We start from the raw sequence: 144,179 nt of genomic DNA, 5'->3' as shown, positions 1-144,179 counted from the left end.
AAATACCTCAATTACTATGAATCACTTGGAATAAGATTTATTTTGCGCCGCTAAAAGCAACGGGGATGTAATTGAGGAATTTGGGGAATTGTAATTATTTATAAAATTACTCGCTTTGCTACGCGATGCCTGTGTTGTGGTCGTCACGATTGAAATGATATTTTAAACAGACGACCCGGTTCCCTTTGATGTTTACACCGCGACAAATCTTGTTAGACGCGCCACTACAAAGAAAGTACGAATTGAGGTTTTAATTAAATGTATAGACACGATGCCACAATTAGAATTACGTAAATGCTAATTGGGTTTGCTATTGCAGTTTATCGAATATGCTTAAACTTCTAAATCATCGCATCTCCGTATGGGTTCGTTACATCTAATATGACTACGGTTATAGAAACAAGTTTAGACCGTTGCCTTATAATGAATGGGAAAGTGAAAGCGAATTGGCAAGCTAAGACGAAGAAGTTTCCACTATACTTGTACGATTTGTTCCTAATTTCATCAGGCCTCCGTATGAGTTAGTTACATCGAACTACATAACGGTTCCTCATCTCCTCGGCCTTGAATTTGACATAGAATAAGTTACATTTAAGTAAATTCATGATCAGCTTCCAAGCCACCTACCTGGTAGGAATTAGGCCAAGTTTGAACAGGTCCCTTACTTACACTGTGCCGTATATTTCTAGCTTTTCAAGGGTTTGCACAACCATCAAAAACCTCTTTCAAAGTTCCACATGATCTTGTCATGAAATCCTTTCGAAGACTTAGATATGTACCGAGAACAACTTCAGGAACTTCCTAACTTTTAGATTCAAGGGACTCCATAGGTGCCGATCATTTCAGTGACTCTAGCAGAAACCTTCACACTTCTCTATTTTCTTGATACGTGTGAATCAATGAATTCCTTAAGCTCCCTTAATTTCAATAACTTCGAGAAATATTTCAAAATCTTCTGAAGCATTAGAGAGCTCAGAAGTTTCAGAGCATCTCGAATGGTTGACACTTAATAGGTTCTGAACCTTCAGGTTTCAAAAAAGAGGCACCTCACATACCGAAACCTTGGAAAAATGTTTGAGGGGCGAGAAGTTTCTGAATTTCTCAAAAGCTACAGACGGTTCTGAAGGGTTTTATCCTCGAGAACAACAAAAATGGGTTAACTTATGCGACTTCCAAAACTCCGGGAACAGCCAGGGCTTCTGAAGCTTAAGAAGCTTCATGTGCTGAGGATCGAATAGAATCTCTGGTTCAGTAACTTAAAAAGCCCTAAACTAAACTCTGAAGGACCTTAAACCCGGAGAAGCGAAGTATTGATGTAATAATACCAAACTTTTATACAGAACATGTCCGCCGTTTGGTCAGTTGGTTTGTGAATATGGCAAACTCCCCGCGGGCGATCCTCGCGTTTACATGGGACAACTTGCTTGATTTCATTCTTTCAAAAAGCTTTGGAATGTGGACTTGCATCAGATTTGTGAATCAGTGGTTTTGAGCTCTTATGTGAGCAACATTTTAACTGCACCTGCACTTGAATCCTGATTTCCTTAGCTTGGTAAGGGTTTGCTCATAAACCAAAGGCAAGCTATATTCGAGCATTGACCTGCATCGTGAGACCCCTACAAACATTTTTGAGATTCGCTTCATACAGTGAATGGCAGAAACCTCAGGAAGGTCACGCCAATAACTATGGACACTTATTCAGCTTTGAAGATATCGAGATGTAATGTTTGTGTTCGACTATTGTAAATGAAAGAGATTTTGATATCCGAAAAATTACCAAATTTATAATTTGATACCCCAAATATTGCAAAAATTTATAGTTTGGTACCCAAATTGCCAAAATTTGTTATTTGACACTCAAAAAATTGTCAAAGTTTGTAATTGATACCCAAAAAATTGTCAATTTTCCCAATTTGATACGAAAAAAAGTGTTTAAAGACAGATTTACGAAATGTGAACCATTGCAACCATCAGTACACACGTATAGTCTTTTGTGGATTGTGTGATTGTGATTTTGGGGATAAAATTATAAATTTTGGCAATTTTTTGGGTATAAATTATTGATACCTGATTTTTTAGGTTGGTATCAAATTACGAATTTAATTTTTTGAATTGACGCAATTACGAAAGAGCTCACAGGAGGTTTTATATATTTGAGACATTCGAATGTATCGCTTCAGAATTTTCAAAGATTCGGAAATTTGAGATACTCGAGAAGGTTAAAGGTGTAGAAACTTTTATGTTTCTTTAAAGTGTAAGAGCTTCCTCTCTTCTGAAGCTTGAGAGTGTTTTGCTTTGATATCTTCTGATGCTCTGGAAACGATGGTGCCAGAAGCAAAGAATCAAAAATTTAAGACTTCGAAAAACACCTTTTTAGAAAATACCTTTAAAAAAGTGAAAAAATTGTTAAGGGTGCGTAAGAGTTAAACCTAACTAGAGGGTTATTGCGGCAAAAGTAAAAGAACGGGAGATAATAGTAATTAGGGAGTTGTTGTAAGTTGCTTATTTCTGATTTGCAAAAGTTTATCTCCGGTCGTAGATAAGAAGTTTTGTTATCGCGGCGTAAGATAATTAGTTTCAAGCTAAGAGAGCACATGTGTTGCAGCTTATCGTTCAACGACGCATTAACTATCTAAGGAATTGGAGGAGAAAGTTAAAAAAGGGAAATGGTTCTAAATAGGGGAGGCGGACGTGAACCGTGGGTCTTTTGGTGCTTGTTTGTTGTGGTGGACGATGAAAAGTAGCCGCTTATTGTTAAGGTGATTGGGAGTTTTATTTGACATACAACAGTCTGAAAGAAAATCAGGCTCTCAGGGCCCGAATAACACATACCACACTACACGCGATCGATAGAAAATTAGTTAAAACAAAACTTCAAAACTCGTCTTCTACGAAAAAGAGCCACCACAAACCCTTGCCCAACAAAAGGCATCGGTTTACGACCGGTTCGCATATTTAGAAAGTTTTCCTTCCTCACTCGGTTCCTCTTTCCTTAACAAAATAATGGGCGTCTTCAAAAATCAAACTGCACCTGTATTTTCTCACCGGTTATAACACCTCCCTATCAAACTTTAATTAGCGTACGTAGCGATAACGGTTCTTATCGCAGACCGGAGATAAACTTTTACAAAAACCACGTAAATTATTTCCATATGGTCCTCTTACTAGCGCAAAATAAATAGATTAAACAAAGCAATTATTTAATCAAAAATAATAATTCTAATACAAAATTGACCTCTAATATGATCGGATTTGCATCAGTATAAAAATTACCGGACACGTTTACGTAAGTCACTTGCAAGCAGTGATAGAATCTTCTTGGGTGACCGTATGAAGTGATGCGAAAATCGCTGTTTGTAAATTTTACTTTTTGGGGTTGTATAAGCATCGGAAAGCGTAGTTTATGTGAATGAAAAACACCACCGGACATCAATATAGCAGGCAGGCATTTTGTTAATTAGAAGTGCTCATTTGAGGATGCATAATCGTGTGTGCAAATTGTTATGTGTTCAGTTTGCCCCATTAGGTTTACGTTTTCATAAATGCGGCTTACACATCGTTAAACGGCACAGATGCAAATATGGCGAACAAAGCAAAAATGCGTTTGAGGGATGAAAATAATATAAAGCTCGCGTGAGTACGATTTAATAATGTAAGGGGAAAAAATTCGAAGAGAAGATTCTCGAACGGAATCGCGAAACACAAACAACCTAATAATGCCACGGATGAATGATCAAAGCGAAAGAAATCAGCAAAGTTTTGTTTTTCTGTTTGGATTTTTAACGCCCAAAACACAACAGTTTTTAGATTTACAGCCGAGATGTAAAGTGATTTCGTTCGCGTTTGCTTCGAAATTAGTTATCGTACAAAAGAAGCAAAGTTTCGAGGCCGATGTGTTCTGCCTTCTTTTATGGAATGCTTAAAACGATAGCTACAAAAGAGATATACATTTAATTGGAAAATATTTTCAAGAATACGTGGCAGATCTGTGTCTCTTAAACCTCAGTGCCACTTTTAGTTCTTTTGAATTATTTGTGTTAATGGAACCCGTGACTATAGTTCTTCCGTCGAAGTTTTCGTCTACTCTTGCTGTTAATTAAGGCAGAATTACAGATTTTTTAATGCCGCATTTACCTAATCTTGTCATATGCCCTTCCAACCAGATACAAAAATTACTTTTCCGTTTATTTTCCAGTTACCAGTTAGCTTTCCGTGTAGTTCATTATTAACTCCGACTCCTAATAGGGGTTGTTTGAATCGCTTGGAGTATTCCTTTGAAACGAGATATGCCAGCCTTTAGATAGCAGTACAACATTCCGTTTTAAGGGAAGTAGAATCCGTGAGTTACAATCGTAGGCAGGGGTTCAGTACCTCTAATAAGATAACGTGAAAGCATCCTTCACTTCTCATACTTCCCTACCTATTCTACGTTGTATTGTAAATACTTGATTACAGTTAATTAATCGGTAGGAGCCGGAAGACCATTACTCGTCCCTCAATCCACATCACGTATCACCACGTGAAGAATTACTTCTTCTTCCGGCCTTTGACGGAAAACCGTCGACGGTATCTGCACAACCAACCGCCCCGTTCCAGCAGAGGATGCAACACTAATTGCCTACATTATAATTCCATTACCCTAACTTATGATTTGATTGAACAGTCTTAAAACTACACCGATTTGAGAACCCTGGCCAGCCAACTGGAGTTACCCGAAGGCAAATCCCAGTACATCCTACATATGGCGCCCGAGCATCAAACGGAAACCAAGCAGCAAGTTTATTACTTGTACATGGTAGGAATTCTTGATTTTCTGTTAGAACGCTTACTGTAATTTTCCTTTCCAGGCTAACCGCTTCTCTTTTTATTTTCAGCTGGTGTTCTGGATTCTAAATAAGGTGAGCTAGAATTTACCTGACATAAGTCCCTTAAACGGAATCTTCGGAGCGGTTCAAACAACCCCTATTAGGTTGAATATTTCTTGTGTATCAATCGTGTTCCACTCAGGTCTATTAATCTAAAGCATGAGTCCAAGGGGTCACGGCAGTACTAGGAAACGGAATTCCCCAGGCTATGCCCTACGAAACGTAGCGGCTAGCAAAGCAAGTAAGATTCAATCGAAACTAAATAAAAATTAACAAATCTGGTGAGAAATTAATAATGATGCATGGAATGCACGGAATCCGGTTCTCAATTAGTATCTGGTTATGAGTTACAGTCGGTTAGTGGGCACTGGTTAAAAATTTTTTGTGAAATACAAAATCATGATTTTATACGCACAAGAGGGAGTGCAAAAAAGTAGCAGAATTTCATTTCAAATGACAAGAACATCAAGCGACATCTAACGGAGGAATTTTACAACACTTATTACAGGGTGTTTACAAATAAAGTTTTTACGTTACCAATTTCGGTTCGGTGAAAATATTGGTGAATCTTACAATTTCTTATAATCTCTTAAACACTCAATAATTCCCTCAATGATGCAGATCATAATAACTCTTAAAATTCAAAGACTATCAAAATAGTAATTACTCGTAGAATAATTTAAATGCTCTGAAAATCTCTCCCTTGGGACCGTAGGCGACTCAAGGTCTCTTGAAAACTGATCAAAACCCCTTCATGCGTTAAAGACTATTAGTTCTAAAAGAATATTAGAGACTTCTGAAAACTTTGATAGAGCTGAACAGGATATTCAGGACCTATACGGCACCACATACCGCACAAAATTATAGAATCTATGAGATATTATGTAAAAATATCTACAGAACAGATAAAACTTTTCAAGTCTACAGGATCTATAGAACCTACCGGATATTCAGAAGTACGCGACAAGAAAAACTAACAGAATCTGATAAATCTATAGCTTTTACGCCCTCTACACAGAGTCTAGAGAACCTACCGAATTGTGAAGGACACAATCTATAGGACATATTGTTGTGTAAACAAGACGTTTTGTTTGGGCTCGGATCACCCTGTTAGTGGAATATCAATTTGTTTATATGTAAAGTTGGTTGCTGGTTTTTAGTTGAACACGGAATTGGTTTTTTTAATTTAAATTTGAATTTTTACGTTATAAGAATTGTGAAGTTTGTTTCTTTTAAAATTTATTGCCCTGTAATTTGCTTATTTTGATTTGTTTATTTAGTAGTAAAAGTGAAATTTCGTGTTAAAGGGTAGAAACATTTGGTCGTATTTGCGTGCTGTATTAAAAGGTTTATCTGGCCATTGCGATAAGAACATTTTTTCTTGTAATCTTATGCAAAAATGTTCTTATCGCAATGGCCAGATAAAGCTTTTAACTCAATGCGCAAATTAGTTTCAAGATAAGCACGATAAGAAAGCAACAGGTGTGAGGTATATACCGAAGTTGGCGTTAATCAAATTCGGTTTTGATTAGCGGTTTGTTTACGAAATCTTAAAGGAGATTTTTAAGGTAGAAGAGGTTTTTTAAACACGAGAACGCAAACAAAAAAAAGGCTTTTTTTCGGCGGTTTGCCGACAGTGTTTGTGCAAGTCTCAAACGCTGTTTTTGTAGGTGTTTGGACAGTCACCAACCTACAATTGACTAAAATATATACCTACCTAAATGTATTTACGTGAATGGGCTTTTTGTTATATCTTTTCGAGGTAAAGTTATCTCATTTGGTTAAGACGTATAATACTTATATCGTATTCCGAAACACATTTATTAATAGTACGTAAGTTTGAATTAATTGCATCAGAGGTAATTCCGAATCACGCAACCCACAGGATGCATAGTATCCACAAAATTTATGCGTAAAATAACCCAAATAAGCCATACAGTTTCTTTTATACCAGATGTACAAAACAAACCAATTATATTAATGAATCAATTGTAATAAGGGTGAACCAATTATCCAAACCAATGGTGGACTTTGTTATTGGGGAACATCCATGCACGTGTGCTAAGGGTCGCCGACATCTTTTCCGCGTTAAATATTTTCCAAAAGAAAACGGGCAGGGCAGTTTCCAACGTAATAAAAAAGAGTAACCCCGTTTGATGGCCCTTTTTATGTCCACGTTTATGGTTCTTATTAACGACTGTATAATGGAATGATGTAATTTTTTTTACTACATTTTACGTAATTAATTCAGGACAAACAAGAACGCCATCAACGACATTTACTTGTTATTTGTGTACAACGTAAAAGGGAAACGTTGCGAGCTAATTTTCCGAATAAACACCGCTCGTTTATTAATTATTTAGCGGCCGTGCTTTGCACGCGATCAACGTTACTAATTACCTCTTCTACTAGCCACTCAATCTTTAATTGTCACGTGGTGCGGGCGTCAAAATCTTAGAAGAAATTAGCTGGCGGAGAAGTTCGGTCGAAGTTTCATCCCCGCGGGATGCATCCAATAATTTTTACTTGTTGACAACTTGCACATGTGGGTCTCATAAATAAGGGGGGCAATGGAACGTACGAATAGCGGTTTATATTCCTATTTTTATCTGGGGTCGTTAATAATGTGGCAGGCTGTCTTCAAGTTTCTACACTTTTATCGTCCTGAAAAGTTCCTTGTAGCTGAGTAGTGGTGTTAATAATGGCCTTTTATTAACTGGCGCATAAATTATTCAACTTTTTTTTTGTTTAGAATAGGAACAACCGGGTTTTTATATTGATTTGCTCGACAGATTTAGGGTGTCGTTATGGAGAGGAGGAATGTTATGTTAATTTATGGTCTACTTACTTCCTGATACATGGTTTTTGTACTTTCTTTGCATAGCCCCGAACACTCCGCATATGTAGCCCAACGCTCTACCACTGAGATACACAGTTGTATCTTCCTTTTATACGAAAACGATTATTGATGCGATGCGATGTTTTGTTATTATTAGGCAGTGACATCTAGCGATCCCCAATGTTATTAATTTTGAGGCAGCGTTTACAATCTCTATGAATAAAATAACCTCCACATTGTTACCTTGTAGGTTTTAGTCCAGGCTAAATAGCTCTAAAACAAGTTATTTTCAAAAAAAAATAGTTACCGGGCGAAACCGGGTTTTTCAGGCAGGTAAAATGAATAGAAATTGGGAAAAAATAATTAAAACAGCTGGATCTTTCCGCGGGTGAAATCCCGGGGGTTGAAAGGGGCGGAAAGTGGTGATTTGCAAATTGTGGCAAAACTATTAATTTTAGACGAAAATGGTAAATATAAAAGTTATAGAGTTTAAAAAATGAGCAACTTTTGTATCTGCACTATTTTCACATAACCTCCAATTTTCCTAGAAAAACCGGAAACATAGCTTGTTTTATGATAAAAAAGAAGATACTTTTTTGGGCCTGTAAAGTTGTACCGTTTCCAAGATCTCACGATTTCAGAAAAAAACCACCTCTATTTCAAGGGGATGAAAAATCTATTTTTTTCATCGTACAGAGGTGCGCGGGGTAGCAAAATTTTCATAACAACTTACATTTTAATAATTAAAAATAAAAAGTATTATTCCAATAGAGAAATTTTAAGAAAAGTGGCAAAAACGGTGGGAGCAGTTTTAAGATTTACCGTTTTTGACAGTATAAATAACGTTTTGGATCCGCGTTAATAAAAAGTTTTTGAAATCTGTCTTCTCTCTCCTCTTTAATGTTGCTAAAATATTTTCATTTGTTTCCTAGTGCCCAACTGCCTTAATTAAACAACTTTATTATTTCTTTTTTCTGCATTTTTACCGCAATAAAAGCAATTTGAAGAAAAATCGAATTCTTATGCTTCCTGAACAATTTTTTTTTTCATTAACTCTTCTTCCTGCCTGTTTTACAGCTGAAGGGATTAAGCCTGTTGATCGTTAATTTACAGGAATTATGAATAAAATCCTCATAAAGTTTATTCCAGGTTTTACATCTCAAATCATTTGCTTTAGCCCGTAAAACTATTGCTCTTATTGCAGATTTTGCTAGTTTATCAGCAGGCCCAACGCAATTGCATCAGCATAAAACAGGCAGGAAGAAAAGTCAGTGAACAAAAAGAAATTGTTCAGGAATCAGGAAGCAAGATAATCCGATTTCATTTCGAATTGCTTTTATTGCGGTAAAAATGCAGAAAAAGTAACAATAAAGATGTTTTAACTACAACAGTTGATCTTACAAAAGAGAATATTTAAGCAAACACTAAAGAGAAGCAAGAAGATATGTACATGTTGATTTATCATGTCAAAAACCGTGTATATCCTAAAATTGTTTTTCCAGTTCTTGGCGATTTTCTCGAATTTCTGCTACGGAAATAATATTTTTTTATTTTTATTTATTAAAATATAAGCCTTCCCGAAAAGTGTGCTACCCTGCGCACCTCTGTACGATGAAAAAAAAATAGATTTTTCATTCCCTTGAGAAAGAGGTGGTTTTTTTCAGAAATCGTGAGATCTTGGAAACGGTTCAACTTTACAGGCCCAAAAAGGTATCTTCTTTTTATCATAAAACGAGCTATGTTTCCTGCAAATTTCAAACCCCTACGACATTTTTTCGCAAAAATAAGAACAAAAAACGAAAAAAAACAGTTTCTCCAGTTTTTCTAGGAATCCGGGTTCGGGCATGGATATTTGTAAATGTACAGCAGGTTGGGTTGGTAGAGCAGCCTTGGCTGAAACCCCGCCCACTCAAAAATAAAGGCAAATAAAAAAATAATCTCTATAGCCTATAACTTTTACATTTAACATTTTCGTCTAAAATAAATAGTTTTGCCACAATTTGCAAAACACCACTTTCCACCCCTTTCAACCTCCGGGATTTCACCCGCAGGAAATTTTAATTATTTTTTCCCAATTTCTATTCATTTCACCTGCCTGAAAAACCCGGTTTCGCCCGGTAACTTTTTTGTAAAAAAATATCATATAGCCTTGGTAGATTTGGTGTCCTCAGATCTGAAAAAATTTCTATATGCCATACATTTTAAAGATTCTGCAGTCTCCATTGTAGAACCCGCGAATACTGGGTATTCTCAAAGTGGGGGTTCTTCAGATACTGCATATTTTGTAAATGCAGTGTGCAGTGTAACAGTAGACCTTACAGTCTAGTAGCGATTTTGTATGATTTTTTTCCCGTAGTATGATTATTGATTTGCTGTCTTCGTGACGTTTTTCATACTCCGAATCAATTACTCATTTGCGTTTTAATAAGTTTATTAATGAAGCAACGCAGGTAACAAACTGAAGCTTAGAAAAAGGTGTCTTGAGATCCAAATAGGTAAGTATATACACGGTGTCAATTTTTCGAATGCCACTATGGGGATCTCGCTTACCTTAAGAGATAGAAAGTTAGTTAAATGGGGGCAAAGTTGCGAATTTCCCTGCTGAATAACCATCTGAAAATAAATTTAAAATATCATCAAAAGTTCTGAAAATATCGCAAAAAAATGAAACTTTCTGATTTTCGTTTTTAATTTTTTCATGATAAACTAGTCGTACTAGACATTTCTAATTAACACATTATTCGAACACTTTTCAATGCAGATTTCTGTGACATCTCGTTTTAAATAACTTTTAAGATGACAGAGAAACACGTGGCAACTTTAGTTTTTCTTATGGGCGCCATTTTTGATTTTGAGATTTTAAGATTACGTCTTTTTTTCTCTTTACGACGATATGTCACACATGGTGGGTCAGTATCACATTTTTCCTAAAATACAATTTTTTATTTTTTGGGAAGAGTGCTTTGGAAAAACTAAACGTTCTTTTATTGTTAACAAAAGTTTGACAGTTTGATGCATATGTCCGGTTGCAGCGTTGGAATCAGGGAACTAGATGTGTTGAGAAAATTCGATTTTCATATGAACAGAATTGAACCTTCGTTTTGCAAGGAAATTATAATTCAAAATTAGAACAAAATACATAAGAATAAATAATATTTTAGCAATAAAACTGGCACAAACGTAAATGACACTGCTTGAAATAAATCAACATTTTGTTCACAACAAAAGAACGTTTTGTTTTTGCAAAGCATTCTTCGCATAAAATGAAAATCGTATTTTTAGAAAACATGTCATACCTACTGAACCACCATGTGTGATATATCGTTGTAAAGAGAAAAAAAGACCTAATCTCAGAATGTCAAAATCCAAAACGGCGCCCATAAAAAAAACTAAAGTTGCCACGTGTTTCTCCGTTATCTTGAAAGTTATTAAAAACAGGATGTCATATTCGAAACCTCCATTAAAAAGTGTCTCAATAATGTGTTAATTAGAAATGTCTAGTACAATTAGTATACCATGAAAAAGTTAAAAATGAAAATCAGAAATTTTCGATTTTTTGCCATATTTTCAAAACGATTGAAGATATTATAAATTTCTTTTTAGATTATTATTCGGCACGAAAAGTCGCAACTTTGCCCTAATTTAACCAAGTTTCTATCTCTTAAGATAACCGAGATCCCAAGAATATTAGACTTTATTTGAAAACGACTGTGATTTGTTTTTGACATAATCTCTTTAGCTAGAGTAGTCTGATCATTGATTCGTTCGATTAAGATATGATCTGTTTTTTCAAGATGTTTTAATATTGAATTTATAGTCTTTTTCCATCTTCCGCATCTAATGTTCCAAATAAACATTTAGAAATTTTACCTCCTAGGTTAGATCATTGACTTGTTCTATTTCTTATGATACCATCTTCTAACATTTGTGCTATTTGATTTTTTACTTCTTGTTTATGTACTTCGGGTAGTCTGTATGATTTGGTGTATACAGCTCCTTCGTCTGTCGTCACAATTTTGTGGGTTGTCTGAGTTGTGCTTGAGAGGGGTTCATTTTGATTTTGGAAAATAGATGAGAATTGGGTGCACAACTTTAGCAGTTTGTGCTTCTCCTCTTCGTTTAAATGGTTAATTCTTAATAGGTTTTCAATTTGATTTTAATTAGAAGTTTCTTTGATATCATTCCATTTTGGTTAGAGGGTATACTACTAAGAGTTCTTGCAAATTAAAATATGTCTTCGATACTGACATTATGGATTTCTACTAAAGCTCGTCCGTTTTTAATATTGACTATACCTTCAGGTATGAAACAATTATTAATACATTCACCTGGAGTATAAAAGGTTCCATCTGTATTATAGTTGTCGGGAGTTCTGTTTTAAGAGTTTCATTCATTTATAGTTATGTTGAAACAGTACTGCTCGGGGGGGGGGGGGGAGGTTTGATGGACCATAATTTTTAAATTTCCTCTACAAAGTTAATTTTCTTATAAGTTCCAATTAAAGCACATGTTTCTTATATCACGGAAGCTAATTATCCCATCAAAGAAAGCGTGAAAGTCAAAATGCGCAAATATTATTTTCTCTTTAGCGTTAAATTCATCGAAAGCTGGAATAGGGGCTTCATACAGGGTCTCTCTTTGGCCACATGAAGTTTTGATAACGTAAGGCTTAATATAAATATTTTCAAAAAAGTAGGTCTTGGCTATATACGGATTAATTAAGGATATGTGACTACCATAACCAATTAGTAGCTTAATTGTCTTATCTTTGTCTAGGACCTTAATGAAGGGTAATTGTCTAAGGTCGTTTGCTAGGTGGAGTTCACTCTAAAGGCAACTGGAGGAAAATTTAGGCTATCTGAATCTGCAATTTGAGAAGGGTCTACGGTGATGGAGATTTTCGTCTGTAGTTGGGTTATTTTCCACATACGTCTCTGAATTAGCGAATCTACAGCATACTCATTATCTATATATAAGACATTTAAATTTAGGATTACCTCGAGTTGGCCCCTTAAAATTCTGTGAATGTGGTTGAAAATTTCCCTCTGGGGATCTTGATGTTTTAGTAACCACTGACATTGGAGTTTGTCTTTCCAGGGGTACCTTTCCTGTAGGTTTCCAAGCATTATCCTTAGGAGGTGGGTTTTTGAAAACTTGTTGATTTGTAAAAAAATTATGTTGAACTGTTTTGTGGTTAATAGGGATCGGTTAAGTTAAGTTGACCAGAATGATTTGCAGGGGAGTAATTTCTAAAAGAATTGGGTGTTTGATTTTGAAAAAAACTTTTGTGAATTGAACTGAGGCCTCTGCATAAATGGCGTCTTAAAAGAAGGTGGCGGTAAAGTTTGTTCAACATTTTTTCTTCCTTCATTACAAATTGAAATAAAATTTACCTCTTGCATAACGAGTTGCATAGCTTTTTGTAAACTATCTGGGTTTTGAAGTCGTACATTAGTTTATGTTAGGTCTTAAATATTTAAGAAAAATAATTAGTGCTATTTATTCTATGTTACTTATTTGAGCTATTTTGACTTCTTAGGTCGTATTGAGTCATTATTGACTGCGGAAAAAATTAAACTCCTAATGGATTGGAGTCGTACACCAAAATTATAAAAAATTTCCTTAATATTTGGTTTAAGGCTGTGTAATTCATTAAATAGGCAATTGAAAGATTTTTGAACAGAAAACGGAAGCTTTAAAATGCCTGTGTCTAACCCTAATCGGCTTGAAATTAAAGTACGAGTCGTACTTTAATTTCAAGCCGATTAGGGTTAGACTGTACGAGCTTTCCCTTTAAGTTTTCCGCCAATACATCTAAATATTGGTTTAATATAAGTTCATCATACGTTTTAATAAGTTTATTAATGAAGCAACGCAGGTAAGAAACTGAAGCTTAGAAAAAGTGTCTTATATACTATTTAAGAGATAATTATTGGTATGAAAATATAAAGCTTGAATAATTACTTGTTTAAGAGTCTTAGTAAAATATCTAAATATGATTAACAATGTTTTCAAAAGATAAAGTATGGAAAAAGTGCAATTATGCGGGACACCATTATTTATCATACTTATAATGTTTGGCGAAAAAAGATAATTGCGAGAAAAGGCAACCGAGAGGTTCTTCTAGTTTCAACAATTTGGAATGGAATCCCCCCAGTGGCGTGTATGTGATTAGGGGTGCTGACATATAACTGTTGTACGATTCGAGACCTTCTTGTAGAACGATAGCGGAAATCGGGACATCCATTTGGTTGGTTTGCAGAAAACAAGCTGGGCATTGTCCGGATGCCGTTTGTCGGGAGATTAACCTTTTGGTGCCTAGCTAATTTAATTTGGGTCATCCGCTTCTGCCTGGAGGTAAGGATTATTCCGAATTTGTGTTTTGTTGTTTCGATGTTACACGTGAGGTTTATTTGTAGCAGATCTTTCCCCTCTCTCCCTCTCTTGTAGAGTTTTTTTTTTGTTATACCGTACCGCATGGGGATTTTACACTTTGGGATCTAGATTTGCATGAAGCGACATTTGTCGAAGTCTTGTAGTTTTATTCTGCTTCGCATTCTAGCCGAGTTAGCGTTATAGTAACCGAAATCTATTTACTTTGTATTGGTCCAGTTTACCATTTTTTTGTTTGCAAGAATTCAAGAATTTAGCATGTAAGAAAGGCGTTTCTCCCAAACCTAATCTTCGATCATTAGAGATAAATAGTGATGTGGGTTGTAAAATAACGATTTGTAAGTTACATAAAAAACGGTTATGTTACGCGTAACTTACAAGAGGTCGTTTTTTTAATGTAATTTATTCTTTTATGAAACTTACGTAACTTACGTTTTTAATTTAAAAAAACCGTAATTTTTGTAAGTTACATAAATGTAATACATATTTGATACATTTTGATCGGTACTACCACAGACCATCAACGGTACTACCAACGTAAACGATTCATTTAGTTTGGTTTAATGAAGATGATACAGCCTCTAATTCGCGATCTGGAGCTTCTTCCTCCAAACGACGCGTGATGGCGAAATACCTACTGCTCGGGTATTTTATTTAATACACCAAAATATATAATTTATCAAGTGTTTTTATTTTCAAACACTCACAAAATTCAAAAAGGCTTATACAATATTGAAAAAAACATAAAAAACATAAATGACAGGTGATTTTACAAAAATATTTGTAAATTACCAAAAAACATAAATTACTGGTAATTTTACTGTAAAATTACGGTTTTTTAAAAAAAATGGTAAGTTACATAAATTACATAGAATACATAAAAAACATAAACAATTGGTATTTTTACACGTAGTATTACGCACTTTAAAAAAAAACGTGTAATTTAAAATCAATAGTTTCTAGTCTATAACTTTTGATTGAGAAGTCTGATCGAAAAAGTACAAATTGATTTGAATCCTACGCACCCAAATTAATAAGAAAAAGTGTTTTCCCGAGAAATTTTGGTGTAGTCGATTTTTGATAGAAAAGGAAGGTTATACACTGCCTTTTTTTGAGCCCCGAAAAAAAAATTGTCTCAGATCGACCCGGAAAAGAAATTTCTTATAGAATGTGGCCTGTAGAATCCATAATTTCAAACAGTTCCAAGATTGGACTACTAGTTCAAAAGTTACAGCACTTTGAATTTTTTTTCGAAATTAGTTTCTAGTAATAACTTTTGATTGAGAAGTGTGACCAAAAAAGTACCAATTGATTTGGATTCTACGCACCCAAATTAATAAGAAAAAGTGTTTTCCCCAGAAATTTTGGTGTAGTCGATTTTTGGTAAAAAAGGAAGGTTATACACTGCCTTTTTTTGGGCCCCGAAAAAAAAATTGTCTCAGATCGACCCGGAAAAAAAATTTCTTATAGAATGTGGCCTGTAGAATCCATAATTTCAAACAGTTCCAAGATTGGGCTACTAGTTCAAAAGTTACAGCCCTTTGAATTTTTTTTCAAATTGGTTTCTAGTCTATAACTTTTGATTGAGAAGTCTAATCGAAAAAGTACGAATTGTTTTGGATTCTACGCACCAAAATTAATAAGAAAAAGTGTTTTCCCGAGAAATTTTGGTGTAGTCGATTTTTGGTAAAAAAGGAAGGTTATACACTGCCTTTTTTGAGCCCCGAAAAAAAAATTGTCTCAGATCGACCCGGAAAAAAATTTCTTATAGAATGTGGCCTGTAGAATCCATAATTTCAAACAGTTCCAAGATTGGACTACTAGTTCAAAAGTTACAGCACTTTGAATTTTTTTTCGAAATTAGTTTCTAGTAATAACTTTTGATTGAGAAGTGTGACCAAAAAAGTACCAATTGATTTGGATTCTACGCACCCAAATTAATAAGAAAAAGTGTTTTCCCCAGAAATTTTGGTGTAGTCGATTTTTGGTAAAAAAGGAAGGTTATACACTGCCTTTTTTTGAGCCCCGAAAAAAAAATTCTCAGATCGACCCGGAAAAAAAATTTTCTTATAGAATGTGGCCTGTAGAATCCATAATTTCAAACAGTTCCAAGATTGGGCTACTAGTTCAAAAGTTACAGCCCTTTGAATTTTTTTCGAAATTGGTTTCTAGTCTATAACTTTTGACTGAGAAGTCTGATCGAAAAAGTACGAATTGATTTGGATTCTACGCACCCAAATTAATAAGAAAAAGTGTTTTCCCAAGAAATATTGGTGTAGTCGATTTTTGGTAAAAAAAAGGAAGGTTATACACTGCCTTTTTTGAGCCCCGAAAAAAAATTGTCTCAGATCGACCCGGAAAAAGAATTTTCTTATAGAATGTGGCCTGTAGAATCCATATGTTCAAACAGTTCCAAGATTGGGCTACTAATTCATAAGTTACAGCCCTTTGCAATTTTTTTCGAAATTTGTTTCTAGTCTATAACTTTTGATTGAGAAGTCTGATCGAAAAAGTACGAATTGATTTGGATTCTACGCACCCAAATTAATAAGAAAAAGTGTTTTCCCGAGAAATTTTGGTGTAGTCGATTTTTGGTAAAAAAAAGGAAGGTTATAGACTGCCCTTTTTTGAGGACCGAGAAAAAAATTGTCTCAGATCGACCGGAAAAGAAATTTTCTTATAGAATGTGGCCTGTAGAATCCATAATTTCAAACAGTTCCAAGATTGGACTACTAGTTCAAAAGTTACAGCCCTTTCAATTTTTTTTCTAAATTGGTTTCTAGTCTATAACTTTTGATTGAGAAGTCTGATCGAAAAAGTACGTATTGGTTTCTATAAATGAAATTTAACAGACGCAATCTGACCGATGTATTTCGAAAATTGGCATAATTGCCTAATGACAGCCCATTCAGAATGGACATGACATTTTATTGGAAATCAATTCAATTTTGAAACGTTCCAATGTGACAAGCACGTGAAATTAATTGAAAATTAAATGGATTTAGGGTGTTCTCTATGTGCTGTATTGTTCGCTTGTTGGTCTAAATCGCTTTTTGTGTATATCTTGTATTAATTCCGCCGGCAACTCCGAAAAGAAATAGTTGTCCTTAGTTTGGGGGTGGACGTAATCATTATTCCTCGCCAAAGGAAATGGGATTAGGAATTTTGTGTCGGTGGCTGCTTTGTTCCTATTTACCTTCGCTTCATTGGGAACGAAAATGAAAGCTCGCGATTTCATCTCGCAACATATATTCAATAAGAACCTCCATCAAATCCTCCAAAATGTGTGGGGCCCAATTTCAGCGAATATATACGTAATTTACAAGAATATGAAACGCTATTGATTCCTGCGAAGCCATCTATAACCCATCGCTGTTTCTACTTTTCGCTCCTTTATTCCTGACGCGGAGCTTTTATTACAGTTTCTTTCCCATTCGCCCGCCCACCTTCCCGATCTATTCACATGTAAAGATGCACGTCGACTGGAAATGAAGCCTTGCACTCCCGAATTTTTTGTCAACCTCAAAGATGTGATTATCATTATTTAAATGTCATCAGCATTCGTCCTCCATTAGCAAAAGCGAACCCGTAAAATCCTCGAAGTTTCCGGGATATTTCTGGTTTAATGCCGGTTATAAATTTTATAGATCGTTAATACAAAGAGCATCTTCCTTACGAATTTACGTTTCCGGGAGGAGAGAAACTGATCAAAAAATTTAAATTAAAATTACACTTAAAAGGGACGATTAATTTATTGTTTCAAACAAAGGCGTTCCGTTACAGTAAACTAAGCCAAACAAAAGAAACGTCATAAAAGCATCGAAGGTTTAAATCAGCCTTTTCAGTACACTTTTTAAAGGCATTGCGAAAGTTTCCCGACTCCCGCTTCCGGGTTCCACCCTTAGCGCTAAGGGTTTATGGCGTTTTATCCGCAGTTAACTTCTAACCTTGCAATTTTATTCATGCTTTATGTAACGTGCACGGGAGAAAAAAAAAGAGGTAGAAATCGCGTCGAAATTACACTCAAACGTAATTAAATTTGACTTGTTTCGTTTACAAAGGGCTCAGTTGATGTAGAACGACACAAAGGGGCGCCTCAAAAAGAATTTAAAAGGGGAGAAGATTGACGGAGAAACAACTGGCATCGCAAAAATGTCTCTGATTTGTTTCGCTATTGGTCCCTACTCAAACTGAATTCCGTGCGTCTATTGAAATGAGAATTAATGGACATATACACATTACTCAACGAGACGTGGCACGAGTACCGCGTTGCCGCGAGTGAAATTGTATTGGTACACGAGGCGAGATTGTTTTAGGAAAACAAAAGTAAAAATTGATGAGTGCTGATGTTTTACAGTCAGCGGACGTCCCTAAGTGACTTCTCTGGCTTATGTGTCTATATTGCCTAAAACTCGAATTTTTCCGATTATTATTGAATGTGGTTGAATGCGAATAAAATTAATCGTGAAATATCAAACTCTATTATGTGCACATGCGGGGACGATTATTGGAATCGAAATTTTCAAAAATGTCACTTTATATACCTAGGTGAAATTCCCAAAAAACAAAAACAGCCCTTAAAAATTCAAAAAAAGTTTTGCCGATTAAATCGACCTACATATCGGACGTTGCAATTTATCACAAAGAACACGGTACAGAATATTTCGTCAAAATTCGAAACCTACATAAAACAAGAAAAAATTTAATCGGCATGATCAGCAGTTTAAAAAAAATATCAACGTGATTGGAGACCCCAGCTTTTGATCGTACATTCTAAGGAACAAAATGGAATTGCCGGCCTGCCGAATTTGGAGATTTCCTTCCGACAATATGGATAAGTATAATTAACCGTAATTGGTTGAATGGGTATAACCGCCTTCGACTAAATCGAGATTACATCCGCTAAATGCGCCCTCAAAAAACTTGAATTTTGACACCCGTACAGTATTTTGAAGAGGTCTGGGAATGACGTAATTAATTAAAGAAAACGCTACTGAAGGTTTTGTCAAAATTCGAAGGATACTTAAAAAAATCGAAACTGTTAAAATTTCCACCAAAGGACCGAAGAAAAAAATTGGCAAAAATTATCACTTTTTCGACGCTATTTTACTATTTTAAGTCGAAAGGGTTACCTTGTATAGGTGATATTCCCCAAAAAAATCAAAAATAACCCCCTCACAAACAGAAAAATTGCCGATTTGATCGAACGACATCTCTCACGTTGTAATTTGCTAAAAGAACGTGCAAAAAAGGAGCGATTATTAAAAAGAAATTAATGCTGGACCTCACAGAGAAACCAACACTAAAACCAATCGAGATGTAGCTGCTACAAGGTTCCGTATGACGTTGGTTCACCAGGATTCGCAATAAACCGAAGAAGATACAGGGCGCATTAAGACCTAGATTCTTAGCGGAGTTGCTAGTTCTGAGGAGGGGACGGTTTTCACCCGATTCACAGTGCGCGGACACGCCCCGCATGTCGCTTGCCACCGTGGACGGGTTGGAAGAGCTGGCGAAGCTACGGTTTCCCAAAGGCAAGACCTTTCCAAACCGTTGAGGCGATTGGTATAGATTCGCAAGAGAGTCCTGATAAAATACTTAATCGGTGAGCAATAAAAACAGGGCCAGGGAGAGCCGTGAACGGGAAAGAGGGCACCAAAGAGCAAAAGGTCCTAATAGACCAGACTTCCTGGGGCAAGTGGGGGAGGCTGGTGATCATGGGCCACATGTGAGGTTTATCTTTTATGCCATTGGGAAACCGAAGACTGAGGAAGAAGCCGATTACGAGGTGGCAGAGGATTTATGTGCAGATTTCAAGAACAAAGTGATAGACGCCCCTTGTTGGGATTCCTTGTGGGTGGGGAGTTAAAGGGACGAATTTACACTCTTCTCACCCAAGCGCATCTCCGGCGCTGAGCACAAGAGGAGAAACAAGGTCAGGCTCCAACAACAGTCACCTCCAAACCATCCACCTACCGCGACGCAACCTTGACCCAAAGGCAGTCTCTTAAAGCTAACTCCGGTCAGGCGAAAAGGAAAAGAGGCAGAGATCGGATGATTCAACGCCGATCCAACCGCCGACGAAGAAGGAGAGGCGAATTTTATAGATTTAACGTTAAATGCAATCTCGGCCTACTTAAAATAATTCTCAAAATGCCATCCTGAAATTCTCATACTCTTGATGATTTTGTAATATCAAGACATGGCCCTTAAGGGACAACCTAATGACCTTTGTCGTCTGTAAAACCGCTGCGACAATGCATTAGAAAGGAATATAGTCTTGAAGGTAAAAGATTTCTAAAATTGTTAAACAAAGTGAGGATGTGGAAATATTTTGATGGTACCAACGTGTACGGGGCAGCAATGCTTATGAGGGAAAATTTTGAAGACCTTACTAATCTGTATGGTTGAGAATTCTCGTCCTGAATAAGTAAAATTAGATGGGGTGAGGGCCATTCTCTGCGGTGTACGGTTCGAACTTAGGAAAAGAGACGGTCATTCCGTTAAGCCGGTTTGTTGCAGTTTCGCGATTTCCAATTTCCGATATCGCCAGCTCAAAGCTATATAAAACTAATAAAATCAAAGGGGCCATGGAGGTCGCCGACAACGTACGTCGGTTTCAATTAAATTGACACAGCACTTTGTAAATTTCATCTCATTCGAAGTCAAACACGCAAGATTTTTGTAAAAGGCTCGAAGAGCGCTGGATGCCTTTAGGGAAATCTCGCATGATCCCCTGCGACAAGTCCGCGCGCGCTCACTCGATTATTCCCCGATTTTTTTCCCTTGCACATCTCACATTTGTATTGAAATGTGGCGTCTTTTGAAATTCATATTCGTAAAACCAGATCGAGGTTTTCAGCGAATGCATTATCGGAGACATCGTTCTTTTATTACCGGAGGAAAAACCGATTTTCGACACGGGTACCCGTTTCGGCTCGGTGAAAATTAATCTTAATTTAAAGTTTTGCTCCCGCGAGTTTGAGTAGATTAAAGTTTCATGTAATTATTGAACAACTTCGGAGCACGCGTTAGCTTAACTCTTAATTTTGAAAGTCGCGAGAGAGGGGATTTGTCATTTCCAATTACGTTTAAACTTCGCCGTAGCTTATTAGGGCAAAAGTTGTCTTACATTAGGAACGAAGTTTCATTCATTAAAACTCATTTTTCCAATGGCGTATTGGTTCGGTTTTCTTTTGACTCGATGTAAAAGGAATACCTGCCACTCAAACGGAAGGAAATCCATTTTTTAAGAGGAAGAGAACTGTAGGTGGCTGATCATGTGTGAAATGAAAGGAGGGCTCTGATTAGTTCCCTAAAGTAGAAATGCTCAGCTTTGTTCACGCTCGAGTTAGTTTTCGTTGGGAAATAGATAAAGGAGAGAGCCATAATGCAACATGCTTTAGGGATTCATGTCGTGAAGTGATGGAAGGTGCAAACAATCAATAAGTTGCAGTTTTCTAGTTGACGACATTATAGTGACCCGAATGTTGCTATACAGCACTAACTATAGTCTCACGGGACATTCGCATACAAGTATGTACACAAGGAACATCCAGAGTGCTCTGTAGCAATGTTCAGCTTGCGAGAAGTATCTCTTCTGTTGGAGACTACGCGTCTACAGAGAAAACCCTTTGAAAGGCTCACCGATTCTGTAAGCGGTACTTGTAAACTCATTAAGGGATGTTTTAAGCCTCTACTTTGACCTTCAGTGACATTGATTTACCGACCATGCACATCCCCCGAAATCGATAATCAATACCTCAGTGATCTTGGAGCATGCCTATCGACAATCAATGAAATGATAATAAATAAATAAATAAGAAGGAATCTGTGTCTACCTCAATTAAGGAAAAAACCACCGTTTGACCTTCAGTGGCGTTAATTTAGTTCAGGAACCGACCCACCGTTTGGCTTAATAAATTTCACGTTCTCCTGGTAGCCAGAAAAATTTTACAACGTAGTCACAAAAATAAGGTGTTGTGGAGTTTCTCTTGAGATTAGAAAATTACCTCATTCTCTTGGTACACATGGAAAGGTTACAGTTCCCTAACGGAGAATCAGTGAAATACGAGCAGGAACACCTACTTGCATATTCTCCTAATACGAAACTTTAAACGAAGGTAAGGCGTTGGAACGTTCCCCTTGAGATTAAAAAATGACCTCATAGATTATGTTCTCCCAGTGGCCAGAAAAGTTAAATTTTCTTCCCGAAGAATTAAAAGTAAAAACACCCCCTAACATATACTCCGCAAATTAGAATCAGAAGCACCTCCTCACTAATTACACCTCCTTTATACAAAACATTAAACGAAAATTTTGTTGAGTTTAAACACATACCAAGTAATAAATTACATTCTCCTAGTATCAATAGGAAATTTAAAGTTACTCAGTAAAATGGGATTGAAAATATCTCCCCGAACATTTTAGTCTCCTGATACAAAAGTTTATGCGAAAATGGGGTGTTGAGATGTTCCTATTGAACTTAAAAATGATCTTCAAACAGATTATGTTCTCCTAGTAGCCAGAAAAGATTTGCAAACTTGTCCTAAAGATACTCAATGAATTAAGAGAAAAAGAACCTCCTTGCACACTATATTCTCCTGATACGAAATTTGAAAGGAAAATAAGCCTCTCAAAGAATATGTTCTCCTTGTATTATGCGAAACACCTTGCACAGCCTACCCTAACTTTAGCATGAACTTAGAAAATAACCTTATCGTACATTATATTCTCCTTGGTGGCATATGAGCAAAAACACCTACTCGTTTAAACAAGAAGTTACACCATTATTTTGTTTCAGACAGATGTTTAGTAACATATAAGTGAAAACACCTCCTCGCACATTTTCCTGATCAAAAAACCACATTTCCCTTACAAATGCTCAGAGAATTAGAATCGGAAAAACTTCCTCGTGCATTGCATTCTCCTGATACGAACGTTCAAACAAAAATAAGGTTTTTTAACGTTCCCCTTCAGACTAGGAAATGACTCTCTCATAGATTATGCTCTCACAGTCACAGAAAAGGTACAACATTCTTCCTACAAATATCCAGGAACTTACGAGCAAAAACATTTCACACATTAAATTTTCCTGGTACGATCTCTTGCGATTAAAAAAAGTCCTCCTCTTAGGTTATGTTCTTTTGGTGACCAGCAAAGTTCTCTTCTCAGAGAATTAAAAGCAGAAATACCTCCGTGAGCAACCGAGACTCCTGATAAAAAATTTCAAAGTTTTCCTTTAACGTTGGAATGATTATGTTTAGCTCCTCATAAATCATGTTCTCCTGGAATTCTCCTTAGAAATACCTTCTCGCACTGAACCCCATTATATTTTCCGGATACAAGATTTTAAACGGGAATAAGGTGCTGGGTACGTTCATGATGGGCTTAGAAAATAGATTCATGTTCTCCTGGTAGTTTACAACATTGTCATAACAGATAGTCATTAATTAGGAGAAGAATCCCCGCCCTGTACATTATATTCTCCTGATACCTCCTCATAAGTTATGTTCTCCCGGTAGCCATAGGAAATTTAAATTTTCCTAACAGATACTCAGAAAAATGGGATTAAAAATACCTCCAAGCGCATTAAATTGTACTGATACAAAAGTGTAAATGAAAACTAGAACTTAGGAAAATATGTAGTAGACTATGTTGTCCTGATATCCAAACAAAATTTATCATAACTTATGAGTGGAAACACCTCGCACACGAAAATAAATTGTGTTGGAGCGTCCATTTTGGATTTAGAAAGTAACCTCATCATATCAAAAAACGCGAGATGAGAAAATGACCTCATTAGTTATACTCTCCTGGTAACCTAAAGGGATTATGGGAAACACTTGCACGTCACTGTTGGGATTAGAAAATGACCTCCTCATAGATTGTGTTTTTCTGAGAACCAGAGAGAATTTACATTACCCTCGCAGATTCTCAGTGAATTAGGAGAAGAAACACCTCTTCGCCTATTATATTCTCCTGATACATTTATGCGAAAATATGGTGTTGGAACGCTCCTTTTAGGCATAGAAAATTACCTCCAAATAGATTTGGTTCTCCTGGTAGCCAGAAAAAGTTGACAACATTATCCTAACAGATACTTAATGAATTGGGAGAGGAAGCCTCTACTTGCACGTTACATAGGTTCTCATAGATTATGTTCTCCTTGTTTTTAGAACATATCCCTAACGGATCAGTTTAATAGAAGCAGAAACACCTCCCAACACATCGAATTCCTCAGGTATATACAAAAATATTGTTCTCGAATGAAGGATGAGGGTCGAAGAAGGTCGAGAATTGGCATCCAAAAAATCACGACGTCGGCAATCTGCGCGGTAAAATAGCTGAAACATCCTCGTACATTATACTCTCCTGCTACAGAGGTGTGTAACGTCCCTTTGAGCTTAAAAAATGACATCCTTGTAGATTATGTTTTCCTTGTAGCCAAAAAGGTTGCTTTTTCCTAGCAGATACTCAGAGAAACAGGATCAGAAACTCTTCCTTGCAGTCTCCTGATGCGCAAGTTTAAACACAGATTTCCCTTGAGGTTAAAAAATAGCCATCGCATAGCTTATGTTCTCCTGGTATCCAGAAGAGCACAGCTGCTTCTGATACAAAGGTAAAGTGTTCGTTTAAACCTAGAAAGAGAGCAAGAAAGGTTAAGACTCTTTTAAGAGCCTTTAATGATCTTTAAGGGAAACTGCTTGCGACTTCAAACTCTGTTTCCTACTAAAGAATTTATACACACGTGGAGGCCCTTCGAAGGTGCTTGTCTCCTGAAACACTAAGAGACTTCTGAAACTAAGGCCTCTTTAAAATTCCGATACCCTTAAGGATTACTATAACTTATTGGCCCCTAAGCTTGTTAGGCCCTTTAAATTATGCACCAGTAATGGCCTTCAAGGGTTTTTGACGGATTTTAAAGGTCTGAAAATCTCAAGAAGAGTCTAAATGACTTCTCTTTGTGACTCTTGAAAACCTTTGATGTTTTGGAGGACTCATGGAAGACTTTTCCGGGTTCTTACCAACTGCCTTTAAGGACCTTTGTGTGAAGACATTTTAAAAGAGACTTTATTACTACTTAAGGGTATTTAAGAGCCTCCCATAACCCAGTTATTACTTTCAATAGTGTTAATTACGTCATTTATTTATTTATTCGATTTTCTTATATAGCAAACTTAAAATTCTCGCACTTTTCCGAACTCTCCCGAGAATAATCTCGAACGAACACGTCATATTTGCTGGAAATGACGCATCACATTCGCTTTCGATTCTGATCGCCGATGGCGTCTCAATGGCTATCGGGATTTCTAGAATATTCGCTACAATATTCTCTACAGTCTAATAGACCGTTAAGGGCCTGTAATATTCTTTAATAGTACTCAATATCTGAATTTTTGGAATCCTTCTTAGGAATTTCTAACTGCAAGACCTTTAAAAGACCATAAAAGTCGCCACTAGTTTTCAAACGCTTAAACAAGTCTTCGAGAGTCTCCAAAGATGTGCCTGGTGTATCGCCAAGTGTTTTAAAGTTGTACCTTCAAAGGGATTCAAATGAATGATCTATTATTCAAAAAATTGATTTATCAGCCGTGAACTCGGCGATTTTGAGAATTTCGTGCTATAGCTTGTTTGAAATTGAGACGAAAGACAAATAAGGAAATCGTAAACAATAAAACACACTTGCAACTTTATCATTTTACAATGTCTTATCAATTTAAATAATCGCAATAGTTCCGTATTTTTATCTAATATTAACCTAAGCTCAAATTAATAACAAAGACGAATCATCCACCCCGTAATCAGTGATTCTGGTAACTGTTCGAATCACATAATGTATTATAATAATATCCCCTCCGCTATCCTTTTAATAGAAATACACATTGCGTCATAAACAATTGATTTATAAGCCAAATGCCTGATATTACTTTCTCATTAAGGAGTGAAAATGATCGACGTTAGCTTATACGTTTGGTTGGTGATAAATAAATGAAATGTCATTACCGCATTAAAGGTAGACACAGTGAACATAGCTAATGATAAGTCAATACATGACCATTACAAAAAGAAGATTAGAGTTCCGAAGCGTGCCGAAAAGTAATAAATAAGGTCGACAGGCCCGATTAGTTCTGAAGTAAGTTACATGATATTTATCAATAATTCAAAAATGCTACATTGTTTACATTCGTCCAACGCAATAATATAACTAAATAAATTATCATGCCGGGACATGCAAGCTTACCTGATGTTGAGACGAACAGAAGGGCCGTGACTACAACATTTATCCATAGCAGAATCGCCGAGAACGGTTTCATTTCGTCAAAACTATCATGTCTGTTTTGCGCCGTTAGAAAATTACACATTCACTAACGCCGTGTCGCGGGGAGTCGAGACTTAATCCACTTTTCACATTCCGACCCACTCGACCCGATTGATTACTTAGAGTACCTGTAAGTCAAACAGAAAAAGAATTACGAATGCTTTTCAATTAAACTCGCGAAGTAAATGGCTAAAACAATTGCAATTAAGATTTGTTTTTTATGGCATTAACGAGTCGTGTCGCTCTGGAAAGATTGCCAAAGTAAACAGTTATTAAAGAAGTAATTTTAAAAGACATAGTCACAAGTACAGAAGATTAAAACATTTACTCTTCGACATAATGAAATTGTCCAACTTTATTTAAGCGAAAAATTAAATTAAAACTTAATTCGGGGAGAACGTCATTTTTTCGTGACGCAAATCGATATGTAATCCTCTCGGAAATTATAATTAAAAGGGTACGTGTCTAATTTTATCGATTTACTTCACTGTCAGCGGTAGCTTTAATTAAAAGGCAAAAGCTTTGATGCGATTACCCATTTGATTGTCCGTTCGGTGTATCGATTAGACGGCATTACCAATGTGAACGCGCTATAAGGCGAAATTGGAAAAATAACAAAGCCTAGCCCTTACATTCATTCACTAGTAATGCTAACACCCAATGAGTAGTTTGAAGCTTCAAAGGGAAAGGGAAAGTTCTGAATCGCGGCCGGTCGGGAAACTCATTAAATATTTCGTTTCCACTGGGGATTGCTATCTTTGAAATTTTTACATTAAAGTCTTAATCTTGAAAATAGATACTTTTGGTAACACTATGGTGCGGGCCAACTCCAAATTCGAACAAAGCGATTTCACGTGACGAATCATGATCAGTTCACAATAGTTTCAGGGGATCCGCACATGAAACAGTAATCCACTTTTGCGATGTTACGTCACGCATTTTTCGACTGACGTCACAATAACACCATAAGTACTGATTTCAAATGGAATTTGCAACTTTTATTTGCATGGGAGGGCTTTGCATATTTTACACAACGCATGTTATGAGAACCATCGCAACGGTGCTCATACTGCCATAACAATTGACACACAAGGGAAGAGTGACGCAAGGGCAAACGGCAGGAATCCACCACCTCTACCGCGCCCACATCTACGGCTGCTACGGTTGCGGAGAACCAGGAGTTATTCGTAGCAATTACGTGAAACGTAATCCACCTTCCAATGCACCAGGACTACTAGACTTCCTATGACAAACGTGGAATCAAGACCGACCAACCACCCCATGGTACGCATCACCCTAGTAACCGTCACGAAATCGCACACATGAACCTTATTTGGCGTCAACTTCGTTGAAGACTCCCGAATGTTACTCAACTTACCCCAAAAAACATACCCATTTATCGATGATCAATCCACAGAATATCGTTTCACTTTGGAACCGACCTCGGATTTGATCAGAAACTTCGTGGAATGGACGTCCCGCTAACCTACAACCGGCGGTACGCAACGATAGTAGAAGACCTATGTTCGTTCTAGACCAGGAAGTGACGTCACAGCCAATCAGACTTCCTGTGTTGTCAGCATAAATTTGTAATAAAAATCGAGGGCAGTTAAGTTATATCGCGGTTAAAGACATTTACCGCTAGCAAATAATGTTATATTTATAACTAGTATGGGAGCGGCAGGTGTAACGACAAATGTACAAATTGTAATCGCATAAGAATTACCTACCTGTAAGGCCTGTAACAAAATTTAAATATCAATAAATGCGTTAGAGTTTCCTACCCTTCATCCTTACGACTCACAGCTAGAGCGAGCAACCATCGCTTGGTTACAGGTTAACATGGGGACCTCGAAATACATTTACAGGTTAAAATGGAGCACGACATAGGTAATAGGGCCCCCTTGCATGTTTCAGAGGTTGAATTATAGGTTAGGCTTGGGGCCCCACACATGTTACGTCGCCTGTTTTTCATTGACTTCAAGCTGTAACTATAGAATCTCTCAAAGTCTGCGTGGCTCATTTGGTTACGCGCTAGCTTATTATTTCAGGTATCGTGGGTTCGATTCCCAACACAAATTTAAATAAATTTCTATAGCAATTACGTGACCGATGACGCGGGTTCAAATTAACATTCAAGATGGCGGATGGAGCGAGACAGACAGAATGGCTGATTTAGTGACTAATAAAATGTCGACCGATCCAAGATGGCGCTAATCAAAATGGCGGGATTAGAGACCAATAAAATGGCGACCGATCCAAATTGACAGAATTAGTGACTAATGAAAGGGCGACCGATCCAAGATGGCGGCTTTAGTGACTAATAAAAACTTAGAGAAAGAAAGAGTGAGGAATGATAATAATGGTCGTAAAATGAAGCCCAAATGAAACGATATTCCTTCGTGTATTTTTTCGCTATCATTTCCGTGCACTACAGTGTACCATTGTAGAATAATGTTTTAATCGCACACTTCGAGACTTAAGTATCGCATAAACACGAAAATGCAATAAAGTAAACAAACTTTGGCTCCGAAAATAGGGCCGCCACGGGTTTCAACGCGCAGCATTGCCCTTGATAGGATAATATCAGTCTCCTTTCTGGCATTCAACAAAATGGCTGAATTAGAGATTAATAAAATGACGACCAATACAAGATGGGTGACCTAGTGACTAATAAAATGGCGACCGATCCAAGATGGTGTCCAGCAAAATGACGGAACTAAATACTAATAAAGTGGCGACAGATCCAAGATGGCGTCCAACAAAATGGTGGACCACATGGCTCATTGGCTGTGACGCAACAGGGGATGGGCCCTAAAGGCTCCGTCTATATTATCCCCATTGGCCAAGGGGAGGGGCATAGAGAATATATAGTCATTGAAGAACTCAACGAATGTGGCGGTATTCAAATCCTTGATTCTTTACGTTCTCCAATCTTTGGGCTGATTGACAGATTTTGTGATACAATCAGTAAAAGTCACAAAATAGTACTTGAATCTGAGCTGGTCTATTTCTAAGGAAATTCAACTGCTCCAGAATTCTATGGGGCAAGCGCGGCGGGCGGCTAAAACAAGATTAATGCGCGCAGTCATTTCTCTAAGAGGGAACGAAAGCAAAAAAACACAAATTAGCGGTATCTACGGGGAAGCAAATGCAGGAAAGCGGAATAAATGAAATGGGCAATGCACAATTTAACATAGGAAACCAAACTCATCATAGTAATTACTGTACGGGGCTGAAATAGTAGAATATGAATTCATCCTCGTGTTCAAAAGCCAAGAGCTTTCGGACAAAACAAAAATGATTTAAATATCCTGACGGGAACGGTTGCAAACGGCGGATTAATCCCAGATCTTTGTTTACGCTATGGGCAGCTGAGATACAACTCTATAAGTTACATAAAATAGCTAAGGCTACTATCTTCAACTCCTAGAACCAACACAAATACTTTCAGGTACGACACCTTTTGTAACGAAGCGCCCAACTTAAAACGCTTTTAGATACCGGAATGTTTTCAGTTTAAGAAAACCCCATTTTGGAGCAATGGTTAGAAAGGTGTTGATGTGCAGAACGGAAGTGTGGGGATGGAAGCAATAGAATGAATTAGAAGGAATACAAAGAGGGTACTACAAGTGGGTTCTGGGAATAAAAAGAACACCAAATGACATATTAGCGGAGTAAATAAGAATGGCGAATGTAAGAATGGAGTGGAGACGCATAGCGGTAAGGTTCGAGGAGAAGAAAGAAAGGGAAATACTAAATTGTTGTCTTATCTAACCTGACTAAAGAATAATGTCTAAAAATAAATAATTGTACACAAGAGAACACCTGCGAATTTTATCAACTTAGATGTTTTATCAAATATAATTTCCTCCACATAAAGAAAAAAAACAAGCCATATGGGACGTGATCGGCCTTAGTAATAAACATAAAAATTACGATTTCCTGTTGAACTTAATCGCATATTTTTGTCAGAAGGCCATAATGAAACAATCCGGTTCTCATGAATCAATATAATGAAATTGCTATGTAATGAACAGCAAGACCGACAATCGTCACAAACGCGAGATGCTCACCCATCTATCTTAATGCAATTGTTTCAAACCAGCGATAATAATAGCACTCCGGAGCATGTAGATTAATCTTATCTCGTGTAATACAACCCATACGCGGATGCTTCTCGAGCTATATATATCGTGTTCATTGCCGGAGATATCGACTAAACTAATAAGTACCAACATTTGAGGTTACGTCTTGCTCTGTAGCGATCCCAACCTTCTCTGCGGTTTAATATCGACTCAATTCCGTACAATAACGCCTTAAGTACACCAATCCGGGGAATCGTATCTAAACGTCTCGAATACGAAACTGTAAACCTTCGGCGAAGGGGGAAGTCGAGCGAGAGAAAGGTTCTCGCAACGTTGTTGGGACGGCGCGGCGGGGGGTGGAAATGAAAGTTTATGAATTTTCGCGCACCGGCGGATTTGCGGCGGACCGACCTTATGAATTCTTGACAAACTGCATTAAATATAACTGTGCGAACTTGCCGGGGGTGTAATTTGAATACCATAGCCACCTCTGGAAATTGCGGAAATTAGAAGTTGTTGCGTAATTATGACAAACTCGTTTGAGATTAATTGGGCGCGATAATTATACTGTACTGCGTCTTGTAGTTGCAAATTTTTCTTATCGCGCAGCCTGTTTTTGGGATAAAAAATGAGCTTGGAATTCTGTATTTGTACGTAAACTTATAAAGTTTCGGATTACTCGATGCGACTTGAGGGTTTAAGCAAATAAAAATGTTTTGTTTCTGAGCAAAATGCGGCAGTACTAACCTTCGTTGATCTGCTGCGGGATGACTCAGGGTCGTATTTTGATCATGCGTTTAAAATACGCCTGTAAGTATCGAGGTAGTTCATACATGCCTATAAGTTTAATACGATTAATGTGCATTTCCCTGAATTTACCTGTTAAGTGATCATGCTCCCTCACATCGGCAATTTAGTGGTCGACCCGCAATAACCATTATACTTACAATCCACAAAAATATTTTGTTAATTAACAAAAACAGAATCCGAAACCTCAGCCTTTCCCGAATTATTGTGTAACACTCCACATTTTACTTTCCGACTACATACAAAATATATATAAAGGAAAATATTGTAATCGTAATGAAATTATGCGAATATTGCCAATTTTCTTGACGTTTTGAAGCCAACAGACCCCAAAAAAGTAATTTTTAGTTTGACGTCTGTGTATGCGGGTGTGTATGTGGCGCGTTTTTTGTGAACACAATAACTAAAAAACGCCACAAACGCCTAAAACAGCCATAATGACTTGAAATTTGTTTTTACATTTTTTCGCATGCACTGGCCAAAGTGGCTCAAAAAACTCTGCAAAAAAATTAGTTAGTGTTTTGTGAGCTTCTGAGTTTTTGAGAAGTTTTAAATTGAATAGCTAAACTATTATTATAACTATTAAATAGAAAAGTAAAGAATTACCAAAAAAAGGTGTGTCCTGATGAAATCTACAAAAAAATCGTACACTTTTCGCGTCGGGTTCAAAATAAATGCGCCAGAGGGCATTTTCGAAATGTTATACTATGACAAAAGATAATTGCAATGATTATATTAAAAGCAGTCGGAAAATCAAGTCAGGGGTTTACCTGAAAATTAGTTAGTATTCCTTCAGGTCGTGTAAAACTCATTTAAAAAGAACCTTCAAAGTTACAGGCGAACCTTGACAGTTATTATAGGGCCTTCAAAGCGCACCTTATGGAATCTTCAGATGCTTTTACAAACTTTCAAATATAATTTTCTTTGACCCCTCCTAAAGGTTGTCGTGACTTTACGACCATTAGAAACCCTCAAAAACCTTTACAGGCTCACCCATGAAAAGACGAGAGAGTCTCACTACGTCATCGCTAAAAACTAAAGTCCTGAAAATGTATTGAAGGAAAGGCTCTTTGAAGATTCTAAACATTCTTAGAAGGAAATGATATCAAAGGGGGCGCGGGAGGCACCCGACATGTTTATAGGCGCATTTGAAGCGGTTATAAGTTGCGGTCAATATCAATATCCATTGGAATAGAACATTGATGACGAACATACAGAGTTGGTTGAAAAGGAAACACAGTTCCTAACAGGGAATGTAATAACCAGCGTGTACCTGCGCAGAATAAAGATAAGACCATTTGAAGTGCCAGGACTGCGGAGAGAGAAAGATTGAGAAGACCACTTGGAATGTGAAAGATGGAATTATAAGAGATAATGCTTAGAATTCATAATCGTAGAGGAAAATGCATTTCCTAATACCCACTTAAAAAAAAGTATTGTAACGGGATGAAAGATTAGACAAAAAACCAGATATGATTTATATTTTTAATTTTAATTCTATGATTCTGATTATAAAGGAGTGAGTTATCCCTCCATAATCTTCTGGTACAAAAAACAACTTTATGCTTAACTACAGTAACGGGATATGTGACACACAGAAAAATACGTTTGGTATGGTTACTTGTGATAGTACCAGATTTGGAACATATATTATATTATATTATATTATATTGTATTGTATTGTATTGTATTGTATTGTATTGTATTGTATTGTATTGTATTATATTATATTATATTATACTATACACTATACTATACCATACCATACCATACCATACCATACCATACCATACCATACCATACCATACCATACCATACCATACTATATTATATTATATTATAATAACATAATTACTATTGTGACGCAATGAGCGATTTGTAAAAAAAAACAAGAAATAATTCATACCACTTTAATTTACTGATCTGTTCATTAGATTTGAAACATAAAGGGACCAATGTGCACCCCTTGAATTTCTGGGACGAAATCCAATCTTCTACTTAATTATTGTAAGCGGCTGGACAATACCTAGGAAGTTATACTTGGAATATGAATGTAATGTTAATTATATCTGAAATATTATATAGGATGTTTCATATATGTCAAAAAAATATTGGGGGGTAGAGGTGAATAAAACAAGCATTTTTTCCAAATAAACTGAGGGCCCAATGGTAGCCACCCCCAAAAAAGTTATGAACTTTGCATTTCTTCTTTAATTTTTTTTCTCAGCAACCATATGAGTTAGAAAGACTGGTGGCACGTCTTTGATTGGATTTTCGCGTATGCAAAAATTTTTTCAAATCGCGAAAGGGCGCACACCTAAATCGTGGTGCGAAAAAAATTTCGACGAATAAATTTGCTAATTGGAGGTTTTTGAACATGACTATCAGGAATCTGGAATTAGTTTTTTAAAATTCAAAAAAAATTCTACTGCAATTCTTGGTCGGACAACGAAAATGGAGAGAAAATCACTGTGCCATACTTGATACTTGGAATAATGCTTATTGATTGAAACTCTACTTCCCATCACCCATACCCACGCACAATCTAGGTCTTTTTGGAATCGAAATTGCAGACTTGAATACCATGATCGACAAATCGATTTTTATATGATCATTTAATCATAAAATACATGCGAGATCACTCACTAGTAGGCGCGGGACACTTAGAAACTGTTCGACAATTTTGTTCTTTGATAGTCATCAAGTAGGTACACGGCGAATTTCGTGGAATTCTCTCCATTTTCGTCTTCCGGCCAAGAATTGCAGTTAAATTTTTTTTCGCATTTCAGATTCGTGATATTCCTGTTCAAAAATCAACAAATTTCGTCGAAATCAGAATGTTTTTACGCACTCTGTATACAGCGTGGACCACTAAAAACATCCAATTTTGGCCGATTAACCACAGTTTTGTCGAACACGTCAATTCTAGTTTTGAGAAAGGACAACTAAATTAAATATTATTACTTGCGTAAATTCAACCCTGAGAAGGGTATGAAATGCACCCCAAACGTTTTAAATGAGAAAGGGTGGTAAACGCCGTTCTGTTTTCAGCACTGTTTTTATGTTTCAAATTCGTTCAAAGGAAACGATTGTGAATGTGTTTATTTTTGTGGAAACTCAAAAATAATAATGGTTATAGCGGAAAGGGTGGAAATTGTTTTGATTGGATTCGACAACAGCAGCACCATTCACCATTTATGGCTGCAAAAGGTCCGGTAGAAGATTTTATTTTTCCAACTTAACTGGTAAAGGAGAGAAAAATCCAAGTTTGCCAATGCGACTGACGTCGGGAGAACTTTCTGTCGTCAAAAATCTGCAAACATTTCTGAATTTTATCGGTTTTTCTAAAATAACTCCCCAACGGCAATACTTGAGTAAAATCATGTTTTATTCAAAATTGTAGTGTATAAAAGTACCTTTAATTTAATATTGTATTTGGCCCCCGAACGTGTTTAGTTTAAGGAATACACTAATTGATGGTTTCGTGTTTTTAGTAATTTTTGAAAATAAATGTTGCACACCATTTACAAAAATTACATCAATTACTAATGATTTACTGAATTTACCAATCTGGCTCGATATCTTTTTTTAGAAAAACAAATTTTCTTCTGAAAAACAGTAAGATAAAAACAAGATTTTACCCTCTGGAATACAGATCCTACCTACTCATAATGAATATTGAAAAACAGAGTATTACATAATATAAATATGTAAACAAAAACTTGGGTGGTAGAGGGGATCAAAACAAGCACTTTTTCCAAATAAACCGAAGGACTCACGTGTTTCGTTTGGGAGCAACCTCCACAGACGTGGTAGTAGGAATAGGTTTTCGGGTATACCCTTTCCTATACTGCAAAAAAAATTCAAAATTCCTACCACGAAAGGGGGCTCCTCTAAATGGAGGTTTTGAACATAAATATCACGAATCTGAAATTAGTTTTAACACTTAAAAAAATCCACTTTTATTCTTGGTCGAGCAACGAAAATCGAGAGAACTCCACGAAATTCGTGGCATTCATACTTGGCACAAAATTGTCAACATTTTTTTATAATCACTTTACAAACAGTTATACTCATTTGGAGATTGGGCTTTCGGGTCACGAAGTGTCCCCCGCCTACTAGTGAGTGATCTAATTTCGCACGTAGTTAATTGAAAATGTCGCAAATAGCAAAAAAACAACGATTTAAGTCGATACCCATGTTCAAAAACCCCCCGATAACAAATTTCGTCAAAATCCGAATTTTTTTTAACCCCCATTTAGGGGTGCGCCGTCCCGTAGTAGGAATTTTGAAAAAAAATTGCAAAATCGGAAAGGGCATACCCGAAAACCCAATTCAAAGACGTACCACCTACTGTTAATGTTCCTGAGAAAAACTTTTGTGGGGGTGGTTCCCAAACGAAACACGTTGGACTCTTGTTTTATTTGGAAAAAGTGCTTGTTTTGACACCCTGTATACTGAATTAAACTTTGTGGTTCTCCGTAAACAACAAATAACGGGACCACTGATTCCAATCAGACCCCCTTTAATCTTAGATGAACGAATGAGTGATTGCTCTAAAATCTGGAGCATAGTCTACTGTATCAGTCGAATTTAGTTTAAATTTAATATTTTTAACAAAACTGTTAGAGATACGACTTTTATCCCTAGAAATTTTTTTGTAGACAATATACTAACTGTAAATACACGCTTCAAGCTTTGCTCTGTCTATTACCGCCTTTGAGTTAGTAGGGATAACAGGGCCGTGCCCAGATTGGTTACTAAGAGCGGGCAAATAAATCTACAGAGCGGGCAGGCGACATTAATAATTTGCTCTGTTCTACTGAAGGAATTCGTTTTTAGCGCAATCCACGAAAGTGTGCGCTTATGACTTCATATTTCCGTCCGTCTGTGTGTTGTTCCGTACTACAGCTCAGTGCCTAGACCTCGTATCGACTATCAAAAATTAACTTCGGCATTCATCACGTGTTATAGCTCTAAATTGGTCACAATTATTATTGATGCACCAATTTTGTTGGGAAAAAGCTCAATGTCGATTGCTCGATGATCAAGAAAAATGATACATGTGTATTTTTGGTGACCAAAACATTTTTATCAAAAGGATGTCGAAATCGTTATTTATGCATCGATTTATTTGTTTATTTGCCTTTTTTTTGGAGTGGGCGGGGTTTCAACCAAGGCTGCTCTACCAACCCAACCCACTATACATTTGCAACAATCCATGCTCGATCCCGGATTCGAACCAGGAACCCTTAGCGCCACAGTCCAGTTTCAATTGAACTACGCCATACGGGCCGACGCAAATTCAATTGCGCAATGCCCAAGAAGTAATCCATGTGTATTTTTGTCCACAAAAAATGTCAAAATCGTTATTTATGTACCGTTTTTCTTGGGAAGGAGACTTCGTATCGACTTGCGGCTTTCGCTATAAGAAAGCTTATGGTTCCAGATGGACAACTATCAAGAATTAAAGTATCCATCAATTTTTTGCCCAATATCGATCCTTACTTATGCACCAATTTTTTTGGCAAAAAGACCAAACTCGATTGCTCGATACCCAGGAAATGTGTGTATCGTAACGACTTAACAAGCTGGAGGTCATTTTTAGATCTCTCCTCGGATCTCTCTTATGGCTGTACTACGTACTGCAGGTGGTAAAAAAGATAATAAAATTCTGGCCGAAAAACCCAAAAATGTTGTTTTCGAAGAAGCGATGGTATTATTTAATAGTAGAAAACCATTAAATCTGTCTTTCAACCTAAAACATCTTCTTAATTAATATCGCCACTTAAAATTGTTGAATTTTTTATCTTGTTTTGTTAATTTTTTTAAGATATTTTGAGTATTTATGAGCATGCTACATTGTGTTATTTTAAGCAAATTTTAAGAGCGAGCAAAGTGGGGCCCAAGAGTGGGTTAAGCACGCTCTTGCCCCCCTCTGGCTACGGCCCTGAGCGATAACGTGAACTGCAAACGCGTGCGACTGCCCCCCTTCCCCCCATGACACATTCCCAACGGTTATGCCTATGTCGGAAATACAAGAACATCGATTTTTTTGATCTACTGTATGCCCCCCAGCAATAATCAAAAGTCACACTGCGTTAGACTTCCAGTGCTTGCCCGATCGCTGTATTAGCGCCTGCACCATAGTAGGGGTATACTCGAGTATATATGGATTTGAAATTTTAAAACTAATTCCCACAAGTCCCTTGAAATAGTAAGTATGCATACTACGAAGTATGTGGTGCGTACCTTACGATGGTTGTGGTAAAACCATTCACAAAATAACTAAACATTTTTTTCCTGAAACGTGCAGACATCAAGATAATTTAACAAGTTACCTCTTAAAAATACAAACATATTAACCGGAAATAGAAAAAATTACCAAAATTAACAAAGAATTACTGAAATTACCCAAAAATTACTGAAATTACTAAAAAATTACTAAACTTACCCAATTTACTACGAAATTACTAAAATTACCAATGAATAACTAAAATATCAAAAAATTACTGCATTTTCACCAAAATTACTGTTGGATGTACACTAAAATTACCCGACAATAAGCCCATGAGTACTTATAATTGATCACAATAGGGGGTCGAGGAGGAAGACTATGATTGGTAAAAGTTAATTCCTTTCATTAGAGTACCATGAAGGATAAAATCAACCCCCCCTTCTCCAACTTCCCCCACTCCTTGATAAGGGTTTGGGAAGAAGGATGGTAGATGGTAGAAAACAGTTTATTTTGTTCCTCTTAATTAGAACACCATGAAAGATAATATCCCCTCCCCCCACCCCACCGGTCACCCAGTGATGTCGGAACGAAGGTGTATTTACCCCCTCTCCCACTAACCACTTTCAAAACTTTGACATGGCATCACTAAAGGCATGTACAGGGTGGCCATTGGCCAACTAAGAATGCGAGGTACTGTATCTGAGAATCTATCCATCGTAGAGGCTTGCGGTAAAAAAATTTATTATTAAAACGGCCACGAGAAAAACCTGGAAGATATTTTTAAGTTTCTGAAATGCCCGCTAGGGGGCGTAACTGCAATCTGGAATCTAAAAAAGTGATGTTTCTGTGAATTCCGCTACATTAACCTAACAAAAAATACCCGGTCTTTGAAGTCGACGATAATCTGAACAATTTTTCCTGTATCTCTAAAAATGAAGTGGTGGGGGGTATTCAAAGGTTTCCGTAAAGAACACCCTGTATCTTCGAAACGACTGAGCCGATTTGAACATTTGAGATATATATATATAATATATATATATATATATATATATAATATATATATATATATATAATATCGATGGCCAGCATTTCGAGCATTTACGGCGGCATTAAAAGCTTCCTTTTTTAAATCGATCCACCTTAGGGCCACAAATTATATAATAAAAATAATTCCGGAAAAATTATCTTAAAAAAATAAAATTTTGGGGGTATAAATTTTTCTTTGGCCTAAATTTGAGGTTAGGAACAAGATATCGAGATGCGGTTTTCGCGAGCTTGTTTAGGCAACATTTAGCTACTTTTTCATGAAAAAAAAATCAAACCAGTGCATTTAATTTTTTTGAGAAAATTAACCATTTCTGTCGGAATGTCGAAAAAATCCCTCAAGCGGCGATATGTGAAACTAACAAAACTTCAAATATTATAATATTTGTAGCCGAAGAATAACTCTTTTCAATTAAACCGAGTGTGTTAAAATCGGCTCAGTCGTTTCGAAGATACAGTGTTCTTTACGGAAACCATTGAATACCCCCCACCACTTCATTTTTAGAGAAGCAGGAAAAATTGTCAATTGTATTTTTTTGTTAGGTTAAGATAGCGGAATTCACAGAAAAATCACTTTTTTAGATTCCAGATTGCAGTTACGCCCCCTAGCGGCCATTTCAGAAGCTTAAAAATATTTGCCAGGTTTTTCTCGTGGTCGTTTTAGTAATAGATTTTTTTACCGCAAGCCTCTACGATGGCCAGGTTCCCAGATACAGCACCTCGCATTCTTATTTGGCTAAAAACAGAATGGCGTTTGCCCCCCTTTCCGTTTAAAATTTTTGGGGTGCAATAGCAATTCAGTTCGTTCTCAGGGTTGAAATTGTGTAAAAAGTATTATTTTATTTATATGTCTCCCCCAAAACTAAAATTAGCATTGATTAATTGTTTTCAGCGGACCAGCGATAGAAATTCAATTGAATTATGTATGTTGTACACTAAATAGTTGCAATGCAATAGTCATTCACTGGTGGAGCACGAAAATACCTAGGTACTACCCCAATACAATATGAACATGTGACAATTAAAATTTGAAGGCACCAACTTTTAAAGTAGATATCGTTTAGAACAGTAAAACGTCAACGGAGAAATGTTCTACCAAAAATATCAAAAGCACGTAACGCTTTCGAAATCCAATACACCAATACCCTCAGGGTAGCGCCGCGTCCAAAATGAAAAATAAATGACAGCGCTTCCTTAAAGTTGAACTTTACAAGCCCTCCGTCACAATTAAAGCGTCTTTACAACCCGTCGTCGTCGTCGTGATATTCGCGTGCAGATCCATTATTTTCGTATTATTGGGGGTTGCATGCGGCACGTGCTTCCACTTAGCTTAAAAGTCTAGGGATAGTTTCCCTGAAAACTCCTCAGCCGTTATTAAATAAACGAATGTTGAAACATCTCGAGATACTACCCTTTTTTCATTTGAAACGAGAAGCTTTCCGAAGATATTAAAAAGACGGTTGACTTCTGCTAGTAATTTTTTGAAAGTGTCACCCGACGAGACACGTTTCAAGATTATTAAAGGGGACTGTAAAAGTAGTCCGACAGTGAAAAATAAATACAACATTATATGGTCGGATTCCCTTAGCGTAGCAAATAAAAATAAATAAAAAATTGAACAATACCTAAAGCACAATGTGTTTTGGCGACAATGAGAGCGAAGGGCTGCTCAAAATAAGCCCATTCTTTCCACTGACAAAATCTAACCAAACAATCACAATGCTATTGTCAACACATCACGGGGTGGCCGTATTCATCGACGCCCGTATTGCAACACACGAGTTCGACGACGACGCTCGGCGTCCCGACGCGAAATGAAACCAACCCTCTCCGGCTTAAAACGTCGCGGTCACTACCGACGCGACGGCAGCGTGCGATGCTGCTGCAAACTTGGGAGGCGAGCACGCGTGCTCCGACGCCTTTAATTGTGGAAAACGGAAGTACCTTCGGCTCGTTCCGATTTCGCAAAAGACGAAAAAAGGGAACGGCGAAGTTTCGCATAAACGCTAACACTAAATCGCACGTCTTGATTAAGAGGAATTACGATTTCCCCGGTATTTCGCCGCCGCACGCGTCCGTCTTTCCCATGGAGACCTTTCAGCCTACATAGGTTGACAAATAAAAGAAAGGGAAATAGACATCGCCCTCTGCATTGTGCTCCTCCGAATTTAACAATTGACATTGTTATCAATGAGAAACGTCTCTAATTTACACATAATTTACTTTAACTGGTATTAATGGGGATGAACCCTTCTGATTAGATTGTCGGTTTTTTACCCTACGTTCCGTCTGCAAATGAAGACCACGCAATTTTCTTTGGGCCATGCATTTCGCACCTTCTCGAATTCGGTATCTTCACTTGAGCGACGCGGAAGTCCTCTGGATATCGCAGTCTTCCCGATGAAAATGCAAGGTCGATATTATGAAAATTGTTCTACCACCACCCTTGAAGAGTTGCCATCGGAGGTTTGCCTCCTTATATTATTGGCTTCGGTCTGACCCTTTATGACATGCCACATCAGTTGAAGAACATCCCTACGATAAACAGATGTATTATGATTGAAATATGCTACGACTATAAAAGATTAGTCATCGGTAATAAGAAGCGCCAAGCGGATGTGACGCACTTTTCCCGGGAAATGTGGCGAGTTTGTTTATACGAGAACATTCTAGAATATTCGGGTGCGTTCGAGAACTTTCGAGAAAGACCGGCGTTTGCTATATAAGCAGATGGAAATGTATTTCGAGTCAGTTCTAACATCGATTCGAAGTGAAGTATTAAGCTCGCTTTCGTGTTATGTTAAAAATATTGTGAGTGATAAATATTACTTAACTAGTAATGCATTTCAAGACGCAACACACGTGCATGGTTTTCTAATCAAACGTCTCATCGAAAGGAATTGGTTTCTACAAACTATATATAACTTTCATCCGCGACTCCTTTTTAAGATGACTGGGTGATGGGGTGAGAGGGTGGGGGTTAGAAATGTATTTTATCTTCATGGTATTGGAAAGGAATTAGTTTCTACCAACCACTGTCCTCCTCCTTGGCCCCTTAACGTGATTGGTTTTAATATCTCTAAGAGGAGGGTACTCACAAAAGGCGATTGGTACGCTTGAAACAAATATATCCATTAGTGATGTCAAACCTTTAAGAGCGAATATCTGGAAAAGTGTCAGAAGAGGATACTCATAAAGGGCACGGGGAATGTATGGCCGAGACAAATCTACTAGTGATTTTAAAACATTCAGTGCCAATACCTGCAGAACGGAGTGTCGGAGGAGGGTGAATATCTCGAAAATGGGGTGTCGACGGAAGGTACCTACAAAGGGAAAATGCAAGGTTGCGCAGAATTTTTCTAAGGGCTTGAATCTTCTTGCGTATATTATTAATGTCTATGCCAGGCGCCCTGGTCTTTAATCTATACGTTCCATTGATTTTTATTCATTCTGAGAATTGCCCTTCTTTAGTAAAAAATTGTTTAAATAATGTACAAATTGTTTAAACAATAAAAATATAATTTGGGTACAAATTAGCCTTTAATTCATAGTTTTTGATGCGGCTTTTAATTTTTTAATGCCTTGATACTTTTTGACACCCCATAAAATTTTTTTAAACCCCTAAAAAAATTGTTTGGAATTTTCAATGAATCCTGTTTAAATCTAGTTATAAGTTGTTAAAAGATCCGAAACCATATACTCTTTGGCCCTCTTTAATAACTCTTTTGAAACTTTTTGAAAAATGTGAAGCGCCTCTTCACTCTTTTAAATTCAACATTTTTGTGGTTCCCATTATTACGCACGGAGGTTTTTAGTAAACATAACAGATCTATCTGACATAATGCACACATTTTCCCACATAGTTCTGGTGTAATCCTAAGTGCAAGCGCGCCGAATGAAATTTATAGCGCACCCGAAGGCCTACGGCGGGCCCAATCAATACTTCCGCAATAAAATGGTGCCTATACACGTTCTATCAGAATAGAAAAATGCAAATTTAAGCAAACATCCAACAATGGGGTTCGCCCTTATCGACATCAGATGGTAATATTCCCATTAAGCGCCTATCGGCTGCAGCGGAAAGAAATTAGCATGATTGTAATTTCACCGCAAGACAATATACTCGACGACGCAATTATCTGATACCCCTGTAACGTACACCGATGCCCGAGGGTGTAATATACCAGACTTACAAGGGAGAGCTACGCATCCCTTTGATAAGTCCAGATTTTGCGTGAGATTAAACGTACCCACCTAATATTACAATTCAACACCTTCGGAGGGAAGCTTCTAAAATTTCTCTGAACGTTAACCTTTGCTGATTCGTGAAATGTCTCATATTGCTCATCTAAAACTGCAAGTGTTATCTACGTGCTTCCATTGGAGAGAGAGTATTCACCACTATCCTTACAGGCATAAAGAACGTCATCTCTCCCCATCGCATCGCTTTGACGTTCTTTGTTTTCCTTAATAGACTTTAACAGACGTTTTCGTTATGCAAGCCAGGTCAACTGAAATACACAACAATATTTAGGGGTAGTCAAACTGCCGCTGTTTGCTGGGTCCTCGCCAGTTGTTTTAAAAAACGCGATGAAAATTATAGATTTTTACGGGAAAAGACGCTTATCCTCTCCCATACAGCCAGGCACTATTGGATAGGGCGCGACGCCAAATTCATATCTTCTGTTGATAAAAACGCGCATTGGCAAATCAAATTGGACGAGATTTCAAAGGATCAAACTGTTTTTATGGTTTCGAGTCGCGGGCTGTTCCATTTTACGGGTATGCCTTTCGGATTACACAATGCAACCGCAACATGGTAAAAGTTTGCAATAAAATATTTGGAATGGGTTTAGATTTGACGACATTTATTATTTTTTACTTTGATATCTTTGATCTGCAAACGTATCAACGTTTTTACTGAGCTTTGTTATTCCGGAACACTCCTCAGTAAGCACATGCTCATGTGGTTATAATTACGACTATAACGATGGAATCGATTGAACTAAGCCTACTTTCGAAAATATAGACAGTTTTAGTTACAATTTCGCCACGTTTAATTAAAAGTCTCACGGGAGTTTGTTAATATGCCACAAATCACGTTGCATTTTTGTGGAATTCGATCACTCCGCTAGTTTTGTATATTGAAAACATAGCTTCTCCTGTCGTTTACTTGACGTAAAATTTTGTGCGGCATATTTCACTTTTCCCTAGCCGCCCTTATTACTGAAGCGATCGATCGAGAAACACTACTTCCTAGGAAATCCACCGAAAAAGGGTCAAAATCCCCTTTTCCTTCAATCTTGCGATCTATCCCCTATTAATAGCTGAGAAACTTCATCTCTATGTTTTAATTCCAACTCTGAATGATTCCAACTTTCAAAATGGCGATGTCTAATTTTTCGCTGGTTAGTGTCTTTTTCGCCACCAATCCCAAACGACTGTTAATTTATATCAAAAACAAAGAAACCAATATTTTCCATGATATCCTTACCTGCTGAGCTAAGAATGTAATACTATGTCTCTCTTAAGGCGGATGTAATTTGACCCATCAGATTTCGAGGCGCAACTGACGATCAGAGGCAATTAAAAAAAAACTACTGCCTAAAAATGACATATTTCGTTGACTCCAATCATCCAGATAAATTCTTTCACTTTAATTTGTTTGAGAAGACACTTCAGAACCTTGGCATTGCTTAATGCATTAAAAATGCTGATTTGTAAGAATCGTAGGTTTGGAAGCTGTAGGCAACCGTTAGCAAATCACAGCACTTTCAGAAAAAAATCTAGCATTATGGGAATGCATTATACATTTAGGTCGCCATTTGTCCCTCGAGTAAATAGAGATCATCCTCCTTAGTAGAAAGACAAATTTTCATTTTAATTAAACAGCTCATTTGGTCCAGCTGCTGCAAAGGTTTAGAAGCCCACTTTAATCACAACATGTGGAAAAATTGAAGCGAGACAGGTGAAGCGATTCTACACGGTAAGACGATTTAGAAAGAAACCAGCCACCCTTCTTATAATGCAAGTGCATTCCGTTTATACATGAGATCACGGTATTACCAACAATCATCAATCTGGCCCTCGAGTGAAGCGCAAAACAAATTCTGTCCAGTCCTTTTCTATTCCACCCTCTTATTCCAATTCGTCATCCCATTTAATACCGCCGTCGTCGGCGTCGCGATACCCCAAGAGCGGAGGAGATAAAATGTCCCCCATTCTCGACGCGACCCTCTTCCATTATATTTTGATTTATGATCGAAACGAGAATGCCCGAAGGTTTGATCTGCACGTGGAGCATTATGCCAGCATCCCTTCGAAAAGCGATCACACCCTCCTTTAGCATACAACGCGTTGCCTAGGCAACAGACGCATCTGTGTGCTTCGCGTGATGAATACGTCTTGCTCCTTGTAGTACACGCGTGCCGAATGGGGCTTTTAATGATTAATTTTTTTAAAAGGTCCCGTTAACGTCTGCTCCTTTTTGAGGTGTTATTCGATCTTTGCGCGTTGATCCGAATTCCAATTGTTCTGGAAAGGGTTTCGGAAATCGATGCGATGCTTACGTTGCATTTGCACTGTGGTTTTTATTGTCCGCAAAGTTTCATTGCACAAAAACTTTATGGCAAAGTTTCACGATCGTAAATTAGTACAAGTTATAGATGTATTGGGCCCATAAATTGAGCCCTCGCCGCGGGGAAATGCACTTCTACAGAAAAAGGACTCTTTTTTATGGAAAATGTTGATCTAACGCAGGTAGGAAGCCCTTCATTATTCGCCATTTGAGCACCCAATTCCGTTTGCGCGGGGTCACTTTACATATTTTGGATTAACGTCCTTTAAACGCGTTTGCTCCTAACGGATGTGTAATATTTGATGTTGGGACATCATTTTTACGCCTCTTAAATTCCCGGGGTGAATAATATTACCTACCCTGTAAAAGGAAAAGCTTTTAAGATATGCAGATAATACGTTCCGGTTACCTATACCTTGCATCAGATCTGAAGGGTAAGAATACAACGAGCATAATTATTTAAATGTGCTCCCTCCGTTGAAGGTGCGCTATGCCTACTGACTCTCCACCCCCAAACCCACACACAAAATCTCACAGTTTTTTTACATTATTTTGTACCTAATCGATCCCAAGTAAAAAAAAACTTGTCAAATTGTGGTATGTAAAGAAAACCTGTTTAACTGGAAAATCCATCTTTGCCTACAAGAGGGTGAAAAAATTGCGGTTTAAACTTATACAAATAATGTGTCCTTCTCAGAGGGTTAGCGATTTATTATGCCCAAGCAACACATTATAAATAGAGGAAATGTTAATTAGAGGTCCCCTTTCTAGTATACGCTAAGACTAAGACACAAGAGCTTCGGTGTGTAAAATCACTTTTCCCCGTTATATACGTAACCAACTTCGTAAAAATAATGAGTCCCTACATTCGCCATCTTATTAGTATTTTCTAATAGCCATGACTTTGTCTTAAAAAGGGAAGGAAGGGCCATTCAACGATGCCCTTTCAAATCCGGAGTGGTTTAGGCAAACTTTAAAAAACAAACGTTACATTATTTACTGATACGTACAAATGACAATGACCCACTGAAATATATTTAAAAAAAGGCAGGGTATAACCTTCCTTTTTTCCAAAAATCGACTGCACCAAAACTTCTCGGGAAAACACCGTTTCTTATTAAGTTTGGTGCGTAGAATCCAAAACAATTAATACTTTTTTTCGATCAGACCTCTCAATCAAAAGTTATAGACTAGAAACCAATTTCGAAAGAAAATTCAAAGGGCTGTAACTTTTGAACTAGTAGCCTGATCTTGGAACTGTTTGAAATTATGGATTTTACATGCCACATTCTATAAGAAAAATTTTTTCCGGGTCGATCTGAGACAATTTTTTTTTTTCGGGGAAAAAAAAAGGCAGTGTATAACCTTCCTTTTTTCAAAAAATCGACTGCTCCAAAATTTCCCAGGAAAACACTTTTTCTTATTAATTTTGGTACGTAGAATCCAAAACAATTCGTACTTTTTCGATCAGACCTCTCAATCAAAAGTTATAGACTAGAAACCAATATCGAAAGAAAATTCAAAGGGCTGAAACTTTTGAGCTAGTAGCACAATCCTAGAACTGTTTGAAATTATGGATTCTACAGGCCACGTTCTATAAGAAGAATTTTTTTCCGAGTCGATCTGAGACAATTTTTTTTGGGGGGCAAAAAAAAGGCAGTGTATAACCTTCCTTTTATCCAAAAATTGACTGCACCAAAATTTCTCGGGAAAACACTTTTTCTTATTAATTTTGGTGCGTAGAATCCAAAACAATTCGTACTTTTTCGATCAGACTTCTCAATCAAAAGTTATAGACTAGAAACCAATTTCGAAAGAAAATTCAAAGGGCTGTAACTTTTGAACTAGTAGCCCAATCTTGGAACTGTTTGAAATTATGGATTCTACAGGCCACGTTCTATAAGAAATTTTTTTTCCGGGTCGATCTGAGAAAATTTTTTTTCGGGGCAAAAAAAAGGCAGTGTATAACCTTCCTTTTTTCCAAAAATCGACTGCACCAAAATTTCTCGGGAAAACACTTTTTCTTATTAATTTTGGTGCGTAGAATCCAAAACAATTCGTACTTTTTCGATCAGACTTCTCAATCAAAGTTTATAGACTAGAAACCATTTTCGAAAGAAAATTCAAAGGGCTGTAACTTTTGAACTAGTGGCCCAATCTTGTAACTGTTTAAAATTATGGATTCTACAGGCCACGTTCTATAAGAAAAATTTTTTTCCTGGTGGATCCGAGACAATTTATTTTCGGGGCAAAAAAAGGCAGTGTATAACCTTCCTTTTTTCCAAAAATCGACTGCACCAAAATTTCTCGGAAAAACACTTTTTCTATTAATCTGGTGCGTAGAATCCAAATCAATTCGTACTTTTTCGATCAGACTTCTCAATCAAAACTGATAGACTAGAAACCAATATAGGAAAAAAATTCAAAGGGCTGTAACTTTTGAACTAGTAGCCCAATCTTGGAACTGTTTGAAATTATGGATTCTACAGGCCACATTCTATAAGAAAATTTTTTTCCGGGTCGATCTGAGACAATTTTTTTTCGGGGCAAAAAAAAGGCAGTGTATAACCTTCCTTTTTTCCAAAAATCGACTGCACCAAAATTTCTCGGGAAAACACTTTTTCTTATTAATTTTGGTGCGTAGAATCCAAATCAATTCGTACTTTTTCGATCAGACTTCTCAATCAAAAGTTATAGACTAGAAACCAATATAGAAAAAAAATTCAAAGGGCTGTAACTTTTGAACTAGTAGCCCAATCTTGGAACTGTTTGAAATGATGGATTCTACAGGCCACGTTCTATAAGAAAAATTTTTTTCCGGGTCGATCTGAGAAAATTTTTTTTCGGAGCAAAAAAAAGGCAGTGTATAACCTTCCTTTTTCCCAAAAATCGACTGCACCAAAATTTTTCGGGAAAACACTTTTTCTTATTAATTTTGGTGCGTAGAATACAAAACAATTCGTACTTTTTCAATCAGACTTCTCAATCAAAAGTTATACACTAGAAACCAATTTCGAAAGAAAATTCAAAGGGCTGTAACTTTTGAACTAGTAGTCCAATCTTGGAACTGTTTGAAATTATTGTTTAAAAACAGAGACCCGAACTATGCGTCAAGGAACAACCAGCTCTCCGCCTGCAGAACCAGTTCGCCTTACCAGCTCGACCTCGCGCCACACTTCGCCAGTCAGAGACGCGCTCACAGCGTGCACTTCGCCTACTACTTTGTAGGTATATATTGTAAATATATTAAATAAAACTGACACTAATAGTAATATTATAATGTACAAATACAACAAATATATTATACACATGAACAGTGGTACCACCATATACACATCTTAGAGGACTGCAACGACAGGCAGTGTTGGGGTCGTTGAGTCTGCACGACCAGTCTCGGCCCCTTACTTCGAATAAAGTAAACTTGCCCAATCTGACGTACCTTTTGGGCCAGAGTCGCCTCTTATTCAGTTTCGGTCCTTTGTCACAGCTCGGCGTCCATCGACCGCGCAGTGTCCCAATTAGGGGTTGATGGGTGGAGTACCAAGGTTGGAATGACAAATTATTTACATTTTATTAAAAAAACGATTATTTTCTTTCCTACAACGATAAAGTTTTCCAGTTGCCTTGCAATACTCACAGGTCGAGAGCAACGAAGACAAATTCACCACAAAAAAATTAGAATAAGATTTAATTTAGTTTTCTACCGTAGATAGTATACTCAGTTACACAAAAGCTAAATAAAACCTCCATTACTTGTTACATTAGCTGAATTTAACATTGGCTTAATAGGAGATTCGATCACAGATTGTACTCGTTCACCAAACATGGATTGATATTTGCGTTCTGATGTTTCAGTATTCCCATTGCGCAATTCTCAAATATGGAAAAGTCTGCAATAGAAAAATTTGATTGGCACTTGTCTCACAGTAATCTCGCATTTGATTCACTGTATTTTTCGAATTTGGTTAAATTTTGATTTCCAAGATTTATATTATAGGTAGACTATTATTTGACACTAAGTATTACCTTTTACAGGTATAAAACGGCACTTTGGTACCGGTTCCGCCTTTTCTGTACGTTTGCTTGTACCAGCTGGAACGCTGCGAAGACTATCGAGACATACGTCGTCGCTCAACTCGTCAAAGTCCCCTACACTTTCCGCTGTGTGCGTTTTAGAATTGACCAATATTCGAATCACCTCCACAAACTCGGCCTCCTTCGCCGACGCTTCGCACAGTTCCAAAAGGCTCTCTATAAATAGAAGGGTGTACACGTTGGGGTTGTCTTCGGCGATTTCCTTCAGATGTCGCACCGTAGAAAAGATAGCCTCGATTTCTGAGTGATACACGAACGGCGATAACGTCCGCATGTTCGGGTACTTTTGGAATACCGATTTTTTTATGTTATCCTTCACGTGCGCCTGCAAAACCAAAACGTCGGACTTCAAATCGGATAGGTGACGTTATTAAGCCCCCCCCCCCTCCATGTACAATCGTGAAATTAATAAAAACGAGTAGAGGGTACCTTAAGCTTTTCAACAACAAAATTTGCGAGAGAAACGCTAAATTTTGCACAATCTTAATTAAAAGTTAACTTCAGTTCGTCGAAATCTGAGGTTATGTTACTTATATTTCGTCATTCTTAATTTGGCGAATCTACTAAATTGAAATATACTGGGTTTAACGTGTATATTAACAGTTAGTGTAATAAAGTAGGTAGTATAATATAATGGTATATTAGGTTTAGTTCGTCTTGTACACAAAATACGCGGAACTTCCATGTAACATGTGGATACACTTTAAAACCACTTTTGGAAGCACATGCAGTCTGAACTTGAATGCCTTCGGGAAAAAATGTCGTACAGAGGGTTACACTTTGCATCTGGCAAGGATCGTCTTTTCCATATCGGCCACCGAGAGAGGAAACCTTACCAGGAGGAGGGGGCATCTATCTTCCATAGACCGCCTCTTTGTTAGCAACCGCCGATTATCTTTGAACCCCTTTTCTATATCAGCCCGTGACTAGCATCTATCGCCTCATCACTCGAGAGGGGAAGAAACATCTTAATGTACCCGTGAATTATGTAAAACATGTAGATGACTACTTAATGCTCCAAAGATGGTAAAATCAGAATCACATGTATAGGTATACATCATTTTCTAACGTTTATTAAACCGTGGAAACATAACATAACATAACCTCTATAATCATGAAATATGCAGTAACATAACCTCGCATTTTCACGAAATTATGTGAACTTTGTATTGAGATTGTGAAAAATATGGCTTCTATGGCAAATTTGTTGTTGAAAATGCTTAATTAATGCCCCCCCTACCCATTTTTGTATATTTCATGATTGTACCTGGGGGACTAAATGACAGCATGTAACCTTAAAATCAAATGAGGCCTACTTGTAGGGGGAAAGGGAGACTCTCGAATTTGTAACACCTTGTACAGAAATGTACACCTACTATTTCAGTAAAACACTTGGTACATTTTTATTTGCTTCACACTAGTCAATTCACCTTTCATTCAAGAGATCGACGAATACACAGGGTGTTCCAGCAAACATTTCAGGATAAGGGGGGGGGGGGCAATCTTACCTGTTTAATCAGCTTAGTTAGCAGCAACCTTTCCAGCAAGTACGCGATCCAAAGACCGCATATCCTTCTCATTCCCGCTTGTGCTATTTCGTTATTGACAACGCGAAGCAACCGCTCCAGTAGCAGTTGCAAGCATCCGACATCTAAAACAAAATCGAGCAAATCGTCCCAAATGTTCAGAACATCTTTCGGCAACCTATCAGCCGATTCCACATCAAAATACGCCCTATCCCTTGTATAAACGCACAACAGCCCCCCATCTAAAATGATCGTTTCTACAATCAACTCCTTGAGCCAGCTCTGCCTCACTTCTCCGACTTCGTCGGTGAGTCGGCGAAGCAAGCGACTCAGAACTGTCCTGATCGAGTCCATATTGTCCCAACGATAGTCGCTAATGAGCAGCTTCAATTTGGACTCGTAACATTCGATTTCGCGGGCCGTTTTTACGCAACTCTTCAGATACCGCAACGAGACAATTCGGCAGTAGGTCTTCAACGCGGACGCGACTTCATCCTTCGATACCGATTTAAGCGGGCTGTAACTTTCTAACATCGTCTTCTGCCGTTCCCAGTAGTTGTCGCGAATCCAGTCGTGGCAAAAGTCGAGAGCGCAAATGAGCAGCTCCAAGGACGGTACACTACAGCTGTGAGCGATGTCGTGTCTCATATTAACGATCCATTCGGGGAAATTGTGCGACTTAGCTTTTTGCGTAAAAGTGCCTTGCTTATCCTCTTGTGAACAGCACAAGTTCAGAAATCTGTTAGTAGAATGATGTTAGGGAAAGAATTACACAAACCGCTCACCTCATAATCGATGCAGAATACAAGAGGCGGGTGCGGTCTTCAGACGAGCTGTCTTTAAATAGGTACGCGTCCACAATAATAAGCGTACATTCAACGGCGCTTGGTAGTTTAGGGGTACGTTGCTTCCAAATTTTCAAAAGCGATTGTGCGCCCCTAAGGTCTTTGTGTTCGTACAACAAATCGTAGACATGGTCCCATTCTTCCCTAATTATTTTGGATAAGTACGATTGAGCAATTAATGTATACGTTACCTATTGAACCATGGTACAAGCATTAATCCAACGTATTGTTGAGATAGAGCCATGTTTTTGTTGGTCGTTTAACATATGATGAAAGTGTGGTTATGTCATTTTTAAAGCCCAGAAGTGTGGCTACAGTACCGGCAAAGGGATGGATGCGCTAGCCATTGATTATACACAGTGAACATTAAGTACCTAATAGGGAAGGTCTCTAAGCACTTTAAGAGCCATCCATGCTATATTGCCATTACGGGTGTTTCACTATGTACAAGTTTTTTTAATTGTTTCAAGGGTCTTAAGAAGCCTTTAAAGGGTAAGGGTAAGAGTAGCCAAAAGCCTGAAAGAATTTCTAAAAGCTGTTGAGTATCCTAATTTAAAGCCTTTAATTTTTTTATTGATCCTTTCAGGGCATTTAAGAATTTTTTAATGAATTGTTGAGGATCTTTGGCATGCTATAATAGTATATTAAGTAACAAGGGATTTAATCCCTAGGGATTAAAATTATGTATTAATGCACAAAAATTAGGGATTAAATTCAATAAAAACGTGTCGCCATTGGAAAAAAAATATTATGTTTCAAAAGAAGCATTTTCAGCTATTAGTTTATTTGGAAAACATGTTTGTTATCTTCCCTTATAAAACATTATGTTGTTACATCCGGTATGAATCTTTCGAGGGTTCGATAGCAGTAAATTCTAAAAAGAAGCTACTCTTGTCGATATGGTAGCTGAACTGTGGTGCAGTGGCGTACGTAGAAATTTATTCTGGGGGGGGGGGGGATTAAACAAGTACGTGGCATACACAGTCACCCAGTGCGTACTAGAAGGGGGAGGGGGGTAAGAAATAGAAATTGGGTTGCAGGTTGCTGATGCTGGTAGTCATTTATCTATTTATTATTGTACAGGCGAAAAAGATTAGATTAGAACGGTATTTTATTTCTTACTGCTGACAGGCCCCTTTATTGCTTTTGCTTTAATTAGCCAACGAAAGCTTTGAATAATATGTATATTTATGGGCAAAAAACCAATTTCGACAAAAAATTCAAAGGGCTGTAATTTTTGAACTAGTAGCCCAATCTTGGAACTGTTTGAAATTATGGATACTACAGGCCACATTCTATAAGAAAATATTTTTTTCCGGTCGATCTGAGACAATTTTTTTTTCGGGGCAAAAAAAAGGCAGTGTATAACCTTTCTTTTTTACAAAAAATCGACTGCACCAAAATTTCTCGGGAAAAAACTTTTTCTGATTAATTTGGATGCGTAGAATCCAAAACGATTCGTACTTGTTCGATTAGACGTCTCAATCCAAAGTTATGGGCAAAAAAATTCCTGTTTTTAAAATTTAAAATTCTTATTTTCGCCATTTCGTGAAAGGCAGGACGCAGGTACCTCACCTCAGTAGCAGTACTAAGTACCTGATACCTATTTGTTATTTTGGGCATCAATGCCATCAATGTAGCGAATTGCCGATCGATGCCGAATAGCCAAATCGTTGACTGCCAACACTGATCACTCATTGAATAGTGAATACTGAATACTACACAATATTTAGATTTTAGTGACTTTAGACTTTAACCAAAACCAAAATTGCTCTCTATATATACGTATATATTATTGACTTTATTTTAAAGTGGGCGGAGCGGATAGCGGAGTATTACCTAAATACCTAATAGCTATGATGATAACTCAATTATTCGGGGGGGGGGGGGGCATAGGGGACATATACGCCACTACTGTGGTGCTAAGGGTCCCTGGTTCGAATCCGGGTTCGGGCATGGATATTTGTAAATGTATAATGGGTTGAGTTGGTAGAGTAGCTTTGTCTGAAACCCCTCCCACTCAAAAATAAAGGCAAAATAAAATAAAATAATTATTTAAACCTGATAAGCAGGGGTTGGAACCGGAACGTTAAAGAAGCGATACCGGAACTGGAATCGATTGCGTTTAAACCCCCTCGCTTATAACCGGAACTGTTATTCCAGAAGTTTTGATCACGTGAACTTTTATATTGCTGCTTATAAAATTGGGTTCTAAACTTTTGGGGGTTAAAAACTGTTTGTTGAAGTTCACCAGCATGGCCTCTTTCGAATCCGGTCCTGTTTCATTACGGTTTGTTATGTTGTGGCAGGCGACACCGACACAATACGCGATAGCAGAGACACTACTTGTAGGTGACAGGTAGACAAATGGCAACAATGTTTTGATTTTCCAAACTGAAATTGTGAAAATTCCAACGAAAATCGCACAAAATCATGCTAAAAGCCAAGGGTCGTTTCGGCCCCTTAGTCGGGTCCATCGACGAAGGCACTTCCAGTACACGATTTCTCGTGAGCGAAACGCAACCAAAATTAGGTTATGCTTACAGGTACATATTTTGCAGGTATTCGCCGCGAACACCGCCGAAGTCCTAACTTATCACCAAATCCCCGTACCGCACATCACGCCGCAGGAGGGATGGGTCGAGCAGAATCCCGAACTGATATTACATTCCGTAATCGAGACGATTAACGTCACCTGTGATAATCTGAGGAAGCTCGACATCGATCCCCTTGATATTGTGGCGGTCGGCATAACAAACCAGAGGGAGACTACGGTCGTGTGGGACTCGCGAACCGGAAAACCTCTGTACAACGCTTTGGGTACTTAAATTAGTTTAGATCATGCATCAGGTGCAAAAATTAGTCTTAAAAACTCTCATAAACGCTCTTAAAGGTTTGTCAGATGCCCTAAGGGGCAGTCAAATGTGGTGGAGACCATTGAAAGGTCTTTAAGAGAAAACATTTAAGTATTTCAGACCCAAAACGACTCAGTCTCAAAAGACACAAGAGGTTTGTCAAGAAACTTAAAACCTTTCGAAGAAGACTAAAACGCCCTTAAACGGATCATTTTTGTAGACTGAAATACACAGGGCGAATTAGTTTCCCCCCAAGTGTACTGAAAGTCTCTTAAGCCGAACCAGAACCTAAAAATAACAGCAGTTAGACAGTTAGAGATGTGGCTCTTGTATAACGATTAATGTACAGGGTGTCAAATTTTCAACACTTATAGGATGTGTCTGTAATTGTATCAAAAAAGTAAGAGGGCGTCATGTACCCACTCTTTTTGGGTGAAAATGGTAAACTCAAGATTCGAAAATATTCAAAAACATTTTTGAAATCTATTTTGTTTTAAATTTGGTTTGTTTTTGAAAAGATACACTCCCATTTAAAACAATGAGGTTAGGTATGATAATTTTGGAACCTACATTTTCAAATTTTGATTTTCTTATTCTTAGTTTGGCCCAAAAAGGGCACGTCGCTTATATTGAAGCAGATGCCTCATGAAAGTGCCGAAAATGGGACACTTTATACATCATTCACTTTATATTGCTGTGTAACTCACCTGGTTGCCCATTGCGAGGCCCAGTGTAACCCACATAGAATTCCCAAAAGTTGAGATGTCCCGCAGAATTTCAAGGCGACTACGTATCAAAGAGAGAGAAATTTTACACAAAGGAACACCTGCAAATTATATATATTTTTTATCAAATTAAATAAAAGCAGTAATTTACTGTGTTGTTTTTGTGGTTATTGTGATAAGACACTGACGACGACGCAACAATTATGTTCTCTCTCTTTTTTTTAGTCTGGTTGGATATGAGGACGAGCGTGACTGTCGATAAAATACTATCAAATGGCAAGCGTAACAAAAATTTCTTGAAATCGTTGTGTGGGCTTCCTGTAAGCACCTACTTTAGTGCGGTGAAGTTGAGGTGGCTAATTGACAACGTTCCAAAGGTCAGGGATGCTATCAGTGATGGTAGATGCCTTTTCGGAACGATCGACACTTGGCTCATTTGGGTAACTCGTCGATCTTTTTCGACCGACTGACTAGATAATTCTTGCAGAATCTGACGGGCGGCGTTAACGGCGGCTTACACATAACCGACGTAACGAACGCCTCACGTACCATGCTGATGAATATAAACACGTTGAAGTGGGACCCTCACCTGTGCAAGGTATTCGACGTACCGCTCGCCGTCTTGCCGGAAATTAGGAGTTCGTCGGAAATTTACGGGTATTTGAGCGAGTCTGCGCTGTGCGGCGTACCAATTTCGGGCGTAAGATGTTCGTATTTTTTTGCGTGCAGGTTTATTACAAGTTGAGGCAGTGTTTAGGTGATCAGCAGGCCGCGCTCGTGGGACAGATGTGCTTTCAGCAGGGTCAGGCGAAAAGCACGTACGGAACTGGATGTTTTCTCCTCTACAATACCAGCACCGCGGTAAGTTTCGAGGTTTCTCCTCAGAAAGTCACCGAGGCAGTTTTAGATCGTCCAGTCGAACCATGGTTTATTGACAACGGTTGCCTATCAGTTAGGGCGAAATAGTCCTGTTTTCTATGCGTTGGAAGGATCTGTGGCAGTAGCCGGTATGTCACCTTTTTCAGGTTGTTAGTGTTAGCTGGACGGTTTTAAAATAACCGTTTAATTCGCGATTCAGATTAACACTAGAGGCGCTGATGTAATTTACAAATGGCGTATATTGGTGGGAGCTGTTTGTAAACAATACCAATAATGTGAAAGTGAATTGAATTTGTCTTAAATATACAACCCCTTAATCCTATCCTACCTAAAAGGCCTGTTTCTTAAGAATTAAATTCAATTCAATTTCTAGCGCACTCGTGCCGACAATCCCTTACGTCGATTATGCTCTAAAACGGCCTTACTATTCGTGGAATAATTACACTGACCACAATTTAAACAATAGGTATTCTTCGACGTGTCGTGCTTTAATAAATGGCGATTTAAATGTTTCTTACTATTTGTAGCAAACCTAATCGCACACACATCCTTCAATGTGAATATGCCGCTTTAAGTTTTGCTTAGTAGCGCAATAATTACACTATTCATTAATTAAATGCTGGGGAAGGTTGTGTGCGTTAATAGGTGACACTTTAAGCGAACGCTTAAGTGTAGCATAATTACACTGATAGCAGTGACAAATTTATTCCAACTGTTCACAATGAAAAACTATAATATTGATTACTTTTCGTCATGAAATAAACAAAATGGCGGCCTTTTCCTTTTCGTTCTCTGCTGCTTATGAGGGTTCTGGCCATTCTAAGTTTCTGGCAAGTGACTTCTATGGTGAATCTAGAACACTGTCGCAGCCATTTTTTTATGTTAAAGAAAGTGGGTAATAAGCCGCGGGAGGTTGCCGAAGAACATTATGCGTCAAGCCGCGAGTGAAATAGTTTTGAGGCACGACAAGACAAAAATTACGAAATAAATTGTTTATGAGCTTAAACGTAAACTAAAAAATGAGCACAGTGACCTTGGATGTCCTTGAAAATGTAATCTGACCGCAAAAATGGTTCATTATCCTTGGATGATCTTGAGAATGTAATTAGATTGACCATTGATAGATTAGCCATTGACATTGGCTGACTGAAAGTATACTTTGACATAGTTCCTGGATGCGGACCTGTATTTTTGTGTGAACAGTTGGTGGCAACAGTAAATCGCGAGATAAGGCGAAAGAAATGAGATTTACGTGACTGGTTCAGTAGAATCAGATCCTTTTCGTTCTCTGCTGCTTATGAGGGTTCTGGCCATTCGAAGTTTCTGGCAAGTGAGTCTTCTATGGTGAATTTAGAACACTTTCGCAGCCATTTTTTTTATGTTAAAGAAAGTGAGTAATAAGCCGCGGGAGGTTGTCGGAGGACATTATGCGTCAAGCCGCGAGTGCAATAGTTTCGAGGCACGACAAGACAAAAATTACGAAATAAAATGTTTATGACCTTAAACGTAAACTAAAAATGGGGACAGTGACCTTGGATGTCCTTGAAAATGTAATCTGACCGCAAAAATGGGTTCATTATCCTTGGATGACCTTGATAATGTAATTAGACAACACATAAAAAATGAGGCCATTGACATTGGCTGACTGAAAGTATACTTGGACACAGAAAAAGTGGGTTTGATGACCTTGGTATAATTAGACACCACAAAAGAGCGGGCTTTGCCTTTATACGACCTTGAAACTGTGATCGGACACCACAAAAATGGGTCCATTGTCTTAGGATGACCCGGAAAATTTAATCCGACACCACATAACAATGAAGTCATTAACCGTGGATGTCCTTGAAAACGAATTTTGAGATTGAGGTCATTGACCTTTGATGACATTGAAAATGTAATTTGATATCACAATTCAGGTCATTTACTTTCGATGACCTCCAACATGTAATATAGCCAAAGTCAGTCACGTGGCATGTCATCTTATATTTTCATCCTATTTTCCAAGGTCGCCGTCCACGTGGCACACGAGTTTCAACTTGATCTATTTTTTCAAGGCCACGTGGCACGTCACCTGGACCTACTACACCAGGTGACGAGCGACCTTGAACTGGGCCAGTTTCGATACGGAAAAATGGTTTCCAAAAAATAAGTCACGGTCAGACGAAATGTTCTTTTAAGCCATGAAAACTTCTTTAGAGGTCTTCTTATAATACTACCTTCGGATAGTTTAAAAAAGCCCCCTTCCTTTGAAAAAGGTATTGCTAGAAATGCTCTTAGAAGATATGCTTAGGACACTTGGAAGATACTGTTACCACACGCGCAGGCGTTCGACAGACAAATAAAAAAAACCTTAATTCCTGACAGTTATTAAATAATATTTAAATAAGTTTGCGATAATCAGCCGCACTTAACTGACAAAATACACTCCGACAGCTTTAGGAAACTTCCATTGTTCTTGTTAACACTGAACTTGATGACAAAATCTGGCTTGTTGAATGTGAAGACCGAATTGGGTGACGACTTTTAACTTTTAATCAATGACAAACTTCATTAATACAACTTGCTTTACTCAAGTTGATTCGTTAACGGACAAAACACTTTAAAATACGTCTCTTTAACTTTTACTACATCATTATTTTTGCTCAACTTCTGCATTTTATTACAATACTGACGAAATACGTCTTCACATACATAGGCGGACTGCCCGAAAAATTTAACGTAAAGAAAAAAGCCACGTTCTCATACCTTCGCGAAACAAAAACACCGGTTATCTCTAGTATTTAAGGAAACCCCCCCAATAAGGAAGGTTTAAAAAACATGTCGATTGGATTAAGTTACACGATCTTTGTTATTGCTTTGCTGGTAATACATGGGTTATTCAAAAATCATAGAAAGCACTTGATATAACATCTGACTTGTACAGGTGTCGCCATGCAGTGGCTTTGCGACAATTTAGAAATTCTCGAATGCGCCGGCGATTCGGCGGACATTGCGGAAAAGGTCGACGGCGTCGGAGAGGTGTCGTTCGTGCCCGCGTTCTCGGGCCTGTACGCGCCGTACTGGAGAAAGGACGCCCGCAGGTATCTTTCGTGACTTGCGTAAACGATCCTGAGGTCTCCTTTCAGTGTAATCGTCGGTTTAACGGACGAGACTAAGCCTGGACACATTGTAAAGGCGGCGCTCGAAGCGGTCGCGTTCCAGACGAGGGACATTCTGGAAGCGATGGGATTGGACTGCGGCTATCCGCTCTCGAAGCTCCTAGTCGACGGCGGTATGACCGCCAATAACTACCTGATGCAGATTCAGGCCGACTACTGCGGCATTCCCGTTGGTAAATTTTTTCCCGTTTCACTTCGGCGTTAGACTACGATTGGCTTGCAGTGAGGCCGTTGATGACCGAAACGACCGCTTTGGGATCTGCAATAGCCGCCGGATACGCTGAAGGCGTAGGCGTTTGGAATCTGAAGAACATTCAGACTGTTCCCAGCGATGTTTTCCTCCCGTCGATTACCGAAAATCGTAAGTAGCGAAACTCGGAACTTAACAGTATCTGGGACTGTTTTAGAACGGGATGTGAAGTATGCCAGATGGAAAATGGCGATCGCGCGAAGTTTGGATTGGGCCGATGATAAAGAGGGAGAAGTGGAAGAAGGTAAAATACACATTGACACTGCTTGTGGTTAAGGGGTAGTTTCAATTAACTATTTGCTCTGTTTGTTTGTATAATATATGGTGTATGGGAAGTAATTGTTATCTTACACATAGGGCTGCCATCTATTGCAAAGCTTGATGACGAAGAGGGTAAGTTGTCTGTAAATCATATTCTCGCATGGCAGCACTGTTTATTTGATACGCTTCTTTGGCGTACTGCTCATTTCTCTTGCAGAGGCGTAGACTTAGTAACCTCAACTTGTAGCGAAGTAGATCCTTTCAACTTTATTTGCTTCGCACTTTTATTTCAGTGCCTCACTAACGTGATAACTGTCTCACTATACCTTTTTTTGTTTTCAGACGAGAAAAAGGTACCTGTATTACGAGGAGTTTCCGCGGGATTATTCGTACTGACGACCTTTTGTGTTCTAATAGTGGCTCAAATGGTTGCAGGTCGTGGCTAGTCCGTGTACTCATAATTCGTAGTTATGTAATGCCAACAAGGAATTATTCTGTGATTTTTTTTGAGGTAGAGTGGTATATAATCTAATGGATTTCGTACCTATCGGTTTTTCTGTTAATGTGTTCAAATAAAAATGCAATATAAGTACAAAAGGTGGAGATGTGACTGGAACTGAGTCTTTGATTAGTTTGTAAAGAACACAAATACAGAGTGTTTTCCAAATACACCAGTCAAACGGCATCCGGACAATCCCCAATCTGTTTTCTGCAAACCAACCAAATGGATGGCCCGATTTCTAACTAATTTACATGAGCAACAATTTTCTAGTGCCAACCCCATTACAAAATCGCCGTCTTCTACAAGACGGTCTCGAATCGTACAACTCCGAAAATTAACGAAGACAGTAAATCAATAATCATACTACGGGCAAAAATCAGACCCGTGACCAAAATCCCTACTATACTTTAAGGTTGTATCCAACCGTTACAGCACGAGGACATAAAACACCCAGCTGATGCACCTGTACTTTCTTAACGGCGATAACACGTGCTTATCTTGATATGTAATTAGCGTACGCAACAATAACAGTCCCTATCGTAGACCGGAGATAAAGTTTTACAATAATTAAGCAAATGTTTCCAGATGAAAAAACTTAATTTTTACACGTAGGCACTTTAGATTTAGGTACAATTAAATAAACAAAACAAACAAGGTAATTATTTAAACAAAATTAACAACTAACGGTTTTGATGCAAAACAAGATTGACCTTGAAATCAAACAATATGATCGGCATTGCGTTCAAACCGAATCCATGATGACATTTAATGTTCATGAAAATTGAAATTAGACATACAGAGTGACTCGTCATTATTGCCGAATCCAGAGAAGGCGTCTGCATGGCGCAGTTTGCACAACAATACTCTCAAGATGGGCGAAAAAGGCTTCTTAATATTTTAAACGATTGTTAAGATTGTGAAACCTTCAAAGCTCTTAAATGACCTTAAGGGCTAATAACTCATTTTGGGTGAGCTGAAAGGCCCAAAGACTCCAAAGTCTTGAAGAGACTCCAAATTCTTCTAAAAGTCAATTAATAGGCCTTAAATCCACTAGACGACTTATGTGGTGCCTCTAAGAAGTAGTTGGATATCCATGACGGCTATTGAAGATTTTATAGACCCTAAAAATGGCTTTAAAACACCCTAGAGGGCTTTTGAAAGTTCCCAAGGGTTTTTGAAAATCACCCTTAAGTGTCCTTAAAGGCTCCTGAAACCTCTTAAAACACTCTTAGAGGTCCACATGGGCTTAAGTCGAAACTCGTCGCAGTTTTTAGTTTTAATGGCTCTAAAAACTTTTAAAGGTGTCAAAAGATCACTAACAGTTTTTACTCTACCTTTGAAGGGCTTCGGCAAGCTTTTGAAACACTATTAATGGCTTTAGATGACATTTAAAGGTTTAAAATCCATTGAAAACCACTGGAGAGCAAATATTTGGCGGCCCGTGAGAGCAACAAGGTGTTCGCTCAGTTTCATTAAATACCTACCTGCAAGGTTTTTGTGGACCTTTAGTGAGCTTTAGAAAATCTTTTAAAAGCTAGGTACCCCTTCGCTTAGCTCTATAGCGGGCTGGTCCTGTCCTCCTGGTACGTGATTATACAAGACGGGAGCCTTCAGAGTCTCTTGAGGATATTCAAAGGGTTTTAAATGCTTTTAGAAGGTCTTAAATATTTTACGTCTGAATAAAACTCCAGAAGGCACCTCTTTTGTGAGTTCTAAAAACCCTTTATGTCTGCTGAAATGTACTGAAGACTTGAACAGACTTGAGAGACTGCTGTATGCCGTGCAAAACCACCCACAAAACACGTGTCCATCTATCTCAATTAAATAAACCAGAATAGAAATTTCCCAACGCACGCCCGGCCTCCGCTACAAAGAAAAAAAATTCGACTTAATTTTATTAATTTAGGAATCTCGGCAGCCTTGATAATATTCAACAACTCCCAGAAACTAATTACACAAATTTTGCAAAAGCATAACTGGCACGAATATCAAATTTAACATGAGAACTCTAATCCTGGGTCGTAAAATTTAGGGTTCGTTTAAACACAAAATTCTCCATTAACAAATAAAGAACATTTATTCGGGCTATACACAAATTAACAAACCCTGAAAGGAAGAGACGAACTCAGGGCCTGTTTACATATACCACGAATGCAAGCGATCGATAGACAATTAATTAAAAAAATCTTAATGACTTACGGTTTTTATTAATGCAATAATTTGGTCGTTAACTGCTGTTCAAAAAACTTAATTCCCTTTCTATTAAGTAAGTCTTAGTTCAGTCTTGTAGAAAGGCCCAACGACTTGATTGATACACATTCAATCATATTTTTCGGGATGCGCTTTAAACTTCTCACGAAATTGATTAATCCATTCGATTACGTCGTACCTTAAACAACATTTCTTCATTATATAAATTTCACAGCCAGTTGCACAAAAAAAATCCAGGATTATTGTTTAATCCGGTATGAAGACATTTGATTGGCTTTATACTACAGTCAGTATGCAGCCAATCAAATGTCAAAATTCTTGTTTGAACTCAGATTTGGCAAATAAGGATGTAATGATCTTAGCCTCCACTATCTTGGCGGTCTAACGCCAACTTCAAGTCACACCGGAATATTTGACCATGTTCTGTAGTAGCGGGAATGCCAAACCAACATGGCTGCCTATTGGAACATTCTCGCTTAAGTTTCTCGCGAGAATCTGTCACTCGGGGGCCACTCCGAGTGCACTAAGATCGTGATCGTCATGTAGGACACCTACGTTGTGTAATAACTGAGTTCTCAGCAGGCACTGAGGGCGTTTTATGGGTAAGGAACACCAAAAGCAATATCTGATTAAGGTTATATTGAAGCTTATACCAATACGGCGCCCCTACAGAGGGTCGTAAGTGGTCCTATACTACTCCGGCATTTACCTTACGAATTAGGAAAACTGCAGGAAAACCTAATTCGGAGTAGTCCTATAATGAACAAAACCTACAGCTAACATCTAATGTACAGCACTTCTCGAAACGGGGGTAAATACTACATACACGCTATGAGTAACCAAAAGGGAATCGAGCCATTCCCCAGCTATTTCAACACATACATCAGACAAAACTAAGAGATATTAAATATGCCTCGCCGGACGGTAGGATTACCCAGGCCCAATGGGGTGCCTGTTATAGACGTGGACTGAAGTTGTTGGGTTTCGGAACGAGTGAAAATGTTAGTGTTAGGTTCACCATAACACCCGTATAAACTTGAATAACTCGATCCCCTCTAAACAAGCACACTTCCCTCTTGATTACTCACAGCCCAAAATAAGCAAATATAATGAAATGCAATGAAATAATCGAGAGTGACTAAAAAGCACAATACACAAATTAAATATGTAGGTACACATGCAAGTATGTACAGCACAATGAAACATGATTGCCAATACCAACAAAGGTTACACATTAAGAGGTACAAGTGATTGAATCCAGTAAGTACATAAGAAAAGGGTTACAATCTGCATTCAAGTTAAACACATTTATAGATTAATTGAATAAAGCAAATACCTCACCTGATAAAAAAACAAAAGCACACAGTAATGATTAAGGTATAAGTACCAAAATATTTCGAGATAAACCGTACTTTACACTTAAGCCGGTTACAAGCAAAAGACCATGAACACACATGTTAAATCTTATTTATTGACTACCCCAAGCGACTCTGTAACTTGATCTCTTAACACCCCTAAAAACCACCCGAAAATCGCCCATTCCCTGCCTTTCACGCATTTCTAGGAAAAAACTGGACGGCAAGTGTTTGAAATGGTAAACACATGTGATCTTCCGAGAAATTCCATCCGTCTCATCTTCGCCCACTTTCCCTTTTCTGTAACCCCACCAGATTTCGGTTGGCAGCTTGTGTAACTAACATGATGTATAGGGTGCTTCGTATTTATTATTAATTTATTTATTTATTATGCCTCTCTTGTTCTGGGCCCTCAACAGGCTTGCGTCCAATTACAGAGTGACCCGCATAATGCTATTTAGAGGTGCCTCTGCAGAAGGTCTATACTACTCCGGTATTTAACTTACGAATTAGGAAAACTGCAGGAAAACCTAATTCGGAGTAGCCGGTAGAATGCTCGAAACTGGTCTAAGGCAATTTCCATTTCCGCCGCAGATGAAAAATTCACCTTAACCCAGGTTCGAACACCCGACCTCCGGATTTATAGCCCAACGCTCTACCAGTGAGCCATAAAGCCGGTTATATCACAATCATATTCACAGGATGTTGCTAAGGTTGGGGCATCTCAAGGATTTTGATTATAATTCGCTTTCCTGCAACCGGCCGTCAGTATCAAACAGACGAACGCCATCTTAACATCCAACAGGCTGACTGCCCAAACACAAAAAAACATCGTTTAAAATGTGCACTAATACTGTCGAACCACTATCGAAAAAGCCTTTTTTTTGTTATATTATTGTATTTAAAGAATCGCCTTATAGTGTACTTAACCGCCAGGTTCTACGCTAACTTAACATTACAAGAATACGGAAATAAAGTCAACCCGGCAACATTTAAAAATGGCCACCCGAATGACTATTCCCTCCAAAACTAAACGAGATCCCGCTTAAATTTGAAAAGTGGTACTTGATAAGACATCTAAGGCAGGGCCCCCTTTCGTTAGTTGTAAAGAACTCTATGACCTGAAGCACAGTAGGGAAGGAACGTGTATTATACTATGGTAAAATAAAACACTGAAATTGTGAAAAGTGTGTTTAATAATGATCGCAATTATTATTGATTGTAAAAGCTCGGAAATTTAAGTCGAAATAAATTACATTGCAAAAATAAACTTTGAAAATGGTATTTCACCGAATAAAAATAGAAATAGGCTGGCAAAAAAAGAACTTACTCATAAAAAACCAGCCGTAAAATTAATATTAAATGGTGTAGTAAAATTAATTATTTGTAATGATGTGAATGCGTAACATAAAATTATAACATAACAAAAAGTAGCAGGTAAACTTCAAGAGGTAACATATATAGGTTAAAAACAAGTTTTGGGAATTATGGGTCAGGTAAGCAGGTACTAAGATTCTAAGAAAGGGTGAAATACACAGGATGCTCATCTTTGGTGGAATAAAATCCTTTTGTTAAAAGCAAGATGGAAAATTACATGGCCTTGTAGGCAAATTTAACTAAACACAAGATGTATGGAAATTATTGAATCGCCACTCATTTATCGCATATAGATTCTAAACTGAAAAGCTTTGATTAGCGTAATCCCGCCCCTGCCAGATAGGTAACCCGCCCCTGGTCTCGGGGTTACGAGCCTACAGTTGAAAGTCGAAGACAATCACGGAATTAGGTGTCGTGCTTCAAATGGTTACAGTTTTTACCACCCCCGTGATTGCTTAATTCACGGAGAAAATTGTTAGTAACAAACAAGTCAGTACATACACCAACGAATCGGTAATTTCCACATATATTAAAATAAAATGATCAACATATATGAATGTAACTTCAGGGACAAGACCAAGTAATCAACATCAATAAACATAAATTAAGCAAACATTACACCAAAAACGTAAACAATTACAAACAATAGGATAACGGTATTAAACATGTCATTCTGCATTGCGGTTAAACCAAGTAAATTTCAAAAAACAAAGATTGAAACACACAAAAAATATAAAATGCGGCATACAAAACACAAATACGATATAAAGAAATGAAAAAATTACTGCCTGCATCAAAAAACACAAAATAACAACAAACAATTATGGAGCGACGCGTTCACAACCGCCATTCAAGACAAGATGCCAAACGTAACCCACGTTCGTGCTTTCTAAATGGCGCAAATCGCTTTCCCCTCCCAGAAATTGCGTGGTTTCGAACTCTCAAAAATGTATGTATCATCGTAAGTTGTATATACAGGGTGGAACCTTTCAGCCTCTCTTCCACTTTCCACCTAAAACGTCATTCATTAACAATGCATTCAAACTTTTATACTTACTCATTAATCCAATCAACACCTAGTCTAATTGGAATTTTCTGCGCAACAACTGTTGTCGTCATCTACACCCCGGCATCTTTGCAAGACGTGCAAACGACTCTATTTGAAACTCGTTTCTATCCTGGTTTTCGCGTCTTATGGGAATGTAAAACGCTTAGTAATTAATTAACGGCGCTGAAATATCAAAATATTGATTGACTCCCTTCTTTCCCGGAAGGAGAGCTTTCGGATGTGGTTCGGAGGCTGTAAGAATAATTTAAATATTCCTACGCGGTAAAATAATCAATTGCTCAAAATGAAACACAGAAACCTCACTCCTCGAGCAAATATTTTGTATTTTACAAATAGGAAACGTAGGTAAAAAAAAATGTGATTTATGAATAAATTAATTGAAATATGTTAATTTATTTAGCCACAACATCTAGAATCATTACGGTATATGAACTATGAAGAAAAATGGAATCAGTGCATGTTCACATTGTGACTTTGCTGTTTAAAAGGTGGCCTACCATACGGCGCTTTATAGGGAATATATCAGAAGTGCTGACAGTAAAACCACACAAATACACCCTTCTCGAATTGAAAAAAAATTTCACTTTCTGAAAAGGAGGAAACTAAGCGAATTGTAGAAAATCTATTTATATCTGGTGTATTGACAGCATCCCCGTAGATGTCGCCCCAAGGAAGCATCTCACTTTCAAACCGACTTTCTCTTGAAGGCGGTAAAATCAATACGAAACGTTAGCTCTCTCTTTAAATTTGGAAACGTATACGTTGTCTTTGTTAGAATTCGGCTGGCAAAAGGCGGTTTCGCTGATAGAGTTCGTCAGAGAATATTTTTGCGGGTACTCGTGCGGCGGCAATTTTATAATTATAAGTGCCACTTATGTCGGTGGGACGAGTGGGCTTGTCGTCGCTCAACTATTAAACGGCGCGTTCTAGTGGAAAATTGACCGCAATTTGTTTTTTTTTTGGCGTGTAAATACTAGTGATTTGGGCAATGCACGTATTGGACTTAGTGGAAGTGAATTAAATTGGCTTGTCGTAAACCGGCGACGACACGAAAGGTCGAGGATAAGTAGGCAATTATCCGTAAGATTTGTGTGATGAGATGTTTGACGTCGTATGCAAATTTTTTGCGATTTTTTCGTGAACGGTCAGCAACAGTTGTTTTTTTGGTCGTTTTCTTCCTTCGAAATGAGTTATCTTTGACGTTTCCGTCGAGAACAAGGGTCGCAACGTGCAAATTTTCATACGAATATGTTACTACACCGTCACTTGGACAAGCTCCAACGGTAGTCGACAAATTTAGATCCCATTCATTTGTTTCTTATTTTTAACGTAAATATATGCCTAAGGCGAGGTTGTGACTGCGCATAAACGTTATGTCGGTGGTAAATTGGAGTACGCTTTGAAAAACAAACTTTACGTATAATGTTCACGACCAGAAATCTCATCTTCGTTTCCCTAATTTTGATTGTCTCGCAATGTGAGAGTATGCGACCACTTTGGGGCCTTCAAAGCCAACAAATTCGCCCAGATCGTAGCAATACGCAGCCGTATCGTAATAAGCGGGAACCAAAGAATGGCCAAAACAGCTTGGCGAACATCAGGCAGAGGCTGAACGAGGAGAAGTTTCCGAAAAAGGACGATTTAATGGTCCTGGACGCTTCGCCAAGAGTGGAGGTCAATTACACGGGGCTTTTACGCCAACCACCCTCCTCGCATTACGGAGGAATCAACACCGAGCAAAACTACAACCGGGAGAATGACAAGATGAGGCTCCTTTACGCGTTCAGGAAGAGTCAGGAGGAAGTACCTTACAGTTTGCCCGGCACCGAGTGCGACTTTGAGAGGACCTGCACGTGGAAGTGGAAGAACGACAGCGACGGTGGTTTCTCTGTAACAAGTGCGAACCTAACCCACGATGGGCCCGAATTCGACGCCGACAATAAGTCATCAGGTAAGTACGTTCCTATGTGGTAACCTTTGGCCTTACCAAACAGTCATGCTCAGTCCTCCTCACAAGAAAACTTATGTTTTACATAATCTCATTGTATCGATTAGGTCAATCTGTAAGAGTTTAGAACCAAACACACTGTATATAGGTGTAAGCCGAACCGGAACCAAAACAAACGTTTCTGGCAATTAAACCAACGGTCAATAGTGTTTCCTTTGATTCTTATAGATTTTCTTAAGAAAACATATTTTATTTTGTATAAGCGAGATATGATGGCGTGGTGCATTGAGGCGAGCTGCTACTGATTTTAATTTGGGAAGTGACTCGTTGCGGCTCGCATTATTGTACGCTTCCGAATTGTCGGAGAGGAAGTTCAGCGTGCCAAACTGGGTCGACTGTCTGGGAACCAGGCGAAGGGTAAAGGATGTGTGGAGCGGCATGGGCCGAATCTGTACTAGTTGGTTGGGGAAGATTTTGGAATTCGAGGTGTTCTCTGAGGGGAGTAGAAATGATTTTTTCAAAGCATTCCCAATGCAATTAGGTAGTGAAAGTGAAATGGGGCGATAGGAAGATGGGTCAGTAAGGTTGGCGTTGGGTTGCGGGATCATGGCGGTTTGGGAAAGTAAGATGTTGGAGGAATTTATTGTATAGTTGGCATATGAAGGTTAGGGTGTTGGAGGGGCAGGTGGCGAAAAATCAGCTTGTTGAGTCCATCAGGACCCAGGGGACTGATATTACCTTTTTTAAGGGTATTTCCATGTTTGTATTCTCGTTAAGACATGAAATGGTCATAAGGGCTATTAAAATCGAAATAAAAACTTGAAAGTGCACTCTTCCCCTCTTGCTCACAAGCGAATTGGCGAATTTTTTTTGCTTATTCACTCAATGTGCACTTTCCTGACCTGGTCACACTCAGTTGACGTCTTTGAAGAGTGAACCCATCATGGTCCGCTCTTTTTCTATTCGTAAATGGAACCCCCTCGGTATTTTTCGGGTTAACAAAAAGTCCATGGGTACTGCACTACGTATCCACCTGCTCAAGAACCCCCTGCATGAAGCTCATTCACATTGTTTGGAAACTTTCCAGTTATACGCTCCGTCCCCCTTCAGAGAGCGAAGGATCCCGTCTAGTACCGGGCATTACAGCAGTGGAAACAACATCTATGCCAACGCTTTCAGCAGCTTCACTAATTAAATCGAATCCTTAACATTTAAAGACGCTCCCAAGGCCCCCCCTCTCCTCCGGGGCAGTCATTCTCTCTTTCAGTCTGCGCGCGAGGCTGTTAGAGCCGTCTCCGTAGCCTTGTAAGTATGTTGAAATGGATGCAGAGGTCTACACACCAGTACCCCACTCCTTATGTATGTATCCACCCGCTCCTCCACCGTTTTTAGATGACACGATCATAGGCTGATGGGCCTGTAAAAAAATGTAGCCAATGCCCTCGGATAACATTAAAAAGTTATGGCAACAATGACCTCGGATGCCCTTGGAAATGTATTTCGGCTTTGGGACCACAAAACTTCGTGCCATTGATCTGGAATGTTCTTGAATTTGTAATTTAAACGCAACGCAAAAATGGGGTCATTGACCTTGGATGACATTGAAAATGTAATTTAACACCAATGACCTGGTATGCCCTTTGAACTTTACCGCGACCTACTTTCCAAGGTCACCACCCATTGGGCACGCGGATTTCACCTTGACCTAATTTCCAAGGTCACTACCTACGTGGCACGCGACTTTCTCCTTGACTTAATTTCCAAGGTCACCGGTTCGTGACCCTGACAAACTTTCCAAGGTCACCACCCATGTGTCACCTTCATCTAATATCTAAGGGTTATCGCCGGCCTGGCACGCGACTTTCACCTTAACTTAATTTGCAAGGGCGCTACCTACGTGGCAGGGGACTGTCTCCTTGACTTAATTTCCAAGGTCACCGGTTCGTGACCCTGGCATAATTTTTAAGGCGACCTTGAAGGTCCAGATTCGGCCCTGTACACCTACTCCTTCGCCATGTCATATTCAGCATGACTTTGCTTAGGTAGGTACACAACTCTTACCTTTCTCCAGCCTTCGGGGATATATCTGAAAACCAGGAAGGCTCTAAAGAGGTGCAACAAATGTAAGATCAGCGGCTCCGGGTCATTCTGCATAAGAGACGGGAATGTCCCGTTCGGTCCTGCACTCTTAAATGGGCCGTACATGTTGACCACCTTTCTCGGTAACCACCCGGGGAGCTATACTTTCCAGTAGATCGGTCTTACACCGACCCGGGTAGTTTCTTCTGGTAGGTACGTATTTCCTGGAAGATGTGTTCCAGGAGGCATGTGAGAGCCCCACCTGTTGTAGACGTATGGGAGCCTCAGTGTTCTCACTTTTCACCTTAGGTCTTTCAAAGGGATCTTACGAAGTTTTTCAACAAAAAAATAACTCAACTATCTACGCAGGTGGCTCGTGTGACCTCGCTCGGCTACGGCAGGTACCCCTTCACTGTTTTTGTCAGAGTTTTTGTCATTTAATAACTGTAACGAGTAGACGTATTTAACAAACTCTCCTCGCCTTCATTGTAATTACAATGATCCGCGTCATTTAACTCATCCCGAATATGCATACGTAAAGCAGTATAACCAGAGCCGTAACCAAGTGGGGGGGGGGGGCGAATCAGGGCGCCGCCTTGGCAGGAGAATGGCGATGAAATCCTAAACAAGGATAAATTGTGCAATACTCTTGTGCAGATAAAGCGCACTTTTTTTCAAAACATTCATTTTGTCTTTGTCAGTGCCCTCCTTCCACAATCTACTCTTGAGGTATAAGGAATTATAACCGATCACGTCTTTTTCTTGATTAACTGCTATTAACCGTCCGCAGAGGTATTGTATGAATCATCAACGTATGGCGGACCTTTCATTTCTGGCCTGAAAAGCTGAAAAAAAGAAGACCGAATCTCTGGATCCAGAAATATTTCTTCACAAATTTCATAATTCACCAAATCGCAAATTGTCTCTGTTTTAAATTTTTAATGTTACCAATCTTTAAAACCTTGTTCTTCATATAGTTGCATTTTTGTGTTTTATTGTACATAAATAAACATTTTTTATTATACCTGAATCACAATCTCCGTTTTAAACACTCAAATGCGTGCGAAAAAGGGCCTTTAAAACACACGTGCTTTAAAGTTGCTAAGTAACGATACTTCAAGTATGACTTTTGAAACTGTCATCTGGATGAAATAAAAAATCCTCTTAGGTCGCTTTCTGGAAATGCAGAACATATCTTTGGCTTTTGTACCTATGCTTTGGTTGAAGCTTTCACAAACGCGCGTAATTTAGGGTATGCTTCCAAATCTGTTCCACTTTTTAATCGCAGCACTGCTTTAAAGTTTTGAATGAATGCACCAAAATATAGAAGATTTAAATACCTTTGACATTTCCTTCATATATTCCAGCATTATGGATGCATTTAAGACTTTATTCGTAAGTAACTTCCTATTTCATCCATGGAAACAACTTTTCATATTCTTTATAATAGGCTTTACTGGATTTGGATTTTACACCTACCAACGTGTGTTTAGATTTTACAACAATCGATTTAATGGGCGGTGTATTATCTTTTTCAACGGAAATCGTTTAATTCTCAAAGACGATGATTTTTATAAGCAAACGTCAAGTGACATTTCCATGGCAATCGTGAAATTACGAACACCCAGCCCACTTAATTAGACATGTATTCGAGTATAACGTCAATATGATTTCATTGTATTTCCTATTTTTAAATTATACTGCAGGTATAATAAAAAATGCTATAAGATACACGTGTATAATTGGTCTTTAAAGCACTTGCAACGTTAAAGGCACTCCGCTTTGCGTCGTGCCCTTAAACTCGTTGCGCGTGCTTTAAAGACTTGATTATACACTTGTATCTTAATATACTATTATTTAACAAATTTAAACCGTTTAAAAGAACCAAAATTGATGGAAAAGCTACTGCTGCATTGTCTTTTATTGTTGGCTGATAATTTGTTAAAAGCAATGAAATAATCAATGACCTTGAACTTAAATCTTTGGAAAAAAATGGCACCCTTTCCCTCTAGTTAGTGCCCCGTAAACGCGACTATTAATTTATTTACATCTTAATTAAAATTGCACTTCTAACCGCGCTTATTAATAATTCATATTGCTAATTCCCATTTCTACATTTACTTGATAAATAGAAACCCATTTTGGTGAAACGCCCCACCAATACAATTGAACCTTTTGTATCGCCAGGTAAAAACTTGCTTACTCGTTGAAAGTGAATCTCGAAAGATGGTTGACGAGTTTGAATCCAGAACAACCAGTGCAATTTTTGACGAAAATTATAAGTTGTAACAAAAGCACGAATTAATTGTCTTTAATCTTTTTATCGGTTGCCGTTTAATGTGTATTAATAACACCTCCATACACAAGAGCTTTGATTGACGAGCTTGTTTTTAACGGAAGTAGCCACTTCAAGCGCTAAAAAACGTTTTGCACCTTGGACCTTAGTGCTTATTCGTTGTTGCTTTAAGAGGTAACGATTCGCACCCTTCACGGTTGAAAGTATATCCGCCGTCCATTAGTTTTCACTATACGAGGAAGTTCTTTTGCGGGGTAAATACGCCTCTTGTTATTGGTTTTGTTCGAAATGGCAGCTCTCTAAGTTGCTAAAAAACTCACAGTCCCCCCTTCCACTTCCAACCAGTCGCGCAGGTGTGCGCTGTACAGTCACGTGGCGAAAAAATGAGTGAGAGAAATCCCGTATGACCTAACGTCCCTTAAAGGCCATTAAGCCCTTATAAATTAAATCAATTTCGGGTGGAGAACGTCAAAAGGCTTCGTCTCAATTCAATAGCTAATTCTAAAACTAAAGGGGGCGGCATTGTTGCAAGTCTAAGCAGGCCAAACCACGTGAGCATTCAAGAAATGCACTTATTTAACGTTCGATCGTGTGGCCAGCAACGAATAAACTAATCAGGTCTGGCTGGATTCCAATACCCGAATATTCCCTCTGGACGATATATCTCACAGTCAGTTGGAAGAGTGCGAGTTTCAGTGCGATATAAATGTGTTTTCCCGTCGGTGTTTGTTTTACATTATGAAACCGACGAAATTTCAGTTTCCTACGCATGATCTTGAGGTTACATACATTGCTGCGCCTTGTCCTTTTTTGGGTTACTATGAAAGAAGAACGATCTTTTAGTTAAAGATGTCTTGGAAAGGTGCAGGGGACTTAAAGGTCGAATAAAAGCTTCTTGTCTGAACGAAAGGTTGTAGTGCCTAAAAGGTTTTACCGTTAAGGTGCTTCAACACGGCGACTGACTTGATACTTTTGGGCATACTTACAAGGAACTCAATTAAAATCAACCCCACAGTTACATCTGGGGTTACGTCATTTGAGATTTTCTTTGGGCAGTTGGCAGTTTCACTGGATAAGAAAAGTCTTTGGGAAGAAATAAAATGTATGAGTACTTTTTGTGTGTCCAGTGGGCTCGTCGCTTCAGATTATCTGTCTTTGCCTGTCGGAATTTCCTGACCTTGCACGGACCCATTTGAGATCCCCTTTGAGCAGCTAAATAATCTGGGGTTGAACTCACTCTTTTAGGGTTTTAGGCCTCTCTTGCCTCTCATAGCTAACAAAACCGCAGTCTTCTCTTTAGGGTCCTTTGGAGGTAATTAAACTCCTTCAAAGCACTCTAAAAGCTTTTGGCAGACCGCAATGGACTTTTGGGGACCTTTGAAGGTTAGAAGAAACTGCTGGAGACGCTAAAAGGCCCTTAAACATACGTTTGAGTCGCTTAAAGATTGATAATATTTATAGTCCAGTCAAATTAGACAAAATAAGGGCCAAATCCGGAAATTTGAAAAAACAAGCTTAAAATTGGCGGACATGTTCAGGATAGTGTCAGAACCAATTTCCGAAAAGTCCCAAAAGATCTCGGTTGGGGAACGGACGCCATCTTGAAAAAACTACCCCTAAACTCGATTTCTCGAGTTTTGAGCAAAACTAATGAACCAATGGTCTGATTCTCGTTGCTAAGGTGTCAAAATGTTTGTTTTAAAGTGTATTTGGAGTAAAAACATAATTCGGCACATAAAGAAGCCCTTGGAAATTCGAAGTTTTTTATGAAAATCACCCCCAACCTGGATTTTTCACGTTTTCGGCATTTGTTGTTTTGTTTGCGCAATCCTAGGATTGGTTGGGCGAAGTCCTCCACCTTTTCCTATCCTGCGCTAACCTTTTCAGTTCTACATAACTACCCTTGCCTACGTCCCTAACTATGTGGTCTATGTGTTTAAGTCTCTGTGGTCCTTGCTTGTCCTCTCTGGTCCGGTCTTGCCCTCTGCCCTACCTTCTATAGCTAGTAGTGCTATTCCTCCGTGTCTTAGCACGTTCGCTATCATTGTATCTCGTCTTCTCTGTACGGTTTTCAACATTTCCCTATTTCCTGTACTAGCTCCAAGACTGCTTCGTTTGTTATCCTATCCATCCAGCTAATCCTCATTCTATCCTACTTTTGCCTCCTTATCGTCCAGGTTTCGCACCTGTATGACCTACACTCCATTTGTACGTTTTTAGCAATCTTTTCCTAATTCCTATATTTATCTCGGATCTTAGCAGGTCCCCCTTTTATTCCAATGCTTTTTTAGCCTGTGCTATCCTGGATTTTATATCTTCCTTGCAACGATTATCTTGTGTAACCTTACTACCTAAATAGCAAAAGGAACGGTTATCTTAGAAAGTGTTCATTTATGTAATACGGAAACTGGTTTCCTCGTCGGCAGCTAAAGGGGCGCTAGAAGTTAAATCACCTTCTGTTTCCAATTCCTAAAAGAAATAAATAAATCTGGAAGCTACGGTTTCTTAGTAACGAAACACCCAAATTTATATCACGTTTCGATACCGTGCGTTCAGGTGTAACGGTTACTTTTGTAAGAGTAGATCGGTGTCTGATTTTTACTCATAGTATAGATTTTCTTCATTGTGTTGTCGTTCGGTCTCAGAATGTTTCCAGTTTAAAACCTGTGTATAGATTGATTATTTTCACGCCGTTTTTTTTAGTTATATGCGAATAGTTGAAAGGATTCCGCCTATTTACATTAATTGTAAAATGCATTTAAATATTTACGTGCAACTTAACCTGACTGCAAATAATAACGAAAAATATAATGAATAAAATAGTATTCATTTAGTTAGTACTCTCAATCTTGTTCTGAACTTAACAGAAATTTTGGCATTCAGATAGAGAAGGTCAAGAAGAACGATTAGAAACATCAATACTAATTATCCGAAGCTTTATTTAACAACAATAGCCGGAAAAGAGAGAAATCCATGATGGGGGTGGTTTTTTTTTAAAAAGGTCACATTTGCAAGCGCATCGTATTATACGAAATAATTATTTCACTAAAAAAAAACGTCAAAACAACCATTTTGACACCTTGACGACGAAATTTGGACCATCCGTTCATTTGTTATGCTCAAAAATCGGAAAATCAAATTTAGTGGTAGTTTTTTCAAGATGGCGTCCGTTCCCCAACCGGGATCTTTTGGGACTTTTCAGGATTTAGTTCTAGCACCATCCGCAGCAAGTATGCCAATTTTCAGCTTGTTTTTTCAAATTTCTGGGTCAATGTCTACTTTTACTGGACTAGTTTCCAAAATGTTTGTGAATTTGAATTTTGTTCAACATATGAAAATTTACACACATACCGCTTCATAGCGAACGGGAACAGAAATATGTCTAGTGATCACAAGCGATAACAAGAAAAGTATTGGGGAAAGCGAGAGCGGGCGTAAAAGTTGGGTCAGCTAGCCGAAAAAGCCGAAATGCGGGTTTTCTATTGGTTGATAGGGCCCGCCGGTATAGGTCATTGGGTTCAGAAAGGAACTCCCGATTTTGTTTTTCTAGCAGGCGAGATTCAAAGAGCGGAATAGGTGAGAATCATGAAACAACTCGAAATAGTTATTTATGCATCAGGCCTGGGCACATATCCATGTGTCCTCCTTCTCGGGGCAACTAGATGTTAAGAGCCCTTAATTTTTACATCTGAAACACCTCCTAACGTGGATGTGTTCCTCTACTCTTATTTTAACGAGATCTAGAATCTAAATTAACATACCCGCTTTTTTAAATATGGGATTCGTCTCTATTGCCCAGTTTTGATCCTGTCCTTTTTGGCCACGTGGCTCAAGGGCTCTCTATTAGCATATAGGTGGTGTACCCGGCGCCCATTCCTGTCAGTATAATGTGCGGATGTAATGGTCCCAACTCTCTGGTGGAATATTGCTCCGGGTGTTTGTTAAACGCTTTAATGCTTCGTTGGGTTTCTTCGCCCTCGTGGTGAAGATATCTTTCCGGACTGTCGGTTTTGGGGTCCTGTTGACCACTAATTTGGTGGTCTCAACAAAGCTAAACCCCACTTTCGGCGTAGGTTCAGGCGTCTTTGAAGATTAGATCTAGGCGGTCCCTGCAAGCTGTACATTCAGAGTGTGCACAACGACTAGCCACTGGTTCCCTTAGTACATGGCCTTGAGAACGTGTTAATAATTTACCTGGTTCGCCTCGTACGCCATTGTAGTACTTTCATTATGATCTTGTTGATATTATTAACTTTCTCTCTAATAGTAGCTTGATCTTGTCGAGTAAAGCTGAGCTTAGAGTTCAGCTCTTTGGGGGAGGCTCTCGCAATTCGATCTAGACATTACTGACTTGTACCAGCAGCTGTTTACGACTCTTGAACATGGCCTCCATCGTGTGCAGAGGCTCCTGGTCCTCGGTTTCCGATTTCATTTGGGTAAGTTGTTCTTTTGCAAATATATTTTTTCAATTTCCGGGGTAGTTTAGGCGCATCGCCTCAATTCCGATGCCTTCAACGCGGCCGTATCGGTGTGGCACTGTGGCACGTACGCACCACACAAATCGTTGTTTCTTTTTGATAACCTACACTTCCCCAAGAAAGAGCGCTTGATGGGAATCTCGGGATCTCTTTGTTCCGAAGGATCACGGGGTACTCTCCTCCGAGAGCAACTAAAGTCTTTGTCTTGAATAACGTCTCCTTCCCTGAACATCTAGGTCTTGGGATTCACGGTCCATTTCACATAATATTCCTTATATCAACGCCAAACCGTACGAGTTCATTACGTCAACGTACTGCTATCCCAAATTATCAATCTTAATATTGTAAACTTGTGTAAGAGCCCGGGTCTACTAGCCTCTCAAAGCTGATTACTTCTCTGAGTTATCGAAGAAAGAAATCTCTTCTCTTTTTGTACGCGTCCGATCCTTTGTAATTTCATAAATTTAATCTTCTCTTTGTTAGTGCTTTTTCAATTGTGGTAACAAGCTGGTCGGGATTCCAGGTGCTTTGTAACTATGGAGAGTTTAGAAAAAGAATAAAAAGCAAGCTGTCCGATGCTCTTAACGCTAGCGGATTTCAACCCACATGCTTTTTAAACTTGGAACAGACGTAGGTAAAAAACTACGCATTTGCCTTTGGTCTGTCTTTGATACTTAACGAGGTATCTTTTTCGCGCTCATTAGACCAACGTTCCCATTTGAGTATCGAGCGGCCAATTATTGGAGCTTATTATTTTTCCATGTCACAGAATTCTATTGCAAAAAAGATAAAAATGCGGCATTACGACGCGCATTTAAAACTTGCTTTCCGTAACAAACATATTATTGGATACGTCAATTGGATGCTTCGCGTTTGCTCATATGGAATGGAGTGCGAAGTGCGCGTTCAATCGAAGGCGTGAAACCATAGCGGATTCCTGTTTGTTCCCGTTTCCAGGGTAACACTCGAACTTTCGCGAACAATGTTGACAGTAATAAATCCGGTGCATACTTGATGAAGTTTTGCCTGTGTGGTATATTTATTCTGACGCAACCAATTCGTACGGCACGTGTTTGACACTGGATACGTTTAATTACTGTAATATTTGCATTTCGCTAAACTGCAATGAGAGATTCGTAGAAATGTTCGCAAAGGCAATTTTTAATTAAAATTGCATATTAATTTTACTTTACAAAGGGGCTAGGTTACATTGTTTACCAGACACAAAGAGAAACTACAAAACGACAAAATTGAATGCGACAGAAGTAAATTGGAATTGAAAAATTTTGAAATAGAAAATTATCTCGAGTCGTAATTAGAGAATCATTTTTTCTTTTTCAACGAGAGCGAAAAGAACGAGGGGATAAACGCGAATTCATCATCTAATTTAACCCGTGGGTAGAATAATCCCCCTAAAGTGTGTTTTGAATTCCAACAAAGCGCATATATTCGTTTAAGATAAAGTGCAAAGGTTATGAATTGCGCATTTTAACAAGGTTATAATAAATGACACTACGCCAACGCTATGTTCTCGAAGGGTCTGTGAGTTTTCGCTTAATTGACCAATAACGATTTTAAATTGAGCCGTCTACCTACGAGTTTGTACTGTTTCTTTGCAGACGATTACATTTCTTATGTTACAGCGGTACAATTATCCCACACACGATGTTCAACACTATAACATGAAGGTTATTATGAGAAAAATAACAATTGTTTGTGAAGTGGCAACAAACATACAGGGGTGACAACTAGGGGAAAATATTGTTGCTTAGCTTTAAAACAAGTCTTTAACACCTTTTTTGCGTCTCCAAAGGTTTTCAAGGGGTTAAAGGCCTCGTAGAGGCTTTAAATAAAACCTTTAAGAAAGTTTAAGAACAAAAGACATTTTGGGGAATATTGGGCTTTGTCTACTGCCTTTTCGTGATTTTTGGAGCATCTAATAGGACTTTAACAACGTTTGAGGGCACTCAACGGTTTTAAAACCCTTTAGCAAGCTTGAATAGCAATTCATATCCGAATCTTGAAGAGTCTTTTCGGCTTGTAACAAGTTGTAGAGGGTTCCAAGGGCTCTTAAGTGTCATTTAGAGTTTCCAGCATTCCAAAGAATTTATTACACAAATTTTGATTAAAACCTGAAATAAGCATTGTGCGCAAATAGAAAAATGTGGCATGAAAACTCTATCTGGGTCGCACTTGGGGTTCGAATAAACACACAATTTATTGATTGGAAATGACAAAAATTTATTCTGACAGATGAAAGAATGAAGGAAGTTGAAAAGTCTATTAGTCTGTTTTCGTTCTACGAGTTTTTATGGTATCTGCTACCTTTTAGTGACTTTTGCGGCATCTTCAAGGGTAATTCATATCTGAGAATTGAAGATCCATCCATGAATCTTCAAAGGTTTTTGGGAATCTTCACAGAGCCCCTCACAGAAGTTTTAAGGACCTTTAATTCGATTCTTTCAGTTTTTGAAAGCCCTTTCTTTATGAAAAATCCTTACCAGGCCTTAAGAGTGTCTATGAAACTCAAAAATTTTAAAGTCGCCCATCAAGAGGTTTAAAGACCCTTACGGATGGTTTGGGGGTCCTAGCGCCCTTTAACAGAGTACGTTAGGATTTTTACTAATTTACGGTATCAAAAAATACAGGAGCTTTCAAATCTGTTTACATGCTTTTACGGAACGTGTAGTATTTAAATTTCTTCAAACTTTTTAGGTTGTTTTCCAAAGATTTTAAGAGCATTAAGTTGCAAGAGCCTCTGGGTCCCGTTACTTGCTTTAGCGGCCTTAAGTGCATTTAAGGGCCTGTAAAAGTGATTAAGTGCTTTTAAGCTTCTAAGAGCTTTCATGATCCTGCAAGGGCTTAGCTTTCAAAAACCTTAAAGACCATTTGTGCGTTTTCAAGGGGCCAAAGGTCTCGTAGAGGCTTTCAATAAAACCTTCATAAAAAGGCAGTGTATAACCTTCCCTTTTTACCAAAAATAGACTACACCAAAATTTCACGGGAAAACACTTTTTCTAATTAATTTTGGTGCGTAGAATCCAAAACAATTCGTACTTTTTCGACTAGACCTCTCAATAAAAGGTTATGGACAAAAAACAAATTTCGAAAAAAAATCAAAAGGCTGTAACTTTTGAACTAGCAGCCCAATGTTGGAACTGTTTGACATTATGGATTCTACAGGCCACATTCTATAAGAAAATTGTTGTTCCGGGTCGATCTGAGACAATTTCTTTTTCGGGCCTCAAGAAAAGGCAGTGTATAACCTTCCTTTTTTACCAAAAATCGACTACACCAAAATTTCTCGGGAAAACACTTTTTCTAATTAATTTCGGTGCGTAGAATCCAAAACAATTCGTACTTTTTCGACTAGACCTCTCAATGAAAAGTTATGGACAAATACAAATTTCGAAAAAAAATTCAAAAGGCTGTAACTTTTGAACTAGTAGCCCAATGTTGGAACTGTTTGACATTATGGATTCTACAGGCCACATTCTATAAGAAAATTTTTGTTCCGGTCGATCTGAGACAATTTTTTTTTCGGGCCTCAAAGAAAGGCAGTGTATAACCTTCCTTTTTTTACCAAAAATCGACTACACCAAAATTTCTCGGGAAAACACTTTTTCTAATTAATTTTGGTGCGTAGAATCCAAAACAATTCGTACTTTCTCGACTAGACCTCTCAATAAAAAGTTATGGACAAAAAACTAATTTCGAAAAAAATTCAAAAGGCTGTAACTTTTGAACTAGTAGCCCAATGATGGAACTGTTTGACATTATGGATTCTACAGGCCACATTCTATAAGAAAATTTTTGTTCCGGTCGATCTGAGACAATTTTTTTTTCGGGCCTCAAAGAAAGGCAGTGTATAACCTTCCTTTTTTACCAAAAATCGACTACACCAAAATTTCTCGGGAAAACACTTTTTCTAATTAATTTTGGTGCGTAGAATCCAAAACAATTCGTACTTTCTCGACTAGACCTCTCAATAAAAAGTTATGGACAAAAAACTAATTTCGAAAAAAATTCAAAAGGCTGTAACTTTTGAACTAGTAGCCCAATGTTGGAACTGTTTGACATTATGGATTCTACAGGCCACATTCTATAAGAAAATTTTTGTTCCGGGTCGATCTGAGACAATTTCTTTTTCGGGCCTCAAAAAAAGGCAGTGTATAACCTTCCTTTTTTACCAAAAATCGACTACACCAAAATTTCTCGGGAAAACACTTTTTCTAATTAATTTCGGTGCGTAGAATCCAAAACAATTCGTACTTTTTCGACTAGACCTCTCAATGAAAAGTTATGAACAAAAAACAAATTTCGAAAAAAATTCAAAAGGCTGTAACTTTTGTACTAGTAGCCCACTCTTGGAACTGTTTGAAATTATGGATTCTATAGGCCACATTCTATTAGAAAATTTTTGTTCCGGGTCGATCTGAGATAATTTCCTTTCCGGGCCTCAAAAAAAGGCAGTGTATAACCTTCCTTTTTTACCAAAAATCGACTACACCAAAATTTCTCGGGAAAACACTTTTTCTTATTAATTTTAGTGCGTAGAATCCAAAACAATTCGTACTTTTTCGACTAGACCTCTCAATAAAAAGTTATGGACAAAAAACAAATTTCGAAAAAAAATTCAAAAGGCTGTAACTTTTGCTCTAGTTGCCCAATCTTGGAACTGTTTGAAATTATGGATTCTACAGGCCACATTCTATAAGAAAATTTTTTTCCGGGTAGATCTGAGAAAATTTTTTCTTCGGGCTTCAAAAAAAGGCAGTGTATAACCTTCCTTTTTTACCAAAAATCGACTAAACTTCCTTAGTGATCTTTGGAGCATCTAATAGAACTTTAAGAACTTTTGAGTGCCATAAACGGTTTTTACGGCCGTAAACAGCAAGCTTCAATAGCAATTCAAATCCGAATCTTGAAGAGGCTTCTCGGCCTATAACAAACTGTAAAGGGTTTCAAGGGCCCTTAAGTATCATTAACAGTTGCCAGCATTCCAAAGAATTTATTACACAAATTTTGATTAAAGCCTGAAATATATCTTGGGCGCAAATAGAAAAATGTGACATGAAAACTCTATCTGAGTCGCACTTTGGGTTCGAATAAACACACAATTAATTGATTGGAAATAACAAAAGAGTATTGTGACACATGAAAGTATTAATGTAGGAAATGAAGGCTTATAAAGCCTGTTTGGAGAACTTTTTGGTGGCTTTTCGGGAGGTAGATCAATTTTTAACTTGTAATATAAAGAAAATCTAACGAAAAACAGATTTGCACTTAAAACGTGACACTACTTTACATACAAGGCGACACAACGTTATTTATTGATGATTGATGATGTGGTTTAGATAACAATATTAAGGGAAGGGTCAGGGGGTTTAAACTAGTGTAAAAGACTGTCAGAGTGTCAAGCGATTTCTAGAGTCTTCAAAAATGTTTATAATAACTAAGATTTTGCAAGATTTTCCAAGATCATGCGTGTTTCTTAAAGGCTGTTTTAGAGTTTTTTGAAAATTGTCTTGCAGTCTTATAAATGCGTAAAGGTGGCCCTAAGAGTCTTGTCGGCGCTTCCATTTTTTTAAATCTTATTGCAAGTGGCTAAAGAAACGCAAAAGGTATCAAAAGTTGATCTTAAGGTTCTTGAGAGCCATTGTACTTAAAGCTTTTGATAGTCATATCCGAATCTGGATGAGCCTTTGAGGACCTTTACAAGCTTTAAATGACAACGGTTCTGAAAGCCTATAGGGGTGCATAAAAGTTTACCAAAGGCTGGGTGAGAGCATTCAAACGGCAGAAACTGACATCTTGGGGTTCGCTAATCTTCCGAGTGCTGTTGCAATCTTTGCACTCCCGACGTAGGACTCACGGTTTGCCGCAGCTATAGCATCGCAACACTGTACTCGCCTTGGTAGCTAGCAGCGTTTTTAGTTTTGACACCTGTTTCTTCTTTCGACAGTCTATGACATCGTGGCTTCGGAAATTGCAGAACGAACATAGTTGCTTCTTCTTATAGTTAGCCGATTCTGGTTCCGAATTGAAAGTTTTTGAAAACCATAAAACCTTGTAGAAGGCTGTTGCGAGACACTTTGAGGCTGTGGAAAATTTTGAAGGTTTTTGGAAAACTCGAGGATCCTTGTGTATTATTTAAAACTCGTAAAAGTTACTGGAAGACCTGAGCAGTTTCCAATAATCTTAGAGGAGGGATCTGCCACTCTGCTCTTACAGACCACTAAAACGATCTAGATGGCGCTGAGGACCCTTTAATGTTAATGGTCTCTTAAAGACTCTTAAAGAACTTCAAAGGCTATTAAATACTCTACAGGTATTCAGGCCGTCAAAAGCATATAGAAGGCTTTTGGCGTATCTTGATACCGAATTGGAGACTTACTTAGGCTCTTAAAGATTTTCATGGATTCTCAAAGATTCTGGAAGGTTCTCAAGGTTCTCAAAGATTCTCAAAGGTTCTCAAAGATTCTCAAGGTTCTCAAAGATATTCAAATCAAAAAGGCAATCAAAGATTCTCAAAGATTTTTATTCATTTCATTTTATTATTCGTGATCTATACAATAGTATTTTCACACATCATCAGGTACAATTACATAAGATTTAAAAAAAGTACAAAGATTATCCAAAATTTTCAAAGATTGTTAAAGATTCACAAAGATTCTTACAGATTCTTAAATATTCTCAAAGATTCGCAAAGATTCTCAAAGATTCTCTAAGATTCTCAAAGATTCTCCACGGTTTTAGAAAGATCAGATTACTATTGAGACTACAATCAGCAAAAGTGTCAAGACAACATGTACTGAAAATGATACATGATACATACATGCATATAACAGAATACATACATACTGCGTCTGTAACAGCTCTAAATTTGGAATTATTTTTTCAGCCTATAGAGATAGTTAAAGTTGTGTTCGTACATTTTAGGCATTACACTTCATAGAAAGTTTACAGGATTTCAAAACTCTATACGATCTGAATCTAAATTTCTAAGAAATGCGCATCAACTTTCTGAAAAAATTAGAGGACCAAACTTTCCAATAAATTCTACAACTGGTGGAATTGTCCGAAAGTAATTGGTGGAATGAGCGATCCTTTTTATTTAAATTCTGTGAAGTACTGTCTTAGACTCCAGCCAGTCGGAGATATAGGAGGTAACCTTATCTTAGTAGGGTTTTTGTTGTTAAGATCTCTGACCTATACATTACTCAGCTCTGAGGTAACTGCATTATAGCAATAGAATTCTCAATAATTGCCTGTTTGGTGGTAGAATTAATTATTATTAGACGTCATATGGAAAAAGGCGTCAATTAATTAATGAAAAAATGGGAAGGAGTTAGTCTGGTAAGTTTTTGAAGGCATTCGGTCTAAGACTGCCAATAGGAAACCACCGCAAAAATGTCGTTCTTATTTTTTCGGGCATTGATTTGCGTCTTCCCGAGAATCACACAAAGCGATCGTCTTGCTTGGTTGCGAATGTACAGCTGGCCATTGGTCTTCTTAGCGCCATACGCTCCCTTTAGTTCGGCAATAGCATAGACCCACGTCTCCGTCGTACCTTTAATCCCCTGCCACCATGTAGCGGCGGGATCCTCTGGGGTATGGTGCCTTTAACTATCCACAGCAAACTTTTAATGTACCCTGCAGTTTTCTAGAGTGTGTAGCACCTGAGAACCGTTAAGGGCACTAAATAACTTTCAACCTTTTCAAGGAGAGTGAAAAAAACGCTTTGAGAACATTTAATTTTTAGAATAAAGCATTTAAAAAATCTTTAGTAGACTTTGAGGGTGATTAAAAAAACTCAGCAAACAGTTTTCAATAGCGTTCTGTTCTCCAACGCCTTCACGAAGCTTTTAATGTTTAAAAGCCCTTAAGAATCTTTAAAAGCTAATTCTTCAAACGATTTTTTATGAATTTTGGCAATCTTCACAAGAACAAGAGCTTTTAGGGGCATATGAAACTTTTGAGAATTAGACCCAAAAGCAACTTTAATTTGATATTAAAGCACTTTCTTCGAAATAGTATACATAGTGTAACAAATAAGCATGTGCAACAATTTCCTCGAATTTCTATGTCGTTGTGATGAATCTTGTATGAAAACCATAAAAAATCTTCCCAGGCTTCTTTTGAATTGATTACAACGCAGCATTTATATTGATGCAACCAATTCATATGGCCGTTCTATGACACTGGAAAATTTGTTTCTCGAAATGTGCGCATTCTGTGCGGGCGGGATAAGCAAGACGCTAACTTGATGAATCCTGACAAATAAAGGGACGAGGAGATACAATTTTTTAACCCCAATACATCATCTAATTTAAGTGGTTCCCCATATTTCGACGGAGCGCATATATTCGTTTAAGATAAAGTGCAAAGGTTATAACGTGCGCTCGCTCATTAGCTGTAGAGGCGTGCGAATTTTTGCTTGTTGCTCAATAACGATTTTACCCTGAACCGTCCACCTACGCGCGAAGTGACCGGTAACTAATTCTTTTATCTTTCAGGACAATTTTTACTTCTCCGTCTGAAACCAACGACACGTGAATTACACGTAACCAGTCCATTATTTAGCCCGAGCGCGGACACCTGCAAGCTTCAGGTGTGGATTTATCAGGACGGCATGGTTAATGGGATAATACGGATCGTGGCGGAGACCGAAAATCGCACGCAGTGGCTTGTTAGTCAAATACACGGGGATAGCAGCAGAAGGTAAGGTCATTCTTAATTACGGTTAACCCATCGCCTCATTCAGGTGGAGTAAGTACACCAAGGCGGTTGGAAAGATTTCTCAAGAGTTTCATATCATACTTGAGATCGTTCCGGTTCAGCGATCTGCTAAGGGCGCGCTCGTCGCTTTTGACAATATTAAATTGATCGATTGCTTCGCGGAGAGCGACTCGATTAGTGGGTGCACGCCATTTCAATATCGTTGTAGTCAGACGAATGTATGCATCAACAATACGCGAATATGTGATATAACCCAAGATTGCGAGCTTGGAGATGACGAAACGCAAAACTGCGGTAGGTAGACGAACGCATTTGGCCGCGATTTAACATCTGTTTTTAGAAAAAGTTCCGTACGGTGCCAGATGTAACTTCGAGCAAGACTGGTGTGGGTGGCAAAACGTCGAGGGCAAAGTCTTACAGTGGGCGAGACACAACGGATCCACACCTACGAATAGAACGGGTCCAAGCTACGACCACACGTACCAAAATGCAACTGGCAAATACATGTACGTTAACATGGCGGCGATGGGCAAGGAAGTCGTCTTTGCGAGCATCGCGACGCTTCGCAGTATTGTGTTCAATCCACCACCAACGGTTCATGGCAACTCCTCCTCGCGTTACTACAACTCGTGCACGGTACTTGGCCACGTAACCCTTCCTCCATTACACCTCGCCTTTCAGATACGCTTCTTCTTGCACCAGTACGGAAGCCACAAGAGTGGTCTAATGCTCCAAGTAACCGAGCTAAGGCCGAAGGAGAACGTCTCGTCGGAAATATTGTGGAGCTACAACGATTACGGCGACATGTGGGTGCGGAAAACCGTCATTCTTCCGAACATCACTTACAAGTAGCCACGCGATTTTTCCCAAGCCGCACATTTTCACACAGATTTTCAGGTATTTTCTTCATTTCGACGCCAGAAGGGGAATACGCTACATGGGCGACGTGGCGATTGACGACTTTTCGATGAGCCCCGAATGCTTCGGCTTAAATATTCCGCAGACCGAGCTGAAGGCGTACAATTACTGGAATCCCGCGAATGAAAGGACGACCGGTAGCGCGCCGTACAGCGATTTCGAAAATGAGACGTGTACGTATTTTCTTAGCCTGGAAGTTTTCTTTCATCGAATAAGCGAATAATTGCTATTGATGAGATTGGGATGCCGTTTGGACTCCCCAATGCACCAGCAATTCACTAAAGTTATTGCAGATTATGAGATCACAACCTGCGGAGCGAGGGGAAGAGACGGACCCCTGCAGGCGAACTGCACGGCCGCCTACAAAAACACGTCGGTCAGCGTGAAGGTGATGCACGCGCCAGGTCTCAACGGTATACAAAGGTGGACGGTTCCGCACGAGGGCTTCTACACGTACGTATAACCCCACAATTGCGACTTTTACGACGACACTCGTAGGTTGATACTGGTGGGGGCGAGCGGCGGAAAAGGCAGCGGCGGGATGGGCTCGTCAAGAGGTGCCATGGTGCGGACGGTGGTGGAGTTGGCCAAGGGGCAGGAAATATACGTGCTCGTCGGGCAGGAGGGCGCGAGCGCTTGCGTTAAGAGTTTGGGACATCAGAGCAACTCCTCGTGCAAGTCGCTGAGGAACGACGAAGACTTGACGGGGGTCAGGGGTGTATTGAGGATGGAGGTTGGAGATGGCGGAGGTGGTGGCGGTGGTGGTACTTTTGTTTTTGTGGTAAGTACGCGTCGCGTACAAAAACCGCGTTAATTGTGTTGTTACAGTTTAACCGCACACGTCATCCTGTTCCGCTGGCGGTTGCCGCGGGTGGAGGTGGATTGGGCCTGGGTAGATTTATCGACAACGGCGACCAGCATGGCCAGGCCATAAACATGTCTCGCCCTCCCGTTACCGGCCAAATGTATGGAACTAAGTGAGTACCACCGAGGAGTTAGCAGGTCGTCAGTTTCTGTTGTAGGTCCGCCGGAGCGGGTGGAGGTTGGGAGGTGTATCGCGGCAAAATCGCGTTCGGTCACGAAATCTTGATGGGACTGTCGCTGGTGGAGGGAAGCACCGGTGGTCGAGCGTGCTACGATTCTATTGACGGAAGAGGCGACGGTGGTTTCGGTGGCGGCGGGGGAGGCTGTACGGCCGGGGGCGGAGGTGGGGGATATGCCGGCGGAAACGCGTGGTCAGCTAATTCAACGAACGGAGAGGGCGGCTACTCCTTCCTGGATCCGAGCAGAACAATCCCAAGCATGTCCGAGGCGAGATCGGGATATCACGCCGGTCCAGGATCCCTTTTGGTCATACCTGCCATACCAGGATGCGGCTGTAACTATCGCTGCTTGGCGTTGGATGCGAGGAGGTCGCAAGTTGCTTGTATCTGCCCTAAAGACTGGAAGCTAGACAGTGATGGAAAAACTTGTATACGTAAGTCTCCCCCCTCTATTACGGTATTACACGCAAAATACCTATGAAATTCCTTCCTTGTACGGGATTTTTTTTGAAATTTTAATATTTTTCATCGGAAGTCCCTTGGAGTCTCCTGAGTTTTTAAGAAACTTTCAGGATCCTTAATCCCCTTGAGGAACTTTAAGTCTTTGAAGACTTTTGGGAATTTTTGTGAGCTCTTGATGCTCTTTAAGGGTAGTTTTTAAAAGCGTTTAAGAATCTTCTTCTACGGGTCTTTCTACAAAATCTAAAGATCTTCTAGAAAGTTTTTTTTTAAGAGTTTTAGGGTCTTTGACGGTCCTTCATTGATTTGTGTGTAAGGAACTTTGCTTTTGCCAGCCCTTATTAATACCCTGCAGACCCACGGCAACACTTTTTTCCGCAAACTGTTAAGTCTTCAGGACTTACACGTTAGTTGTTGGGGAAGGATCCTTTTCTCACAGTAGAGAACGTGGAACTGGGGGTACGGAGGGTTTGGAATACTAACCGTCCAATAACCCCCCCCCCCCGCGCGCAACGTGAAAGTCGATGGCCATTTGCCAAGATCGTGTTAAAGTCGGCGGAGCTCCAAAACCATCCAGAAAAGAAGGACCTGATATGGTGGTGTTCTGGAAATGACGTGCAGTTTGGGGGGGGGGGGATCTATACCCCCCAGACTTCCGGTAAATTTTTTTCCCCAAACCATTCCTTACATGATAGTTGGTGGGAAGGCAATATCAGCTTCTTTTCTCGCGGCAAAAAACGTAGCCCCACCCCCCTCCGACCTCCCTATACCACTTTTTTTCTCCAAACTGGCAAGTTTTCAAGACTTTCATGATAATTGTTGGGGAAGAATCGGTGCGTCAAAACCATCCGCCAAAGAAAGGGCTTGATAACGTTTTCCCTATAAATCTCAGTACCCTCTTATGTGAGGTTATCAAATCTTCTACTCTCTGCGGAGAATTTAGCACCTAGCACCAGGGGGCTGGGGGTATGGAACGTTAAAGTCGATGACTATTTCTCAAAACCATGTTAAAACCGACGGGGGTTCAAAACTACGCACTAAAATGGGGGTATTACATAGCCCCCCCCCCCGTAACAGTTTTTACTTAAACTGTTACGTCTTCAGGAACGAGAGTTGTAGAAAAATTGTCAGATCCTTTTCACACGGTAGAGAACGTAATCCCGGAAAGGTCGGGGGGGGGGGGGGGGGGGCTCACGAGGCCTTAAACTATTAGAATTGCTATATTACCGCCATTAATAGCATTAGGCCAACTGTGCTATATATATATTTAAAATTTTATGCTTTTAGTTCTTCTTGGGAACACAGGGACATAGCGGCAAGGAACTGCCTTCTAACGACAAACGGGCCCTGGCCGTGTCGACCAAAATACAGGATTTCGGCATGTCGCCGGTACGTCTCAACGAAAAAAACAAAACATTTTTATAGTGCTCGAGTTGGGGGGGGGACCGGGGGCGAAAAGTGAACTTTTTTTTCTTTTCAGGACAAAAGCAGTTCACTGAAAAAAAGGATTGAATGATTCAATTGACGTCCAAAGGCTACTGAAAGGAAATTTTATACACAATATAGCGGCAAAGGCCTCTAACGAACAGGGGCCGGTCTCAAAAGCAGATTTCGGCATGTCGCGCGATATCTACGGGTCGGATTTACAGGAAAAGGGCGGGCGATGCTTCCCAAAAAAATGCCACCAGAGGCGTTCCTGGATGGGATCTTTACGGCCAAAACCGACGTGTGGTCGTTCGGCGTTTTACTTTGGGAAATACTGTCAATGGGTTACATGCCTTATACGGGTTGTGCGAATAGACAAGTAATGCAACTGGTTACTAGCGGCGGTAGACTAGAACCCCCCACCAACTGTCCCGGTCCCATCTATGGTATCATGACGCAATGCTGGCACCCCGACCCGGACCAGAGGCCGAATTTTAAACTCATACTGGAAAGGCTGGGATACTGCGGACAGGATCCTGACGTACTCAAGGCGGCCCTACCCGTATTCAATCGCGCGCCCTCTCAGGAGAAGGACGTGACGATCATGAGACCTGGCAGTCACGATCACTGCATAGAGGTGAGGGAGTCCCCCTGTGTAAACTTATATTAATTGAAAAGCTTCAGGTGTCAAAGGCGGCCGCTGACTATTTAATTCCGACGAGTTTAGGTCCGAACACGATAGGCTCAACTTCCTCGGTCGATAGGCTAATTCCGGACAACTCGGACAGTTGGGAGACGTCGTTTGTAATACCACATTCCAAGTCGACGCAGCCTCTGCTTCCCGAACCGGAATATATCGATGAGGTCACCACAAGTTCTGTAAGTTGCGAAACTGCGGCCCAGTTGACTAATTACGAAAAATTCTTCCGCCCCCCCATCTGTTTTTTAGAACCTCACTTGTACCAAAATCTTTAGAAAAGGGTCATCCCTAGGAAACGAAGATCCCGGTGTCCTTTACGAAAAACTATGATACTTTACGACTGAACGTTTTGAAGAGGAGTGCAGCAACGGGGGTTGGGGCAAATATAAATTATGAAATAAACCCCTTCATTAAGTGTACTCACTGATAACCCGAATAAGATGCGAGAAATTAAGATAAATGAGCAGCAGATAGGACTTCACGTCATCTTTTGGGGGTATACGATTTTAAAGAGGTTTTGGCCCAACTAATCTATGGGAAACAAATCGCAAGCAAAAACAATACAACACGTTGCAGTGTTGAAAACAATGCGCTGCTCATTTGGATATCCATTAAAAAATGGAAAATTTCCGATTTATAATGAAGCTCTGTTCTTAATGATCCATGCAATTAGGTTAACACTCCGATTGATTAATTAACTACTTTACAATCTGATAAGATGATGATATTTTTAGACCCCCCCTCCTGCTATTATAACTTCAGTGGTTAATTTAGCGCCAAGTTAATGGGGTATTTTATCATTATTACGCATTTTTTAACAATTTGGTACTTTTATCAATGGGCCCTTAACAGAAAAACGTGGACCGCAGTTTTAATTTTTTTGAATTTAGAGCTTTTCCACGCACTTCACCAATCGGCTGTCTTCACATCGATATAGTGATGTGAAATTACACGTTTTTTTAAAGGTGCGTAATATTACGTGTAAAATGACCAATTGTTTATATTTTTATGGTATTTTATGTAATTTATGTAACTTACCATTTTTTTTAAACCGTAATTTTACAGTAAAATTACCAGTAATTTATGTTTTTTTACGTAATTTACAAATATTTTTGTAAAATTACCTGTCATTTATGTTTTTTATGTTTTTTTTTTTAATATTCCATAAACCTTTTTGAATTTTGTGAGTGTTTGAAAACAAAAACACTTCAATTATATATTTTGGTGTATTAAATAAAATACCCAAGTAGTAGGTATTTCGCGTCGTTTGGAGAAAGAAGTTCCAGATCGCGAATTAGATGCTGTATTATCTTCATTAAACCAAACTAGATTCAACGGTGAATCGTCTACGTTGGTAGTACCGTTGATGGTCTGTCGAAGTACTGATCAAAATGTATCAAATAGGTATTACATTTATGTAACTTACAAAAATTACGGTTTTTTAAATAAAAAACCTGTTGCGTCAATTTCATAAAATACATAAATTACATTAAAAAACCGACGTTCTGTAAGTTAGGCGTAATAAAACCTTTTTTTATGTAACTTAGAAATCGTTATTTTACAATCCACATTACTACATCGATACAACTATGCGTCCTTTGACTTAATATAATCTCATGATAAAAAATATAGCATTAACTATATCGTATGCATTTTCTTATATGTACACAAATGTACAGGGTGGTCAACTAAGAATGCGAGGTACTGTATCTGAGAATCTATCCATCGTAGAGGCTTGCGGTAAAAAAATTTATTACTAAAACAGCCACGAGCAAAACCTGGAAAATATTTTTAAGATTCTGCAATGACCGCTAGGGGGCGTAACTGCAAATTGGAATCTAAAAAAGTAATTTTTCTGTGAATTCCGCTATATTAACCTGACAAAAAAATGTCTGGTCTTTGAAGTTGACGATAATCTGAACCTTTTTTGTTTGACAATTTTTCCTGTATTTCTAAAAATGAAGTGGGGGGGATACCCACTTCAAAGGTTTCCGTAAAGAACACCCTGTATCTTCGAAACGGCTGAGCCGATTAAAACAAACTCGGGTTAGTTCAAAAGAGCTATTCTTCAGCTACAAATATTATACTATTTGAAGTTTTGTTAGTTTCACATATCACCGCTTGAGGGCTTTTTTCGACATTCCGACAGAAATGGTTAATTTTCTCAAAAAAATTAAATGCATTGGTTCGATTTTTTTTCATGAAAAAGTAGCTAAATGATGCTCGCAAGCTCGCGAAAACAACATCTCGATATCTTGAGATATATATTTTTATATGGTGATGGCCATCATTTCGAGCATTTACGGCGGCATTAAAAGCTTCCTTTTTTAAATCGATCCAACTTAGGGCCACAAATTATATATAAAAAATAATTCCGGAAAAATTAGCTTTAAAAAATAAAATTTTGAGGGTATACAATTTTCTCGAAAATTTTCTTTGGCCTGAGTTTTAGGTTAGGAACAAGATATCGAGATGCGGTTTTCGCGAGCTTGTTTAGGCATCATTTAGCTACTTTTTCATGAAAAAAAAATCAAACCAACGCATTTAATTTTTTTGAGAAAATTAACCATTTTTGTCGAAATGCCGAAAAAAGCCATCAAGCGGCGATATGTGAAACTAACAAAACTTCAAATATTATAATATTTGTAGCCGAAGAATAACTATTTTCAATTAACGCGAGTTTGATAAAATCGGTTCAGTCGTTTCGAAGATACAGGGTGTTCTTTACGGAGACTTTTGAATACGCCCCACCACTTCATTTTTAGAGCTACAGGAAAAATTTTCAAACAAAAAATGTTCAGATTATCGTCGTCTTCAAAGACCAGACATTTTTTTTTAGGTCAATATAGCGGAATTCACAGATAAATCACTTTTTTAGATTCCAGATTGCAGTTACGCCCCTAGCGGCCATTTCAGAAACTTAAAAATATTTTCCAGGTTTTTCTCGTGGCCGTTTTAGTAATAACTTTTTTACCGCAAGCTTCTACGATGGACAGGTTCCCACATACAGTACCTCGCATTCATATTTGGCCACCCTGTACACTTAATGAGTATTCTCCGCAAGAAAATTTCACACTTCTTAAGAACTCTCAAGATCTGAATTTTCTAGGCAAGTACTGCGGAGTGGGTTTCTTGAGGACAAAACTACAGTTCAAGCTTTCTGGATCCAGCTTTACAGTTCCGGAAATCGGAATACAAGCTTCAGGCTCGAGTTCGAAACTTCGACGAGCAACAGCTTCAATACCTAATTTAACATAGCATTCACCGTTTGTGTCATACGCTTTAAAGCAAGAGTGGGTCTCATTTCCATGAGGTTATTAATGCAGGATCCAAGTCTCCCACATGCCGAGTTAAGGTTCCAGGATGTCCGACTGGAAATTCAGGTTGCTTTAATGTTACTTTATATATTGGGGATTTGGGCTTTTCGCTGTACAAATAGATTCCAGTTCCTTAGTAGCCTAGAGCCGTTTCTAATTCATTTAAAAATCTCTCTGCCTCTCTCTATCAATTATTTTTTTATCATTCGTTTGTGTTCTTAAATAGATTGAAATGTATAAAATAAAACCCAAAAACGTCTGGGAAATTTTCGGGCGCGACCTTGCACCATAAAACAAGGTCACTCCTTAGTTATATAACCTGGGAATTGCCTTCCACTAAGGTCAGCAAATGCGTTTTAAACATTTTAGAAGATGATAAGTATCTGAAGGTCATTTGATTATGAATGTGTTTCGAATACGTTTCGAAAAAAACCACGTGTCCAATTAGACGGCGTAAGAGTAATTAGCGTGTTATCTGTTTTATTAATCATTTCCTAAAAGTTCATGGGATTATAGTGGTCTTAGCTGTGCACCCTTTCGTGGGTAAATACTGTGTGTCAACTTGGAAAAATAAGGCTAGGAAAACGTTATATGTATGTAATGTAACGTAAATTTAATTATAATCGTTTATTTGTTTACAATAATTAACAATAAATTTACAACAGTCTTAAAATGGACTAATTTATAACAGTAAATACAATTTATCACTAACAATTTATAACATAAGAACGTATCGATGTTGGAACTGACTGAAATACGCTACAATTTGCTTCTATGGTAAACGACAATGGTTCTAGAATGTTCTTAGAACGCTCTAGGACGCCTTCAGAATGTTCTCGAAGAAACACGTCATATTTCTCGGAAAAATTACGTCACATCCGCCTTAGTTCTTTATCGCCGATGACTAATCTTGCTGGAATGCTCACTCTGCCTCCCAAGCAACTTTGCTTCTGTAACGCGAACTTGATGGCGGTACTTGCACGATCTTCCTTTCCTTTCTTGAATAAAAGACAATCCATTTTCTTACGAATGGCTTAAAGCAACAGACAAATATTCCCCCCGGTCCCCTGGAATACCACCTCTAGCATGTTGCGCACGATGCGCCAGTCTAACTTATCAAGGCCACCGCCACATCCATTCTCCGCTTCGCCGGCTCGTGTGGCGCAGTTCAGTTAAAGCTGGGCTGTGGTGCTAAGGGTCCCTGGTTCGAATCCGGGTTCGGGCATGGATATTTGTAAATGTATAGTGGGTTGGGTTAGTAGAGCAGCCTTGGCTGAAACCCCGCCCACTCAAAAATAAAGCCAAAATTTAAAAAAAAATAAAATTCTTTGGAGAAGTTGCCATCTTTGTAACGTCATAGATTTGTAGTTGCCGTTGCCGTACTGTAGTGTTTTTCAAAAATCTTCGCAACCAGGCTTAGCACAAGACCGGTCTTTTGTTACCAGATAATGAAGAAATCCCCCCTGCTAGTGTAGAAAATGCACCCTACCCACCTCGGGACGTTGAAGGTAAATTTCTCTTAAGCGCCCAAACCGAAACTTGAATAATTCCGTGGCAATCCCTGGGGACTCTTGGCTACGCAATGAGCCGAAGCGTGTTCTGCTGGCGCTTCAAACAAGGTTCCTCATGGACAACACCAAAGCGTTCCCTTTGCGTTCTAGAGTAATGTGCCATAACTTCATAATTTTTCATGGCGTCTCGCTGTCTATCGAGATTTCTGGAATGTTCGCTACAGTAAGTACAGAACGTTTATTGTTTTGCTTGGACGGTTTACTTTTCTTCTTTGTAAAACTTGCGTAAGTTTTTAGGAGTGTCTTACAATAGGCCCTTCTTTTTTCTCTATCGCTCCCTTTAAAACACGTAGCAGAATTAATTAATTGATCCAAATTAAAGTCTATTTTTCAAAGGATTAAATCAATTGGGTTCAATCCGCGACGTTTTTCTCGTTTTGAACGATCTTGGACCAAAGCCATGGCGTTGAACCAAAACCCAATATCAAATGTCAAGGGTACGACCTAGGTCTAGTACTTGGTCCAGAATTCAAGGTCACGTACCTACTCAGGTGAATCTGGAACTGAAGATTGTCAAGTATCCAGGACGAACAACATTTCAAAGACACTCAAGAACCAAAAGTGGCAGAAGGACTCTCTGAGAGTGAGAAGTGCATACTTAATATACGATGGGTACGCGAGTCAAAAGAAACTAGCAAATCTCAAGTATCCGACGAATCCATGTGCATTTCCATACATCTGGCGACCATGGTAACGGTTTTTAGTTCTAAGTAATGAATTTCTGTAACGGTAAGGTTTCTGGTGTATCTCGCAATAAGAACCTAGGTTATGGTATCGGGTTTTAGGTTCCAGTTCTAGCGTTTAATATTGATAGAACAAGAAGAAAATAAAACAGTATGCCTAAAATTACACTTTTTTACAGTCGTGGTCAGTACAAAGCGTGCCCACGTTCTTCAAGCACACGCAGTCATTACAATCGACCTGACTCCTCGTTCCTGGCTCACATTTCCGCAAATCTTCTGTAACTTTACCGATGCTAGAAACAAATTGAAGATTATGTCGATAAAAGGCGGTAAGGTTCATGCTTACCATCCCATCAAGTGGCACGCAAGGTGACCGTTTTGACACCAACATCTGTTACAATTGTTTTCTTTGTAAGGTACCCCCTCCTGGCAGACTGTAGGGAAAAAAATGTAGAGGTCTTCGGCAATACCGTCCTATTCATACGAGCTTACCAAAATCATCACTGGCGAAAACTGCCGAAGCGAAGCAAAAGACCACCAAAACTAGCAGTTGAATTTTCATCGTGTCACTTTGCTTAGAAAGAGACAAGATCCGATATAAGTACGATTCCCTTATCGACAAATATACAAATGAAGTAATTAACATTTGATCTTTGGCCAACGTTTCACAGATATTGATACTACACCACTCACTTTTCAAATAAACAAGTTAGGGTTATCTTCATCCATTAGAGGCAATTAGTTGATTAGTTGAGCTTAGGGCGATCCACTTTAAAAATTGAATCAACGTGTAAACAAATAAAGCAAACCAGCTCCGGGGTATGGCTATAGCATGTGTAAACCACATTTTGAACCTGGCATCCGATCTACAAATCTGATAAAGAATCCACCTGCAAGATTTCATCGTAATCCATGCATTCGTTTTCGAGGTATCGTGCTAACGAACAGACGGACAGACACTGCAAAATTATAAACTCGCTAGGAGCTCGTTAATAATAGAGAATAGTATCTTGAGTTTTGAAACTGAAGGAGAATGCTTGAAAGGACCTGAAGAAACAGAAGAAATGAAAGCAATATCAAAATCAGAAAAATCCCAGAAAATGCACAGCACAAAAACATTTTGTAACGTGTAGTTACAATATTTGGACTGATTACCTTAAAATTCATAAAAATATGGACTAGCTCACTCGAACCGAACAATTAAAATCTTCCCTGGTATCGAAACTAATTTTCTTGTACCCCTTGACACAGAAAAGCCGATTTCGTTGGACCTCCCTTAACATAGGAAGTCACTAATCAATCTGATTGGCAATGAAACCCAAAAATACGTAATAGTTAAGTATATTGAATCCAAAAGTTATTGCAATTTTTACACACACCAAGTACTGACCACGATCCTCATAGAAATCATCTTGATACGGAATTTCCCCAGGTCAAGGGTCGTATTCGTGTTGTATGAATTTGGCAGGAATAGACAATGGCCCGAAATATGTAGATAGAGTTGCCTTCCTTCACATAGCTTCAACCATCCTTATGTCAAGGTGGGTCTTTGTTGATAATAGATTAACTACTTCAAACATAAAAGTTTATCAGCCTCGGTACGGCTTGGATCAATTTTCGTCGCTCAAGTCTGCCGTCAGAAAACCACTCACGTGGCGCTATCACGAAACAATGCAATCCCAGATACGGAACCGACGCCATTTTTGCGGCTAGCTTGGACTATCGCACGAATGCTAAACGCCGCCCGTGGTTAAACCTACTCACGATTACTATTCGAATGCAGCGGTACACGAAATTTTACAAATATACAATACTCAAATAAAAATTAAAATTTAAACTGCAAAGCGAGCTTTCGTTACAATCCCAATCTAAATCCGAAGAACCATAGAAATCGAAAGACCTCAAAAATCTTTTAAAATCCGACGATGCGAACTCATGAATTCTAAGAAATTGTTATTGTGTAATTGATGCTTTTCGCTTAACCCATTGTACCACCTTCGCTGCACTACTTTTAAGGGTAGGCAAGTCTCTGAACGTTTAATTTAAATGTAGCAATTTTTCGACCTAAAAATGTCCACGGCTAGCTAAGCTTTACATCAATTACCTTGCAACAATTTACTCAGGCAAAGGCAACTTTCTTTTGCAAAAATACTGAAGGGGTCGAGGGGGTGATGGAAGATCGTGAGATCGTAAAGTTATCAGATCGTGCGATCGTAGAATCGTAGGATCGTAGGATCGCAGGTCAGTTAAAGTTGAACTGCGGTACTGAGGGTCCCTGGTTCAAATCCTGGTTCGGGCATATTTGTAAATGTATAGTAGGTTGGGTCGGTAGAGCAGGCTTTTTGAACCCCCCCCCCCCCACTCAGTAATAAAGGCAAAAATAAAAATATAAATTAATAAATCATAGTATCGTAGGGTCGTAGGAGCGGACAGTCGTAGCATCGTAAAATCGTAGGACCGAAAAATCGTAAGATCGTAAAGTTGTCAGATCGTGAGATCGTAGGATCGTAGTATCGCAGGATCGTAGAATCGTAAGATCGTCGGATCACAGGATCGTAATATCGGCGGATCGGCCCTTTTCCGACCCGTGTGGCGCAGGTCAGTTGAAGTTGAACTGCGGTACTGAGGGTCCCTGGTTCAAATCATGGTTCGGGCATGGATATTTGTAAATGTATAGTGGGTTGGGTCGGTAGCGCAGGCTTTTTTGAAACACCCCCTCACTCAGTAATAAAGGCAAAAATAAAAATATAATTAATAAATAAATCGTAGTATCGTAGGGTCGTAGGAGCGGACAATCATAGCATCGTAGGATCGTAAAATCGTAAACTCGTAAAATCGTAAAATCGTAAAATCGTAAAATCGTAAAATCGTAAAATCGTAAAATCGTAAAATCGTAAAATCGTAAAATCGTAAAATCGTAAAATAAAATCGCAAAATAAAATCGTAAAATCGTAAAATCGTAAAATCGTAAAATCGCAAAATCGTAAAATCGTAAAAAAATCGTAAAACCGTAAAATCGTATAATCGTAAAATTGGAAAATCACAAAATCGGAATTTCACGTAATCGGAAAATCGCAAAATCGTAAAAATCGTAAAATCGTAAAATCGTAAAATCGTAAAATCGTAAAATCGTAAAATCGTAAAATCGTAAATCGTAAAATCGTAAAATCGTAAAATCGTAAAATCGTAAAATCGTAAAATCGTAAAATCGTAAAATCGTAAATCGTAAAATCGTAAAATCGTAAAATCGTAAAATCGTAAAATCGTAAAATCGTAAAATCGTAAAATCGTAAAATCGTAAAATCGTAAAATCGTAAAATCGCAAAATCGCAAAATCGCAAAATCGCAAAATCGTAAAATCGTAAAATCGTAAAATCGTAAAATCGTAAAATCGCAAAATCGTAAAATCGTAAAAGCGTCAAATCGTAAAACCGTAAAATCGTATAATCGTAAAATTGGAAAATCACAAAATCGGAATTTCACGTAATCGGAAAATCGCAAAATCGTAAAATCGTAGTCGTAAAATCGTAAAATCGTAAAATCGCACAATCACAAAATCGGAATTTCACGTAATCGGAAAATCGCGAAATCGTAGAATCGCAAAATCGTAACATCGTAGTCGTAAAATCGCAAAATCGCAAAATCATCAAAATCGTAAAATCGTAAAATCGTAAAATCGTAAAATCGTAAAATCGTAAAATCGTAAAATCGTAAAATCGTAAAATCGTAAAATCGTAAAATCGTAAAATCGTAAAATCGCAAAATCGCAAAATCGCAAAATCGCAAAATCGTAAAATCGTAAAATCGTAAAATCGTAAAATCGTAAAATCGCAAAATCGTAAAATCGTAAAAGCGTCAAATCGTAAAACCGTAAAATCGTATAATCGTAAAATTGGAAAATCACAAAATCGGAATTTCACGTAATGGGAAAATCGCAAAATCGTAAAATCGTAGTCGTAAAATCGTAAAATCGTAAAATCGCACAATCACAAAATCGGAATTTCACGTAATCGGAAAATCGCGAAATCGTAGAATCGCAAAATCGTAACATCGTAGTCGTAAAATCGTAAAATCACACAATCACAAAATCGGAATTTCACGTAATCGGAAAATCGCGAAATCGTAGAATCGCAAAATCGTAACATCGTAGTCGTAAAATCGTAAAATCGCACAATCACAAAATCGGAATTTCACGTAATCGGAAAATCGCGAAATCGTAGAATCGCAAAATCGTAACATCGTAGTCGTAAAATCGCAAAATCGCAAAATCACAAAATCGGAAAATCACGTAATCGGATCGCAAAATCGTAAAGTCGCAAAAGCGTAAGATCATGAATTTATGATGATTTTTTTCCTTATAAATTCAAAACTTTAATTTTGCATAAATGAAAAAAGAATGGTACCTCATATACCTACGACGACCTCTTTGCAAGTGACAATGCGGATACAGAATTCAGTTGGATACAATTCTCTTTCAGTGACAATGAATTAGGAAAAATAAGTGACGGATCGTGCTCATTGGCTTTATTGAATTTTCAAGTGATGCAAAATTTCATGGAAAGCTATCTTTTTTGTTGTATCCTTGTAGGTATTTTAAAAGTTACGAACAAACCACCATGTTTTATTAATACAACCAAACAATTGAAAACACTAGGTTAGGTTACCAATCACAGATAGGAGTAAAAAATACGTAAAAATTTGCATCTAATGTTTCTTATTTATTCTTTCTAATGTGTCAATTAGGACGATTTTACAACTACGAATAACCGAATTTCAATCCCTTCCCTAATCCGTGTTTTTTTATGCTCGTATAAAATCGATACATTACAATTTACTTACTTCATACCTTTTTTGATTTTTTCAAAACGCAAATCTGTTCCAAATTCTACCAGAAATCACGGGATACTACTAACTCTCTTGCGATCAATTGACAACTCTCCTTTTTAGGCTACACATCGATTACCCTGGTAGTGAAAAACCCGAATGAATCCCAAAGTTTCATCTAAAAACTAATTCGCACTATTATCTTTACGAAGTACTAAATATTAGCTAAATTCTCATGCTCGGTGTCGCCTTGGTATTCGGATCTCAGAAAAAAATAATTCGCTCTGGCACTAAAATACATAGCAATGACAAGAAACATTTCCAACATGGTTTTAAGAATCTTATTGTGAAAATTCCACTGAACGTAACACCCAGTATGAATAGTATGCAATGCCCAAAGTGCTCTACTTCTTACAAGTCCCACAATTTCTAACTTCATAACCAAATTTCGACAAAATTTAAATGCATATTTAAAGCTACCGTTACATAACCCCTTAGTATCTAATTTTTCAACCGAGTTAGAAGTTTCATTAGTTAAACTTACCTTCGAACAGTGCAAAACTCGCTCTTTCTAACTGAGTTAATACACTAAAGTTCTATACAGCGATTAACTACCGAATCCATTAGATGACTTTTTTATTTTTAGAGTATTTGTAAAAAAAACTGACAAATCGCCAACTGAAAAAACTGAAAACTGAGTTAACTAAGTAACTTTCTAAGTGTTCGCGATATTTTGAACTGCGCAGTTGACGCTTCCGTGTGCCCAAAACGGTTCTCGCCCTCATCTCTACGACAGCTCAAGACGCATTAATTTTTTCCTTTACCTTCGCAAAAAGTGGGCAGCTCCATTATCTATCTATAACGCGTGATGTGATTCAGCTGTACTGTGCTCATTTCTCATAAACCCAAGCTAATTTTATCTTATCTGATCTAGGAGCAACCAGCATCTTGATCCTGTCATCCTGTACACAATCCGGAGTGAGATACCGTGAAACCCCATTCTGCGTGTTTGAAGCAGTTTCGATAATGTATAACGTTGGGTTTCAGGTGGAAAAGCTACTAGCGCCAGTAGCCGTCTCAAAGCCGGAAAAGATATCGCCCGTATCCCTACCGAGCAACATTTTAACAAACATAACCGCCAAACCAAAGACCGAAACCCCAACGTTAAGGGCGGGCGTTTCACTGGACGCCGGCGCGCTGGTCAAGCAGTCGATGTCCTCTCCCAACAAGAAGTCGTACGCTAACCTAAATCCAGACGAAGTGAAGATGGGGAACGGCGTGTTGCAGAACGGACCTTACAAGGAGGGGGTCTTCAGCACGGGCAAAACCCCCAACGGAACGTTGATTAATGATAGTGTTCATTGTTAAAAAAAAAGTGTTAAGGATATTATGTAAATATTTGCAGTTTAAGAGGGAAAACCAAACTCCAAGCGAATTTGTTAATATTTGAGGGCTCAAGGGTATAAAAAAAAGTAGCAAACCGAGATATATTTTTACGAATTATAATGCGGTCACGCTATATTTATTGTGCAGAACTGTACAGTATTGGTAGTTAATGTTTAACTAAACACTGGGGGTTGTTTCGGCCTTTTTAGGTGGTCACATCTTCCAGAACGGTGTACGCCAAATATAAGCTTTATAAACATTATGCGATGTGTGATGTTACTAAGTGCGACTGTTGTATGGATGTCGATGTAGTTTTTTTTAACAAATTTTTTGGGATGGCGCATCAATGTGAACACAAAACATGTCTCTGTCATATGCATGATAAATTACCATATACATACGTGACTGTGTAGACCTACGGTTCAGCTCATAGTAACCCCAAATTTTAAAATGTCTATGGTATGACTTTGATGGGCAAATTCATAAAAGACTACATACAGCTTTAACACACCTCAAAATAGAGTAGACCTTAATTAAGTAGGTGATCTAGATATTAATAATATTGGAGGAGAAAATGTGAGAAATATATCAATTTAGTATTGAAGCGGCGGCCGTGTTGAGAGTTAGTAGAATTTAACTGTAAACCAGAAAATGCATTTACACCATTTGATTATCTTAAAAAAACCACGAACTGTCGTTTGAGAACTACAATATCACGCAGCGAGCAAATTTTGAAAGACTGGAATTACGGTAGAGATTTTATTGTTGAGCTCTGAAACAATTGGTTCGAAGGAAAAAAACGGGTGAAAGGAGTATGTTGGATATATTTTGAAGACCTTTTACATGTCAAAATATTTGTAGCACACTTTTTTCAATGTACCTATTCATACAATAAATCAATGTTGAAGACATGCAGTTTAATTATTGCTATCAATCCTGATCTAGAGCGCATCATTACTAAACTGTTGTAATGCGCATCACTTTACCCATGACATAATCTTTTGGTTCTTCGAGCCGGAGTACGCAGCACAGTGCGAGATTCTCGTGGAGTGTCAGGACGGTAGTCTCCGTCAACAACTCGACAAGAAGCAAGATAAGCGGCGACCGAGTTTATGATTATTACTATCATTATGCTAGGGGTGGTTCCAATTGGTTGCCGCACTGCGACCTTTTGGTGTACTGTGCTCCCCTGTATTGTCAACCCTTCAAGAATACCCGTATATTTAACAGATAGAGCGACAGTACAGTGGCCAATGACAATTTTTGTTGCGAGTTTTATTTTCATCCTACTTAGCTTTAAGATAGGCGGTGTTAATTCTCCGCTGGCGGTTTCCAGAAAGATATCTTGGAATGGTCCTGTCCTGGAATTTTGTCTGAAGTGAGTTTTGCCTGAATTTCCACTAGATACATAGGAGCTAAAGTCACTAAATATAGAAAGTACCGCTATCCATTGGGCTCGTGTGTTAGAGAGAGAACGCATGATTTTTGCCCAAAAATGGCGGAAGTTACCAGATTCTAGTAACTTTAATGTTAGGGATTGTTCCACCTGTTTGGAGATATCTGTATATATTTTTATAAAACATGACAGTAGTATGAAGTTAGGTTATAAAAAATGACAGCTATTCAGATTTTATTTGTCAATTTTTTTAAGTTGGCAGCAAATTTGCCCAAAAATAGCGGATGATTGCGGTACTTTCTATATCTAGTGACTTTAATAGGAGCGACTCTGGACCGCCACCTGGTGATGATTTTGGAAAATAGGGCAAGGTGACGTGCTACTTGGCAGCACCCTTGGAAATTAGGTTAAGGTGAAAGTTGGGTGCCACGTGGGCGGTGACCTTAGAAATTTTGTCAAGATGAAAGTCGGGTGCCACGTGTTAGGTTACTTGGGAAATTAGGTCAACAATTGATGTAATGTTCATTTTCAAGGGCAAGAAATGATAATGGCCCCATTTTGAGGTGTCAAATTACATGTATTCGAGGTCATTCAAGGTTAATCACATCCATTGTGTTGGCAAATTACATTTTCAATGTCATCTAAGATCGATGGCCGAATTGTGACGTAAAAATACATTTTCAATGTCATTCAAGGTCAATGGACCCATTTTTGTGTTGTCAAATTACAATTTCAAGGACGTTCAAGGTCGATGACTGCATTTTTATGTGTCGTGGAATTACATTTTCAAAGTCATCCAAAAACAATGAACCCATTTTTTGTGATATCGGATTACGTTTTCAAGGGCATATATCTCATTGTCCAAAATTACATTCTCGAGGTCATCCAAGGTCAATGAACTCATTTTTTTTGCGGTATCAAATTATATTTTCAAGGGCATTGAAGCGTCCATGCCCCCATGTATTGCCATCTCAAATTACATGTTCGAGGTCACTGAAAGCCGATAACTTTTTTATGTGGGGTGTCTTCAAGGTCATAGAAGGGCAATTTCCTCATCTCTTGCGGTTGAACATAACGTTCATCCAAGGTCACTTTTGCGGCATCAAATTAAATTTTTTAAGGGACATACAAGGTCAATGATTGCATTGTTTGAGGTGCCACATTATGTGTTCAAGGTCATAGATCAATTACATCAATTTTATGTGTTGTATAATTACACTCAAAGTTATCCAAGATCACGTCATTGACTTTTGATGACCTTGAACTAAAAATTGATAGAATAACACAAATGAGGTAATTGAGTTTTGATGGACTCGAAAATGGAATCTAACACAGCAAAAAAGTGGGTCATTAAACTATGATAACATTGAAAATGAACCACAAAAATGGGAGCATTGACCTTGAAAATCAAATTTGATGATCTTGACATTATAATTATACACCACAAAAGATGAGGGCCTTGAAAACACCATACATAAAAAGAAGGTCAATGGCCTTCAGTGACTCCGAACATGTAATTTGAGACCGCATTACATGGGGGGAGGGGCATTGACCTTCTACGCCATTGAAAATATAAATTGAAATCGCAACAAATGGGTTCATTGACCTTGGATCACCTTGGGAATGTACCTAAACACCACATAAAATGAGATCATTGTTCTTTTGTGACCTTGAAAATGTAATTTGACATCACCAAAAATGGGGTTCATTGTCCTTGGATGACCTTGAGAATGTAATTAACACTAGCAGTCCCAAGAGGGGTCAATTGACCCCTATGAAGATTTAAATTTATGTATCTCCCTTATTTTTGACAACAGAAGTTTTTTGCTTTATGACTTTTTCTTATTGGGGTACTAGTTTAATTAAATAAAGGGTTTCATTCCAACTAAAAAAAATTAGAACATTTTTAATTTTTGCCAGTACTCTGTTAGGTATATATTTAAGTATCGACAACACTGTTAAGAATCGTACGGTTGTATATTTGTAACTAAATAAAGCAGTCTGAACTCGTCTCTTGCTCGTTTAATACAACATACTCGACTAGAGTCAATGGATCCCATATGATTTTCGTTGGGTTTTGTACTGTATTAAATAACATTTGCTGTAACTTACTTTTGCTCATTGCTGACGCATCGGTTTTTGTTTGTCTAACTTTCCCCGAGTAACGTACAGAGTGTGGAGGCTGGCAGGTCAACGCCTTCTTGCAGTAGAGCAGGAAAGATTCCAGCCATCCCTGTGGACTTCCACGGATGGAAAGTCTTCGCTCGTCACAATCGAATCTCTTCTGTTCTCCCTGAGAAGTGGTTTCAGAGTAATTGGTTCGCCCTCATCATTTTGACCGAGGGTTCTTGATCCCGGAAAGTGCGATTGAAGCAAACGCTCCAAAGTCTGTTTTGCGGTCTGTATAAACCATCTCAATTTTCTTCAAGGAAGCAATTCTACCTTCTGTTCCTTTTTGTAATGCTCTTTGGTGTGTGGCACCTTCAATTCAATTTCCTGGCAGTACCTCCTCCATGAGTCGCGTTTTGCCTTTCTTATACCCTTATTGTATTCGGTGAGTTCAGTTCGGTGTGAACCTCACTTCCCCGTGGCTTTATTAAAAAGCTTTACCTACAGCTAGTGTCTCTGGTCCCTGATGTAAGCAAGTTAAAAGTGAACCATAAGCTCCATTACCTTCGTGGATATCTCACTAGCAAGCAGCGAAAGTCATTCAGTCATAATTACAATGTAGCGTGGGAACAACTAAAGAACGTTCAAAAGGTTCAAAAGAACGTCCACAGCTGGCTCCGGTCCGTGAACCAGCCTACACAGCACTCTATCCTCATCATGTGTGTGATACTCGAAAGGAATGGGAAAGGTGAACTGATGAAGGCGACAAGTTTTCCACAATCCATTTCTCAACTTTATTCAGAAGCTGTAACTTTTGAACTAGTAACCCAATATTGGAGCTGTTTGAAATTATGAATTCTACAGGCCACATTCAATAAGAAATTTTTTCCCGGGTCAATCTGAGACAATTTCTTTTTCGGGCCTCAAAAAAGGCAGTGTATAACCTTCTTTTTTACCAAAAATCGACAACACCAAAATTTCTCGGGAAAACACTTTTTCTTATTAATGTTGGGGCGTAGAATCACAAACAATTCGTACTTTTTCGATTAGACTTCTCAATAAAAAGTTATGGACAAAAAACAAATTTCGAAAAAAAATTCAAAAGGGTGTAACTTTTGAACTAGTAGCCCAATCTTGGAACTGTTTGTAATTATGGATTCCACAGGCCACATTCTATAAGAAAATTTTTTTTCCGGGTCGATCTGATACAATTTTTTTTTCGGGCCTCAAAAAAAGGCAGTGTATAAACCTTCCTTTTTTTTACCAAAAATCGACTACAGCAAAATTTCTCGGGAAAACACTTTCTTATTAATTTTGGGGCGTAGAATCACAAACAATTCGTACTTTTTCGATTAGACCCCTCAATCAAAAGTTATGGACAAAAAACAAATTTCGAAAAAAAATTTAAAAGGGTGTAACTTTTGAACTAGTAGCCCAATCTTGGAACTGTTTGAAATTATGGATTCTACACGCCACATTCTATAAGAAATTTTTTTCCGCGTCGATCTGAGACAATTTTTTTTCGGCCCTCAAAAGAAGGCAGTGTGTAATGGTTCTGTACACGGTTGGTAGAATACCTAGATAAACGAGAACACCCGCTAGGAATATTTTATGATCTGACAAGAGCGTTTGATTGCGTCAATATTAAACACTTATTGGATAAGTTATGGCAATATGGCGTAAGGGGTGTAACTCTGCAATGGTTGTCCACATTTTTACTAGACAGGAAACAGGTTGTCACATTGACTCAATACCAAACTGGAGTTTACAGTAAACACACATCAAATTCTACAACTGTGAGATGGGCGTCAAACAGGGGTCAGTTTTGGGACCCATTCTCTTTTTACTCTATGTCAACGATTTAACATCTTGCCTAAATGAACAAATTGGTTGTGTGCTTTATGCGGATGCCACCTCCTTATTAATCTCAGATAAAGATCATAACTCTCTTCAAGCAATATCCGATGTAAATCTACGTAAACTTCATCAGTGGTTCAACAGGAACTCTTTAACTCTAAATGGAAACAAAGCAAGCTACATTAGATTTCATAATTACAATATTGAACCTCAAACTGTAAATTTATTAATCGACGGTAAGGCGATCCAAAAAGTAACTTCTACTAAGTTTCTAGGAATTATAATAGATGAACGTCTAAACTGGAAATTGCACTGTACTAAGGTCATTGATAAACTTTCCAAACTAAACTTTATGTTCAGGAACTTACGGACGGTTATGATGTTACCACAATTAATAAACATATATCATTGTGTTGGTTGCGTCTGTAATTAGGTATGGTATATGTCTATGGGGAATATCCATTAAGTCAAAACACGTATCTCAGAAACAAATTCTGAGAACAATTACGAATGTATCCAAATTTCATACCAGCAGGGAGATCTTCAGGGAACTTAACCTCCTTACCGTAACCGGCATGTATATATTTGAAATAAGTAAACTTATTTTTAATAGTCAGCAGAAACTAAAAACAAATAGAGATGTGCACTCTTATAATTTACGCAACAATGATCAGTTCAGGACAGAATTGGCCAGATCAAAAATAGGACAAAATTCTCCACTAGTTTCAGGAATTCAAATTTTCAACCATTTACCTTATAACATAAGAACCTTCCTTACATGGAAAAAATTTAAAAAGAAATTGTACGAGTATCTAGTCAATGGGTGTTTCTACAACATACAAGAATTTTTTATATCTTCCAATATTTAATTGTTTGTTTGTTTAGCTGTTTGTTTGTTTAATTAATGTTATATTGACTTGTTCCATACAAATGTGATATGTCGAAGGAATTAAATAAAAATGAATGAATGAATGAATGAATAAAAAGTTATAGACTAGAAACCAATTTCGAAAGAAAATTCAAAGGGCTGTAACTTTTGAACTAGTAGCCGAATCTTGGAACTGTTTGAAATTATGGATTCTACAGGCCACATTCTATAAGAAAATTTTTTTTCCGGGTCGATCCGCGACAATTTTTTTTTCGGGCCTCAAAAAAAGGAAGTATATAACCTTCCTTTTTTACCAAAAATCGACCGCACCCAAATTTCTCGGGAAAACACTTTTTCTTATTAATTTTGGTGCGTAGAATCCAAAACAAAGGGCTGTAACTTTTGAACTAGTAGCCCAATCTTGGAACTGTTTGAAATTATGGATTCTACAGGCCACATTCTATAAGAAAATTTTTTCCGTTTCGATCTGAGACAATTTTTTTTCGCGCCTCAAAAAAAGGTAGTGTATTACCTTCCTTTTTTACCAAAAATCGACCGCACCCAAATTTCTCGGAAAAACACTTTTTCTTATTAATTTTGGTGCGTAGAATCCAAGACAATTCGTACTTTTCGATCAGACTCCTCAATAAAAAGCAGAAGCAAAACATATAGGTAATGTAATTATTGATCGATTCAGAATTTCTTTTCGACATTTGAAGGTGCAGAAAAGGCAGGTTTCATTTGAAAAAATTAATTTTGAAATTATTATTCAAAATGACCATTAGTTTTAAAACACCCTGTAGATGTACGATCAAAATTTAAATCATTTTCATGTAGCATCGAGTCAGTATTGTTGATTTTGGAATACTTTTTGAAATTCAAATCAAGAGGGCCCTAAATAAAAGCAGTCAAGCGTCAACAATTTTGAAAAACCTTGAATAACTTGAATACCTTTGGTGCTGGGTATAGGGAAATGTGGTATCAAACGGATTGAACCACGTACATATGTTGTATGGACACTTCACTAAGAACTGAAACACATTTAGTTCATGTGATCTGGGGAAAGCTAGAAATCGTTCTAAAACCAGAAGAAAGTCCTGAAAACGAATAATCTGAGTTTGTACGCCTCCAGGAGTTGAGCATAACTTTTGATCCCCAAAAATTTCGAAATTTTCCAGTTTCAGTTATTCGCTCCTAAAGCACGCATCCTAGGGGAAACCTTACCCAGAAACAAATTAAAGGGATTAAATTCTGCCCCCCCCCCCCTCCCAATGTCTGCTCTAAGGATTCTTGACTTTGTATACAGTAATCCTTTTCAAAGTATTAGAAACATTGCATTGTTTAACGAGGACAATTAACACATATTGACATGATTTTTGAGGTCGTTATGCGAAACTTTCATACTGGTATTCGACTTTGTTTCATAACTTTTATGAGGATATTAAATTTTGTGTATAGGCGTCGGTGCTTTACAGTTTTCTTTCAACAACTTAAAAAGGAATAATGTTACCCAAGCAATTCCACTCGATCTATGATGCTGTGTAGGTATATGGGTATAAAAATAGGTAGCACTTTATGCCATTATTGTAATTTATTCTTCTTCTTCATTCGGTGGTTGTAAATCTACTTTCGCTTATGTGCCTCTACCTATACCCAGCACTAATTATATGGAAACAGTAGATAATAAATCGAGCAATGTTGAAAATATCGTCCTCTATAAAGATAAACCACTGAAATAATCGTGCCGTTGCATTACGTATAAAAAGCAATGCATATAACTGTTAAAACAGCTAACCGGCATTTCGTATAACTTGTATTACATATAAAAAAATTGCGTATAAAAAAAAGCACCTAACAGGCATTTCGTATAACTTGTATTTTGTCGAACTTGTATTTCGTCGAAATTTAATAGCGTATAATACGAAACCTGTATTACCTACATCTGAATGTGTGAATGTAAGATGGCGCACTATAACCAGAGTGATTACAAAAGTGACAGGTCAATCTGTAGTCTGTACAACATGCATATCCCTCCTAAACTTAAATTCCCCTAAACTCGACACTCGACTAAATCGATAAATTTTGACATAAGAAAAATTATCCGTGAACCTTGATAGTACATATTTTATAAATAATCCACCGAGATGGAACATCATAAATTCAAATGTTAATACTTTTGAATTCGCAAAAAATGTGCTGCAAGAATATTCTTATTGAATCTCATATGTATTCGACCACAATTTTAGTCTATCCTGTGCAAGATATTAATGCTGGCATGTGAATGAATAACAGCATTTAAAGTAAAGAACATAAAAGAAGCTACACAAATGTGGCTTTATCACTTTTACCAAAGCGAATTGGCAATCATGTATCTCGAATATACTTAGCAAGTGATTCTCAAAGTGATATCATCTTTGAAGCAAGGACTATAGAAAGTGAATACACCTAATCCAATTTTAAGTTACATATTTTTCTTTTTTAGATGAATCATTTGAAGGTTTCATATATTCCATGATTAATACTATGACAATAAGGCCTATCAAACAGATTTCTGTTAATATTAATCAGTTAAAAAAAAGGTACTGTGGCAATAAATTTATACAGAATAATCAAACAAAGCAGCAGCTATCAGTGCCCAAGCAGTGCGACACAAAGAGGAATGGTTTAATAACCTCGGGTTTAACAGTGATTTATGAAGCGGGAGACTATAATACAAGTGAAAATAATGTAAAACAATAGGCATATTACAATTTATTAAATAAAATTTGTAGTCTAAATCAGAAATTACTCTGGTAACAATTTGCACTGTGTGTACGAGAGAACTGAGAGTAAACACGTTTATTACATAAATTTCATTTAATTTCTAATTCTAAATCAGTTGGAAGCCTATCTAACAGAACGGCTAAACTGCCTTCTACTGCTTAAAGTGGGCACTTGTCAACACCAGAAATCAAACCAATGATGCAACAAAAGCTCAATCTTGTAGAAACTCGCCCAAAGACAAATTCCTAACATTTACTGGAATGAGGAAGTGTAGTTAAAATTACATTGTTAGTTACGTTTTTGAACACCTGATGTAGCAGTATTCTGCAGGTCAAATGTGAACAGATAAAGCACCCTTTCAAAAGTATTTTCTAGTAAGAGTTAATTGCTTCAAAATTATTTCCATAGATCCAATTTACATTCAAGGGGTAAACTTAACACAAAGTCCTTCAAGTGCCTATAATAAAAACAGCACTTAATTTACTTTATAATAATGTGTACTACCACACTGATTATTAACCCTTTCTAAAGGACAAGAATATCTTTCGGTTAATTTTAGGAAATTTTTTTTATCTATATGCGTAATTTTTTAGCACAACCCAATTGCAATACCCTCTACTCTAATGTATGGTGTTGTTAATACCTGTCCTGTATCGTCTGTCCATAAAATCCAGTTATGCTTCAAATTACGCTACCAGCTAGCAATGTTTACAAAATGAAAAAGAATTAATTTCACAGTGCATCAAAAAAGATTAAAACTCATCCACATCAAGAAAGTTTTATTTTAATTAAATGTAAGATTTAAGTAATTAAGCATATAACTCTAATATTTGTGACGACTGTCTGCACTTAGGGCAGATGTTACGGAGGTGTTGAGAACACTGCCAGCATACCACATGGTGGCAGGCCTCAAAGCACCTCAAGAAACCCTTGTAAATACGGTCTAGGCAGACCGGACACACCAACGGCTCAAAATGTTCGTCTGGCCGACGATGTCGGTTTAGGCAGCCCTCGCCTCTTCTACATACGCCACGAACAAAGTCATTACATAGAGGTCGAACATTTATTGCGCGACGGATCTCAATTGCGATATCTCTGGTTGCCGGATCGTTTCGGGTTGCAATTCTCTGCTCCGCTGCCGAAACATGTACAAAACGGCAGTTAGGGCCCCTCGTGCACACACCCCTTTGAAAGTCTCTGCAAAAGTTAAATGGCACATAGCCAGTCCTGCTTCTATTTACTGCACTCATGCCCAACTTCAAGCACACAGCAGACAATGTGCGAAAGAAGCAGTAACACGACAATGGCAAAATTAATACACAACAAACGCAAAATCAATATAGGAGTATAACCAACGCAAAATTAATGCACAACAAACGCAAAATATTTCAAACAAACGCCAAAATATTAACATATCATTCTAACATAAATTGCGCTTCGTGCGGATAAAAAAATAAGAATATAAAACGATTCACAGATGCTCTAGCACTTTCACTTTGGATTTTTGGAATCTTTTTCATGAAAAATTGCAAGCAAATGGCAGGTCGCAGGTGCGCTTAGGTGCGCGCATGCGCAACGTCGGCCGTCGTCAAAGGTCGCAAACGTAAAGTTGTTGCAGAGTGAAGTTAGGTACAAATTTAAAGTATATACAGGGTACGGTCGAAAATTTACTCAGATGAATACTGCAATTGCACAAATATGCGGTTATAAATTTACTTGTTTGCTTCGTTTAGTTTGAGCACTACTATTGCGATTACGCATGCGTCTTGTCGTGCACAATTTACTGAAATTGCTTCTGGAAAATAAACGGTCTGGAAAAGTAAACGAGTAAACAGCTGATTTTGACATTTAAACATGGCGGCGAACACGAGGTTAAGGAATTAATTTTAATAGACAAGGTGATAAATTTCAATAGTTGTATCGTTAATAATGCATTGCACATGATTTTTTAAGAACACGTCTATAGGTGTCATAAAATCAGTGGAATTATGTTCGCACAAACAAAAAAAAACGCGTTATCACTCGTGATTACAAAGAATTGCTTTCTCACACTAGTTTTTTCGTAAGTTTATCAAGTTATCTAAGTTTTCTCGAGGTTTTTTTTAAAGTTTTTCTAAGTTTACCCAAGATTTAAAAAAAAATTATCCAAAAATTTTCCGAAGATTTCCCGAAAATTTTCCGAGTTTATCCAAGATGTTTTAAATTTCCTTGATGTTTTTCAAAGTTTCCCGAACTGTTTCCATAGTTTACCGAAAATTTTCCGAGTTTTTCGGTAAGTTTAAGTTATCTAAGTTTTTCCGAGGTTTTCCTAAGTTTGTCGAAGATTTAAAAAAAATTTTCCGAAAATTTTCCAAAGATTTTTCGAAAATTTTCGGAGATTTTCCAAAGTTTCTTGATGTTTTTCAAAGTTTTTCAAATTTTTTCGATGTTTCCAGAAGTTTTCCAAATTTCCCCGAAGTTTTTCCGAATTTTCAGAACTGATGTAGAAATTCAACTTATATTTTCATAAAAGACGTAGACATAGCTCCCAAGATATTGAGAAATTCCAAATAATTTCGCTTGGTTCGATAATGTACCTTTAATTTAAAAAAAAAATATGTCGATAGCTTCAAAATTACTATGAAAAAACTTGTCTACAAATTTTACCCAGACGGACGGACAAAGTGCGGATAATATTGCTTCCACTTTTGTGAGAAAGCAATAAGAATGTTGGTGTGGTACAGCACACGACTTTCTTATTAAAAGTACAGTAAAAAATTTGGTGACAATGTTATGTTAGTTTTCAATATAATTGAAAAAACCCTTAAGGGCTTCAAATACTCCTACTCCTACGCGTAACCCGATTTTGCTCAAAATAAAATATATATCTTAGATAATAACAAGAAAAGGCAATATATAAAATTTGGTGAAAATATTTGCGTTAGTTTCTGATATATTTTTAAAAAACCCTTAAGGGCTTCAAATAAAGTACCTTTATGCGTGGTCCGATTTTGCCCAAAAGTTGATACGTCCTTACTTTTTGGCTAAAAAGCTTATGTTTTAAATTTCAAATTAATCGGACTTTTTGTTTTTTCCAAAAATTGCTTAAAATGACTTAAAAACACCTAAAACGTGTAATTCCGTTAAAAAATCGACATCGAAATTTTTTGCCATCACCATACTTTCTTATACAACCTTATAGGCTTTGCCTAAACGTTGTGTAAGAAAGTAACGAGTTGGTTACGCCATCTTTACTCACACACGGTCGCAAACTTATTTTTTCTATTTGGATGTTATAAAGTCTACTTTATGACACTCGTTTGGATGTCATAAAGTTCGATTTTAAAGACCTCAAATTTTTTGCAACAAATTTAAATTACAATTTAATTTAAAAGACGCGATTGATTTCAAAATGTCAATAGGTAAATACTGTCAACAAATAAACTGCAAAAACACTAATTTCTAATGTTTTACACGTATATGTAGCTATGCACATCAGTATATTACTATTAAATTAAATTTTGTTTTATTTGTAAAAACCCAAATAGAAAAAATAGAATAAGAAACACGTTTCATAAGACATTTTATCGCACTCGTTCTTTAGATGAATTTTCTTTTATTTTTTTTATGTAAAAAAAATATATCCAATATAAATATTTTTTTCGCAATCATGACAGAAAGAACAATTTTTCGCTGTATTATAAAAGCGCAAAGTGTCACTTTGTCGCTCGCCAAGCGACAAAGTAACTTTGTCGCTCGCCAAGCGATAGTCATTTTGTCGTTCGCCCATCGATTAGACAGCGTCAATTTATTTACATGTATACAACATCACATAATGTAGTTTCTAAACTTATTTATTCATAATATTAAATGTACAATTATTATTGTTATGAATAATAAACTCTAAATGGGATGGAACTACGAGGTTTCGTAGCAAATTAAAAGTTGAAGTTCTGGTTGAAGTGTTTTTGTTGTTGTGATTGACAAACACTATTACAACTGTCAGGCGCATACTTGATATTAAATTACTATTAATTATTATTGAAGTAATAAGTAGAAAGAAGTAAAATCAATTTTTTGTCTTTGTGTCATGATAAATATTGTGTGCATTTCGAGCGCAAAGTGCGGTTGTCGCTCTTGCGAGTTTGCCGTGCTCCGGCTACGCCGTCGCGCGTCAACAACTCGCCGAGCGACAACTATGCACTTTGCGCTCTTATTACACAAATAGCTATATAAATTATACAGTGTGGCAAGTTGACAGCGGAACATAGGGAAATAACATGGGAAAATGCATTTTCGGCATTTTCTGCTCCCCATTTTCTCCTACAAGAAGAATTCCATACCATTGGATAGATAATTAAAACCTCCATCAAATTTCATAAAAATGCGTAACTTAAGTTCTTGCGTAAGTACACCGTTCGAGAGAAAAATGCGTTAAGGCGAGATAGAAATATTATAGGTGGAGCGTAATGCTTTGCTCCACCATTTCGATTTTTGGATATAAAATCAATAATAAGGGAAGGGGAAATTAAGGCAGTTCGAGCGATCAAATTGTTAAATAAATCAATAGATGTCATTGCACACCAACGGTTTTATGCGTCCATAAGGTCCGCGTATCTATTACTTATATAAATCTTTGGTTCTGTAATTAAATTCAAACCAAAGATTCGACAGTTTCTGATTTGATCCATGAAGCCGTCCACATTATTGAAGTCGATCTCTCCTTTGCGATGTCTTGATAATAAATTTAGTAGTAGTACTCTAAGGTAGTCTGTTCTATACACTCCTAGAAAAAAAACGTACTTAGCACTAGCGAGTGTGTTATTTAACATAAAATCTTTAGTAGAAGTAAAACGATGAAAGTAAATTGCATTAAAGAAAACATGACTACATTAGGTACGTGAAAGACTTACCTTAAACCATGGGAACAATGTATCTGTCGTGTGTTTGCTGGGTTACCATGATCTAAATGGAAAGTGAACGGTTTAGTGACTGTAGTGAACGGAATATATAAAAGACATCTGTTATTAATTTTCACATATAAAACTGACATAAGTTCTGAAAATTCTGAAAGTTTTTGACAAGTGTTTGTAACGACGTTGCCATTGCCTCATTACTTTGATTTTCCCGCATTTTTCCACGCTAAAATGGCGGACCTTGCGACATTTATATTAATGGTTAACAACGGAATACCGCCTATGGAGTATGTATAGGAGTATTTACCTCCTCTAATGTCTCTGATATAACCGCAAATAACGGAAGGACAAAAGATGTTTTCAAGTGGGCGGCCGTATTTATGGCGCATACGAGTATTGAGAAGTTCATCTAAGTTTGAAAATTTTTCAAAGTTTCTAGTCAAAAATAGTATAATGTAATTTACAATTTCAGTATTTACGGTGTATACGGCTTCAGTTTACGGCTATAAGAACTTTAATTCTACAAACTTTTTTTGAAGTACACTGTATACATACACACACTTTATACGGACCGTGCACAGTTACCATATCTTTGTTTATGCAGATAGGCATTGAGTATAAACATTTAGTTGTTGCAGGTTAAAAATCTTGCAATAATTATTGTGGTAAGTATGCAAGTATTGATAAAATGAAAACCTAAGATTGCATTTTAAATTAGCCGGGAACGACGCCATTGTTCTTTACCACAGATGACAGATTTCTCTCTATTTTCTTTCTCTCTCACTCTCTCTGAATTACTTCTAAGTAAAAGCATTGTTTAAGTAATCGGTGATCATCGATAGATATGACTACCAGTAAATGTACGTGTTAACCATCGGAATTCATAATTTGTAGTAGGTGTTAAATCTGCGTATATTTTTACAAGTTATAATAGTTTTTATTATAGATTTGATTTCCATAACCCTTACAGCACGTGCAAGAAGTAGTTTCTGCAAGATAAAAATGGAGGTGGCGTGATATGAAATGTAAGTACCTACCTATCAACTTAAATAAAATAACATAATGAAATAAGTAAGTGTGAAATCGGATCGATTTACACGTTTGTGGCCTTCAGTATTGTGAAATTCCTTCAGTGTGGGCGAAAAATAATATCGTTTTTCTGCATTTGATTTAGCACATTTACACATGTCTAATGGTGGCAACAGACTATGCGTGTATTCGGGATTCGCTCGGTTCGTGGCAGTTTCTAGTTAAATAAATGAAGCCCAGCAGACTATTCATGTATTCTCGATTTAAGCGAATGAATCCATACACACTATGCACAAATTGCTGGCGAATCGCACATTTTGAATTGCGAATACACGCATAGTCTGTAGCCACCTTAATGCCTATTGTATAACACGTCTATTCACTAACTTTCGTTTGTGAACGATTTTGTGGGCTATCAAAAGAGTTTGAACGAAACTGAACAAAGGGCAGAAAAACGTTATTTACTAACTTTTTTGTTTAGATATCAATTTTAAGGTTTATTTGTGAACAAAAATGAAGACAGATTTTGTTCAAAGTTTCATGGCGAATGTTTGTTATAAAATTAGAGGATGTTTGCCATTTGTAAACGAATTCAATAATCCAGATATCACTGATCTTTATTTTATTCTAAGTATGTAATGTGTGAAATAATTTTTTATATCATTATTAGTTTTAGATGGCTACCAGCATTTGTCGTGAAACGCAGCACAGAAAGCATTTGTCGTTAAAAGCAGCTGTTGTCGTATGTAAATAGCGTTTGTCATTACAACTAGCGATCATTGTCAGCATTAGTAAAGAGGCACATTAAGGAAGTTACCTATTTGAATCTACTTTTGAAGGAAAAAATGCCAAGAAGTCCACTGAGTATTGATGGTTACCAATATAAGCTGAATAGAGTGTACAACAATTTGAGGTAACCAACTTTATTCATTTTTTACTTTTTTTGTAGTAGAACTTGAGTTCGATTTCATTAGGTAACAGGTTTGGCAGTGGATTTACTTATATTGATTAATATTACAATTTTTTTTGCGAGATTTTTTAAAACATGTTCTGCAATCTTGTTAGACGTTTGTCATTGCTACTCTGTAATACAGGTGAATGCTAATTAAACATATGGTGATGGATAGAAAATGTTTACTGCAACTTCAACTTTTGACTGAAATTGTAGAATTTTTGCAATTAGCAACTGAATTGCAATGAATATTTATAATTACAATTTCACTACGTTTGCAATTGAGTACTTCTTAAATAGTTTTAAGTAATAATTAAATAGATTTTCACTAAAAATCGCTTTATTTGCTGACCGGTTTCAACATTCAAAATGTCATTGTTATTTTTAGTGGAAAACTATCTAATTATTACTTAAAACGGTTACAATGGAATTTCTCAAGGTATCCCTCAAACTTGATTAGTTTTTACAGCACCTAGCCAAAGGTAAAGCGCGTTACTATTACATAAATTGATATTGATAGTCACAATTGCATTCAATTCCACAGCTATCAGAGCACACTGCAAAATAACTTTTCTATGACTAATTTTAGTGTAGAGATTTTTTGTTATACGTGCATCATAATCAGTAATTAAAACATTCATTACCCTGCATAATTAGCATATCGTGAATTTTAGATACAGTGGGGTTGTGTCAATTTGAAATGGTTGCTGGACCTTTTCATATAAAAAAAATATTACTAAAACTTTTTGTTAAGAAATTCAACGTCTAATTAAATGAAGTAGCACGGAATATAGTGATGGGAACAGTTCATTGTATATAGGGCCAGTTTTGCAATTGCCAGTTAACGGTAACTGACAGATAACTTCCAAGGAGACAATTGTTTTATGTCTATGACAGTTATCTGTCCGATAAGGTTAACTGGCGATTGTAAAACTGGCCCTTAATGTATCAGATATTTACAAATTTTGGTGTGTCAAGAGATTGAAATGTTTCTTAAACAGAGTAGTAACGGTAGTTTTCTATATTATTATTCCTAAAAATATTTTTATTACAGGTTTGGTTTAATTGGGATTCCACTGTAATTGTTTAATACTTGCGTATCATAATTGTCAAAAGTACTTATTATATTATATTATATTGAATAATTATATTTCATGAAAACGAATTAAGAAAATGACATCAAATTGTATCTAAAAACAAGTAAAGTACTTGTAATATGTTATCAATTTCTTTTTTTGGTAATATTAATCAAAATGTTTTCTATAGGTATTACATGTGTACAAAGTGTGCTCTTCCTTGCTTTGCAAGGGGTGTTTTGAAGCCTGATGGGAATTTTTCGCTTTCTGTTTCTCATAATCATCCTCAGGATTTTGCTGAAAATCAATTATTTTACTTCCGGCGAGAGTTAAGACAGTCTGTGGGTAGGAGTACTAGCTCTTGTAAAGATATTTACGAAAGTATTCGTTTATTGTAAGTTAATATTCTGCAGTTAAGAATCTAAATAACAATATATGAATTTTTTTAGATATCCTGAAGCGGCTAATTTACTGCCATTTACTGCTGTTGAATCAGCTATGTTTAAGTGGAGAAGAACTTGTAGACCCCCATATCCTAACACTTTGCAAGAATATTATGACTTGCTAATATCAGAAAAGTGGTGTAATCGATTGACATACGATCGTGGCGCTCTTCAATGCTACTTCTTAAAGCCTTCAGAAAATGTTGAAATATTGTTGTTTTACAATCCCACTTATGTTGAGCCTTTATTATCAAATTGTGAAATGAACGTTGATGCAACATTCAAATGTGTGCCATGCAATGTTGGACTTTCAACGCGCAGTGCGCAGTGTTTTACCATAATGGTGACAATACATAATCATGTGAGTCGAATCCAAAATTTAATTGTAGTGACCACTTTTTTATAGTCGATACCATGTATCTGGGCACTCATGAGCAAACGTACTGCTGAAGCGTATGTAACACTGTTTCAACATTTAAAAAGTAATTTCCCCAGCATGACCGCTACACAAATAATGTGTGACTATGAAAGAGCATTATATCAATCGTTGATGGAGATTTTTCCTGAGTCTGAAATTCATGGATGCTTTTTTCATTTTTGCCAGGTAAACAGATAGTCAGTTGAATTGTATTGTTAACCAGAATATACTTTACAGGCAATTTATCGTCAATCAAAAAAGTTAGGATTGGGATCGCTAGTGACTCAAAATGAACATGCTCAATTTGTATTAAGGAAAATAATGGCATTAGCGTTATTACCATGTGATATGGCCGTAGAAGGATTTAATTTAATTAAATCTGAAGCCCCTGACGATATTCGTAATGCATTTAGTAATTTTTTTACTTATGTGGAATCCACTTGGTTGGAAGGGGTTACACCACAACTTTTTAGTGTGTTCAATTTAGTTAGACGGACTAATAATGCAGTTGAAGCATATCATCGAGTTCTAAATCAGAAGTTTGGTGTTCATCCAAATGTGTGGGCTTTTACAGGTTTGTTTTGTACAGTAGGTTTTAGAAGGAATTGCGATCAGTGAATTACCTAAATCAAAACTTTGAGTAATGAAATATAGCCAGATCTTTTCAACAGAATCCAATTAGTATAACAATTCACAAATCTTATTTAAAAATTAATTTGAATAGTTTTTGAATGTTACTAATCGCAGATCTAGATCTTTATTATAACTTTTTCAAGGACCAGGGCGTAATCAGTCTCACAAATGACTTCACTTCTATGCATTGAAGTTCTGCTTTTGCGTTGTTCATCGCGTTAATGGTTTTGCGTGATCCTTTGCTGAATTCATATTGAAAACACGAAAAGAATGGCATATACATGCAAACCTATCATCAAAATAAAATTGACAATCACAATGCAGCTAACAGGTAGAAAAGAGTATACTGACAGGAGAAAATAGAAAGGAAGGTAAAGGAAAAGTGAACCAGAAGGTTCATTCAGTGATGACTATCAACACGAGGAGAAGCAGAACTTCACATCATGCTTTTAGAAATAGTTATTTTTTTATCAGTATTATACAGGGTGCAACATAAATGGAGAGATAGAGGGAATTGAGTCAAATGTGTTTCTTTTGGGAACTACCTTAAAAAAAGTGGTGAAATTTGCATTTCTTATATTTTTCTCCAGCTCATAAGAGCTACAAAGACATGTGGCACGTCTTTGAATAGTTCTTTAGGTATACTTTTTCCGATTCTGCAAAAAATTTGTCATAAATAGGTACATTAAATTCATATTGAATCTGAGATGTATTACGTCCTTGGTCCCATGTTACTAAAGTTGTAACATTTGTCAAAATGTTTAAATTGCGTTCTGTACAAATTAAAGTTATATTTATGATTGGAAATTTTTTGTTTTTTTACAGAGCACCTGGTACAACTTCAATCAAAATCACACAATGATGTAATAATTCTTCACTCTGGTCAAAGGGTAACTAGACTGCCTAAAGTTAGATACCTACTAAATGCTGCCAATATTTCACGAGCGTGGCGTGAACTGCAAAATCAACAAATATCATTGTCTGAATTCTTAGAAAACGCTAAGTACTTTGTCAGTTCACTAGTTCGAACATTGTTAAGTAATGATAATAGCAGACATAATGATGATTTAAATGATGTACTTCTCATTGACGGTGCACGCATAGTCGAAACAAGAATAGAGAACGCTATTGTGGATACAATGAGAACTGCAAATGTTAACAATGCATCGGAAAGTAACTCAAGAGATGACAATTTACATACAAATCGACCTACAACACGATTAAGAACAGCTACAATTGCAAATAATGAATCTGAAACTATTAGTTTAAGTAATACCAATCGTTCTAGGCGAACACGTCCTAGTAGACCTCTCACACGCAGGGTTAGTCAACGTAGAACGCGACGCAGGACTAGTGTTTCAACTTTAGTCAGCAATAATGGCAATGCTGATACCTCAACTTTTGCACAAACAACAGTTCAGGCCAGTGTCACAAGAGGTATAGTCTTTAGTTATTATTTGCAGTTTTATGCAGTGAGCGATGGCGTTCTCAAGTTTGCAAAGAAGTATGGCATCAATGTTATGCATTCACCCTGTACAGACTAGTCACTGTGAGACAATCTATAGGCTCTTTGCAAACGGTTTTAAAATTTAAACAGTTCTATTATTTCAGAAATACAAACATGTCAGACGTGTCAAAACCGCTTTAGGTATGACAAATAAAGATTGATTGATTGAATGATTGATTGAACATTTTCTGAAGTGAATTTCTGCTTTACTTCTTCAAATGGTTGCAGTAAATTTAAAAGATTTTTCACTACATCCTGTTTTGTTGGGATTTAGCACTATAAATCCTTGCACATCATGCAACCTATTTAACCTTAGAAGAAGCGCGCCAAAATTTGTTACACATAAAATAAATTGAAAATTGATATAAATTATAAAACAATATTACCCATATGCACATAAACCATAAGAAAGCGTAGCTATTTAGCACGGTTTTTTATAAACTCTCAAATTAATTTTGCGTCTATCACTGTAATTTTTTTAAATAGTCTTCTCCATGCTCTGACTTATATTATCATTCGTTAGAACCTTTAGAATTATTGGTCATGTATGTATAAAGCATGGAATATGGAGTATTTTTTCAAAAATGTTAAATTTGTGGTCTGTAACAGTGAAGTAACACACATAAATGTGATTTGTTTCAGTATTTTATGCTGTTTAGTGTGTTTTTAATATTTTTTTCTGGATGAATGATAAAGCAATATTGTATGTTAAAAAGAGCATTTTGTAAGTTAAAGTAAAACTTTTCGTAGTATGTTTATTTAGATAGTAGCACCTTAAGTTAATTTTTAATTAATGCTTTGGCTTTGCACTTTTCATAAATATTGGGGATGATGACACCAATAAAGTATTTGATAGTTTGACTGAAGCTTTTAAACCTATATTATTTACAAGAGAATAGAGCTGATTACCTAAGGCTATCATATGTGGGGTGTTGTATAATTTACTGTATTTTTTTATTTAAACTCGTTAGTTATTCTATGTTATAAAATATTTTTACTTTCATTAAATGTACTTTTTACAGTTACACCAGAGGAAGATGCGGAAATTATGGAGTTTGTCGATCGAGTTTTACGTGAAAATTCTGTTCAGGTTACAGGTGAGAATAAATAGTTTAGATTACCTTGCTAATTTCCTGTTTATTAGAATTACATACTGAGAATACAGAGTTATTGGACAACTTCATTGCTGATTTACCACAAGGTAACTTTATCAATGCATTTCTTTTAGCTTATTTATCTTTGTTGACAGGTTCGGCACTTACCTTAGAGTTAGACAGATCCAGTGTTGTAAAAGATATGTTTTCATTCTACTCAGACCCTATGGTTACATTAAAAAGTTTAAACATTGTGTTCAAAGGAGAGTTGGGGTCAGATTTTGGTGGATTAACTAAAGAAGCATTCACCATTTTTTGGAATGAAGTAGTAATCGACTACTTTCGAGGTGAAGATGTAATTATTCCGTTCCTTCCCTTGCATCGCATTCGAAGAGATAAAATGAACTTTAAATTGATAGGTCGTATTCTAACTCACATGTTTATACTTACCAAAAGCTTACCTACAAAATTGCCTTTATGTGTCTATTTACTATTGCTGAACAATGAAGAAATTTCAGATGAAATTATCATGAACGATTTTAAGCTATTTGTAACTAAGGCTGAATCAACTCTTATTTCGAAAGCAATTTCATCATTTTCTCAGTTATCAACAGTTGAGTTGTACCGCTTGCAAGAATTTTATTCATCCTATGGGATGTACGATATACCCCGTGAAGACCAAATACAAGAGCAAATCTTAACACTTGCAACTGATATTTTAATTAGCAAACCTAAAGACTTTATTACCATAATGCGCAGTGGAATTCTAGATACTCATTTAACTACAGTATGGAATGTAATGACTGTTGAAGAGTTGTCTACTATATTAAATCAGTTGAAACCGTCTCCTCAAAAAGTTGTTGATTGCATTGTTCAAAGGGAGCAGGAATTAACAAATGACCAATCACGAGTGTTCTATTACTTACAACAGTTTGTTTTATCATTGAGCGACTCTGATTTGCAAAAATTTTTGTTATTTGTGACTGGTTCTATTCACCTTCCATCTTCAATTTTAGTAACTTTTAATAATTTAAATGGTTTAAATCGTAGACCTATTGCACATACGTGCAGCAATTTAATAGAAATTTCATCTTCATACTCGTATTATCAAGAATTCACTCGCGAAATGAAGCAATACTTGGCTCACGATTTTTCATATGAATACTCTCAAATTTAATCTTTCAATTTATTGTTACATATTTCACATTTGTTTAGGGTTCTACTAGATGCTTTTATTATCAATCTGTGCTTTACAATTGTTTGTATGATTGTTTTGCTTATGTATATTAAAATAAATATATTAAGTTCTATTCAATGTATTTTATTTTTTCTCTTAAGGTGATATCAGACGATTCACTTCTTATTCATTTCTGTCTTTCATGATGTTGCTTTCGGCGTTCGGCATCAATCGCTTGTACTTCATTTAAGTGAACTGTTTGATATTGCCTTTAGACCAAATTGCACCATAACAATTACGGAATACTTAAATGTAAGTATGGCTTGAATACCTTGGTAACGATTGTTGAGACAATGGTTGCTATAGAGATTAAGCTCTACTTATAAGCAGAATTTAATTTGTACGGTGCAAATGAGCATTAAACGCCTAAGTTCAACCTCCGGGGTTGCAACAGAAAATTGCTATAGAAGTACGTCGGGCCACAAAAAAGTTTCTGCCTGGAGAATGTAGGAGGCGAGGGCTGCCTTAACATATAATTTTTCTCGACTTTCAAACCTTTAGCATCATTTAATTTGACCTTTTCGTTGCTCTTGCTGGCTGGTTTCCCATTCCGTAATATGTATAAGTACAATGCAATCGCAACAGTTGTTATGTCGTCTGTTTTTTATCGTTTCTAAATATACATATGAAACGAAACTTTTTACCTATAAGCTAGTAACACGCCGACAAATAAAAATACGCGTTTCTTTTATAATATAAACTCGGCAATTAGTATGGTTAATTAGTAAAGTATGGTTAATACCTTAGTTAATACCTATCGATTGCTTTGTCGAGTCGTCGAAATTTTAGGATTTTGTTCGTACAGAATGACCTATCTTCTTCAGTAGTAACAGTATGGTTTACACTAGTTTACGCTACGGATCGCCATCTTACAGACAATTTAGACGTTAAGTAGGTAATACAGGTTTCGTATTATAGGCTTTTAATTTATACGATTTGTCAGTTCGACAAAATGAAAGTTATACGCTTTTTTTTTATACGAATTTTATTTATATGTTTTACAAGTTCGACAAAATGAAAGTTATACGTAATTTTATTATACGTTTTTATTTTATACGAAATACCGGTTATACGTTTTGAAATTTATACGGAATGATAGCTACCCAAGCAAATTTCCAATGGGCAATGCTCTATTGACCGTCCAATTTTTCAATTTGAAAAATTTGGTTTCACGACGATGACATTCATACACACACTATAATATTCTATTTCGTTAATTTTACACACTTAAAGGAGATTCATAAATTATCAACTTCGGGAATAGATTTCATCTGTCAGACTAATCGATGCAGGAATAACACAATAGTACGAATATAATGCCGAAAACCCGAAAATTCTATCATATTCTGTTGCCGAGATCTCGGTCGATTTACAAAAGATGTTGAAATATATGAGTCTTACTCAAAATTAACATTTAAATTCAAAAATACTTTACAAAAAGGAATCAAATCGTCAGAGAATTATTATCAAAATATACTTCCGCAGAAGTAGCGGAATTAAAATTGTTTAAATGACTATCACACAAAATATATGAATTACAATTCGACTGTATCATAAGCCTTTGTGCACAAATGTTATTTATTTATTTTTAGTCTTTATTTTTAAGTGGCCGGGGTTTCTATCAAACCGACCCACATTTACATTTACAAATGTCTATGCCCGAACCCGGACCAGGGACCCTTAGTACAGCAGTTGAGCTTCAACTCCAATGTGCCACACGGGCCGGTTACCTCACGGAGATACGACGAAAAAAATATTACCTTTGAATCTTGGTCTCGGCCGTCTGAATTCAGAAGGACGCTCTCTGTCAATAATCTGAAAAAAGAGAGGGAGTGATAGCGTAGCATATAAAGTGCGAGAATAAATCTAACTTTTGTCACGTCGGGTATATCTATTTATTCATAACCAAAACTGGTTTTCTTTATTTAACCGCAAGGAAGCTAAAAGGGAATTAGCAATATAAAGTAACAATCTCGGTTAGAAATACAATTTTATTTCAGATGTAAATAGAGTAAATTAATATTTATACTGCAGTACGTGTGTATATTCGGGATGTGATAAATGAAGCGGGTCATTGTTGTAAAACAAAAATTTATTGAGTGATATTTTACTAAGATGATACCTATAAATATGAGTGCAAATAGTGGGACAGCAGCATTCGTTAGTTAGTGAAGTTAGTTGTGTGAAGAATCACCAGAGAAAGGAGGAGAAGAAATAAATTGTAACATCCGTCCATAACTGCATGTGGCCCTTCTACACTTTTTCAGGAAACAGTTTTTGGAAATGAAGAGCTTCCATAAATACGTGTAAAAACCCCACAAACGTTAACTCACTTGGTTCTCACTAACGAACACGTCGAAGCTTTAGTTCCAGGCGGTTTCGAGTTTGAGTAATGACCCAAAACACTACGGTTTCCATTAGAAAAATCAGTTTTCCTTTGTTCTTACTCAAAATTGTAGCTGTTCCTTTTTCTTTTGTAATTTTTTTCTAAAGTCAATAAATGACTTACCAAACGTACCGAAAGAAGCATTCTTACGTTTTATCTAGTTAGCCATAAAGGGCATTCACGTGAGCTCGTAAAACTGCAAATTATCCCCTAACCGTCTCTGCTAGTTTTCGACGTCTACACTCAACTCACCCTGCATATCAGACAATGGTCAAAATTAATTGGAAATTTATACATTCTACGACGTAGAATAAGTACTCTCATTACTGGCTTCTCCTGTTTTACATATTTCTGCGCGTCCTGTCTGTATAGTATGACGTGAATTGCCAATACAGTTGATATAATATCTTATACTTTCGCAGCATTACAACATGCAAAATTAAATTACAATAATTGTTTCAGTCATGTGAACAAAACGACGACTTACGAAAATCCATCAGTGAGAAATATGGAGCCGATAGCGATTCCAGAGCCCCGTTCCGTCACCCTCGAGCGATCGACAATAATGGGATTTGGTTTTGTGGCGGGATCGGAAAAGCCCGTCGTTGTGCGTTTCGTCACGGAAGGTGGTCCAAGCGTCGATAAGGTAATTGAATATCTCATTATTTTGAACGACGACGCCCGACGCGACGCGTGCACCTGTATAGCTTTGGACCCGTTTGATCTTATTCCGCTCAACGAACAGTGGCAATTGATGATACCAGTTAACTTACTTTTGTGGAGAATCATTTATGATACCTACTAACTAGCAAATTGGACGAGCAAAGTTATAAAAGATGGAGGTAGATGACAAGGTTCTTGGGGCAATTGCACATTTCATAAAAGGAATATTCTTATGAATCTTTCTTAAAAGTTCATTATGCATAATTATTTCAATGCCTGGGGGCATATGGCATTTACTACAGCGTTCTCATTAAATATTTAAAGAGCGCACTTCGGATAGCACTCCTTCAAGACGTTCTTCTCAATTTTTAAGCATTAGTTGACTTTTTAGCGCATTTTTATACATATACCTACTTAGCCATCAGCATATTATATGTAATAATTTCGCGTATGTAAAGCTAAAATCAACTAACGAACGAAAAGCACAAACTACGACAGTAGTTAAGGAGAGTAAAGCCTTTCTGTACACTTCGTAAGTGTTTATTGGAGTAAACATGTAATTTGAAGGCACAATTACTATTATAGGAAAACCTCCCTTTGAAACAACAAACTTTGTCTTTGATTGTACTTCACTGTAACTAAATCTAAATATTGCACACGTCGTCATAGTAAGTTCATTACGCCGACAGACTCTCAAAATTCGGTCCAAGGAAAATGCAAAAATTAAACCCTCAATATAGCTTTGAAAGGCCAGTCATGCACTGACTGAGCTAAATAGATTTGAAAGTACCATTTTAGCTTTTATGTTTATATCGATCTTAGCTTTAATTTCTTCCATTGATACCGCAGTAAATGGTTTGCAACTTGCACTTCCCCTATCTGGGCGAACACTTTTTTGCCCAAATGTATCCACGGCTAGCTCAACTAAATACTGTCTTCAGCCAAATACATCTCTTTCTTTTCAAACTAGAAATGGTTGCTTCGTTGCTTCAATTATCATCCCCTGGATTTAACAAAAACGAAGGTGATTACAACCCCGTTTTAACCAACTCTTTTCCATTCTGTCAATCCAGTTAGAAACCTCATTAATTAAATTTACCTTAAAACGTTTCGAAGAGAAGAATTTTTATTTTGGACCACGCACTAGGCTCCAGACCATCTCGTCTTAGTCCCTACTTCCGTTTAATTATTTTCCGCACGCCCCAAATGACGCTAATTAGTTCAATCGACCATCTTTAATCGCTAACCAATCGGCGTCGTCTATCTCAACAAATCACACGCGTGCCAACATTCAAAGCCCACGGCCGTTTTTAACACTACAACCTAGTGCTTCCGCGCATGTTCACCTCTTGTTTTGTCACAGTTTGAAGTTACATACATACTAAAGAATTCGACACATTTTAAAGCATATGATGATGTTTCTATCGATGGCTTGTTGTGGTATTTGTCTTCTGACCCTGAGTGCCTATATTTCTTTCAGCTTATTTGATTGATTGATGCCGAATAAATTTGATGCATCTGCAAATGGTTAGTTTGTGCTTAATGAAGCCCAATAAACTTCTTCGTGAACGCTTAATTCGACTAAGACCACATCATGCTGTAATCCTGATTTAACTATTTTGGTTTAGATTGTATTACCACCCGCCAAACTGGCGTTTAATCGTTCACGAGGCATCCGTAAACCAATAACCCGTAAAATATAGATACAGATTCTTAAGAACCCATTGACTATTAAAAATTTTAAAATAATAACATTTTGGAACAAACAGCTCTATAATGGAAGCACCTTGTATACTTCAACACCTAAAACCGATCTACCTTAAATATATTCAATTCGCAACCTTACAAAAAATTGAAAAAATACTCCCCATGAAAGGGCTTTCGTTACACAAGACTTTACGGGTGTAAATTTATTACAAAAAATATCCGCGCATGTTCACCTCTTGTTTTGTCACACTTTGAAGTTACATACATACTAAAGAATTCGACACATTTTAAAGCATATGATGATGTTTCTATCGATGCCTTGTTGTGGTATTTGTCTTCTGACCCTGAGTGCCTATATTTCTTTCAACTTATTTGATTGATTGATGCCGAATACATTTGATACATCTGCAAATGGTTAGTTTGTGCTTAATGAAGCCCAATAAACTTCTTCGTGAACGACTTATACATTCACTTTTAATGATGTATAAAAATGTCTTAGAGTCAGGGCCGGATGTACATATTTTGCACCTATGGGCCCGTCGCAATTTGTCGCCCCCCCCCCTCCCCCCAACCAATTAAAAACATGTTATACCCCAACCAAAATTATTTTTTACTCTTTACAGAAAACGTAATACGATTTACTTGCTCTTCATTTGCTCAGATTGATTTAATTGGTAGGAAAAACATTAACTATAAAGTGTTATTCAAACAAAGTATAATATCTGTAGTTTGAATTACAAACAAATAACTTTTTTTTAGACAAATGTACTTCTTTTTTTTAATATTTCCGCATCATTACATCATTTTAGAATATACATTATTACTTAATATTTGCAATGTGAAATTCAGAAAGTTTTCCAAAATAATAAAAGACACTAATTTCAAATAAGATATTTTAAGTTTATTTTACAGTTTAAACAATGAAATCCAATATATAAACGTAAATGTAACCACTAAATAGTGTTTCAAAGAATTCAGAGAATCTAACGGTTACGTGGCGGCTAGAGGCCCTTGCGGGCACCTTTATTAAGCGTTTTCAACAACAAAATTTGCGGGAAAAGCCCTAAATTTTCTACAATCTCAAATTTCGTCGAAATGTTACTCCATATTTCATGATTACTTTTAAGTTGGTAAGAGTATGCGTAACATTCCGACTTCAGTTTCTTAAGAGGTTATGTTATTTTTCCACGCTAATACTATGGAATTATTACCCAAATTTGGTTTTTTGGAGCCCTTAAATACTTGCCGCTATGGGCCCGGGCCTACATGGCCGCATGTTAAATCCGGCCCAGCTTAGAGCGCTCAACTGATTTTCTTTTACAAAAACTTCTCAACTGGCAAGACGAACTCACTTTTCAGAAAGCTTCGATAACGACAAACGGCCAAATACGCACAAAACAATAAACGGCTAGGTTTCAAATGGTATCAAACCAAACAAGCCTCCGCCTCTTCTATTTAAAACAATTTCCCGTTCTTTTCGACTGCCACCTCCACTTGAACGGTAATTGCACCTGAAACTAATTAGCTTACGCCGCGATAACAAAACTTTTTATCTACGACCGAAGATAAACTTTTACAAATCCTACGCAACTATTTCCAGATATTTAAATCTAGTCTTTTAACACGTAATGAAATTGACCAAATAAATAAAATACAAGGTGATTACTCCTGTGATTACTTAAACAAAGTTAACAACTGATAATTCTGACAAAAACACAAAATTGACTTCGGATTAAACTGAAATAGTCGAATGTCCAATCTGAAATACAACCAAATTTTAACCCAACATCGCCTTATAATGCCACCATAAATCTGCGATTGGAATGAACGCGTTGTCCTATAATGAAATCTTTTTTACAGCTTCTCCCTGGGGACCAAATTCTTGCGGTAAACGGCGAAGATGTAAAGGATGCGCCAAGAGAACATGTAATTGCTTTAGTGAGAGCGTGTGCAACAACCGTATGTCTAATTGTGTGCCAGCCTATGCAAAAAAGCGGTGCTCGCAAGTCCACATTCTTATCAGCTAGCAAAAGGGCGAGACTTCGAAGTAAACCATCAAGGGTTCGTTTTGCAGAAAGTGTATGCGTGAATGGTGCCCCGCTGTTTCCAGTAAGTGAAAGTACCTAAGTTAAGAAGTATTATTAACGATTCGTTTGTATAGCCGTCCGCGTTTTCTCTGGGTGACGTTTGCGTGCCTCCGATGGCAAATGTTCTCAAAGTGTTTTTAGAAAACGGTCAAACAAAATCATTTAAATACGACGCATGGACGACGGTGCATGACGTTGTAACATCGCTGCAAACAAAGCTATGCCTGCAAGCTACGGAGCATTTCAGTCTTGTTGTTGAGCACATCAAATCGTTGAAGCGTAATAAGTTAACGTTGTTGGATCCCACAGATACTTTAGCTAGGGTAAGTTTTAATAGATCATAATTGTAAACGTTTCCATTCCTCCTTTAGATAGCATCAAAACCGGGTGCACATAAATTACGGTGTTTATTTCGAGTGGCTTTTGTGCCTTCTTCGGCAGCAGCCCTTGCACAAAGAGATCTTGCAGCTCTCGACTATTTATACACACAGTGTTGTAATGACGTAACACAAGAAAGATTCGCACCGGAATTACAATACGATACTGCCTTACGTCTAGCTGCATTACAAATCTACCAACACGCACTATCAAACAACATCTCTGCTGCCAAACTTACCGTTAAGACTGTTGAGTAAGTACATTTCGATCACCCAATTTTATTTTGATCTGTGACTTGTAGAAGAGACTTTGGTTTGGAACGTTTTGTGCCTGCTTCACTTTTAGAAAATATGAAACGTAAGGAAATACACAAAGTCTTGTCGCACTTTTTCAAATTGCACGCCAGTATGGCCGGTCCTGGTAAACAATTAACTGCCCTCCAAGTTAAAATACATTATTTGGATCTTATTAGTCAACTACCAAGTTACGGTGCCAAATGTTTCTCTGCCGGTCCCCGGGCAGATGCAATGGAACGAGTCATACTAGTTAGTCCCAAATTTGGATTAAGCCAAATAATTGGTACCAGGAACTCTGTGGTAAGCTGCCGTTTAGAAATATAAGCGTAAACATTAACGTCTTTTGTTTAGCCCCTACCGATCGCCAATTTAGAAGATATTAGACGAGTAGAAGTAAGAAATGAGGATGAGTTAAGCCGAGCAGTATTAATCAAATTACATAATGAGAGAATAATTACAATAACGTTGGAAGAAAGAGACGCTTCTGAGCTCGTTTTAGTATTAAGCGGTTACTTTAAGTTAGCTACAGGTCAAAATCTGCCAGTGGATCAGGAAGAATCGCCTCCTCTAGAAGATTTGGCCCCGCCATATTTGTCGCAACATAGAGTGGTGCCGGAAAAATGGAGCTATATTAGTCAAAGCCAGGTGCGTAGTATCTGCTTCGCGGTTCATCCCGCTTATCAAGGCATCAACCACAAGACCAACGGTTTGTACAACACTGTGGGAAGGCAGAGCAAGCCGCCCTTCATGCCCGGATTCAGTTTAGATAGTAATATGAATAGTTCAATGACAAACAATAGGAATAATCAAATTAGGAATCATTTCCGATTTTGTGATAGTAAGTCAAATTCATATGACTTGGAGAGAGTTGCTTCCATGGAGATTTTAGAAACTTCGCAAAGTGATGATGTATTGAGACGAGTGCAAGAGATGCATCAGTTAGTTGAGAATTCTGAAAAATATTTAAATGAGCAAGAGGAGTTTAACAGGCATGCTTCTACAGAGTGGCAAGAAACGAGTGTCGATATCGAGAGCGACTCTGAAAGCCAGTTTGCTGACGACGCACCCGGAAAATTAAAACACAGTGACTCTTTGCTGCTGTTAACGCAAGGTCGTAAGTACTCGGATGAGACGAAACACTCATATACAAATACTACCATTGAAATTTTACGTAGCGAAAACAACCATTCAGAAAGTGATAACGACTCAGTGTGCACGCCACACAATTCGCCAAAGCATAGGATAAATAAACTAGGTGACAATTTTAGTAAGAGTAGAGTAAGCTTCGGATTACGTAGTCCAGATAATGCGGGTTCTAAAGAAGAGGATTTAAAGGCATACTTGGAAAGGTTAAAAGACAGTTGCAACAATTCCGATTTAGATAGTTTAACAAATCTCTACTACGATTTTGATCCAGATATTATAGATTTAACTTTAATACCTCCCCCAGTAACACCTGATGAATTGGATTGTGCCTTACCAACACCAATCAATAATCCTCCGAGCAAATTTGCCGATTCGGTTGAAAACTTGAAAATTATCGACCGAAACATTTTAAGCGACAATATTGACTTGGAAGAATTTTTGGCCAGCGTCACGGTTCCTCCACCCATTCAGAAAGTTACGCCGGCAGTAGAGCTGACGCCTGAGGAGATAATGTCTTTCATAATTCCACCACCTCCTGCTCTTAGACGAAGTTTCGAGAACTTGTCGCTTCCAAATCATATTCCAACAAGTGTTTCTAAACAAGAAGATGTGCATAAACGCACAGAATATCAACACACAAACGGAAGCCTTATGAGAAGAAATAGCAATGGAAGCGTTAAATCTAACATAATAGAATACGCAACGGTTGAAAGGAAGGGGGCATTTTCCTGCTGTGCGAAGGGCAAGGTGGAAAAATCGAACAAAGAGCATTGGGACAGTTCAAATGCGTTATGCCCACCTCCGCGAAGGTCATCCGATCAGAAGCCACCAGAACGCCCACCAAAAACTCTGAGTCAAGAGCGCCAACGATCGTATTCGCTAACAAACAATATCGCGCATCACAATTTACAAGCAGAACCACCACCAACGTTGCCTCCACGGGGCGAATTGAACTCGCACGCACCTTCCCACCTGTATTTACCACCAAAGAAACCTCCACTACCTCCCGTGCCTCCGTTAGAGGTCTTAAGACGTAAGAACAGCAATCCGCAACCAAAAAATAGCACAGAGTCTCGCACAGCGTGTATCGGTTCGCCCCATTTACAGAGGAATAGGAACGTTTACAACGCGATCGAATCTGGTTTTGGCATTTCGGACGATCGAAAATTAAACTCGGTTTCAACGGCGATTAGTACACCAACATCGCCACATTTAGGCAGAGGAGCACAACTATCAATGGTACCAGTCGAATGTCCAGATTCACCTAAAACACAAAAGAACCGCAGTTTTTCCCAGGAGTCACCTTCGTCTCGTCAATCGAATGGCCATGCGCATATACGTAGCTACTCTGAGTCTGCCAGCAGTGATAGGAGTTGGACGAAAACTGCGGACGAATCGATACAGCGAAATGGTGGAGTTTGTGTCAAAAACGGATGTATTTCGACACGAGAAAATTTGCTTACAAAGACGGATGCGGCCATGGGCAGTTTGCTGATACGGCTCGATCAAGTTGCCGCTCAGTGTAACGCCGCTCAGGTACACGGAGGAGGTAGTCTTATGAGTGAAGAAAAATTTCAGGTGAGTAAAAATCTTTGTGGGGCTATTCATTAAGGTGGGCCTGTGTAGATCGCGAAAGACGAATTAACATCACAGTCTCTTCAACTAGTAACGTCAAGTAAGATGCTAGTAATTGCCATGTCCGACACCACACTACCCGATTTACCCGAGAATTTAGCCATTTGTTTAACGATACTAAGGAGACTGACTGAACTTTGTCAAGATTTGGCGAATCACACAACGGCACCTTTACAGACGCGAAACCTAATCATAAAAGTGCACGATGTTACGGCAGCATTCCGACATTTATTAACGTCCAATATAGATCGAAGTTCGCAAGCTACAATTGAAGAGCATTTAGCATCTGAAGCTGAAAGCTTAGCGAATGTTTTAGCAACTTTATTAAGAAGCTTGAGGGTATTTTCCCCTTGAACAGTAGATTATTATGTAAATTCAAGTATACTTATCAAAAGTATGAAAGTTGAAAGTTTGGAAGTTAAAATAGTGTTCATTTTGATGTCTCGAATTTAGTTGCAAGGTAAGTGTTCTGCTGATTTCGATTATTGGGTTCCTACTGCAATGAGTAGATGCGAACATCGTCATTTTTAAATGCTTTTGTTCTGAGCCGATTTCGTGCTGAATATTAAGAGCCTTTAATTCGCGCAGAGGAGGGTGAAGTTTTACATAAATTTAGCATGCACACTGTTATTCTATTATTTCAGTTGCCAATTTTACGTTATTGCATTTTTGAATAGAAAGATCTTCTTATTAGCAATTAGCAAACATCACTTTCGGCATTAGCATCCCACAAAATCAGATATCGATATCAATATCCTTAATAGATTTTCGTGATACAATTATTTGAATTTATTAATTTTTTTGCCAAAGCGTTTGGTCCACTAGAAAAAATTTATCTTCCAACTTCAATTCAAGTGTACTCAAACAATAGCTGTTAAGAGGTGATATCCCCAAATTTGTGGGGACGAATTATATTGGAGTAGTCAGTCCCCTGAAACGTACTTTTTGTCAACTCAATAAGTAATCAATTTGCCATGGATTTAATTTATCAGCTATATTAACGAACTGTCCGTCTGTAGCTGTACACCTATATCACCTCAACAAAAGGCTACAGAAAGTATTACAAGCAAATTGCAAATTGAAATTTAAGTAACAAAAATAATAACAAAGGAAGGGTGCTAAATACGATTCCATAAAAGTGTAAAGTAAGTAAATTATTAAAGTGGCGACTAGTTAAAGTGGTTAATTTTTTACTATAAAAATAATGGTATTAGTAAAAGAATGTGACGTACTTTAAAAATAAGTGATTGGTTAGTAGGTAAACTAACAAAGTAGATTTAAAAAATAACTCTGGAGATAGTACCTAGAATGCGTATTGTCCAGATATATTATAAAGTATTTTGGACATAACCTGGAGCATAATGAAAAACCGACTGTCCCCACAGCTTTAGGATTAGCAGTTCCCTGCGGAGGATTTCGCTACTTCCATTTTGTTTCTAGAACACATTAACTAAGAAACACTTCATCTTCTAGTTTTTGAACTATTTCACAGTAGAAATTTTGGTCACGCAAGGTTACCTACACTATTTTTTCCAGTTGATTTTTTGTCTTCTCCTCTGACCCGCTCTTTCTTGTTAGTTTGTTGCTTCTTGCATCTGTTTTAGCTTCTTTTAGTTCCTTATGGCCATCTATTATACGCACCCCCCCCCCCCCACATTATTAACGGAAAATCAAACAAAACCTCGCGCAATTTTTTTAAAACTATACATAGTGGTCTCTTTTACCCAAAATAATAGGTGAGTAATCAATTCTTTATCTAATGAGTTCTGTTACCAATTAAATTCAAAATCGTTTTATTTTTTCTCTTGTCAACATCACAAAATTTTTCAAAAAAACGTTTTACAAAAAACAAGAACACAGCACACCAAAATCATACTACAACCAAAATAGTCGTTGAACATGCATTTTTTTTACATAGCTCTACTTTTCCAAGGGTCTGTGTATCGTTGAACACTACTTGAGCTTGAATCCTCTCTCCATCAGGATACTTAAAGGATGTTTTATTTTCATCCTAATCAAAGAAAATACAATTACAGTTTGAGTTTTACAGCCCCAACCCAAAAGTTAACCTACTGATTTGACTCATTTACTCATTGCAGTAAATCTTTTGAAATTTAATTATGTGGTATCATTCATCCTCTACACTCTACAGGCTGTCCAAACATGATTTTTCGGAGATGATTAAACAAAGATCGTTCAATACGGTCCGTCATGATCAAGGTGTATTCCAGCCAGACGAAAATTCATGATTGAAAGCCTGTTTCATTGATGTGAATTAGAGAATTAAAAAATAGTTTCCATTATAAACAAACTCAAGTGTTATTGATAGCTAATTATACTTCCATTGTATTCCTCGTGAAATGCTGCGGAGTTTCAATATCTACACATTTATGAATTTTGATAATTATTTAAACATATCCCAAGCCCTAACATATCAAGTATCGTGTACTACTTACAAGTCACTGAATTAATAAATATTTTTGAGACATGTAAGTGTAAAATTCGTAACGAATGTAAATATACAAGAATCAAAATGTTGTTTACCTCATTTGGATTAAATTAATCCCCATTATCATATGCTGTTACCTTTTAAATTAATCTAGTCACTTTTTATTTAGTTTTTATATAAAGTAAAGGTACCTACAATAGTAAATTACACGACCAAATACGCAATATTTACCTATAATTATTCAAAGTCTGACCTGTTATACTTTTAAATGTGATATTCAGGTACTCTAATGTAGTAACAGTTTTATTAATATTATTATTATAGAATGTTTTGATAAATATGCAAATGTTAACTAATGTTAAGCACAGTTTTATTATTTGTTGCAGTTTATTATCTGTTTTAATGTATAATGGTTATACGTATTTGGTATAGTTTAGCTAGTGCCTATTTGCAGCTACTCAATGTAACCTTGTATGTGTTTTTTTTTATTTACGTGCACTAAGTATTACCAGAGCACGTCTGTTTTAGGTTTCTAATACGCAAGTTGTTATGGAATCGTTTTAAAATTTATAAAGTTTGAAATTACTACACGCAAATGAACCTTTTGCGCATGGTATATATAATCAGTTTCGTAATTAATATTTACTTCACATAACGAAAATTTACAAACAGCAATATCAACCTATTAGCATTTCATAAGTATGTTATTTTTTTCATAAATTATGCGGTACTGTCGCATTTTTAGCCACTGTACCAATTCGATAAATTTCAAGCTTCTAGTTACTGTTATTTTATATGTATGTAAATACCTGACTAGGTACGTACCAAAATCAAACCCTAGTAATAATTTGAATTAAGCGTATATTTTAGTTGGATTCGTTTGTCGCAAGTGCGAATGCTTGATGTACAAAAAATAATGTAAGAAATATTTCAAACTAATTTGTAAATAATATGTACTATGAATATTAATAACTAAATGAAGGACATAGCATAAATTGACGAAACCAAGTATGTTAGAGAAAGGGAAACTTTGTACCTTAGAAGTGAAATTGATGTAGAATATCTAATGCAAAAGTGTTGAGTAAATGTTTAATTATGATACAAGTTATTGTTAACATTATCCAAACAATGATTAACTCATTGCGATTTTTTTATACTTATGCTAATGATTTAAAAAAAGGAACGTCATATCTTAACATATCCTGCATTAAATACAAATAAAGTATTTAAACCAATTTTTTTGTCATGTGTGTCTTCATTTCACTTCACAGATATAGGTACCTACCATGGGTCTTTGTTGTTGGATTGGAAAAACCTAAGGGCCACCACGGAGACTAACCGCAACTGCCTTTCGGATGTTTGCTAATTTCACCAAAAAAAAACCTCAACTGCAATTTTAGTCCAAATTAAGGACATATGGACGGCTACTCAGAATGAGTTACACAATAGATATTACCTACGTTTATTTTTAATTAAGCACTGAATCACGATTGACATCGATTACTTTACATTGAAGTAAACTACACATTGGTTTTTTTAATCAAGAAAACCCCTGGATTCAGAAGTAATGAATAGAAGTAAATTGACTTCAGTTTAACTCTAAAAAGACGCCATCTAGAAAATCTTGGAAAATTAAGATAAGTTGACAAGGTCACTTCTACACAGTGCTGGGCAGTATTCGATTTTGTAAATACTGTTTAGTATTCAAATCCTTTAAAGTATTCAACTACTTTGTAAGTAAATACTTTTATGGAGGCAGTATTTGTATTTGTAACTCAAATACTTTCACAAATATTTAGTATTCCAATACTTCGCAAAGTATTTGGATACTTCGTAAAGTATTCGAATACTTCGCAAGGTATTTGAATACTTATTGAGAAGTATTTCGCATAGTATTTGAATACTTACCTAACTTTCCTTTTTTACCAAAAATCGACTGCACCGAAATTTCTGGGGAACACACTTTTTCTTATAGACCGGGAGGCAGCGTACATAGTAACTAAACCATACGCGACAAAAAATTCGACAATACAGGCTGAAAGTACGTTGAAAACTAATAATAAAATCGCTCGTCTGCCAGTCGTAAGTGGCAGCATTAACTTGGGGCGGCGCTGAATAGGTGACTTCTTTAGGTGATCAACTATAAGGGTCACGGAAAAGGTTTGTATCAAGAAATCCCATTTTTTCCATAGTTTTCAAATATGCTATGGCAGACGATTTCAAATGCAGCGTTGGTAGCGAAAGACGCTCTTCAATGTAGGAAAAAACACCCCTGAACTAAACCATGAGGACAGTATAAAAATTATACATAAAAAATTCCTCTTTTTGTCACTACTTTAAAATATATCCTGGCAGACGATATTAAGTGTAGCTTTAATAGTGGCAGACGTCTCAGAAGTTAAAAAATTTAGGTATAGTAAATCCCAGCGAGTGCGAGCGTGTGAGAGATAAGCGCGCGAGAGCATAACGAACAGAGATAGGTATAGATTTACGCACCGCATGGAGTTACCAAACGAATTAAATGAGGGAAAATAATAAATTGTTTATTTCGCGATAAGATTGTCGGTATTTCTTGAATTCTTTTCACACTGAGAAACAGAAAACCTGAAGAGAAAAGAAGATAGACCCTCAGCTCATTCTAAACTATCTTCTGACTCCAGTGCCGTTGCCTCTATGCAACATTGATGGATCGATGATTAAAATAGTCAAGTTTGTTTTGCTGAGACTTTTTCAGAAGTATGATTCTCCAAGTGCTCCTAGTCCATCGCCAGTTGTAGATGTTGTTTTAATCGATGGAATATTTTTTTTGCATCTTTTTAAAGATCTCTGGTAAACCTTTGAGCGATTTTCTGAACACATCCTCGGCAAGATTTGTGCTGTGTCAGCGAGAGAAGTTCATCTTACTTTTGACAGATAGTTACCCCTTCCATGAAGGATGCAGAACATGATCGTTGGGATCAAAATCAGGAAAGATTACAATCCTACTCAATTGCTGTTTCCACTCAGAAGCAGCCTGCAAATTTCATAAAACCACTTCGCAATGATAGCTCAAAGCCTCTTTTATAGATTACTTATACCGTTCATAGTCAAAAAAGACCTGTTGTGCTTTACTTGGAAGGAAAGTTGTGTTTGCCACATATAAAGATAAGTGCTATAATATTTGTGACAAGGGAAGATGATGTGGTAAAAACTGAATTGTGCCGCAGCCACTAAGAGGCAGATTCTCGAATAATTTACCATCTTGGTAAACTACCAACAAGCAGCGAAGTCATTATTAACGCTTCCGATATGGATATTGCTGTTATTGCTTTGGGAAATGCAAGTAAAATATTGACGCTAATACCATCAAGGTATAGATGGAAGTAGGTAGGTCTCTTTTCCAATAACACACAGAAACTCATAAATCTTCGAGTGATGTTCGTGAATTTGGATGTTGATGTGTGTAACGCGCAGGGTAACGCGTTACCGGGTTCTCACGCATTTACCGGATGTATGACTTGTGTATGGTCCTCCTGGTTTAGTTCATCGCAATTTGAGCGAATGCCACCGAAAAATGTCTGAGTTTCTACAATCCGTCTGATTGAAGTGGATGGAACTATGTGAATGAGAAGTTTAGAATCAAAAGGGTTGATAGATCTCAATAATCAGTATCCTTTTTTGAGTTGGATCCATCGTTCCTCGAAATGGGGGTTGAAAACATAATAAATCAGTATCCTATCGCTCTCTCTGTTCGTTATGCTCTAGCGCGCTTATCTCTCACACGCTCGCACTCGCAGGGATTTACTATACCTAAATTTTTTAACTTCTAAGACGTCTGCCACTATTAAAGCTACACTTAATATCGTCTGCCAGGATATATTTTAAAGTAGTGACAAAAAGAGGAATTTTTTAATGTATAATTTTTATACGGTCCTCATGGTTTAGTTCAGGGGTGTTTTTCTCTACATTGGGGGCCGTCTGTCGCCCCCAACGCTGCACTTGATATCGTCTGCCATAGCGTATTTGAAAACTATGGGAAAAATGGCATTTCTGGACATAAATCTTTTCCGTGGCCCGTATATAGTTTAGTAATTTAGTTGATCTCCAAAAGAATCACTTTTCAGCGCCGCCCTCAAGTTAATGCTGCCACTTACGACTGGCAGACTGGTGATTTTATTACTAGTTTTCAACGTACTTTCAGCCTGTATTATCGAATTTTTTGTCGCTTATGGTTTAGTTACTATGTACGCTGCCTCCCGGTCTATTATTTTGGTGCGTAGAATCCAAAACAATTCGTACTTTTTCAATCAGACTTCTCAATCAAAAGTTATAGACAAGAAACCAATTTCGAAAGAAAATTCAAAGGCTGTAACTTTTGAACTAGTAGCCCAATCTTGGAACTGTTTGAAATTATGGATTCTACAGGCCACATTCTATAACAAAATTTTTTTCCGGGTCGATCTGAGACAGTTTTTTTTCGAGCCTCAAAAAAAGGCAGTGTATAACCTTCCTTTTTTACCAAAAATCGACTGCACCAAAATTTCTCGGGAAAACAGTTTTTCTTATTAATTTTGGTGCGTAGAATGATAGAATCCAAAACAAATCGTACTTTTTCGATCAGACTTCTCAATCAAAAGTTATAGACTTGAAACCAATTTCGAAAGAAAATTCAAAGGGCTGTAACTTGAACTAGTAGCCCAATCTTGGAACTGTTTGAAATTATGGATTTGCGCTCCTAAATAACCTTTTTTATATAATTTGGTATCAACAACCTCATTAACGTTTAGCGTCCCCATCTTGAAAGTGATTTCTAAATCCCGCATTTTCCAAAAACTCCTACTTTAGCCACGGATTTGTGAACAAACACAATTATAGCATTCAATGATTGTAGGTAGTGGGATAACCAAAATGGTTCTAGAAGATAACACCCAATTTCCGTAAATGTTGCAAAAGTATCTTGGGAATCAAATCATTGGGCCGATATTCCTAGATTTCCTTTGCCATTATTGCACTCATAATATAGTCCAATATAAATATGTACTATGATAAAAGTGAACTTTGATTTGTTACGTGTGTTGTCTAAACAAAGGGGCAAATATCCTCTGAATTAACAATTGAAATTATTATGCAGTACGTACCAGCACAGATTAAAATACTAAATAGTATTTTGTCTGTGGTACCAGCATTGTAATTAGTTAATTTGAACAATGGTACCTGTAAATCACTATCTGTTTTCTTTACCAAGTACATTAGAAATTGTATGGCAGTTTTGGCATCAGAACGTTCAAAATAACAGTAGTTTTTCCTAAATTGGGAATTGGTTAAAAGTAGTCATAGTTTGGATAACTAAAAGGCATAAAATTATTTAGTAAATGTAACATTTAAATAGTTGGAAGTAATAAGTGCATCTAATTAAAGGTTCTTTTAATATACCACAATCGGAATGTTATTATGCCACTAGGTCCTTAAGAGTTTAAAATTAGACTGGCCCATTATTTAATTGAAATCGCAGCGTACAAAAAATGTAGCAGTACCTACGCTAATAGTAAAACGTCAAATGTTAAATTTTAATCGTTTTGGGTATCTTCATCTTCAAACTAGATGATTGTTGTCACTTTAGCAAGACTGTCTAAGTACTAATATAAAAGAATAATTTCGTATCGTAGGTAAGTGGTAATATCTGCACTGTGCAGTACAAAAATAGCTTTCCTGAGTAAATGTACCTACACGATTTGTAAATTGCAGAAATAAATTAGAGAATACCAGTTTGGCCGTCTAGAGTTACCAGCTGGTAGATATTTATAAAGTAACAACACAACGACCTGAAGCCTCTCTACGGTATCATTACCTTGAGAAGGTCGTTGCAGTTGAATAATATAGCCGTAGGTAAGGTAGTTAGAAAGTAAAATTACGCTACCAGCATAACACCAAAAGTACGCAAAAAAATACGGGATTACTTATAAGCTTCAAATTTTCCTCTTTTCCTTTAGAGGTTCGTAGACAACAGACAGCAAGTACCTTTAATTCTTTAAATCTGTTTATTTGCCAATTTGGCAATTCAAAACGTAGGCCACGGTCCAAGCCGAAAAGGAAATGCTGGAAATGAAAAACTAATTTGAACATATAAGGCGTCCTCCACTATCCGTCCGATGAACTTGTTATTAATTCTGCTCGCGATTTGGGAGTATTGTTAGCATCAAACGTGAGTGTTATTTTAAAAGTCGCTTTTTTGCTATATAATACAAAGAAAATCAAATTCCACCAATAGCAAAGGGCTTTATAGAGAACGAAACGGGGCGACAGCAACTTCTGATAACTTGAGATTACCTATTCAATGATTTTTGTCAACAATTTTGAGTTGTGTGGGGTACAGAAAGTGCCTTTACCCGCATTTGACATCCCTTAGAAAACTTCCTTTGTTTCACTACTCAAGTGCAAGTCCACACTAAAGTAATGTTCTTCGCAAACAGCCATGTGCAAGAGATTTGACTTGCAAAATAAACAACTCGTTTATTTTTGACCAAATGATCTAGAAAATCGTTCATAGAAGTAAAAACATGGATATATCCATTTCCTTTGAAAAATTAGGTATGTAAAATGTAAATCAAGGCTACTGCACAGCACATGCACATTTCGCAAACTTGCCCAAACGAGGGTCAACGTCAAGATTTATTTGCACACAAAACTTCATACAAGAATTAAACCTCTATATCGTCTACTGCAAGAATTCGATTACGTTTCGTCAGCCAAGCCCATTCTTTTTTTCATGGCAAAGTCTAGTAGGTTCATTAGACAATTAACTATTGTTAGATCAAATATTTAGCGTCATTGACTTGTACAACTTTCATTCTCCTGCTTTCAACCCAACAAATTGATATTCGTTTCAATTACTAGTATAAATGTGATGCAATTTTACAACGTGACCTATGTCTTGTATATTTTTCCCACGGGATTATGATTAGGATATTTTTGTATACTTTTGATTCTTTTCAAGTTTTAATAAATTTATCACGGCATTAACGTACA

General features: G+C 37.5%; 5 protein-coding genes across 11 annotated transcripts; 4 read left to right on the top strand and 1 right to left on the bottom strand.

Moving 5' to 3' along the window:
* Positions 1-48,727: 48,727 nt before the first annotated feature.
* Positions 48,728-51,941, bottom strand: LOC116182287. The gene is made up of 5 exons (XM_031502811.1): positions 51,831-51,941; positions 51,580-51,783; positions 50,777-51,533; positions 49,200-49,593; positions 48,728-49,063 (listed from the first exon to the last, which is right to left on the bottom strand). Exons 1-5 carry the CDS (start codon positions 51,881-51,883, stop codon positions 48,972-48,974), a joined length of 1,500 nt encoding a protein of 499 aa, XP_031358671.1. The 5' UTR covers positions 51,884-51,941; the 3' UTR covers positions 48,728-48,971.
* Positions 51,942-53,979: 2,038 nt separating this feature from the next.
* Positions 53,980-60,364, top strand: LOC116182285 (glycerol kinase-like). Of its 2 annotated transcripts, XM_031502807.1 has the most exons (12): positions 53,980-54,147; positions 54,201-54,459; positions 55,445-55,659; positions 55,707-55,919; positions 55,970-56,080; positions 56,127-56,226; positions 59,022-59,178; positions 59,224-59,429; positions 59,480-59,617; positions 59,664-59,750; positions 59,864-59,899; positions 60,110-60,364. In XM_031502807.1, the coding sequence occupies exons 1-12, from the start codon at positions 54,073-54,075 to the stop codon at positions 60,211-60,213; spliced, it is 1,701 nt and encodes a 566-aa protein (XP_031358667.1). In that variant the 5' UTR covers positions 53,980-54,072; the 3' UTR covers positions 60,214-60,364. The 2 variants fall into 2 exon arrangements, with proteins under 2 accessions (XP_031358667.1, XP_031358668.1); XM_031502808.1 differs by lacking the exon at positions 59,864-59,899.
* Positions 60,365-66,987: 6,623 nt separating this feature from the next.
* Positions 66,988-103,061, top strand: LOC116182289 (ALK tyrosine kinase receptor). Its single transcript, XM_031502812.1, has 13 exons — positions 66,988-68,232; positions 85,602-85,806; positions 85,850-86,118; positions 86,165-86,460; positions 86,506-86,672; positions 86,722-86,915; positions 87,036-87,195; positions 87,241-87,523; positions 87,571-87,719; positions 87,765-88,219; positions 89,894-90,306; positions 90,354-90,548; positions 101,812-103,061. The coding sequence occupies exons 1-13, from the start codon at positions 67,704-67,706 to the stop codon at positions 102,130-102,132; spliced, it is 3,636 nt and encodes a 1,211-aa protein (XP_031358672.1). The 5' UTR covers positions 66,988-67,703; the 3' UTR covers positions 102,133-103,061.
* A 13,763-nt stretch (positions 103,062-116,824) lies between these two features.
* On the top strand, positions 116,825-124,500 carry LOC116182291. 4 transcript variants are annotated; one of them, XM_031502816.1, is made up of 11 exons: positions 116,825-116,931; positions 116,985-117,063; positions 117,744-117,980; positions 119,286-119,489; positions 119,545-119,899; positions 119,945-120,142; positions 120,194-120,530; positions 121,415-122,026; positions 123,119-123,193; positions 123,241-123,297; positions 123,346-124,500. In XM_031502816.1, the coding sequence occupies exons 3-11, from the start codon at positions 117,913-117,915 to the stop codon at positions 124,365-124,367; spliced, it is 2,928 nt and encodes a 975-aa protein (XP_031358676.1). In that variant the 5' UTR covers positions 116,825-116,931; positions 116,985-117,063; positions 117,744-117,912; the 3' UTR covers positions 124,368-124,500. The 4 variants fall into 4 exon arrangements, with proteins under 4 accessions (XP_031358676.1, XP_031358675.1, XP_031358678.1 ...); XM_031502815.1 differs by having other exon boundaries at positions 117,738-117,980; XM_031502818.1 differs by lacking the exons at positions 116,825-116,931; positions 116,985-117,063 and adding an exon at positions 117,325-117,698.
* A 2,771-nt stretch (positions 124,501-127,271) lies between these two features.
* On the top strand, positions 127,272-138,409 carry LOC116182280. 3 transcript variants are annotated; one of them, XR_004147471.1, is made up of 8 exons: positions 127,272-127,459; positions 131,044-131,292; positions 131,345-131,593; positions 131,642-131,901; positions 131,950-132,244; positions 132,296-134,668; positions 134,717-135,185; positions 136,878-138,409. XR_004147471.1 is itself a non-coding variant. In XM_031502802.1 (8 exons), the coding sequence occupies exons 1-8, from the start codon at positions 127,322-127,324 to the stop codon at positions 135,077-135,079; spliced, it is 3,876 nt and encodes a 1,291-aa protein (XP_031358662.1). In that variant the 5' UTR covers positions 127,272-127,321; the 3' UTR covers positions 135,080-136,534. The 3 variants fall into 3 exon arrangements, 2 of the variants coding, with proteins under 2 accessions (XP_031358662.1, XP_031358661.1); XM_031502802.1 differs by lacking the exon at positions 136,878-138,409 and having other exon boundaries at positions 132,296-132,782; positions 132,834-134,668; positions 134,717-136,534; XM_031502801.1 differs by lacking the exon at positions 136,878-138,409 and having other exon boundaries at positions 134,717-136,534.
* Positions 138,410-144,179: the final 5,770 nt, after the last annotated feature.

The sequence above is a fragment of the Photinus pyralis genome, unplaced genomic scaffold (assembly GCF_008802855.1).
Source record: "Photinus pyralis isolate 1611_PpyrPB1 unplaced genomic scaffold, Ppyr1.3 Ppyr1.4_unclustered_Scaffold450, whole genome shotgun sequence".
NCBI lineage: Eukaryota > Metazoa > Arthropoda > Insecta > Coleoptera > Lampyridae > Photinus > Photinus pyralis.
Note: the sequence above shows the minus strand (reverse complement) of the source record. Positions and strands in the feature narration are given on the sequence as shown.

Bases quoted from the DNA above. Each gene is read 5' to 3' on its own strand.
- LOC116182287 (XM_031502811.1), bottom strand. From the start codon at position 51,883: ATGGCTCTATCTCAACAATACGTTGGATTAATGCTTGTACCATGGTTC. The intron at 51,534-51,579 runs GTGAGCGGTTTG...TTCTACTAACAG, and splicing joins TATTCTGCATCGATTATGAG to ATTTCTGAACTTGTGCTGTT. The intron at 49,064-49,199 runs GTAATACTTAGT...TTTCTATTGCAG, and splicing joins CCGTTTTATACCTGTAAAAG to ACTTTTCCATATTTGAGAAT.
- LOC116182285 (XM_031502807.1), top strand. From the start codon at position 54,073: ATGCTAAAAGCCAAGGGTCGTTTCGGCCCCTTAGTCGGGTCCATCGAC. The intron at 59,179-59,223 runs GTATCTTTCGTG...GTCTCCTTTCAG, and splicing joins TGGAGAAAGGACGCCCGCAG to TGTAATCGTCGGTTTAACGG. The intron at 59,430-59,479 runs GTAAATTTTTTC...ATTGGCTTGCAG, and splicing joins CTACTGCGGCATTCCCGTTG to TGAGGCCGTTGATGACCGAA.
- LOC116182289 (XM_031502812.1), top strand. From the start codon at position 67,704: ATGTTCACGACCAGAAATCTCATCTTCGTTTCCCTAATTTTGATTGTC. The intron at 87,720-87,764 runs GTGAGTACCACC...TTTCTGTTGTAG, and splicing joins GGCCAAATGTATGGAACTAA to GTCCGCCGGAGCGGGTGGAG. The intron at 90,307-90,353 runs GTGAGGGAGTCC...GAAAAGCTTCAG, and splicing joins GTCACGATCACTGCATAGAG to GTGTCAAAGGCGGCCGCTGA.
- LOC116182291 (XM_031502816.1), top strand. From the start codon at position 117,913: ATGCCAAGAAGTCCACTGAGTATTGATGGTTACCAATATAAGCTGAAT. The intron at 119,490-119,544 runs GTAAGTTAATAT...GAATTTTTTTAG, and splicing joins TACGAAAGTATTCGTTTATT to ATATCCTGAAGCGGCTAATT. The intron at 120,143-120,193 runs GTAAACAGATAG...TATACTTTACAG, and splicing joins GCTTTTTTCATTTTTGCCAG to GCAATTTATCGTCAATCAAA.
- LOC116182280 (XM_031502801.1), top strand. From the start codon at position 127,322: ATGGAGCCGATAGCGATTCCAGAGCCCCGTTCCGTCACCCTCGAGCGA. The intron at 131,902-131,949 runs GTAAGTACATTT...TGTGACTTGTAG, and splicing joins CTTACCGTTAAGACTGTTGA to AAGAGACTTTGGTTTGGAAC. The intron at 134,669-134,716 runs GTGAGTAAAAAT...GGGCCTGTGTAG, and splicing joins TGAGTGAAGAAAAATTTCAG to ATCGCGAAAGACGAATTAAC.